This window comes from Gymnogyps californianus, chromosome 1 (assembly GCF_018139145.2).
Source record: "Gymnogyps californianus isolate 813 chromosome 1, ASM1813914v2, whole genome shotgun sequence".
Classification (NCBI taxonomy): Eukaryota; Metazoa; Chordata; class Aves; order Accipitriformes; family Cathartidae; genus Gymnogyps; species Gymnogyps californianus.
Window position 1 is genome coordinate 98,005,027 of NC_059471.1, and position 106,918 is coordinate 98,111,944.

At 44.7% G+C, this 106,918-nt stretch overlaps 4 protein-coding genes across 4 annotated transcripts; 3 read left to right on the forward strand and 1 right to left on the reverse strand.

The window, feature by feature from the left end:
- Nucleotides 1-3,658: 3,658 nt before the first annotated feature.
- Nucleotides 3,659-11,184, forward strand: RSPH1 (radial spoke head component 1). The gene is made up of 9 exons (XM_050914469.1): nt 3,659-3,709; nt 4,312-4,425; nt 4,548-4,653; nt 5,833-5,923; nt 6,161-6,296; nt 6,603-6,674; nt 8,451-8,667; nt 9,090-9,233; nt 11,027-11,184. Exons 1-9 carry the CDS (start codon nt 3,659-3,661, stop codon nt 11,074-11,076), a joined length of 981 nt encoding a protein of 326 aa, XP_050770426.1. The 3' UTR covers nt 11,077-11,184.
- Nucleotides 11,185-20,659: 9,475 nt separating this feature from the next.
- On the reverse strand, nt 20,660-42,972 carry UBASH3A (ubiquitin associated and SH3 domain containing A). The gene is made up of 14 exons (XM_050910389.1): nt 42,860-42,972; nt 39,355-39,408; nt 37,543-37,729; nt 35,042-35,240; nt 34,157-34,326; nt 33,055-33,263; nt 32,065-32,191; nt 29,977-30,076; nt 28,446-28,568; nt 27,555-27,647; nt 26,345-26,489; nt 22,323-22,435; nt 21,709-21,815; nt 20,660-20,797 (listed from the first exon to the last, which is right to left on the reverse strand). The coding sequence occupies exons 1-14, from the start codon at nt 42,970-42,972 to the stop codon at nt 20,660-20,662; spliced, it is 1,878 nt and encodes a 625-aa protein (XP_050766346.1).
- Nucleotides 42,973-45,076: 2,104 nt separating this feature from the next.
- TMPRSS3 (transmembrane serine protease 3) lies at nt 45,077-63,952 on the forward strand. The gene is made up of 13 exons (XM_050911501.1): nt 45,077-45,094; nt 46,506-46,650; nt 48,660-48,770; nt 49,655-49,771; nt 51,623-51,746; nt 52,799-52,924; nt 53,655-53,698; nt 54,462-54,627; nt 56,153-56,322; nt 57,983-58,078; nt 59,217-59,359; nt 60,834-60,986; nt 63,932-63,952. The coding sequence occupies exons 1-13, from the start codon at nt 45,077-45,079 to the stop codon at nt 63,950-63,952; spliced, it is 1,434 nt and encodes a 477-aa protein (XP_050767458.1).
- Nucleotides 63,953-92,601: 28,649 nt separating this feature from the next.
- Nucleotides 92,602-95,392, forward strand: LOC127012965 (trefoil factor 2-like). Its single transcript, XM_050891499.1, has 4 exons — nt 92,602-92,687; nt 93,662-93,804; nt 94,169-94,318; nt 95,331-95,392. Exons 1-4 carry the CDS (start codon nt 92,602-92,604, stop codon nt 95,390-95,392), a joined length of 441 nt encoding a protein of 146 aa, XP_050747456.1.
- The last annotated feature ends 11,526 nt before the right edge of the window (nt 95,393-106,918 follow it).

A 106,918-nucleotide genomic window follows, 5' to 3' on the forward strand; every position in this document is an offset into this window, starting at 1 on the left:
CTTCCTGTTTGTGTGACAGCTGTTCCCTGGGCTACGGCAACTTAGAAGCCAAAAGACATATCCGGTTATTTTTGTCATCGAGTTTCAAAGGGAGCACCTCTATATGCATCCCGAACATATTTTCCCTTACAACTCTGAGCCGCAGCGTCTGCTTAGAATTAATATGCCACTCACAGTCGAAGTAACCGGTTTCATAATTAGAGACATTACCTTATCGTAGATAAAAGAAGTTAGCCATCCTTAGGTGAAAGAAGAAACTTAGGCATCATCAAGAGTGAGAAAGGAGGAAATGAGCAGAGTCTGCTTCAGATAACGAGCACTCATATCCAGTTCTGCAGGAGGTAAGCAATCGGAGCCGTAGTTTGCATACCCTGCAGTTACTTAGTAACAGTACGGCCATTGTGCAAATTAGGCTTCCTCAGTCAAATGCTGGGGGTGTGCCGGAAAGAGAAATAACCATACAGTTTTGAGTTAATAAATGTATAGCTTTGTAAAGCTCTGCCAGCTAACAAAATTTAATTTCAGTGTTCTTAAATGTTTCAAACAAAACGCACTCTCAAATTAGTAACTGGGTGTTAACTTGGAAGCCCAAATGCTTCCTATGAGCTAAGAACATGATGGTATTTAGCAATAGTTCTCTTCCTTTTCATCTTTGCCCAACTGAAAACAAAAAGACACATATGCCACTGTTGTGGGTTAACCCCAGCCAGCAACTAAGCACCACGCAGCCGCTTCCCCTCCCCCCTCTTAGTGGGGTGGGGAGGAGGAGAAAAAAAAAAAGTAAAACTCGTGGGTTGAGATAAGAACAGTTTAACAGCTAAAGTAAAATAAAATACACTACTAAGAATAAGAATAATAATATAATAATATAATAATTGTAATGAAAAGGAATACAACAACAACAACAAAAGAAATAACACCCAAGAAAAGAGAAGTGATGCACAATGCAATTGCTCACCACCCGCTGACTGATGCCCAAGCAGCGATCCACCCCTCCTGGCCAACTCCCCCCTGTTTATATACTGGGCATGACATTCTATGGTATGGAATATCCCTTTGGCTAGTTCAGGTCAGCTGCCCCGGCTGTGCTCCCTCCCAGCTTCTTGCACACCTGCTTGCTGGCAGAGCATGGGAAACTGAAAAATCCTTGACTTAAGATAAGCGCTACTTAGCAACAACTAAAACATCAGAGTGTTATCAACATCATTCTCACACTAAATCCAAAACACAGCACTGTACCAGCTACTAAGAAGAAAATTAACTCTATCCCAGCTGAAACCAGGACAGCCACATAAGTGACACATCTTAATAAATACAATTTATTTATTATCTAAATACTGGCTTTTTAGATTCCTACCTATGAAAACTAAGAAAATTACCTGAATATATGGCATATCCTTGTACAGAGATGACCCTGTTTTTCTTCTGGTTTGGGTGCTAAAGCTTTGACCTAGGCTATAAGGTGACTTCCACCACATTTGCCAACCACTTGCCGCTCCTTTTGCTGCCTACCTCAGAAGCGTCACCTCCTCCGCCCAGTGCTTAGTTAGCTAACTGCTTTTCACCACACACATCCTTGCATGGCTCCTCTTGTGAAACCTTGGCCATTAAATTACTGTGCAAAGTGATAGTGAGGTGATTTGCCTGATTCCTGTATCACTGGCAGGCCCCGAGTCCTGCCAAGCTCCTGCAAGCACTGTGAAGCTGCTGCTTTGCGGAGGAGCAAAGTACCACTTGCATTCAGCAAGACAACCTGTCCTCAACACCTGCAAGAGGCAGGCATGAGCTGTAATGCAGTCATCATCAACCCCCTTAGGCAAGGTAGATTTTTAGGGCATTTTCCTCTGTAAAGAATAAGAAAGCACTGCCTTGCATTGAGGCAAATAAGGTCTTTTTAAAGAGTGATTGTTTTTGAATACTGCAGCTCACATATGAAACGTAAAAAAATGCGACATAAAATACAAAGCAGGTCTTTTCCATTTGGGGTATTATTACTGATTAATATGGACTGAGGGTGGCTATGATGTACCATTCTTTCTCCTTTTCCTTGTGAGCTACTCCCTTCTACTCTTGGCCTTTTGAGAAAGGAGAGCCCTTCTCTTGCCTCCCTGCATTGATTCAGCTGTAATCATATTAGTACAGGAGGCTCTTGATGGGCTAAAGTGACTGAACTTGTCATCAGAGTTATGTAGATCACTGCTGAGGCTGACTGAGTAGAGGGGTTTGGAGAAAAGTCAGAATACAGAGAATTTCCTACATATTAAGATCATCGAGAATTACAGTTACTAAAAGAAGAAAAAAAATTTAGTGGAAATAAAAGTAGTTGTATCTGTGAAAGCAGAAGATGCTTAAGTGATGTAAAAACCCGACTGACTCATGGTTCTGCTATCTCACTAGTAACTGTTAGAACTGCACAGCGCCCCTGCCACCGCAGCAGTTCAGTGCAATTTAGAAAAAATAACGGGAGAGGTTAACTTGCACTCCATTCATTTATGCAGAAACACAGGACTTTCCAGGCCAGATCACACGGTGGTTTGATGACTTCCAGTGCCTAAGCTCCCGAAGTGATTAGTGCCAGAGCATTTCCCTGCCTCTGTCCTGACCCCTGAATTATGCATAGAGACCGTTCTGCTGCGCTTTGCATAGAAAAGAGAGGAATCTCTTCCGAGTGCCCCGAAATGCAGAGCCTGACTGCTAACAGTACGACAGTGCCCCAGGCGTGCCGGTGACAGCCCAAGCACGTTTCTGTGACGCCTCTTGAGGAGTACACGTGGGTGCTCTGTCTCCAACCGCGCCACCGGACGTGCACCGTCAAGCCAGCTGTGGAAATCCTGTGGGATTTCAGAGACTGGAGCTGAATGCCGTTGGCCTTCTGGCTCCAGTTTAAGAAGTGTACTGAATTTCCAGTGGGATTCACCAGGCTGCGCGGGGGGAACAGTTCGGGTCTGCCGAGCAGGTGAACGAGACTCATCATCAGGCTGAAACTGTAAGATATAAAACAAAAAGACAAAAAGATCCAGGAACTGGAATTTCTGAATATCATTAAACCTGACAGGAAAAAAAAAAAAATCTAGATGCAGGAAAGGTTTTAAAATCTAAAATGTTGTTTACAGGCCAAACCAACCAAACTACTGGGAGCTCTCAGAAGACTGAGGGGTCTCAGGTCACATCTCAAATGTCACCAGCCTGTTTCACGACACTGAAGGTACAGGTCGGGAAAAGCTAAGCGCAAGAAGCAGAAGGGAGATCAGTGCCCGGGAAAGGCGGCGTCCCACACCCCCGAGCGTTTATGAACACGACCGACCTCTGACGGTTGCCGCACCCCTCCCAGGACTTCCGCGCCGAGAGCCACCGGGCAGCCCGGGAGGCCTCCTGGGGAGGCGGGGCTCTCCGCTTTCGGTAACAGCGCTTCTCCTCAGAGGCGAGGCGGACCCGCTCCCCGCTCCCCGCTCCCCGCTCCCCGCTCCCCGCTCCCCGCTCCCCGCTCCCGGCCCCGCCGCCGCCGTGCGGGGCGGGGCCGGCCGTTGCTCTCAGCACCCGGGACAGCAGCGCGAGCCCCCGCGCGCCCCGCCGGGCGTTGCCATGGCAGCAACGGCAGCGGCGCGCCCCGCCCCCCCCCGCGCGCCTTGGTTGCCACGGTGACGGCGACGCCGCGGCCATGTCGGACCTGAGCTCGGAGGAGATCGAGGAGGCCGAGGCCGACTTGGGGGTCCGCCGGGGCGGTCGGGGTGCCGCTGGCGGCTCAGCAGCACGGGCGGAGGCGGCCCTGCCCCGTCTCCCGGCCCCTGCTGCGGCGAGGGGCCCGTCCCCGCTGGGAGCATCCGCCGCCGAGGGCGCTGGGGAGGAGCGGGGCGGGAAGCGGCTCACGGCCACGGGCGCCTCGGGCAGGGGGTGGGGGAGCGCCAGCGGGGAAGGAAAGAGTGAACGTTACCGGTCACGGGGTCTTAAATACTGTATGCCGGCCGTGCCGAGCCTGGGAGAGGTCCCGAGGCCCTTCTTCCCGTGGGCACGGGAGTTTCAAGAGTGGGGCTGTACCATTTCAGTTGGGACCTGCCTAACTTTCTCCACGGGATGAAAACAAGTCATCCATACTTTCCAGTAGTGTGTCAGGAAGGGAGGAAAGCCTCTGGGTGCCAGGATCTGATGAAAGTGTCTGCATAAGCAGTACATCTGTTGGCCAGGTGCTCCTCCGGTCTCTGATTCAAGCCAAATTGGAGCAGCTTTGAGCAAACACCTGTTTTCCTCTGTCTAATGAGGTTAGATTCAGTCAGGTCTAGCCCTCTTAAACAATTTTTTTTCACATTTGATCAGGAGTATGACGGTGAACGCAATTCAGAAGGTGAGCGACATGGACGTGGAAAAGCACGTCTACCCAATGGTGATACATACGATGGAGAATATGAACACGGTTTCAGAAGTGGACAGGTAAGACAGTGACAGAAGACAGTGGTTGTGCTTATGTTTCAGCAGTTCTGTTAGTTTGGGCACTATATTCAAACAAGAGTGAGAACTGACAAGTATTTTTATCTATACCAAATATGTTTCAGGGGACCTACAGATTTAGAAATGGTGCTTGCTACACTGGAGAATATCTTCAAAACAAAAAGCACGGCCAGGGTATTTTTTTTTATCCAGATGGATCAAAATATGAAGGTAAAACACTGAACACAGTTGCAGGGCTTCTGGAACTGAAAGGACACATCATATCTCCCCCTTCTGAATGCAAGGAGACAGTGAATTGGAGAATGCTTTATTTTAAGGAGATAAATTTGCTATGAAATATTTTCCTTTTATTCCTTTTTTACAACAAGCTCTGAGAAGTGTGGGGTTTATTTATGGGGATTTATGTCAATTATTGTGAGAAGTGTGGTATTTAGTAGCGGTTTATTCTTGTCATGTCCTCCTTTCAAGTGGGGTGTTCCAAGTCCCGAGAAATATTAAGTATCTTTTACAAATCAGTGCAATCTTGGTAGAAGAGGGTATAGTTACTTATTTCTGAATGATGATTAGAACCACAGATGTGTTCAGTATAAAATATTTTAGGACTTTATTAGGTCCATCCTTAAAAAATAGTCTACTGATTAGAGTACTTACTCAGGGATTGGGCTGTCTCTGAAGTCTGAAGAAGTTGAAACTTGCATTGTTTCCCTTCTTCCAGGAGACTCCCCGAAACACTCTGAATATCAGTTAGGCTTCAAGGGACAATATTCCCCCCTCCTCCTTTCTAAGCTAGGCAAGAAAGAACATTCACATTGTGAGGGCTAGAAGCAGAGAGCAAAAAGAGCAGCCCAGTCTTGCCTTACGGGAGCATATGCACCTGTGATTTTTTTTTTTTTTTAAATTTCTTTTAAGTTTGAATAGAAGAGTGATTAAGACACACAGTCTAGCATCCTTTTGAGTATATATGCCCCCTGACTGACAAGACAATTTTAGCAAATGAGTCAGACTAAAGTAGTCCCTCTTTTTATTTGAGTGGAAATGTCACATTATCTAATACAACTGTAATACATTACCAAATTTAAAGATAGGAGCAGGATGTTACATGGCTTCTTGTGTTCATAATGATAATGGAGAGTGATAATGGAGACAGATGGACAAAATGGAAGCGAGGTCAGGCAGCTGCATAAATATGTGTGCTGAGGGACAGACAGAAGAAAAAAGAGCAAGGGCTTAGAGTAAGGAATGGTATAAGGAATGGTAAAGGATCACAATGGTGTCATAGCTTTCTTTTCCTTCTCTAATAATTCATGTATGATAACTTTACAAACTGACCACTATATCACACAATGAAATAAACCATGTCTCATTGTTTTCATCGTATTCTCATTAAAGGAGACTGGGTGAATGACCAGAGACACGGCTATGGAGAGTATACATATGCAAATGGAGACATCTATACTGGAGAATGGTTTAACCACAATAGGTTTGTTTCATTCTTACAGTGATGTTTCAAGTCACCCAATGGCATTAAAATGCAAAGGTTATTTCCAAAGCATGGCTGACTGCAGCAAATCGAGTGCTACTGGATGACTTTGGCAATTTAGTCCAACTTGAGTCATTTCAGCTACTTAGATAACACAGTTTTAATACCTTAACTATAACAACATCTTAAATTCCTAATATTCAGGAATATAAAGCAAAATTATTATTCTCTCCTTAGGCACGGGCAAGGTACATATGTCTATAAAGACACAGGATCTAAGTATGTTGGTGGTTGGGTAAATGGAAACCAGGAAGGAGAAGCTGAACTTATCCACCTAAACCATAGATTTAAGGGAAAGTTTTTGAATGGAAATGTAAGTGTGCTGGAAAACTCTCTATTCATCTGAACAGTTAGCATGGAATTGCCTTCATATGATCTGTTTCCACTTAAAATAAGAAGCTAGGATCCTGATCTTTTGTAGTATTTCTTGTACCATAAGTGTAACATACGAAACTGAATTAATCTGTAGGACAGAATGCCAAGTTTCTCTGCAACTTTGCTTTCAAACTATATTGTTATTGAGTGTTGTATGAATTTTGTAGTAAAGCATATTTTACCTTTATATGCTTAGAATGTACTAACTTTACAGTTCTGCTGACTTTTTTGTATCTTTGTGCAGCCTGTAGGTCGTGGCAAATATGTCTTTGATATTGGATGTGAACAGCATGGTGAATACATACAATCAGAGCAGGTAAAAGAAATAGTGCAAATTATACTGAATATACTCAGTAAATAAAATCTATTGTTGAGTAATCTATAAACTGCCTTATAGACACTGATGTTAAAGTAGATCTAACTAGTCAAAAAAGGGTAGAAACTCAGGCATTCTTAAGAACTAAATGAGGTTTCATTTTGCTTTTTTCTTTAGCTTCCCAACTGTGTAAGCTTTGACAAGTACAAGGTGTGATTTTTGCACTACTCGCAGACAGGAGTCCTTTTTGCTTAAAGTTTAGAAAAATCAGGACCTTCCCAAAACGTTTGAAGTTTCAAACCACAGAATAATGTAGATGTATTTGTCTGTATGTTTAGCCTGTATTCCGCTTTGTTCTGAACACCAGAAAACAATGAAAAATATTTCTTCTTATATTTCTGAATTGCTTGATGCTATGCGTACAAATGGTAATTTCCAGCAGATTTGTGTTTTGGAAATATGTCCCATTGTTGTCCTGGTCCTGTTAGGAGCTTAATATCCACAGCTCCTAATAATTGTAGGGAGCAGCTGGGATCAGGGCCTGTTTTTCCTTCTCCTTCATGCATGAATGTTTTGAAACGTTTCTGATTAATATGGTGCGAAATAGCTATAGAAATAAGAAATATATCTTAATATTACTGTTTTGATTTCAAGAAAATATGCCACATTTTAGCTTAGAGTTTGCTACCTCTGTTGTCTAACACATTAGTTCCTATTACACACCCTTTGAAAATTCTCCAATGCAGCAATTGTTCCTTAAGACAAGGACAAAATAATAATAACAAAATTCCTATCATTAGTGATAGAGATTTGAAAAACATGGAGACTGTTTTGCTTTTTTGACTAAAGGCAAGAGATCCTCAAATTATAAGATTCATATGAGTATCCAAAGTGATGTGTATCTAGTATCCTCAGTTCAGTTGCGAATTGTTGGATGTGCTGATTTCAGAATATTAGGCCATTGATGTGGGAGTTTAAACTTGAATTTAAGAACCCAAGGTTAAGCACTCAGCTTTTGAAAATCATTAGTCTCAGGAACAATAATTTCTTCTTATGTGAATGCTGTAGTGACTGTGTAAAGCAACGGACAGTGCTGTCACTAAAGAAATATAAATTTTGCCTCTTTGCTTTAGCTGAAGTAATTGCAGAACAAGGCCCATTTAAAAAGAATGAAAAGAAATTAGCTTGCAATATAGATAATGATTCCATTACTAAGACTCCTTCATATTTGCATAAAATAAAGCATGATTTTTTAAATAAAAAAAATTATCTTCAAATTTAAAAAACATAAGCTTTGTGCAGTACCTTACTGCTTCCTAGATCCATTCCAAGGTCTTCCCTAAGCAAAGATTGAGGCAGAAAGAGCTGTTTTGCCACTCTGTTCCTGTGTGAGATAGACAGTGTAGCATCTGCCAGACAGAGCATCACGTCTTATTTGCTGCTGTTATACTGTAGACAGGCACAGAAGAGGAGACATAGTTGATAGGCCCCTCACAGCCATTCTGTTTAAGGGAGAGATAAAATTTTACCTTAAAGAAAGCAAGCTGGCAGGCATTGGTCATTAGTAATAGTCAACTGACTTCATCAAGGTTCAAAGTGTAGTTCTCTTCCAAGATTTGCAGCTGCTAAAGTTCCTCCACCTGTAAATACTTTAAAAGGCCATGTCATTGATGTTTTGAGCCCAGACAAAGAGGTTTTAGTACACAAAACCACCGTCTTAGTTACTTCCTTAATACCTGTAAGATGAGATGCTGGATTTCATGAGTTTTCTTCTAGGACAAAGGAGAGGGAGAAGAAGAGGAGGAACCCTCATTACTTGTTGCACCAAAGTGGAAAGCATCAGAAATTACCGAATTAACACTCTGGACTCCCCATGGGGAAAACCCACCTTCTCCCAGAGAAGCCTCCCTAGTGGCAGCAGCAGCAGCAGAAGCAGTGGAAGAAAAAGCAGCAGCAGCAGTAACTGAAGAGGAGAAAATGCCATCAATTGCAGGTTTGTTCTGCTGGACAGCTGGAAAATCCATGCTTTGACTATGCCCTGAAACCGTGTTTTTCAGGTTTAATATCAAGTTGTGTGAGAGGGTTTTTTTGGCTTTTTTCCCTATAATTTACCACATATTGAATGTTAGGAACTTCCAAGTCTGTTCATAAACTGCACAATATATATGCCTGTTTTATCTCACATAGCATAATCATGTACAACTGTCTTGGGAAGCTTGTGAATCATTTTAGTCTGTATCATGGCTTGTTATACAAACTTGATTATAAACAGTTACAGATGATTTTGTGGGATTTCTCATGTGAGTAAAGACTGCAGACTTCAGTAGGAGTTATTAGCTACTGCATGAAAACAATGGCTGAGTGCAAATTTGTAAAAGTCATTTTCTTTGGTATTTCTAATTGCTCATATTTCAGTCACTGATGAGTCTGCTGAGAGTAGGGATGATGCACCTTCTCTTCATGAAGTATCCAGTGAAGTTTTTAGCCCAGCAAGGGATGCAGGAGAGGAAGATGAGGGAAGCAGAGAGGAAGAAGAAAACAAAGATCAGGAGGATCAAGGTGAGGAATGGGGCATGTACATTCATTCTTCAATTAGCAATCAGGGTTTGAAATGATGTATGTCAATCAGCTGAAGTCATGCTGCTGCTGACAGATCCATTATCAAGCTGAAGAGGCCATGGGAATCTCTACCTTTCATAAGGGGGGCAGTCCTCTGTAGAGGTAAACTGATTTTGAGTAGTCAAGTTCATATACTGTAACAGTACAAATCAGAAGAGACACTTCTGTGCAGCATTATCTATGCATGTACAGTTGATAGCACTTGCAGAGCTGAGTTTGTAAGTGATTGCATTTGCAAACTTTTTTTTGTACAAAAATGAGAGAGAAGATTTCAGACCCTGGGAAATTCAGGGGTTTTTGAGCACTCCACTTTTCTCTCATGAATGGAACTGTGTATTCTTATTCTCTCAACTGAAGTTAAAAAGCAGGCAAAACAAATCTGAAGAAACAAATTTTAGGTATTGTTATGCATTATGATTTGAACAGTCTCTGGTTGATTTGTTTCTCCTACAAGCCAAAGAGATTTGGAATTCAGATGCTCAGGTTTTCTTCCAGGCAGTTCAGAAGCCTGTTTTAAATACAAAATCACTAAGAAGCAACAAAAGGATTGCTGTTTACTCATATTTAGCCTATAGGCCTCCACCCAATTGTGTTGTTTGTATTTATTGTTAACATTTACAAGCTTACATATCTGATGTATGAAAACATAAGATAAATTTATCCGTTTGTAATCAGTCCATTTTAAAATAAATCAAAGCAAAGCACTATCCATAGGGATCAGAAAGACTATTAAACCATGTGAAAATGCCTGGAGGTATACCCTAAACATTTAGGTCAGCTCTTGGAATTTTCATAGTTTATTTGCTCTCATTTTTTACCCATCACCTCTGAAGGTGCTCTACTGCTTCAGGGCTGACTGGCCAGCTAGATGTGGTGTGTACGACTGACATCTTACAGGATCCCTGGGCTTGGGTCAGATCCAGCAGAAACCTCAGCAGGCTTCCTGCACAGCTCTGCTTTGGATTTGGCAAAAGTTCCTTGAGCCTGGTTTGTCTCAAAGTTTCTTGGACTCAAATAACCATTTGGACTGAACTTGATTCTAATAATTTTCTGGCCTACCACAATGTTCTGGTATCCCCATTGTTTTTTGTCGTTTGTTTTATTTTTTTAGAACAAATGGACTCAAGTATCTGTCAGAGACAGCATAGATGCAGATACCAATGCATGAAAACATAGGAATGTGATAGATGTTCTCAAAGTTCCTTCCAGCTCTTTATTTCTAGAATCAAAGAGTTGGATTATTTTCTACATTTTTCAGCATAGGTCTACATCCATAATTAATTTGGCAACATATTGTTCCCCTTGTCTTTATGTTTAGCGAGATTAAGTTATAGTAAGAGGAAATGATTTGAAGAAAATATGCATACTGTGAAGAGCAGATGTAACAAAATCTGTTTTCTTGCAGCCTTGTATTCTCTGTCCCGTTACCGTCATTTTTTTCCACACAGGAATTCCATCCTTCTTGCTCCATGTTTCTTATGATATCATCTAAACAGGAGACACTCTTTGGCTATTCCAGAGTTACATATGGGCTGGCTGGCAGTCAATACGTGTGTACCGAGTCTGTCTGGCAGCTGACAATGTGTAACAGTTAAATTCAAGCATTGGCAGTGAAAAGCAGTGGGGAAGGAGGACTGAGGTAGACAGCATAGTCCTAGAATTATGTTTTAGGTTACTAGGAATACTTTCCAGTATTTTATTCTCTATGTCCTGTCTTTCCTTTGCCTCCACAGGAACTACTAGTTTAGAGGATAAGGAGGATGAATCAAAGGAACCAGAGTAACTGGATACAACTAAAGACAAAGAGCCAAAAAAAGGAAATTTCGGAGTAAATAATTTATTATGGTAAACCTGCAATATTTTTATTCATAAAAGGCTGAGTTAAGATACTCTGAATAAACATTTCTGTCACTGTTCTGTCTGGAATATCTATCTCTGAAACTTTTATAATCTCAGACTGTGCAGTCTCACAACAACTTTCTTTATTCCATGTAGCAGGTAGTCAGTTGTTGAATTCAGTACGGGATTATTCTGGATTCATGAAGTTGTGTCCTCACAAGTTTCCAGAAGCATACTCAATCTTCTCCCACTAGTGGTAGTTCTTCTCTTCCTTGAACCCTGCCTCTAGGCACAGAGACTTGGGGGTCTTGTTTGTGAAGACAAAGACAAAGGCAGCGCCGGGCTTCCCAGCTCTATCTGTATCCCCTGTCACTAGACCACCAATTACAGACCTACATTTTCCTTTTTTTTTTTTTTTATTGTTCATGTAGCTGTAGAAGCTCTTCTTGTTGCCGTAAATCTCCCCTTGCCAGTTTGAACTCAAACTGAATTTTGCTTTCCTAACACACGGGTGCAGTGTTTTTAAATTCTTCCTTCATAGGCTGCTTTGGCTTCCACTTTCTGTATACTATTACTTTTTTTTTTGTGTTGCAGCTCAGTCCCAAGTTTCTTGTTTACCATGTAGCCTTCCTTAAGCTGTTTAAAGGAGACTGTCAACTGATCAGGGTGAGGAAGTGGATCTGTAACAAATTCCCAACATTATGCCCCACTTAATACCCTCGCTGATCCACAAGCTCTCAACCAGCATGTTGTCCATAGCATAGAAGAGCTCCATGCATTCAAGCTGCTGCTTCACATAGAGGAAAACTCTCCCCCTCATTTTCCCTTTCTGTCTTTACTAATGAGCCCTTCATTCATTGGAGAGCTCCAGTTGTGTGAGCTGTCCCACCATGTTTCAGTTTTTCCAAGGATGTCACAGTTCTGCACCTGCACACAGAGCAGTTCCTAGTTCCCCCTTTTTGTTTCCCAGGCTGGATCCATCTGTATACATACACTTAAGGTAGGCTCCCTTTTGACTTGTTTTATCTTTCCCAAGGGGTATCTTGCTCCCATCACCCTGCCCCGTTTACTTACCACCCCTGAACTCCATTCCTTAGAGTAAGCAGTTACCGCCATCCTCCAGGATATCAAGTTTAAGTCTCTCCTCATCAGATTTGCAAACCTGTTGGCAAAGATACTCTTACCCCACTTTGTTAGATTGCCTTGTTCCTCCAAGAGGGACCCATAGTGATGAAAGCCAAAGCACTACCTATGGCAACAGCCATGTGACCAGTTGTTACCTCTTAGGATTGTGTCCCCTCCTACCTGACCTCTTCCCATGAAGGATCAAGGGAACATCCTGTGGGTTTCCATGTCCTTTGCCACCCAGAATCCTGCAGTTACTCTTGTTTTGCTCCAGGTGTCCCTCAGCAGTATCACTGATGGTCACACTGACGAGCAATGAGGGGTAACAGTCAGGGGACCGGATCAGCCTTGTCCATCTCTCTACAACACCCAGTATCTGGGCATCTACCAAACAGCAAACCTCCCATGACAGCATGTCTGGTCAGCAGACAGGTTCCTTTCTTCCCTACAGAAGGGGATCTCCAACTGCTACCACTTGCTGCAGATGCTCAGGCTGGGCACAGCTGGCTCTGAAGCTTTCCTTAGCGGCGTCGGTTCCCCTCCCATGGCTATTAGGGCTCAATAGCAACTCTCTGTATTCAGGTCTGAGCAGGGAGGAGGAACATTTGTCCTGCTGCCAGAAGTCATGAACTTCAGCAACTTCCCTCAGGGGAGTCCCCATCCGCTGCTCCATCCAGCACAGCCCCTAGACATCCCTCCACCTCAGGCTCTCACCTCTGTGGAGACCCTGCTGGTATGCCGGTTACCCTCCTTAATAGTGAACAGTCTGCACACTTCCTTCTGCAAGTCGTTGGACACACAACACTTGGACCACCACACACCTCCCACAGAGGAGGAACCCATCACCACAACCCCATGAGAGACTCAGACACAACATCCCCCTGCCTGAGCCCTGTCTAGGCTGTCACCACTGACGTGCCAAGGGTACTTTCTTCACTGGTGCTGGAGATCAGGCCCAGTAGCTCATCAACATTGGTGTTGCACTGTCCCACACTGTCTGGAGGAGAGTTTCTGCCTTTCCCCAGCACCCACACAAATTACCAAAAGCTCTGCTTGCTGTATTCCCATCTCCCAGCTGAATAAGCATCCCTACACAGCAGATAAAAACCAGTCCAGCACCCCCTATTCAGCAAGTTGTTAACTACTGAACATGCAGCTCCTTTTAAATCAAGAACCTGGCAATCAGGAAGCAGCCAGCAGGAGAGAGCAGCTGCAAAAGCCCCCTAGATGCTACCAGAATCAAATGGCATTATATAAATAGTAAGTTAAATGTGCAGAGCAAGGCAGAGCTGCACAAAGTATTGTACAAGCACTAAAAGCCACAGACAGATCTTTTCTCCTCTTCTGCAGGTGAATAAAGCTGCTCTGAAACATTTTATCCTGATGATATGTAAGCAATACCTTAATTATTAACATAAGCATCTGTCTGACTTCAGTTGATGCTCTCATACCGTAGGAATATTGGTATGAATGTTGATGGGCCTGGAGCCTGAAGCAGAGAATTGCCAGCCAGTAGCAGCTTGCTTTTGAAGTAAAATAACCGATTTTGGCCCAGTTGGGATAAGAGATGTTGTACTGATATTGCTGAAACATTTTCTTATTCTTCACCTCAGAGCAGGAAATCTATACTAAAATTTTAGTTTAGGGGAAAGAGGGAAGACATTTTAACAAGTTCCTTTTCTCTACAACTTACAATTTCAGCAAAGATATGTCCAGAAGTTTGGAAGTTAGTGATAAAAATGGATTAACAGAAAGTGGAGATAAGGAAACGAGTCATATGAAATATACAGAATTTATTACTTCTTCCTTGCAATTTTTCTCATATCAGAAATGTCATAGTGAGAAAATTCCCATGCAGTCTTTCCCCTCCTATCTTACATGTCATTTTGTTTGCAATTTCTTGCCACACTGATGTGACTTCAGTGAGCATTTTTAGAGGTGGTTATCTTTTCCTCTTTTTACTTTTTTTGGCAAAGAGAAGTGCTGCATTTCCATTATTACTGTAGCTAGATCAAAGCAAACTTGGCTTGCTAATGTTGGGGTTTTTTGTCTTTTTATAAAAAACTAAAAATCATTAGTTTACTTGCTACTTTTAATATATTCTACTGTAAATTTGAGAAATATCCGCACAACATATTTCCCAACTCACTTCCATTTTAAGGTAATCTTCAGGTCAGTCTGAGTTCATTCTTGGACAATTTATATTACCTTTTCCTCTGCAGCACTGTACTTTTTATTAGTACATGAGTGACCTCCAGTGGTATACCCGCAAAAAAAAAATGCATCCTGTCTGGAATACAATCAAGGAAAACTAAGAACATCTGGAAGTCTCTAATGTGTTACAAAGTGCTCCCGAGAAGATGGCTTGCTCCTTTTGGAGACCACCAGTGCTTTTGCTGGAGGAGACATTTAATTTCACTGTATTTTGCAGAAATACCTTAAGGATAATTTGGAAACTAGTTAATAGTAGTTTCTTCATTCCTATCTTGGAGAGGGAGGAACCCCTGCCAAAACTTGTTGCACGAAGGTGTGCTAAGCCTCTCTTTTATCCTTCTGCCTCTTAACTTTTCAGTAATGAAGAAAGACCATTTTAGATAGTACTAGAGCAGTCATTTTTCAGACCCTTTTCTAGACAGAGTAAAAAAAAGATGTGCTGAATGCAAGGGTATGATGTTGAACTTAAGGCTTTGAAGCTTTCCCCTCCAGCTTTTCATCCTTAGATTATCACTCTGGTGTCCAAATTACTTACTCCAAAGGTGGTAAAGTATCTTTTAAAAATATTAGACCATTTTAACCTATGCATCTAATATTGGTTTAGGTGCCCAGCTTTTTGCCTTTAAATCATGGAATCATAGAGTTGGAAGGGACCTTTAAAGATCATCTTGTCCAAGCCGCCTGCCATGGGCAGGGACATCTTTCACTAGATCAGGTTGCTCAAAGTCCCGTCCAACCTGACCTTGGTATATCAATGACATGTAAGACTTTATGAGTTTGAGGTTAAGAGTCAGTTATTTTCTCCCACATATAAAGCTCTGTATGAAAAAAAGTGATGCTGAGAGTATCTATGCTCCACATGTCTTAGAAAAACTTCAGGAAACCCTATCATATGTGACTTGCAGAGCTACTTCTTCCCCAGAGATGGGACTTTTTCCACAGTTGACAAGGAAGCTGGTCACAAGAGTTCATTGCAGCTAAATGAGGCACTTGGGGTTCTCAAGTTCTTCTCACACCAAGAAGGTCTTGGAGTGCACCTATTTCCACCTGAAAATGCAAATGTTTTAAACCCCTTCAGAGAGAGGTCCATTTTACATTCACAGATGATAAGGGAACAAAGACCTGTTTGAGCTGTTGCATAAAGCAGGCTTTCCCCTCTTTCGTCCACTTTATGCTAAGGAAATTTAAGCCATTTTCCAGAGCACTATGATCTATATGTGCAAGATGTAGGAAACATCCCTTCTGTCAAATTTTATGAGTCCTCACTTCCTGCAAGTTTGAGGGGCTGTTTTTTGTAAAGAGTGATGCTTGGGCAAGATTCTTTTGAATAAGTTGGTACTAGATAATAGGTTATATTGCACACAGGGTTTTTTCATTCTGTGTATTATTTATTCAGCTTTCTAGCCCACAAGTGGCAAGAGAAACCTGGCAGAACACCTGGGAAATAATATCTTAGTATCAGACAAATTTAGGGAAAACTGAGCTTTAAAAGTCAGAAATAAGGTCATTGTATTTTAAATGTGTTCTGTCAAAATTGGATTAAGGAATTTTCATAAACAGATTTGCAACAGAAATTCCTGCTGTGAATTAGAAAGCATACGTGTATTAGTAGTATCTCTCTCTGTTTGCTCCCCGCTCCCCACCCCCAGCAGTATCTGAACACTAAAATGCTACAGATTTAGGCCCTGGTTTTCAAAACACTTAATTACACCAATAGTTCCATTAAGGATGCACTTTCATGTGGATCAGGTTAAATGCTTTTAAGAATATGGTTTTGGTTTTATTCTTTGCATTTGTAGAGGCAGGAGATGCTGCCTCCTGGATATCCTCACCGAGAACCCAGGAAGCTCAGGGAGATCCCATTTGGAGGTTTTGCACAGTTTTTCTCCAAGTTTTTCTTCTAATTAGGTGTTAGAATCAAGAGCCCCAAGGTGCTCTCCAGACCCTTTGTGATCTCCACAAAAAAACTGGACTGCAAAATTCAATGATTCACTAACTCCTTCCTATTCCCCACAGTACAATCTGTCATTTGTTCAAAGCTTTTGTGCTGTTCTCAAGTTCAGTCATGAACATTTTAATTTTTAATCACCCATTAAAGAAAGTACTAAAAGATCAAGACCAGACCCATACGTTCTTCTGAACTCAGAATAAAGAGCTGCATACAGTCTTTCAAAAGATTTCCTTTTGTTTCAGGGCATTTCAATAACAAAGCTCTCAAGAGACAGTAAAAAATCTACTTAACTGCTTTACTCCCCATCTGATGATTTAAAATCGTGCAAAGTGAATAGAAATAACTACTGTTCTGAGTCAGCAGAATTGCACATTCGCCTTGCACCAGTATCAATGCTGGCACAAGGAAAAGGCTTTGGAAAAATCAGGAACAAAACATTCATAGCATTTTTTTATCTTGCTTTTCAGAAGAACTGGACTCAAGTGTCTCTCCAAGCAGTTCTGCCTAAAAGTAGTCTCAAACATTATTATAAATTTCTATTTTACTATCCTTTCAAAGTGTATGGAAGGAGCATTCTTGTTCGAAAAAACGTTGCTCCTCCTCCCCATCCCTCAATTGCACCAGAAGATCTTACTTAGTCATGTAAATCTGAGGTTATGTTTTCCCACAAGGTGTCACCACAGATTAACTTCACTGTCGGTCTTTATCAAAGAATTCATATTTTCAGTTTTTAAGATATAAACAAAACCTTCAGGTTCTCTAGGTAGTACTAAAAGCACCTATTAAAGTACATAACTTTGTAATGAAATCCATCCAATTAAAGAAAATTGCAATGGAGTAAAGGAACATCTATTTTTTGAAGTTGCTTAAAACCCAAGAAACTGGAGAAGAATTTCCTATTTCTTTTGCTTACCACAAAAACAACTTCGAAGCTTCCAAGGACATTTTCTTCATTTCACCTGTGTTCAGTGATTAGTTTCATATTACGAACACACCACATTAGGAATTCTCTCTCTCTCCTAAGCACTAGATTTTACAACTAAGGACCCTTGTATGTTAAAGATATAATTTCAGCTCTGATCCTAAAAAGTGTTCTTTAGAGGTGAACCTGTGCTCACATGGGGTCCCAGGAAAGCCAAAAGTGGGGTCCTTGTAAGTAGAAGAGCTTGTCCTTGCCCTTTTGTTATTAAGACCAAGATAACAGTTTCAATGGTTTGCTACTTCTGCCGCCCGTTCTTTCTGTTCAATTGATTTGGACGGTAGAAATAGAGAAGTCTTTGTAAGTTAAGGACAGTATTTTGCGACTAAGCATTTGTCCTCACCTGCTTAGCACTGCAGTGTCTGGATTAGAAACCACCACAAGAGAAATATTTAAGTCCCCAGACCCTCTTTCCCGCATGCTCTGAAGTTTAATTCACTGCATTCACTGAAATAAAATTCATTGGAGTGCATCTGTATTGGGGGTGAAAAAAAAAAAAAGCATAGTGGGATTTCAGTTCAAGTGTCTTAGCAATCTGCCTGTTAAGTATGTTTAGTTTGCAAATAGTGTTGTTCATGCTCTGCGCACATTTGATTAGATGCCAAGACTGGGTGAACCGGTTGAATCCTTCCCCTGTGCCCCGACCTGTAAGAAAGGTCCTGCCAGACAGAGAGGCACTTCCCCCAGCCGTGTCCTTCTCCCATCTTGACACCTGCCTTTAGGGCAGCCTGCATGCACTCGTTTCAGATAGGAACTTGATGGACAATAACAGGATTAGAGTGCCGTAAACTGGCTTTTAGTAACGTTATTTCCGCAGACTAAAAGGAGCAAAAAGCAAAGAGAAGTATTTCATTTCTATGTTGTACACAGTGGCAGCAGCATAGGAAAGCTGTTCAAAGAAAGGAGATGATGCTGTTCTTACAGGTTACTTTTCACGACAGACTCACCCTGACAATTCTTCTGATGCCATTGGGTGAAGGGAGAGATGTCATTTGGTATTTTATTTTGGTGTTTCAAAAGAAGACCCAGATTCTTAACCCAAACTGGTATTTGCAGCATGATCTAGGATTAATATGTAAGAGCATGACGGAAAAAAACCCCACACTATTTCTAAAAAGATAGAGGAAAATTTCTCATGAAAGCACTTGAAATTTTATGTCATTAATTCTTTAGAAATGACCTGTCTTTTAAGTGGCTTTGAAGACTCCTGTTCTTGAAGGAAGTTTCCTTTTTCTCTTTCTTGTCAGTTAGGGCGGACTCCATACCCGCAGGTCCTTGCCCCATGCCACCTCCATTGCCCCGCTGTCCCCATTTCCTCCTCCCTTCCCACTTGGACAGGTTCCTTGGTCAGGAAACAGGGCGCCCAAAGGGGCTGCTTGTCACCAACAGAGGGTCGGGCTTGCCCCCGTGGTCGGGGCTGAGCCCAGCCCGAGGGAGCAGGTGGTGTGGTGGCAGCCCCTTGCTGGTTGCTGTTAGCATGGCTGAGTGCAAGGCAGAGGTGTTGCTACCTCCCTCATCACCTTGCTCTTCCCCTATGTGCTGATTTTCTTGTAGCGTACAGCCCTTTCTCAGCTAGACCTCTGACTCACAGCCCTCCCTGAAGACCACAGAGGAGCCTTGCCACTGCCTTCGGGGCTCAGCACGAAATCGTCCCTCACCTCACCTGCCCCTCTCAGCTGACAGCAAGTGCGTGATGGGGTGAGATGCAGAGAAGTAACCAAGCCACAGTCTTCTCAGTGCTGCAGTGGCATCCTGCTCCCCCGGAGCAAGAAGAGGCTGTGATGGCGCTTGGGGTTTTTACCTTTTTCCGGGGCTGCATCCATAGGCACCCATCACATGCACTCGAGCTGCAACCAGCGATGCAGTCTTATGCCCTTCCGTGCATCGCTTGCTAGCTGAAGAGCCCCCATCTGGGCCCTGGGGCATTTGATTTTCACTTTAAAATTACAGCACTGTCAGAAAAGCAAGAACTCAAGCAACTTCACCAGAGCCAGAATGTCAAAATGAATAATTTCAGGTGCAAGACTGAGATAGGAAATCTCCACACCCACAGATAAGGATGCTTGTCAGACACCTCTCAGCCCCAAAGCCTGAACGTTGGATGGGCTCTACCACATGCCCTGATGGCTAACGGTGTGCATGCAGAGATATGTCAAGAAAGAGCAGGGAGATGAAGAGTGAAAATGGAAACGTTTTTAGTCATGCTAAGAGAGGAAGAGAAACCTCCATTTTTTCCTTTCATTGAAAGAAACACTTGTGCTTTCCCAGAGGTAGTTATCTGAGAGAATAACTAGAAAGGAAAATTAGAAAGGAAAACAGACCGTGGAAAGGCATGCTCCTGTTTGTGCATAAAATTTCAGGGCTATGTTCCCTTAATTAAACAAATCACCAAGAGGAGAGCTACAGAGACCTTTCAGGTGACCCATCCGGTGAGTGTGTCACCATTTGTACAATTTGGCACGGAACAGCACAAAGCAAAGCTGTTGTCCTGCGAGTGCCATCTCAGGAAGTGTTCAGCAGTTAGAGTTGCTCACATCACGGTTTTGTCGCCAGTACAGTAATGCAGGGCATCTTTCTTTGTCCCAGCAATAGTAAAGCAATCAGTTCAGTTTTCTTCAAAAAGGAATCATTTAGTCCCTTTTGCAATATGGATCGCTCAGGAATTGCTGAATGGGGAGCTGTTGTGAGAGAGAATGGACCTCCTTTGTAAAAGAGGTAAATAAATAGTCAGTGTGGTATTTGCTCTCGCAGAACTGACGGAGTGAACAGGAAGGAAACCCAGTGGCTTTAGGTAGAGCTGATCTCCTCTTCGGGTAGGAGATGACTTTTTTTCAGCCCCAGTTTCTCTGCTTGTCTGAAAACATTCAAGTGCATGAAAAAAAGCAATTGTTACTGGCTGAATCTCGGTCTTGGAAAATGCAACATTGTCTACTTTAGTGCTTTTAGCAGTGGAATTTATAATCAGGTAGTTCCATATTTATTAAATGTTGGTACTCTCAGAAAAGGTTAAAAGGTACTTGCTTCACCACCAGAAGAGTTATTTCTCACTTGCACACCAGTTCCTAGGTTCCTTCTTCCCAGCCACTGAAATAAAAACAAAATTCAGGCACCGAACTCGGAAGTGTTTTTCTGTGCTTTGACAACTCGTAGAGGGTATTTCCCACCCACTGTAAGTCTTCTGGATGAATCACTGGACTGTGCTGAACCATAACTTGTCTTTGACTCATTTTTGACAACTGCAAAGGCAGAGCCAGCCTTTTAATCTTCCACGATACCATTTCTCCAGTTAAACGCTGCATTTGCTCCATGAGTTAATGTCTTCACTGGTGGGTTGACCATCTGCCATTTGTTCTCCTCTTTTAGCTCTTCGCAGAAACACATGCCCAGTGAAGGGATCTAGGAAAGAAGTTACCAGCAGAGTTACTAGCAGGGTCATTGCTTTGACATGAAAGAGGGAGCTTTGCTACAGGAGAGAGCAGACCCTGAGACTGTCCTGGAGGAGAGACCAGGACATTTTGCCACTTCTGAAATGAACTAAAACCAGACTGGAGGCCTGTGGGGTGAAAGCCGAACTTGTGTCATCACCCCACATTCACACTTGGATTTGATCATCAAAATATATTCAGTCTTTCTTATGCATTGATAGTGGTAGTAAAAATATATCCAAAGACTGAATTCTCTGGTTGGTCATACCAAGACAGATGGTAAGGAAAACTGGGCTGAAGAATTCTGCCACTGGTGATAATACACAAATAAAGTAAACAAAAAACCTCAGTGGCCAAGACTCAAGCACAGGCCCCACTTGTGAAGCTGGCAAGAAAACCCTTCTCCACTTCATTCTGTAGCTGAGCACCAAAGTTGTGAACTTACAGTGATTTGAAAAACACACAGCTTCTTAAAGAGTGACTCACTGAATGTAGCTGCAGGTTACACTCACAGCACCATGGGGAGGAGAGGGAAGGCTCTTAGCCCTGTTTCTAAAGGAAGGAGGCTAGCCCCAGATGGAGGGGTTTCCAGATGTGCCTCTTGTCTGTAGGTGTTACCTGGCATTGGCTTTCCAGGGGAGTTGCATGAAAATCTTCTCCAAAGACTTAGCTGCTAGTCACATACTGTTCTCCAGGAGAAAATCCTTCTCTTGACCTCCAGTGCTTTGCTAAAACTACATGAGATTCCCTTTATAATGAGAAAGCTAATGTCATTGGTATTGGCATGCAGTTATACGCATGTCTCACCGTGTAAGCAGGCTCCTCATTAAAAGCATAATAAAACAAAAAGAAAGCTTCCTGCTGAAAAAAAAATCTTCTTACCTTTCGTACCACCTGGGCAAAGTCACTGCTGTCTCTGGGCGGGAGCCCTATCAGAGGTCGGGTGAAAGATGCCAAGGAAGAGCCATGGCCCACAATGAGGATGACACCTGATACACCAGAAAAAGCAAAGGAAAGTAGTAAGGGAGCTGCAGCACTGTCAGGTTACCCATCAGGAGATGGGTATCAGGCTCTTTTGGGGCTGTTCATCTTTGCAGACCTCTTTGATAACGTGGCAGGGTGTATTGTGCTGGTCAGAAAAAGTCTGGTGTGTTGTAGGCATGCCAGCTAGTGAGAGAAAGCATTTGCTAGGAAAAGAGAAAGAAGCTTTCCAGAAAAGTATATTATCTTATGCTGAGCTACATGCCGATGTAGAAAGACCAAGCAAAGAGTATACGCTTGCAATTTAGTACTCTACTGTCTTCTGTTTAATTTTGCTTTTTCATTTCTATCGCATAAATTGCATGTATTTTAATTTAGTGTAGCCCAGGACAAGGACTAAGAGTCTTATCTTAAGCTCTGTGCAATACCAACAACTCATGCTAAATGTTTCTGTTGGCAAATCTCTGCCAGTTCCTGTTACTGAAAGTGTCTGACAATATACAAAGATCTGAAACCTTTACCTTTGCTGGGGCAGGCAGTGATGATCTGTTTTATAACCGCAGAGCTTCTGCTTACGTATTCTTCATAACTTTCCGATGTAACCAGAGAAGAGAGTGGGAAGTTACCCCTGACAATAAAATCACAAATATATGTTAATCTAGATGAACACTGGGACACTGTTAGCACTATTGAATGACTACACCAGAGGAAAGGCACCTGGTTAAAAGGATATAGGTTTTATCTACTGACTTGGCTGACATACTGCTACCTCAGCTTGCATGGAGCATTAGCTTCCCCCACAGTAATTTCCATTAAATCTTATGGCTAAATCTCATAGCTCATAAAGCACCAGATGCAGGGAAAACCATGCTTTAATAAAACTTGTAGTTTACAGTAGAGATTATTTAAAGTAGGATTCATGCCTAAGAAAAGCTTAAGTTTTGAGCAATTCTGTCGGCAAGGACCACTGCCCAGCTATGGACTGCAGACTTGGAGAGCTGCCCAGCTCTAGCAATCCTGACCGAGTTCAAACCAAGGTGAGATACTGATGATGTGAATGCTTTCAAGGTTTGGTGCCTCAGTGTTAGTCTCTGTAATAAACAAAGCAAATCAAAATCAACAACAAACGAGGCATATCTGCATTAGCTGGACAAATGGATAGTAAAGACTTTCACTCCTAGAGTTAAAAAAAAAGTGTTTCCAGGGACATTAATCACAATGCACCACTCCTAAGCATCCAAGCACTTCTTCTCCTGAGACCAGGCATTCTTCTTTCTTTTATATACCGGGGCTCTTCAGACACTGAATAAATATTTTCCCAAACAAGTAAGTGCCAGACCTTCAAACTGCTACAAATCAGGGCAGCCCCACAGGACCGGTAGGGCTTGGGTTCATGGATGCCATGCACCCTGCATAGACCTGTCCCAAGGCTCTGCAGCGGCTTCCAGGACACTAGCTCTGTCCAGCCCTGGGAGGAGGACTGGAGGCTGCCCCAGCTCGGCGGCAGTGGGGAAGAGCCTGCAGGGCCCTGATGTGCCGTGGCTGGTGGTGCCAAGGGTAGGTGGCTGGGAACACCAAATTCCCGATGATGGGAGACCCCGACAGCCTTCCCAGAGCTGCGGAATGGGCAAAATAGGCAGCAGGACCACAGTCATTTGCTGCCTCTCAACAGGCTCCTGTCTTTGATATCTACCCACTTAGCTGATGCTTGAATCAGGGCTTCTTGGCAACAGAATAAAAGCTCCCCAAACTCACTTTCTATTTTTCATGTCATCCTCTTAATCTGCCTTCTCTGGGAATGGGAAGCGTTTGCTGCTACAGCTGGCAAATAGTTAGCCATGTGTTGTGATACAATATAGGGTGTTAACTTTTTTTTCTGCAAACAACTGTCCCACTCACTCCAATTTGATTGTCTCCTTATTCAGTGAGTAGGCAGGAGTGAGATTAGATTAATATATTGTAGTAAGGTATGGTATCACAGTGTACTTTCACAGGCGAGTCCTTGGTACCTTATGTCAGCACAAATGGCAGCAGTAGAAAATACGTGACAAAACCGTGTGAAAGGCTCATGCTGGATTGTTAATCACAGCTAATATTAATCCTGGCTAGGTTGGACAAGTCTAGATTGGGGTACTCAAAACTGGTCTGCCTTTTGGCAGAGCTGCAATTTTTTTTTTAACATGTTGTCCTGTTGGCACCTCAGTCCCTTCAGTATTAACCTTGTTATTAACCAGCCGTCCTGCAGCAGAACTGAGCATCCCCAGCACTAGCCCAAGTGGTTTCCAGGCTAAATAGCAACAGGAGTGCTCAGCCCAGGCTAAGGTCTCGGTGGGAGTGCTGTGTCCAGCTGTGAGTGCTACAGGGCAGGTGAGGTGAGGGCCAACAAGCAAAAATCCAGAGAGGAGCAGTGAACAGGGGTCCAGAAAGCACAGCCTACAAGGGAGGATGGGAAGAGTTCACCTCAGAGGAAAGGCTGAAGAAGGACATGATAACAGTCTACAAAAGGCTGTTGTGAAGAGGAAAGGAAGGGTCTGTCCTCCATGCAAAGGATGAAGAGGAAAGAAAAAAGCGTCTTACACCGTGACTGGCAGTGTTTAACAGCAGGAACAGCAAAGACAGAATTTATCCTGCTTTGGGACAGGGAACGCCTACCAACCCTCTGCTTCTGTGAGACCGTGAGAGGAGAGAGGCAGAGTTAATCTCACCCGACCTTAGCTGCCTACAACTCAAGTGTCTGGCTAGGTCAATGGAGACAAGTAAGCCCCTTCAGAGGGCAATTCATGCTATTTTAAGTGTCTGACATAGGCTATCTAAGATGGAAAATCACTGTCTTGGGAGTCCCCTTCTTTCCACCAACGAGAAGGCTGTTAGCTAACCATCACAGCCTGGGCACCCAGCTCTTAGATGTCTGCAACTGGGTGCAGTGGACCTCAAGGTGATTTCATCTCAGCACACAATGCATGAGCAGCAAACATTTCAGCACACTCTCGTTGCCTCTTAGTGGCACTGGAAACACTGACAGGGAATGATCAGGGACTTAACATAGTTGAAGGCTGTCATTTGCAGTGGGTGAATATGGTAAAACCAGCCCGTGGGACCTGAGGATTTTGAACTCCGCATGTGACGGGAAGAAACTGGCAAAATATGTACAAGTTTATAGCTCATCCATCCTATTTTTGCCTGGACCCGAGTGAGCTGTGAACCCTGTAGTTAGCATTGCTTCAGAGCTTCCTCTCTGAACTTCCCACTGCTCTGCATTTGCACACTTTCTTTTGAGGCAAGTGTACCGAAAAAACCTAGGGAAAACAGTCTGTTGGTGGTAAAACACACCAGAAAGCACTATAATCCAAGAAAATGAAGGATTTTCTTCCGTCATGCAATTTCAAATGAAGATGCTTGGCTGTAAGAAATGCATTAAGACATGAGAAGTTTCCTTTCCCCCTTTCTTGTGTATGTGGGAAACCCCAGAGACACTCACTTTTATTAGCTGAGTAATTTCCTGGATCTGGCTGTGCACTGTGAACACAGAGCAGCCTGGTTTGTGAGCAAGATGAGGAGCTAGATTGAATTGGAGGCTTATAATTTCCTGCCCTGCTGTGGTTTGCAAGTGCTCAGAAAAGGCATCACCCCCACAAGTTGTGAGGGCCCCCAAAAGTCCTTGCTGAGCACAGCAGTAATCTTTGAGCAACTCAAAACAAAACAACCCCCCTCTCCAACCAAATTTGGCACAAACATCAGTTGTAGTGAAACGCTGTTGTCCTGCCTGCCCCCAAAACCAGCAGGACAGCTGGCTCCTGTCGGGCTTACCTCTTTCTCCCCAGACCCTGCGTGGCTCTGCCCCAGGGTGCACGGGGGTGGCCCCCCCGCTTTCCTTTCCTCTTGTAGCTGTTGCTTCAGTGACACAAACCAGCGACGTTTCAGGCATGCAGCTGTGCTCCCTGCCACCTCCCAGCCTGTGCTCACCCTCTGCCGTGGGGCAGACCTCTTGCTGCTGCCCTGAAGACCCTAAACAAAGGGCTTACTAATCTTTTCTAAAGTCACATTTCTTCGTCGCTGAAAACCAGCACATTATTTACCCGACAGGTTATTCTTCACATTTCTAAAGTGTGCTTCACATGAGTCAAAGGTAAAAACAAAACGCCTGGTACCTGACACTAATGCCTATAATGCAGCTATCCTTGTGCATGACAAATCATGGGCCTGAGCCGGTGGATCTGAAGGCAACACCAAAGCAGGGCTGGTCCCATACACGAGTATCAGATGTTTGTGCCTGTGCAGGTGCACCTGCGTGCTACGTGCGTGCACATTCCCAAGTGTGCGTGTGTGTCTCTGTGTCAGAGCAGCAATCAAAGTTGACTCTTGGCACAAGACAGCTGACAGCATATTGTATTTTAGGAACAGATCATGCAGACTTGAATTTGATCAGAATGACCCATTTTTTGCAGAGTTCATAATGGTTTATGACAAATAAAAAGATGAAGAAATACCTCAGGGAAAAAAAAAGTACAGCTTTAACAGCTAGATATGGAGCAATTACCTGTAACTTGTGTCTATTTTGTAACAGGCCTCTGCCAGTTCTGTCACAGTCATGAAGTTAGGAATTACTCTGCTTGCTTCCCACTTGGTCCATTCAAACAGTCCTGGTTCCACCCTGATTTTGACTTTTTGATCTAATTTAAGCCCTGCAAGAACAAGAAATATTTATTAAGAAGAGAAAGGTACACTCAAAGTGTTACATTTGTGCTGTACATTCTACCTTGTTCGCTGCAATATTTTCATTAATTAAAAAGAATTACTTATTATCAAACAAGAGAGGATTGTGTTGATTAAATGAAGCCAACATTATATTCTTGTCTGACTAATGTTAAGGCACTACAAATTCTTACATTATTATTTCTGGAGCTCTCTTGTGATGATCTGCAAAGTACAGGAGAGAATAGAATAAAAGACCTCAGTAATGTTGCAATCTGAATAAACCTTAGACAGGAAATGTTTTTACCATTTTTATACAGCATTTTGCTCAGTGGTCCTTGGTGGGGCAATAAATTGTCCTACAGTGTTAGAAATGGAATTTCTTTGTCCAAAGACATATTATTTTGTTGATTATTCTCAAGAGAGGTTACTGAGTGGCACTAGTTCCCAGAAGAAATACACTCCCATTGCAATTCTGATGTAAACATGGTAATGAACTGTGAACCTTTGACAGACCTGTCGGAGGGGACAGGAGAGGAAAAAAGAAGAGAGGGAAAGGGAGGGGGAGAAGGAGAAGGAAAGAGGTTCTGCAATATGAAGGAATTAAAACAGCTTGGCTTGCAAAGGTAAATGCTTTCAGGAGAAAGCTGTCTTCCCTCATTCACGTATGTATCCTTCAGAGTACTGGAAAAATTTGCTTTTTGGCTCAAAATATTTTCTGGAAGAGGTGGCAGTGGTGATTTGATGAGCAGCTACTAATGTTGAATTCAACCAGATGTGAAACGCCTCTGTTTCATATAACATTAGATTCCATTTTGACTAGCGAGGACTAGAGTTAATGGGATAGTACTCTCCAGACCATACACATGGCAGCAGGTTTATTACTGCCTATATTACTAGCTAGACAAAACCACCTTGTCTTCCCTGCTTAAATATAACAACAAATAACCACAAAGTCGTACATCTTCTTAATTACTCATCTCAGAGACTTCACAAAAGTTTGACGAAGACATTTTCACCGTGGCAAAAGCACTTGGCTGGTTTTGCTGCCTTACCCTGCAGTATGTGTTGAGCTGTCTGTACGCAACGGAGTGCAGGTGACGAATACACGTAGCTGACTATCACCTCCTGGTCCAGCAGAGCTTCCCCTGGATGGGAACAGCAAAGTGAGTTGCTCTTCTACAAATCATGACAGATGAGAAACTACTACAAAACACTTTCTGCAAAAAACAGCTTGGAGCTTTTCAGTTTCATTGACATGGGATACATTGACGGTCCCTTTCTATTCATTTTTTCACACTATCGGCTGACTGAGCTTACTAAAAAGCTCATTCTGGTTGCAACAGCAAGTTTAAAATGAGTGTTGGAAAGATAGTTACAGAAGATTCACTCAAAATCTGCAAACAACAGTTAGGTTGTCTCCATGCATCTGACTCATCAGAGATAAGCATTTGCACCAGACTTGCATTGTCACAGTCAGGTGTGCTTGCTCAGGGACCAGAAACAGCTTCATCTGGTGAGTGAACTGAGTCAGACTAACCCATACCACCCAGCTGTCAGGTACCTGTGATGAGGTGACCACACTCTGCTGAGCACGAAGCTGCTTCCTCTGGCCAGCCCCTTCACTCCTCACTGCCCATTCAGTGACAACTGCATAAAACATCAGTCCCTTGCAGACACGCAGCAGGGCACAGCCAGTGTTGCAGCTTCTTTCTTTTAACTTTCTTTGCCAGGAACTGGCAGAACAGGTCTCCAAGATAAGCAACCAGCCCCACTCTCTATTTTACTATTTAACAAGATCTTGCAGTGGTTGCCTATAGAGAAGTGTTATCACAATGAGTGCTACTAGGAAGTTTTTCTACTACAAAGCCAGTATGAGCTTTTGCAGATGATGAAAGCCTGCTTCCCAAACACTTACATTTGCAGTAGGATATTATCCAGCTTACCTATAAGCCTTGACTGGAAAACACCACAGCAAGATAAAGGAGGATCGTACTCAAAATGCTTCATGCTGTCTTTCCGCTTTGGCAGGGTGGAAGGGAAGTTCAGATCGGCTCTGTAGTATCTTCCTGAAATGAGGTGGGACATTTTGCCGCGGTATGAGGGAGGCAGCAGCTAACACACAGGCTGCATCTCGTTATAACAGCTTCGTTTCTTCCAAATGGTTGAATGGCTGGTTCTGAAAACTCAGCCCAGAGTGACATCTTGACTGGCAAACGAAAGAGGTCGGGGCCCGTTCTCTGGCCATGAGGGCAAGTGAAGAAGCAGGGTATCTGCCCAAGGAGCTAATCCCTCTTCCCTCCACCTCAAACATCCATGCTGCCTGTCCACTGGGGACCGACCCTGGTCTGCGCCCTCCCCAGACCTCGCCTGGAAACTGTGAGGGGGAGCTGCCATCAGCCAAAACCATGCCAGGGAGACAGCTAATAACTAAGCAGTTTGGGGGATCACGGGGCAGTGCCTGAACTGAGGCCTACAGGGTTATTTGAGTACTACAGACATAGTCAGTGTCTCACTGGTGAAAAAACCTGGTGACTACTATTACCTTAAAGAGATTACATTTTAAGGTCACAACACTGGCTTGGGAAATCACCTAGCCTAACAAAATAGCACCTCTTTTGCAAGTTCTGAAGGAGCGACATGGGGGAGGAGAGAGAGGACAGGAAATTGTGAGAATTCGGCTTTGTGGGGCTCAAATGAAACAAAAATCCACTCCATATCGGTATCCTTTTACCATTGCCAAAATGACAAAAAACAACATTTCCACTGAAGAAAAATGAAACCAATGAATTGATTATGCAGCCAGAAGGTACCACCCTCATTATCTAGTGTGAATTTTGCACATTTAAGATAGGAGATCTCCAGCATAACAAAGGAGACTTTCAGCACAAAGCTCCTCCTTCTGAACTCCCACCTTCTTGTTCCCCTCCTTCCTCCTGACACATATTTCCCTGTTCTGGGTCAGTTTCTTCACCTCAAAACATACTTTTTTTGAGAGCGAGGGCCAAAAACTTCAGCTTTTAATTTAGGTCAGTGCTGACATCTCATTTCCACCATGGTTTGCTCTTGCTCTTCTTCCCCAGGTTTGAGTAGTGACGTACTGTGACTCTGATCGACAGACCATGATTCTGACTCAAGCGCGGAAAGGTGGGGGGGTCTGAGAACCACCACCTTGTGTAACGAGCGGTAGAGATGTTGTGTTTTGTACATCCGTCAGTGAGACACACGTCCATCAGTATCATAAGAGCTTTGCTTGTTCTGCAGAGTTTATCCAACATAAACATGGAGGCCTTTAGGACATACTGGTTAGGTGCAGGTCAAAGCAGTGCTGTCAGGTCAAGCCTGACTTCCAATGTTACTCACTCTTTTGTGTCAGTGTTTACATTTACACGTAGGAGACTAAATCTCTTGTACCCATTAATGGGGTTAATTGGTTTTTGTTCTGATTTGCTAAGATGCTTCCATTATCTTACTCACCATCTGCAGTGAAGCACTGTTGAAGCCAAGATTTGCCAAAGACCTGATCAACTCTTTCCCCGTGGCGCATCACCAGCACACCTCTTCGCAGGGTGGCATTCTGAGACAGCTGTGTAAAAAGAGTTTTTCATTACGATATTATATATAACCTGCATGAAAAGTCTGGATTCCTGGATGCTGCCTGATGGAGGAAGGAACAGCAGACTTGTCCTGGGAGGTTTATAACAAGCACAGAAGGGGAGAGACAGGAGCTGCTATAATAGATGCCTATCATCTTTAGGACAATAGTAAGCCTGACTGGCTCTCTACTGAAGGCAAATGAAAGAGATCCCTGACCTTCAGGGGTTACAGATAAGGTCTTAATTCTGTGTTCACACTAGTGAAAGGTAGTGCTGATAACAGATCTTTTAATTCCAGTGTGGGAAGGAATTATAATTTTAGTATATATCATACGGTTGGTATAAACAAAAGAGGGAAACTAGCTAAGATTTAAGTAGTAATGCTCTTTTCCATAACAGGACTAACACCAAGCTCGTCCTTCTTTTCCTAATGAAAACACTACTTTTACACTTTTCATAACTGTGTGGCCAAGTCAACAGTAAACCCAGATCTCCTCTGAGGCCACTTTTTTACTCAGACTGCATGGAATTACAAATAAGTTCTAAGTAGTTGGGGGTTAATATACAATGCACGTTAAATACAGATGAGAAGATAAGGAGGAACAGGTCAAAGGCTTTAAAACTTTTTCAACAGTAACCCATCGCAGCGTTACTGCTGCAGCACTGAGGTTAGAGATGTGTATCTTCAGCAGAGGAGAAGGGAATTCTTAAGAAGTGGTATGAGATTTATATTCATGTATTCTGCTAAACACTATTGCATTTCTGCCATGAAACACGAATCAACCGCCACAAGATCAGAGTTTAAAACTAAGGTTTTGTGGTCTTGCTCTTCTGCTTAGGAGGAACCCAGAGGCCGGGGAAACTCCTAGACTGGAGACGTGCACATCTGCAACACATGTTCCTCGGGCCAAGCGGTGGCTCTGCCACAGTTATGAGCTAGATAAGAGAGGCCGAGAGCAATCAAGAGCCAGTGGAAGGACGTGTGACTTGTGCAGAAGTTTCTTTCTTACAGTCGTACACACAGCGTCCTGGGACACCCCAGGATGGAAGTTCCCTCAAGGTGCCCTCAAGTTTCTCTGATATTAACACAAACGAAGCCGGGGTTATCCCGCAGCACAGCGAGAAGAGAGGCTGTGGGGTCAGCAAGCCCAAACGGGTTTCTGCAGCGTATCAGTGTGCTGGAAAGGACTGTCTTGGCATCCCTGACAGTCAGAGCCAATAAGGCAGTGCAGGTGCAAATATGCTGTAGATAAAAAAACAGAGTCCTTATTTGTTTTGCTCTTCCTACCAGAAGACCAATGGAAAACCTGGGAAAAAAGTGATACATGTTGATTTTGAAACTGGGACAAAAATGTGATCCCATCAGTGCTGCTAACCTTTCCAGCTAGCTGTTCTCTTGCTGCAGTTCTATGCAGTTATTTGCATTAGCTATGTATCTAAAAACACAAAAGAAGATGAAACATTTAAATGTGCTAAGAACTGGGACCACATAAACGACCAAGGTGACATCCATAGAATCTGGACATAAAAGTAACAATGAACAATAAGCCTAATTCTGCTCTAGTTACTCTGCTATGAACCTGTATGAAAGTCAGGGGAAGTTACGCCTGCATCTCACTTGTCAGACTTGTCACCATACCTCTGCACAGCTTGCCCAGTAAGACTGTGCACAGAGAAAGCTGAGCAGAGAACTCATCTGTTGTGCTATTGTGACAGGAACGAAAAGAGTTTTATGAAAGAAGGCAAGAGTAATATACATCATATACGTTACAAAATATTCATGAGATATTATACACCATACAGTATGAGTGTATGAGTGTGTGTGTGTGTATATATATGTGCATTACAACATAATATGAAAATGTGAGGGAGAAAAAGGAAGATACTATTAAATTTACTAAATACTTTTAATTAATAGTATATCTGCACAAGCACATGGCAAAGATAAGAAATGGAAAAAACCAATTACCTGAAGAGAAAGTACGTTGGTTACGCTCCTTGACATACTAGGATTATGGACTTCTCCATTCAGCTTTACATTAGGTTCATTTTCAGTTTGGGTGAAGGGTCTTGAAGCTGTTACAAAAACATATTCCCTGTAGAAAAAGCAGAAGCAACACACACACACAAACATATGGGCGCAAACACAAATAGAAGAGATTTTTAAGTCATGATTTTGTCTACAGACACGTGTAAGTCAGGATTCATGTTCCGTTCGATATTTTTTGCATATTGGCCATCCACTTCATCACTTTTTGTTCTTGATTTAGAATCTGCCCAGGAAAAATGAGGCTAAAATAATACGAATTGATGGCATATATTGTGTGTAACCCTGCTAAAGTGTGATCTTCAAACAGGAAATACTACCTGGTTGCCTCCTCTCTGCCTCTGAGAACTCAGCAAGAAGTGCACCTACACCTCCCTGTTTAGAAAAATCAGCTCTAATCTACAAGTAGCATCAGCCACACTATCAGCTGCAGAGCAAAGTGCAGGAAGCCAGAGAGATGCCTGCTGATACAGGGTAAATCAACAAGACAAGGGCTCAAGGTGGTGGAGTAACCTTCGCATGGTTTCATTTCAAGTTAACTTTGCAAGCTCTTGAAATGAGAAAAAAGAAGAAAGAAGAAAGCAGTGAGCCAGGCTGAAGGCTCAGCCTGCCTGGCAGAACGTGGTCTTTTAAAATTCATTAGGATGTTCAGGTTGTTCAAGAGCAAACAGAGGTCATCCCTTGAGCAGCTGAACTAACGAACTCTGGGTGTCTGTGGATGCGTGTCTTATGTCTTTTCTTCCAGAAGTCTCAGCATCCCACCCAGACCCCCAGGACCCCCCTCTCCTCTGCCCACGCCGCCTCCAGCTCCCGCCTGGCAGCCCACAGCTCACGGTGAGGAGGAAAACTGCCACGGCTCCCCAGTAGGAAGAGCAGCTCACATAAAGCAACACCAATGAAACTCCAACTTACCTGTGCTTAACCCATGTGTCTGACTCGTTGGCCCTCTCAGTGTAGTTTTCAGGAAGAAAACCCCTGCAGCCAGTCCGATGTGAGGTCCCGATCACCCAGCCTTCGCTCACATCGGACTGCTGCGTCGGGTCAACATAGATGAAGTCCCCGGCGTTGATCATGAGTTCGTCGATGTTCTGGGGCTTGTACTGGAAGAGGGCCCTCAGCGTCTGGGGGGAACACGCAGCAGGGTCAGGCTGCTGCCCGGAGCCCGCTGCTGCATGTGCCGCAGCAGTTCAGGGGATGCTTGTTCAACTCACCACTGAACACAGCAATTGGTACTAGTTTCCACTCTGCCATGTGCTCTTTAATGGCACTTCAGCAGAGAAAAAGGAAGACACTACCACATTTGCACTATGTGTAAAAATAGGCACTTGGTTTTCATAAAAAATACTTTTTTCCTGTAACTAGTACAGACTTATTTGAAAGCAAACATAGCAAAAGTGTTATCAGCTGTTTTTGTGATTACTTGCAGCTCTCCTGCATGTGACCAAAATCAAATATGTGACTTGTGACAAAGCGATGTACTGATCTGACTACAAAATTTGATCATTCCATAAAGTAAATTTGGAAATGAGAACTGGAAAAATGTTGACTGGTTTTAACTAAGAGTCTGTTAAGCAGAAAATCATCAGTGAGAACTGTGCCCTGCTCGCTCGTATTTAATCTATGCAGTTTTCATCATGGCTGGAACACTCAAGAAAACTAACTTTGCTGAATGGAATTTCACTGCAAAACTGTGATTTGACAAATCCTAGCAAATATTCAAGGATCACCATTTCCTGTCTCTTTTATTTTCTCATGTCATGGTAAAATCAGTTTTTTCTGCTGGAGTTTGGAATTAGACCTTGCTGTCATGCAGGTCAAGCAGCCTACCATAAAGGTATCTTCTACTGATTCATGAGTACAGTTTTGCAACCCAAAGAGGTACTTGAAACAACCATGCTTTTTGAAACACTGTACTGTGCATGCACCGATTTTCTTCATTAAAAAAAAGGCAAGACGACTGTAGCAAAGAATCTGACCACGGGTTCAGTAAATTAAATAAATCTGATGACAGTACCTGGTAATGCACAAAACGCATGTCCCGTGAGTAGAGAGCAGCTACCCACTGGCAGGTCTCCCCTGGGTTAATGCATTTGGCCAATTGTTCCAAAGTCTTGTAATGGTGAGGATAAAACTTGTGAGCCAAGGTAAGGTGGAGCTGCTTTAGGCAGGGCTTCACATGGCAATCTAGGAATGAAACAATCACATCACAACATGGAAGCGAAGGTCATTTAAAGCTCTTCTTGTTTTATCCTACATGCTTTGCATGATGCAGGAAATATCATAGTAATTAGTAGTAGAGTAGATCATAGTTTCGCTGAATAATAGTTTTGCAGAATGTCGTGGTTTTAATCATGCCAAAATAATTCACATATCTGGACTGGATTTGCTCCCTGGCTTCAGCTGGGAGAAAAAACTGAACAGGGCTTGAATTCCTCTCCCAGTCTGAGATGTATTGAACTCGTTTCTCCCAGACGAAGCTATGCTGGGGCTGTGTCCCTTCAGTCTCCACTGGTGATGCAGTTTCCCTTGGAAGTCACTGGAGTGGGGATTAGGACGTATTTCTCAGGGATGCAGTTGGGCCATCAGGCTGGGCCACAGCACCATGGGGATGGAAGTCTGGGAATAGGGAGTATTATATCCCTGCCTATCTTGTATATCCCGATCGATGGCCTATCAAGTTACACGGCCAACCATTTCAGCTTCTAGACAAAAGCACTGTGTCTTCAAAGTCTAAAACACGCTCCCCTAGCCACGCTGTTTTCAAATCTGTAGGAGGAAAGGGTGTTTGCTGGCAGTAAAACATCAGCTAAACTCCCCCGGAGACACAGGAGATGTTTTCAGTACCATGCCTAAACATTTGTGCTACGACCCACCCATTTCCCTCTGATGTTGGTCCTACCTGCCAGGGCCGAAGCCTCTGATGAGAATGCCAGAGCAAACTCTTTGAGGATATTTGCATGGCTGTCACCAATGAAGAAGCCAAGGTAGGTGGTGGATGAATGTAGTGATAGGGAGATGGATGGCGGAAAGCACTGTGAAAAGCTATCACAGACTCGCTTTAAGGTGTCATACAATAATTCCACTTTCTGGTCTTCACACTGAAAGAAAACAGGAGGAGCAGGCTTTACCCACCAGCTCAACAGCCACTATTGTAGCCTGTGTTATACAGTAGTACCAGAAAACAGTGCGGGCATTGGACTTCCTAAGACAACACACCTATGAACTTGCCTGAAATTCCTGGTATTAAAATCAGTAATATTGGGCAGTTTCATCAGCACAGTATCCTGGTGCTATAATAGGAGATGGAGCCTTCTACCAGGAGGTGTATCTAGCCTGGGTAGGAAAGAGCCAAAAGATTTTACTGTCTGACAGGTGTGCAGTAACCTGTCTGAAATGCGGCAGGGATCATGATTTCTCTCTTCAATTCTAAGTACAAATTTGTGTTATTGTTATCCTACAATCCTTAGCTGAAATCGCTCCTGCTAAAACCTCGAGATCTCAGATGCTGAGCAACATACCTAGCAAAATTCATAAGGCATCTTTGTCGTTATGATCCTTAATGCTCTAATCACAGTAAATTAAAGGATTGTACAGAGCCATGCTTCCACAAAAAAGTGGCAATTAAGCAATTTAAGAAGTGAAGAGACAAAGATGGAATTTGTGCTGTCCAGCCAAAGACAGAAACATCAACGATGCTCCATTTCTGTGCTGCGTTATTCTCCTCCGCAGAGCTATTTCTCCATTTAGCCTTTACACGGGGTCAAGCTGCTGAAGCAGAAGAGCAGAAGAGAAGAAAGGAGCTCCTCCTGCTTAGACCGTCTTTCTCTCTTGAGCATTTCTCAGGCCACAGGGAGGAGGGCTGCACCAAGGGGTCACCGGGCAGACTGGGCTGTGGGGGGACAGGGGCGGGTGGGATCCTGCACCAGGGCAAGTGCCATGCGGCAGGCTCCTCTGGGGCCGACAAGTCCAGGAGCTGCAAAAGACATGGGGAGTCAGGAAACAGGAGAGGGCCAGGTCAAGAGAAGGAGGTGGGAGCCAGGTCAGTGAATCTTGCTTTCTGCCTGTGAGGCGCCCAGGTCAGCTCTTGCTGACAGCCAAGGAGCAGAGAACTGCACCGGAGGGTGCATTTATCCCTAGAACTATGCTACCTGAAACGGGGCTGAGATGCGCGAGGTGAGGGTTGCAATTCAGTTTTCTCTTCCAGGGGCAGGCCTTTAAACTTGAGACCTTTCAAGAGCATGGCATTCGTTATTAATTGATGATTTTTGTTCTGTATAATTGTGATTAATAGCTACAGGGTACCATTCAATATTTTGCAACAAAATACTCTTATTTTCACTGTCTATACTTAGTGGCATGGTTTAGCGTAAAAGTATGATCAACAGAATAATTTTTGTCCAGCTGCTCTAGCTCATGTCTCTTTCAGCGCATCTCGGCTGCAGCTGGTGTTCATGTGCTGCACCATCAACATGCGAAAACGGGATTCCAGGTGGCTCCAGAGTTTTTCCAGACCAGTGACTCTTTGCTGGTCTTTGCTGATACTGGCACATTCACCTATGCAGGAGAAGCAGCTCTGCTGGGAAGTTCTCTAGAGGGTTACCCAGCATTCAGAAGGCCACCTAGGAGGACAGTAGGATCTCTAGAACCAGAAAACAGTCCACCAGGAGTCCAGCTCAGGAGCCTAACTTCCATGTTAAATTATTGACGAAGTGACTCAATTGCACTGCCGGACTCCAGCCTGCCTCCCCTTGCTCCTTCCATCCCTGTGCATTCTGCTTCTCTCTTTTTCACAACATCCAAGCTTCAATAGAAAGGGTAAAGACTGGGACACGCCACTGTAGCAATGACCTTCTGGCTGGGGCGCTCTGGAGGAGGCAGGGGTTTCCCTGAGATTCCCATAGGCATAATACCAAAGTTGTCTACATCCTACGATAATGCTGTCACCGCTGCACAGCTGGCTGAAGGCAGCCACTGCTGCCCTGGCCAGGAAGGTTTAACATCCTAGGTCGATGCAGCAATGGGCACAGTCTCTGAAGCCTGCCGATAGCTGCATGCAGGGAGCAGTGCTTCCTGCTGGCAGGTCCATGTGCAGCCTGGACTGCACGGGGTTGCTCTAGACAGATGCTAGACATGTCACTCAGCTACCCTGAAGCATCCCACCGGCCCCAGTGTCCAATTTTTAGGTATGCTGAGGCCTAAGGTGGGTAGCTAAAGTGGGTGGTGGGAAGAAAGCCTGCGGTGCCTACGCAGGGGCTGAACACTCAAATATTAAGCAAGCACGCCTGGACGTGGGTCATGTCAGTTTGATCACCACGGAGAAGTTCTGGTGTAAGACAATGGCAGGTGGCCCAGTTTCACCAGTAGTTGATATCTGACCCTTGCACATCTTTTGTGCCTTACCGTGAAGAAATCGCAGAGAGTGATGTGTGGAAAAATCTCATGGGCTCTGTTTTTCCCACACTGGCGCTTGCTCTCCTTCCAAAACTCTTGCAGGTGGTTATGCAACCGGCCGGTGGGACACAAGTAAAGAGCATACTCCTGAGGGATTGGGTCATCCAAAGAGGGATCATTGCAGTGGGAGTGCAACCTGAAATCAAGAGCGTATCACAGAAAGTAAGTGTGTGCACTGCTTACTCTTGTTTCCTGTGATTGAAGGCATCCATAGTAGAGACCAGAAAAAGGAAATACAAGGTTGTTATTTTCTTACAAATGAAAAGCTAAAATAAAAGCTCCTTACAAATTTTCCCTCTGAAATACTAACTAATGGAGAATGGTTTTTTCTTCTGCTTATTTTTTGTGTACTTTACATTTTATTATGTGCCTTCACTTCTTTCAATGTCTGAAAATGAAAGAAAACAAAAAGATTTTTTTAAGTTTTTGGGGGTTATTTTCCCCCCTTTTTCATGACTGGAAACAGAGGGCTGGAGGAGGAAAAAGAAGCAATGGGGAGAAAATGTTGAAGAATGCCAAAATGAAAAATAACTGAAGATTTAAAAAATACTCAAAAAGAGCTAGCATTTTTATTCAGTCCTGGCAAAAGCAAACAAGACAAATCAGAAAATGCACAAGCAAAGATTAGAAACTCGTATCCCACATGATAATATACTCCACTATGTTCTGCACATGCTGTATGTTTGGCTTTGCAGCTATTGGATTGGGAGTGATTGTTGGAAAGCATGGTGGCATCCCTGAAAAAAAATTATTTGGGAAGAATCTGCCATTCTCAAATGTCTCCTCTGGCTTTTCACAAAAAAAAGAAAAAAAGAAAGAAAGAATCAAACCAAGCCAAAAAAAAAGCACAACAAAACCCAGAAGAGAATGCAAGGAAAGACTGGATTTGATTGCAGAGTGGATTAAAGCAAAAAAATCAACTATCAATCAGCATATGAATACTCTGTGGGAGTCTTGGTACAGAGGAAAAAACTTTGTAGGGATCAAGATTAACAAGTCATTTTGACTCTAATGATATGTCCCTCTGACCATCAGCCTTTCAGCTTATTTTATAATGAGCCTTTCTCAAGGGAAGAGGTCGGGCTGTTTGCCTTCAGCCATTGCCATTTAACCCCACGTTGTTACTGCACACGTTTGTAACTGCAACCATGGGTTTACAGATACTTTCCCTGTTTCCTTCCTCCTTTCCTTCAGGACAGAGAGTCCAGGTTCCCCCCTCAGGCCCCGTGCCCATTGCCCATGGGTGCACACCACGAGGTGTGAGCGCTGTGCCGAGGCAGGGAGGACATTTACCCCATGGGTGCCTCTGAGCACCTTCCCGGACGTGCCCCGATGCGTGCCCGCAATCCTGGCTTGGAGCACGGGAACGCCTTGCAGAGGCAGTGAGCAGACCTCGGCGGCCATGGCCATAAATAAGCAGGAGGCTTAAAACTGAGAAGAAGTGTCTGCCCAGAGCAGCTGGTCCCATGAACTGACTAACATCACTGTGGTAAAAGCAGCTGCTTCTGCCCAAGACTGCCCTTTCCTCCCCAGCTTTTTTGATTTACCCCGGACCTTCTGCAAATAACCTCGCTTCCCAGAATAAGTACAAATACAATTATTTCTTTCTCTGTGTGAATTAAAATGAAAAAAAAAAAGGAACTCAGATGCAGGGTTTTTTATGGCAGCTAACTTCAAATTCAGTGACAGAATCAGCACATGAACAAGGATTTTTAGCCAGGTTTAATGCAAAAGCACTCCTTAGAAATTACAGGTACTTACCATTTTGCAGCATCTTCTATTGTCTTTTGTCCAGTAGCAACCAAGGCTTTTTGCCTAGAAAAAAACCAAAACGGATTCATCAGAATAACAGAAAGAAAACTCCTAGAAAGAAAAAATGGACATGCTGTGGTCACCAAGTCTATTTTCCAGCACAGACAGGACCTTCAACAACTAGCTTACTCCTGACAAATATTAACGTTCTTGAAGCCCTCCAGATAGTTTTTCCCACTGCAAGTCTGTAATTCCTTGAAGACTGGTAACCTATCCTCCCCACAGGATGTCCTCCTTTGTGTTCTGGAGGTGTTTCTTTAGCAGCGCTACTGACTATGGATTTCCTTAGGGTTGGGTAAACCATCCATCCATGCACTGTAAGAGCAGGGTTTGCTTGGTTCATAGGATAATGTTCTGGTTCAAGATGCCAGGCTCAAGCCCACACGTATAAACAAAGCAAAACATACCTATATTGTGGTTTGAAAATCTGGATTGAGGATCTCCCATAGGCCAACAGAGAGCCAGACCTAAGCCACCAGTTCACTCCAAGATGAGGGACAGTATCTCACGTTTCTCTCTGTTAATGCAACTGTCATTCTCTGGGGTCAGATTGGATTTGCATTTCCTTTTCTCACTAGAGCTTTCAAAATGCCAACTACGTGCTTCACATGAACAAGTCTTTGTGACTAAATGCTAGGTGATGGGTAAAGGATTCCAGTGTTCAAGTAGCACCTGCACTCATGAACCCCGTTTCCAGCCCTGTAACCCACCTACAAACTTCTCAGAAGAGACATGAAGGGAAAGTAGAGACAGTGGACATGGAGGAAAACCTGCTAAAGTACTTGGCATCTGCTCATCTCTTTCCTTCTCTCTTGAGGCCATCCTTTCTGGCCACTGGGTCCTGAGGGCATTGATTCATTTAGACTCCTCACATTTTTATCCTCCATCCATCCCTGTGACACCTGACCACGCACCAGCAGTGCAATGAGTGTACTAAGCAGCAGAACTCAGGTTCGTCCTTGGTGCTTCCTCCTAGCTTTCTGTCTTCTCTCTAGTGAAAAACTACATATGGGCTTGTTAAAAATGTTTAAATGTACTTATGTGTATGTGCAACCATGCCTGGCTCTTTAGCAGGGCTCAATATGGATGAGGGCTAATGTGAGTCTTTCCACTCAAGCTTTACCTTCTACCTTTCTTCTCCTTAAAGTAAATAAACTACCATGGCCAAATCAATGCAAACCCATGAGCTAGCGGGTCTAAAACGAGCCCGTGTCCTCTGTGACTGAATACTGCACATTTTCTTTCCATGCCTCTGCTGGCTCCCCCTTCTCCATCACATCAAACACAAACAACCTGTATTTTTGATGTTCTCCCCATGCAGCCTTTCCTGCCGTATCCTGTTGAAATGTCAGTGCCTGCCGCTGCTTGGCCAATGATGTCAGACTTTGTCAACCACTTGTTACACCTCAAAGTGAATGTTTTACCATTTCATGCCATGTTGGTCCTCCCACTTGGAGAGAAGCTCTGTACAAACAGCCCTGAAGCCAAATGGAGCTTGACTTCAGCTTTTCTTTACCATAGGGCCTGCAAAATCGTAAATATAGTAAGACAAGCGAGACCTGAGACCACGGACTGTCATGCTGCTCAGTACTATCTCCTTGCTCCCTTGTGCTCCTCTCTGTGCCTGTTCCCACCTTTCATCTCATCATATATGTTGGCTGTAGGATGCTTTCCAGCAGGGTTTGTAGAGCCCTGAGCATCAGGAGAGCATTAGGCTGTGACTAGACATCCTATGCTTCCAAGACGAGCAGTGAAGATTGAAAGATAATGCATAGAATAAATTCTGTATATACCAATTTCTCTCAGATAGAGAGTAGGAATAAACCATTGAAAATCTGTATTAAAAATAGTATCTTTAAGGCGAGAATAAACTGGCTCTTCCCTAAAGCAGAAACTGCTGACACAGTTCAGTTCTGTGTAAGTACCAGGGGAGGCCCATTTTGTTGATCTGATGCTAGGCTTGATCTTCACATATCTGGTTTTTGTTCTTTGGGGAAATGTTGCTTTGGCATGCTGGTTCTACATTATGAAAGATTTTGTAATATTTCCACCCAGCCTCATTTTTCTCAGGCCAGGACATCTCAAAAGAACAACTTTTCAGTACTTTAATTTACAGTTCAATCCAGGAACTACAGAGACAGCTAAAAGGTTTTATAAAAACACAATCAAAATTTTGAAGGTCTTAAAGTCAATAAAAGCAAATAAATTAAAAAATAAAGTGCTTTTGACCATTTTGTCATTTTATGTCAATTTGCCTAGTACTTCTGCCACTGCTTCTTGATTTTGACCTGGAAAGCACAAAGCCATCTCAGTAATGGCAGGAAGTGTTTCGAAGGGGATTTGAAGAACATCACATACAGGACAAAAAATTCGAAAACTAACCATTACTTTAGGGTGACCAAACTTACAGTATTACTAGAGAAATGATGAGCCAGGTTTTCAGCTGCACAGCTAAAATTCCACTGTGCATAACTGGGAACAAGGGACCCACAGTTTCCTTGTAAGCTGCGCTCATCATGTCTAAAGTTGATCCACTAAACACAGCTGTTCCTAAAAAAGCAACACAGCACTTAGGAATGGAGCTTTTTCAACTTGCTTAATTTTCAGTCAAAAGGGAGAGATATTGCTCTCCTTTCTAAAATATTTTTCTGAGGGGTTCTTTGACATTTAAATTAAAAAAAAATTATTTTTTGAACAGTTTGAACTGAAGCATCCATACTTGCCCTTCAGAAGTTGGAAAATCCTCCCCAAAACTTCCCTGTCCAACCAGAGCAATGTTTGGGGAGGAGTGACCACCACATTTCTTTTTTATTAACTTGGTTAGCTGCCACCAGTTAATCTCTCATCCATTGATGTTGCCATGAATTGCGCCTTATTCTTTACTATTACGTTTTCCAGGTAGGACATGCTTTTGGAACAAGATCCTGATTCAAGACAGGAAGAACAATTGACAGACTTATGTGGCATCTTGTTAAGGAAAGCCTGCTCTTTTAAAACAGTTTCCAGTGACAAAATCCAGCAGGAGATCTTTGCCAGGCCTGCAAAAAACTTTGGGTAGAAATTACATTCACATTTAACTCCCTTATAATAACAGTGATAAGCAGAAAAAATGAAGGAGGATATATCCCAAGAGCAAACTATGGACATCAGCTTCTTAAGTCATTGTGAAGCCTCTCAACTTGAAGACGTGGAAGGGCGTGTGTCTTCAGATATACACAGTATTCATAAAAATGGATACAAAGCAGGTTGTTTTTGCAATATGAGCAATACACACTGCTCTACAAGAAATTCAAAGCAAGACAGGTCTGATCCCCATATAGGGACATCACACCCAGGAAGCAGCACGCTCTCCTGATGAAAGAAGCAAGCTGCCTGCTGTCAGGATCTTATGAGAAATACCTCTCACATCTTAAATACCTCTTACTGTGCAAAGGCAGCCGAAAACATTACTCACGCGATATAAGCTGGGAATCCTTTGGCGAGGAGAGACTCGAGGAGTACAGAGGTGCTTTTGGTCCTGTGCTTGTTGGACACCTTTGCATAGAGTTGTGTCTCAGCCACCGCCATCTCCTCCGCTCTTCCTCTGACCGTGTGCTGAGTGCTAACAGAAATTGGGAGGTGGGAGGAGGGTGCAAGGGAGGGAGGGAGTAAGAAAATGAGAGAGAGAGAGAGAGAGGCAGCTAAAATAAAAAAAACCTCAAACCTCTTGTGATGTTTTCTGACAAAAGCTGACATCCTGTTTTCGTAGCATCTGCATCTCCGAATTTTTGTTTTAGGGTGGCTAAAAAAGCAAAAGCCCTCTGCAGACTTTTCCCATCTGCCCCAGCAGAACAAGACTGGTAGTCCAAAGGTAAACACCACAGTCAGGGTGGACTTGCTGAAGGGTCTGAGATGGGATCTTTTAGCCTTTCATTTAAATTGTCTTCTGAAAGCCAAGAAATCCACCTGAGCTGCTACTGCAGCATGGGGGAGGCAAGCAGGCATGTCCTGCAGCATGTAAGAAGTTAGTCTGTAGGCCAAATTCTTTCCTTTTGGGCTCAATTTCAAGTCTTCCCGTCCCTATTGTACATGGCTCTTGCTTTGGTATTCTCAGCCAAAGGCGATGAGCGGGCCAACTGTGCAAGGTCAAACTCAGTGTCCCATCTAGACATCACGCCCTGAGGCTGGGCTTGGAGCAGCTCAGGGTGGCAGCAAGGAAAAGCCCATCCTTTCTGGTGGTGCCAGTCCCACCATGGGAGCCTCTGCAGAGCTGCACTGGCTGGTCCCCAGGATTTCCAGCATGGCCTGAGCAGGTGAAATGGTTGGAGACAATTTTCTCTGGCCTGGGCTGTCCTCATCGAAGGTACCACTGCTCCCTGGGGAGGACAGGACATCTCACCCCGTGGACTGAAAGGGTCGCCTGAGCTGCTGGTGTCCTGAAATGAGCCCTCACTTTCTCCCCCTTGGTTGAAGTTCCCTTTGGGGCACCTGGCCAGTTTGGGCTGCTTCTCCAACTGTTTGTCTCTGAAGCCCGGTGGGGAGAGCATCGGAGCACTGTGAGCAGCTCAAGAAGTGCAGCTTGCTTTATACATCCTTGTCTGCTTGCTTTGGTTTGTTTTTTTTTCTTATGTCCCCCTGTGTTTCCCATTTCCAGGGAAGGCTGCTGAAAGAGTGGCATAAATGATGACAAAGAACTCTTGATGTCATGACCTAGATGTGAACAGTTAAGAGGATCGTTACGTGGTGTCCTCTCCTTTGGAAGTGCCAGTTTCCATTGTGCACAGCAAAGGGACCGAACAGCTTCCCTCATCGCAGCCATGTTCCAGGGACATGGGTTTTGTCATGGAAAACCTTCATTTCTTCCCTGGCCTCTCAGAAGCCTTGTTTCACTTACAATGCTGTGGCTTTTTGCTTCATCTCTCCTCCTCCTTCTTCCCTCCACCCTACCCTCTGTCATTAATCTCTCTTCTTAGTAAAAAAAACCAAGCCAAATTATTACTGCTCTCGAGCATTTTATGAAGCTAAGCATATTTTTTCATTTTCTAAATCCCAGAGTACAAATGAGTTGATACCTCAGAAACATGAGATACTGCTTGCAAAGTACTTCCAAAATATTGTGCAATATTTAATTATAAAAGTTATCCATAACTAAAGCATGGGTCTTTTTCAAAAACCCTCTTTAAGTGTGCTCTCTGCTGCAAGCACACAGCAAAGGCTAAACCAAGTGAAGGAAGAGCGAAGTGAGCCTATGGGCCTTGTGTGCCGAAGAGACGAAGCACCTGGGGCTTCTGCCTTCTGCCACCCACAGCTGTCGGCAGAGTCCTCAGCTGCACAAGTTTTGATAAAAGATGAGCAAACGTGAGTCTGTGCAGTTTGTGGCGCTCCTTTGCTGAGGGGTTACAGAAAGGTTTGTGAATACTACAATATTACCTGACGCTCTTAGGCTAATTAAAAAGCGTGCTGAATTTTTATCTTCCCCTTTCCGTAGCCATGCCATCCGGGGCTACCCGATATCCCTCACCAGGTTGAATTACACAGGCTGCTGCCACAATGCCATATGCAACAGATGACTGAATGAGCAGCCGCAGGTGGCTCAGTGAAAACCTTTCCAGAGCAGACTGGCTTAGCAACCTCAGAATTTCCTTTTGGTTTCTGTTGATAATGAAGAAAGAAAACAGTTTTGCTTTTAACTATGACTTCTCAGGAAGAGGTGAGTGAAGCTTTGGGAGCTTGTGATATCCTCTAAATAAATGACACATCAGTGTTTAGCTTTCGTGTAGTATACTTCACAATGCTGTTTTGTTTCCTGATGGACAACTTACGCTCCAGTTAGAAGGCTGGTTTTTTTAATATTTAAAAATCATGCACAGCGAGCTGTCCTTTTCTCTGCCTTAGAGCTAGCAGATTCTGTATAAAATTTATGTTCATTGAAAAGTACATGACATTTTATCAGATGAAAGAGTAGAAACCTTATTGCAGTTGTTTGCTGAAAGGTGAAAAGATATTCCAGGTGACTTAAAGATATAGTGTCACAGACCAAACACAGATTCTTTGCCCAAAATGTGTCATTGTAAGCATTTTCTGGGACTGATTCTGCAAACATGCTGCTTTTACAGCTTACCAGCTCCACCGTCTTTAACAAACCTGGACCTATTTCACACCACTGTGAGTTCAAAAATCTGATTCCTTTTGCCAGTGACAGTGTACAGAACTGGAGTCAGAAATTAGCATTTCAAATCTGTTTACCCTGAATTCTACTGTAGCCTGTTTTAATTGTTTTTCACTGTGTAGAAAATGATCAAAGGTTTTCTGGAGTAAAATTCAGTGGGCCCCTGTATGAGAATCCTGTCAGGTGCTGTGCAGGTGTCATACGCTTCTTAGTCTTTCTCTTGTTTCCTATTGCAATTAAAGAGCAGGGGATGGATTCACACCCCCAGTGTGAGTTATTAAAAGTAGCTATGGTGCTTAGACAAATTTGAACAAAAATTAACTTCAGTAGTTTGCTGGTAAATTAATTCTAAGAGCTCCTCTCATGAACATTAAGTACATAATGTACTGCGTCCAGCTCTGGAGTCCTCAGCACAGGAAAGACGTGGACCTGTTGGAGTGGGTCCAGAGGAGGGCCACAAAAATGATCAGAGGGATAGAACACCTCTCCTATGAGGACAGGGTGAGAGAGTTGGGGTTGTTCAGCCTGGAGAAGAGAAGGCTCCGGGGAGACCTTATTGCAGCCTTTCAGTACTTAAAGGGGGCTTACAAGAAAGATGGAGACAAACATTTTAGCAGGGTCTGTTGCAATAGGACAAGGGGTTATGGTTTTAAACTGAAAGAGGGTAGATTTAGATGAGATATAAGGAAGAAATTTTTTACAATGAGGGTGGTGAAACACTGGAACAATTGCCCAGAGAGGTGGTAGATGCCCCATCCCTGGAAACATTGAAAGTCTGGTTGGACGGGGCTCTGAGCAACCTGCTCTAGTTGAAGATGTCCCTGCTCACTGCAGGGGGGTTGGACTAGGTGACTTTTAAAGGTCCCTTCCAACCCAAACTATTCTATGATTCTATGATAACATTTTACATGGTGATTATCTTCTTTTTTTCTTTTTTCTCCTGTTGAGTCAGGTACAAGAGACAAATCCCACTACCGGAAGTCTTGAAATCATCTCTATTACAGCAGATGAACCGCCAGTACCAGAAATTCAGTTTTCCTTCAAAAGATTTTTCTTCATTCCACAAGCAAAAGTGGACCCCAGCGCAGATGGATCTGGTAGGGACAATGCACAGCTTTTTGACCTTTGTAATCTAAATGGCTAATGTAGGTCTTTAGCCTTGCAAAACTATGCTTGCCCACTCAGTCAGAGAAAGCAATCACTTAGAGGAAGAAGAAACACAACCTCACTCCCCCAGCCGTGAGGTTTGTCAGCATGTTAACAGGTGATGACATCTTGTGTCGGCTTGCATATGCAAGCGTTTTTCACAGCCAGATTATTCACACATTTCAGCCACATAGCAAATATTTGTGCACGCTTTCCAGACACATTTTTGAATGGCTTATTTGAAATTTTACCAACGTGGAAATTGGTCCATTAAAAAACTGAATATACAATACAGCAGGCTTGGAGGAATAGCATGCATGTTTGGTACTTCCCATAGGTTTCATGGCAAAAATAACCATTAACTCCAACAGAGACAGGCTGAGCATCAAGGGTGAAGATAGAGCAATTTAATTTTCTAGTGCATTAGCTACTACAGCTGTCTAAGATTTTTGGCATACCAGATGCCAACTCCATTGCCAAAACCAGCTACTCAGCTGCTGCTGAGAGAGTCTGTGTAGGCTGGGATTTATTTGTGAGTCTATAAGCACTGGGAGACACTCCTGATCCTTGACTGATTGTAAGCGTCTGCCAATCTCAAATTCAAAGCTTGAAGAATGAAGGGGTGAAGAGCTGCATGAATTAAAATTGAAGACAAGGTTCTGCCAGTTCCTGTGTGTACCCATGACTGAGCTGTGTATGCTATTTTCCCATAGTTTGCCCTTTGTATATGAGAATACATTTGAAACAAGTGAACTGTTCATTATTTTCAGTGCAATATGTTGTTGTCTTCCAGACTGACAGTACCACTAAGTTGAGGTCAGCTATGGAGGTGGTTGGGGAGCAGGACTGGTCCAGCTCATGAAATGTATTCAGCAGTTACTACTGATGTATATTTTAACTTTAGATGCATCTTTTTTTCCTTGAAAATGCAAAACTCAGCTTTGAACCATTGCTCAGTTCTCTCCTTGTCTTGATAGCAAAACTTTGAACGGATCACCTTTCCCCACATTTTTCAAGACTAGTTTGGGGGTCCTGTTTTTTGCAAATTTAGCTTTCTATCATTTTCAGTTAACCTTGCTTCCAAGCCCAAAAGGACCAGTGACTTTCCTCCTTCTTGGCTTGAGCACCTATTTACTAGCTAGTCCTGTCTTTTTCCAATATCCCTGCTCCTGTTTGAATCTTTAGGCTCCTCATACTTGTTTCCGTGCCTCTGTTACCCCAACTCTGGAAGAATGCACTGCGCATAGGACTTAGCTCTCCGGTGCATGAGGCGGATCTATGTGGTCTCCAGCCTCGTCCCAGGATTTCTGTTGTCCCAGGCACAGTGCTCAGAGCAGCGTCCAGCTGGTGCTACGGCCGGAGGGAGCACTGGGACCGCAGGCTTGGTACCGGCAAGAGTCAGGAGGCATCACAGACAGGAACGGTCATAAGGAGGAGACTCAAACAACTAGTTCGTTCTTTGCTACTTCCACTCGAAGAATTTATTAGTCCACTTGAGCTTTCTGAAGTCTTCAGCAAGTATACCTGTACCCTGCACACAGGCTTGATTATGCAAAAAAACCAGGTCTGAATTTCATTTTTATTCTGGGACTTAGGTTTTCAGGAGAGGTGCTTGTACACTTCTAAAGCTCACAGTGTGATGTAGCCCACGAAAATAAAAATTTAGAGTTCATATTCTCAATTGCGTTGAGGACAGGCCAGGTGCTTTGTAAGGACACGATTCAGACTCCTTGCGAGGCAAATGCTGACAGGATGTCTGAGAGCACCAGCCAGCCCCAAAGCACTTGAAGCCTTCTCAGCCCCTGAGCCAAGGGATCTGAACCCCTCCGGGTCAGGTCAGCTCACAAAGTGTATGCAGGGGTTACTACTGCCATCTAGTCTAATGTTAGATAAATCTTTTTCATTGCAAACTCAAGCTGGTTTAACTTCACAGAAGCTGTTCTCTCTGTTTGGTTTCTAGGAGATATCGAACCACCTTCGATGTGCCATGTTTTTATCTCCCTAAAATACTTTCCATATATCTGTGGTTTATTCCTTGCAGTAATCCTAGCAGTTGCCATTGGCCTGGGTGGTGAGTACAATTAGTTATTCATTAAGTTCTCACTTAACCATTCAAATGCTTAATTTTTCATGAGCCTTTTACTTAGAATGGAATTAAACTGGTACTGCGGCTTGTTTGCTGAAGTAAAAAATCTTGTTGATGTGATGGCTTTAAATTTTATTTACATGTAGGGATAAAATAGATCTGGCACTCATGAGAGGATTGGTGTAATATCTACAACACCGGGGAACCTGCAGCTCCAGGAAACCTATCTCTAGTAAAACTTCACCGATTCCTCTTGGGTGGTGAGCTAAGAGTTTAGAAACTGGGGGAGGCTTCAGGTAGCACACACTATATTTTTGTCCTGTAATTCACTTCTCTAAGGTTGTTTTCAAAGAATTAAAGAACTTTCCCCTGTCACAAACAACTTCTACAAAGGAAAAGAAAACACAGAATGAGTTTAGTTGTGACTGGAAAGTGTGACCTGCCCAGGTCTAGGTGCCAAATATGTTGATGCTAGAGCAGTGCCTTCACACCTGCAACAGGGATAAGCTTGCAGGAGGTTGAGGCATCCCCTCAGGAAGAGAGTGCACTGGCTGTATTTTGCAAGGGTCTCTTCGCTTTGCTGCTGAGGGGCTGAGGCACCAGGCAGAAACTCGCCCTGGAGTGAAACATAAACTGGGTAGAGGGAGCTGGGAAGGAGTCGGCACAGACAGCAAGGCTGACTCATCCTACAAGTTATTACTAATGGATGAGTTTCGCAGCACCATTGTGTTGTATTTCAAAAGTTCCTAGAGTACGGGAGTTGTCTATTCCTTAGCAAGACAGAAATCTGGCCAGATAATGGAAGTCAGAAGTGTTAAATTAATATCCAAGTGTGTTTTCATCACCCTGTTTTCTTTCATTCTTGTTAGTCCAATACAACTGCATTGGGAAGTTTCGCTGCCGATCATCCTTTAAGTGTATCCAGAAATCAGCCAGGTGCAATGGTGTCTTCAACTGTAAAGAAGGGGAGGATGAGTACGGATGTGGTAATTTAAATTTGATTATAAATCCCTCCTACCTCCTCCTGTAGCATCTGGCACATTATCAAGAAATGCATGTTGTAAAGAGTTTTGGTGAGACAAGAAAGATAAAGACTGATGGATTGTCTAAATCACTACTTCACAATCTCTCTGAGGTATTGATTTACAGTTTATGAGAAATCAAACTGCTCTTAAGATAAATGTGATGATTGCTGAATATTGCTACTGCCATATGGGGTATGTTTCTCCATTAGAAGTCTAGATGCTTTTTGACTGCTAGCATTTCCTCTGCCTGCAAGGTATACCATCACTGCATTATGGTATGTACATACAGCACTCTGTATTCACTGGCACACAGTTGCATTGTGTCAGTTTTGAAGATTGCAAAAGCCTGTTATTATCTTAAGTGACGCGGGAACGGGAGAGATCAGCACTGCCTTTTGTGCATTGAGTACTGCGGAGTTTGCTGCTTCATGTGTGAAATGTATGCCCCCATCTCTGAGTTTCTCTCTGCAATGGTTTTGGGCGTCACAGGGCCATTTTAAATGGTCCCTCCCTGTCCTGTGCTGTGGAAGATGACTGTGCTGTTTGCAGCCACTGGAGGGAAAGGACTCTAATATTAGTAAACAGAATAACTGATTTTTAGATCAGTGTATTTGTAGTTCTGACTCCTGTACCTACAAGTAAGGAAGCAGCACAGATTTCTCTCTGTGCAATATGAGCAATGACAAGAACCACGAGCTTTTGGCTCCAGCTAACCCCGCACAATGCTTTCAAACTTTGGTGTGTTTTCCCTAGGGAGGCTTCAGGCCTCTGTGGAGCCTCTGGGCAATACGTCTGCTTTTCTTATCTGCCTTTGCAATGCCGTAACACTGGCACATGGGTGCCTGCGGGAAACCTGTGTCCAGCAGCGACCATGTGCGTGCCCTCCCTTCTCCCTGGGAAGACCACGTAGATGTGCCCTTTCCCAGGTCCAGGTGCCTCCTGCTCAGCCAGGGCTCTGTGCCCCAGCAGCGGCTGTGGTGCAGGGTGCAGGGGTGAGGAGGACATGGCGACATGCAGGGCAAAGGGCCCATGGGTGATGGCTCTGTACCTGGGCCTCCGGCAGTATTTCCCCGTTGATCTCTTGGCCAGAGGTGGCACAGCTTGCAGCAATGCTAGCTCCATGGGGCGGCTCAGCCCTGCGGCCGGGCTGGTGTGAAGAGCCGCCCGTGGGGAAGGGCTGTGCTGAGCAGAGCCAGGTTGGCGTGGGGAGGGAGGCCTTGGGAGCCGAGCTCCCAACCTGTGCGTCTCTCTTCTCCCTAGCCTTTACATGCTCATCAGCCCAGACACGCCAGCCCCATTTCAGCAGGAAATGGGAAGCAGGTAGGAAACTCCACGGGAGCCCAGGGGCAGCTGCGTGCAAGTGCACCCACCTCTCTGACTGTGCTGTGTGGCGCAGGAGGTCCCAACCACCTTTCATCACTTATCTTGATTGTAGGTTTCCTCAGTGCTAAGCATCTGCAGCTCCAACTCACTGCAATCAGCAAGACTTGTTTAGACTCACTGGAGGGCAAGGCAGCCTTCTCCATCTGTATTAGAGCTAGCATCCCCTGTCCATTCCCATGAGCACAGACTTTTTTCTCCTGGCGGTTCTAGCTCAGCGTACCTTGGTTCCCTTCCTTAAGGGGGGGGGAAAAAAAGCACAGAAAAATTCTGTCAAAGGATCCAAGTGATGAAAAAGACAAGTAGTAAAAACTCAGCGAGCCAAGAAATGTGGATGCCACAGTGGTGCGTTGACACTGTTGTGTACCTGTTGTGTACTCGGTGGTTCCTCTTCACAACTCACTCAGGCTTTTCTTCTCCTGAATCTCAAAGTCAGGTTGAGTGGCAAGCAAGCAGTGCTGCAAGTGTTCACTTCTGGGTCCTGGCGAACGGTCTGCTCTGATGACTGGAAAGCAGAGTATGGAAATACTACCTGCAAACACCTGGGTTTCTCAAGGTATGAACAGAAAATGGAAGAAACTTCATTTGGCATTTTGAACAAACTCTGAGGTTTTCAGTCTTTCTAATGAAACCTTGTATTAGTCTGTGCTTTAAAAGAGAAAAGGACTTAACAATCCACCTTTGTGAATGATATGGTTGAGGAGATTGGGGATGATGTGGGAAATAGTCCTGAATACTTGTGCACTGCAAATACCATTTATTACTGCTATAAATCCTGGATGATGGCTAAATACAGTGGTTTGGTTAAATCTTCCCTATGGGGTGCAGGTGCCTGAATCCTACTTGTCTCTCTAGTAGCTTACAGCCTGTCAGAGAGGCACTAAAAAACATATGAGCATTTTCCATTTCTTTTACTTCCTCTGTAGGAAACATGTATATACAATTCATGTCATGACATCTGTTAGGAATTAAGGTCCGCCTCACAATTAGAGAAGAACCTGGCAAGGCAGTTCTTACTGGATTGATCCCATTCCTGAAAAAGCACCATTTCTTTCACAGGCTTTCAAACAATTGAGAAAGAGTTTGAAGTTGTGACTTGCAATGATGCTCCGTTATTTCTTACAATGGCGTCATTCTGATTTCTGCACATTATAGTTAGCAGTATAAAGCTTCTTTGAATAAATTCTTGTTGCCTTTAGGATAAAATATACCTCAATTGTTCAACAAAAAAGACAAGAAAAAATTACAAACTATTCATCCTCCCTGCTGCAAAACATAACTCTAGAAAAAGGAAACAATGAGCTTGTTAGTGCTTCAGGAAATGTGCCACCAGTTACAATAAAAGCTTTATTGTGATATTAGAATTGAAATTTACTTTCTCTGCCTGTTAAATGCCTCTCAGCATGTGTAACTTCCACATGTGATTATGGCAAAAATACGTGCACGCTATATGAAGCGTTTATTGGGGAGGATAGGATTACTTTATCAAGTGTCAGAATCCGATTATTGTGGTTGCTACACTGGGTTTTCATTAGCAGAACTGCTGAATTATTTAAACAGATTACTGAAAGGCTGTCTGAGGAAGCTGTGTTTATGGTTTATTTGCAGTTTTGTGAGTTCAGGTTACCTGCCTGTGGCTGCAGTCGAAAAACAGTTTCAAAGACATTTTGTATCCCTCAGCCACTGGTTATCAGCTGATCAAGTGACATCCCTGCACAATGCAACAAACCTCAGGTATGCCTCAGCTTCTTCATCCTGACAGAAAGAGCAATCAATAGAAGGAGAATTACTAATAGCCTGAGATTGTTGCCTATTTTTTCAGGCATGTAGTACTTCATAAGTGGTTGGTGTTGCTATGCATCATAGACCAAGGTTCAGTAGCAGTCTTGCTGGAATACAAATTAAAAGCCTGATCCAAGGCCCATTAAAATCAAACAAGGCTTTAAAATGAGCTATTTGAAAAGCCTATTTGTCCCACGATCCCTTTTTTGCAAATGGATAGACACCAGGCACTTATCTTTTTCCATTGTGAAGCAGTTTGTTTCCGTTTACAGATCCCTAGATTTTTCCCAGTGGGCTTACGAACCCTTTATGGTCCATTTCTTTCTCCTGACTATTGCTTGTTTTTCTTAGTTACCTTTCACTGAGAAGCAAGCTATGGATCCAAGGAGACTACAGATCACATGTTGAAAATTGCTGATGAGCCTCCCTTCACGGAAGAGTGAACCACTCTTCAGCAGGGCAACATATGATCTGCAGGCTCCCGATGGTGTCTAAGCTCCTAACTTAAGTATTTCAGCTAAATGCCCTAACTAGATTGGATGAGTACATGACTTTGTACCTCTTTCAATATATAAGTTACTTATATTTATGTGCACATAACTGTACACAAGATGACACAATATTGAAAAAAAAACCAGTATTTGTGAATTGGAACTAATACTACACTGTCTTTTCATCTTAGAGAGGAATGCACTTCTGGCAATGTGATCATCTTAAAATGTTTGGGTAAGAATCAGGAAAAATTAAAATGAAATCAGAAACTGTCCTTCATCCACTGCATGGCAAGAGTTGGGAAGAATTGTGTACTCAGGGCATACTATACCATCAGTTTATCACACCAAAGAAAAATTATATTTCTTATACAAAATTTAAAAGAATTTCAGAAAGTGAGAACAGGCTGGGAGGGCAGATTGGGAGCATCAGGTAGCAGGAGCGTTTCGGTGAGAATCACAGTAGGAAGTAGATGTTTAAGGATTGTGAGCTGAGTCCATGGACTGATACTGTAATTCCAACTCTTTGCCATCTCGGCAGGGAAAGGGAAATTCTGTCTTAACATTTGAACTTTCATCCCACACCTCTCCACATCAGCTAGTTTTCAGATCAGGATATGAAAAGTCAAAAAACAACAGCAAAAAATCACCAGGGGAGAGGAGATGCTTCAGCCTGCCTATGTGGGCCCCTGGGACCCCATGCATTTAAGCAGGGCAGAACAGTGGGTTTTACAGCTCAGCTGAGCACTACGTCTGCAGGGGAGAAGATGTGAGCCCCTCAGCCCCCGTACCGGCTGCCAGGCACGATGCTGCAGGGATGGGAGAGAGGAGGAGAAATCTCTGGGGGCGGTCACAGCCTGAGATGTGGGCCATGGGGATGGGGACAGTCCTGCTGCAGAGACCTCCCAGCCTCAGCAAGGCTGGGAGTAAAGAGGCTGAAGGTGACCAAAAACATGCCTGTGTTTCCTCCGTGGACTGTAACCTTTGCTTTCTGGCAGCGTGTGGGACGCGGGCCAGCTACGGGCCACGGATCGTGGGGGGCAACGCGTCCTCCCCCCAGCAGTGGCCCTGGCAGGTCAGCCTGCAGTTCCATGGGCACCACCTCTGCGGAGGGTCTGTCATCACCCCGCGCTGGATCATCACAGCTGCCCACTGCGTCTACGAGTAAGTCCCTAAATCGTCTTGCTCATGGTGTCCCACTGACTCCGCTTGCAGCAGGTCTGTCTGTGGAGCCACTGCAGAGGAGGGCTAATGCACTGTGCTTTCTCTTAAAAATAAATGGCAGGAAGATTGGGTTATCCCTATTTCATGGGCTTGCTCCGTAACATTTAAACCATCTCTCTCTCTTCTTGCACAAGTGCAAGCCTTTATTGAAAAAAGTCTCGCCAAGATGTGGTCCAAATCAGGAGCCCCAGTTTTCAGATATTCTGGGCACTCCCAGCTTCCTGGGAAATCAGCTTAAAACAACATTTAAGTGCTAGGTTTTGAGTATCCCGATCTGCAATTTCTGTACATTGCACGTGAGTTAACAGCTCAGGAGGAATTTGTACTTGGCTGCTCTGGTACTCTGGAGCTCCAGAATAAATTACACTCCTTTTCAAGTTGACAGGATCAATCAGTGGTAATTAGTGAGTGGTACTGTGCTTAGCGCCCTTTACCACATACTCGCTGCTCCTTTTTATGCTGTTCGAAGTAGTCTTTGAGTTGTAAATAGATGCTAAACAGTTATTTAGACTCCTCTTCTTTGTGTAATTATAAACATAGCCCTCTCTCATTTATAATTAGTTGTCTGGTTTTGCAGTCTTGTTTGTTGCCAATAGTGCAGGAGAGCTCTTCTCACTCTTACAAACTCCAGGCCACTTTCACCAAAGACATTTAGGCAGCTAAAATGGGATTTGTCTGACCACTTTTAGGGACCCATAACACAGATGCCTGCTTCTGAGCAAGTCCTGTAGGATGCTTTTATACCCAGTAGAGAGAAGAGATGGGACAGACAAATCCCACTCCTAGATCCTATTTAGAGCCCTGTGTTGCCATAAAAATAATTACTTAGGAATTAAGCATTTTAGGACTTTTGTCCTTAGCTCTGTCCCCCACAACCCAGTTGGTTGTGGTGTGTTCAAAGGCTGACGGGGATGGGAGCTGGCAACACAACCCACATCCCTGGAGCCTTTTCCCGGCACTGCTGCTAACCCACTGCCAGCCCGGTGGGGTGAAGCCAAGAAAAGAGGAGCTGCTCATGTGCTGGAGGCTGAAAGATGTGGCTGCTCATGAACTGGGAGCAGAGGCACCTTCCAGAAGGAAAGCCTCTCCCTTGAAAACGCCATGCCACAAGTGCCGCTGAGCTAGCCGGATGGCTGAGCGCGGATGTGCCAGGCAGTAGCAGCGACTGCTGTGGGGTCACATAGGAGGACAGACAGGTAGGCCAACGCAAAATGCTGATATATTTGTAGAAAGCTGCACAGATAACATATCAGTGATCCAGTGTCTTACTAAGATTAGTCACCCTTTCTATATTTTTTGAAATTAGATGCAAAACATAGCCAATATTAATAGATAGGTAAGCAAGTACAGCAGACCGTAGCTGTTTGCCTGTAGAGTTTTATGTGGTTCGTAAGCTCAGGAGACAACTAGAAAACCTGAGGGTTTTCTTGAAGGTTTTTCACTCTCTCCTACCTCTTTGTTTCAGCCTGTACTTGCCAAGCTCATGGAGTGTACAGGTTGGTTTTGTGACTCAGCAAGACACCCAGGTTCACCCATATTCAGTGGAAAAAATTATATACCATCGAAATTATAAACCCAAGACAATGGGAAATGATATAGCACTGATGAAACTGGCAGCACCGCTTGCTCTCAATGGTAATTCCTTCTGTTAGCTTTCACTTGACTTTCTCACCTTTCTAGCTCAAAGCGAGAAGGGTCTTTCCTAGACCCTCACAGACGGGAAAATTTCTGTTGGCATCCTATGCCTGACCCAGGACAGTCGAGTGGATCCCCCCCACCTCTAAAAGCAATGAAAGATGTGCAGCGTAGATGTAGCCAGCCTGCTACTGTGATGGCAAGGCAGTGATCCCTGTTCAGACTACACCGGCAGAACCCCCCCGGCCTCAGTATCAGGAACTCCTCTGTACTCGATATCCAGGCACAGAGAGCAACAACGTGGTCACAGGGCTCTGCAAAATGTTCCCAGTCCATTCTGGTTATTGGCTTACTGAAGGCATTTAATAACAGGCAAACATTAACTTTATTCTTTCTAAATATTTTTCCTATCTTAAATAAATGCCCCACCTCATTTTACTTGGAGGTCACAGAGATTTTTATCACATCCTTTATGTGAGTATAGGGAGATCCAGCAGTGTCCAAAGCTGAAAATCAAGCTTAAATTTCAAAGAGAAGAAAAGGCAATTCAAATATAATGATGTTTTTAAATTAAAACTACTTTTATTTTCTCAGCAGGATGCTACCTACAGCTGACACAGTTAGTGAATTGAAATAATGTATAATAATATTGTATGAATTTAAATGATCACCTGCCAATACCTCCTAATCACTGTGAGCTCTCTGCAAAGGGGAGCTGGCTCTCTCTGACGCATCTAGACTGTCAGTCTCTAAATCAATTCTCTTGAAATACTTTAAACTTCCACTTTGAATGAAAATTAAGCTTGATTTTGTTCTGTTTTATATCTCAGCTAGTGCTGTTTTCTTTCACTCGGGAATAAGTTTGGGAGGCTGTCAAGAACAGTAATGGCTCCACACCTGAGCGAGATACCCGCTATGCCTTGGGGGGCTGGGGGCAGCCCTGGGGGCTTGGAGGTTCCACGCTGGGGGCTTGATGCTTTGAGCTGGGATCATTGCACTGTGGAGAACTGAACCACTAGGAATTGCCCAGTAATACCTTGTGTCTTCCCTCCCTTTGCTCAGTGCCAGCTCATCCTGAGACATCACGGTTTGTCCCTGCAAGCATCAAACACTGATTATATTGCACGGCATTCAGCGCCCCGGAGTGCAGAGGCACTGAAACTGTATGAGCTGACGGGTGGGAAGCAAAGAGCACCCCAGATGTCTTGTTGCCCTTTCAGAAGAGTGCAGAGATGTGCACGCACAGCTCTTTGTACGTGCCGCTGCACAAAACCTGTTAGGAGGCACCACGCAGTTGTGCCGTGGTTAGCCGAGGCCATTTCTCTGTGCGAGCAGCATGCTGTGGGGTCTCGGATCAGCCTGTCAGCTGCATATGCAGTGTATTTCTTGCTTGCTCATTCTTCAGTTTATTGACTTGCCAACACCTCCTTCTGTTGCTTCATACTTGAAACTAATTAGGCCTGGTGTAGGTATTGTTTCAAACCTATGGTATTGGCCATAAGACAAAAGACCTGCAGAACTGCCAGGCTATTTATGTGGGGAGTGGGTGGTGTTCATAACAAGTTCACTGCAAGCCAAATCCTCAAGTTTTACTAAGGCATACAATTTTTTGCTAAATTTTAAAAGCAATTCTCTCTTCTTTCTCTGTTTTTTAAAATAGGTCACATAGAGCCAATTTGTCTGCCCAATTTTGGTGAACAGTTCCCAGAAGGGAAAATGTGTTGGGTATCAGGATGGGGAGCGACTGTGGAAGGAGGTATTTTAAATGGTCTGCTGTTGATTACACCACATGAAAACATCTCACATACAGTAAATACAGGATTTGGTTGGAGCGTTGTTCAACATTAAATTTTCTGGAATATCTGGGGGGGAAAAGAAGACACGTTCCTAAATTTTATGTTCACCCTGAACTGCAACAGTGCTGTACAAATCCTTATCACAAGGAATAGATGGGTACACTCTGTGAAAAGATTGAAAATGACATGTAGACAGCAACACTGCCCACAATGTTGTGCTCAGCCTCAGTCAAACAGGCTGTGTCCTTTATAACTTCAAACATAGAAAGCACAGCATGAATGCAAGAATCAACCATCCACCTTTTCGGAGAAAGTATGTATGCATTTTCAGGCAGGTTGGATGATGTAGAAATTGGATCTGTGAATAATGTCACAAAGAAAAGGGAATTCCTTTTTTTTTTTACCATGACTCACAGGTCATGTTAATCAATAATATATACTGAATCATTTTCATGTGAAAATACTTGAATTCTCAGGTCATTGTTTTTTATCATTCTTCATTCATCTCATTTAACGTGTTCCCATTGTTCAGAGAACAAGAACAGTATGTTACCTGACCTACAGATAATAGCAAAAGGTGGGAAAAAAATAAAAGCAAAGTTTACCACATAAAGAGTCAGCTAAAAATTGACAATAGACAGTGTGCAAATACTCCCATTTGTAGAAATGATCCATTCAGACTCTGAATAAAATAAAATAAAATAAATTTATAAAATAAATCAGATGTTTGCAGATGATTTGTTGACTAGCAGAACAGGCAATCAATTCAAAACAAACTTTGGCACATGTATTGAAGACAGTGTCCAACTAGCTTTTAAGTTCATTACTGTCATTAATTGTCTAGTTTGAAGTAGAAACTATAACGCACAGCTTTGTATTATATACTGTGATAATCCGCAGCTCTATAGAGTCGTTAGTTACTGGATTCTGTAGGCGATGAGACACCTAGTTGCCTTACTTGTATGTTGTCATTTTAAACTTATTTCTTTCACTCTTGCTTGCCAATTCTTCATATACTAAAACATTTTCTGTTTATAATTAGAGATCAGTTTCAAGGATAGAGAGGTTTTTTCTTTGTTTTTTTGGTTTTTTTAACAGGTGATACATCTGACACCATGAATTATGCAGGTGTTCCTCTGATTTCTAATGCAATTTGCAATCACAGGGATGTCTACGGTGGGATCATAACTCCTTCAATGCTTTGTGCTGGTTTCCTAAAGGGAGGGGTAGACACCTGCCAGGTATGGAAGTTTCCAAACTGCAACTCTGCTCATTAACAGCAGCAATGGAAAAACATGAGTGATAAGTTATCAGAAGGCACTCCCAGGCTTTTCTTGGGCAAACATTTGGTTTTGTGCCGTTTACTCTGTTTACCGTGAATATCGATCACTGACTGTGCATGCATTCATATGCTATAATTTCCTTCTTATATTTCTTCTGTGGACCATATCCGCTACTTCTGGAGCCAAATTTACTTAAGATATTTTTTAATTTCTTGCATGTGCTACAGCATGGTGCCATCCTTTCTTTGCCCTGGCTGTGGCCTCTGCGCTGCACTGAATTGCACTGCGCTGCACTGCACTGCGAGCAGCTCCGGAGACCCGCAAGGTGTAGAAATTCCGTGGTGAAAAGCAGCCAAAGCATATATCAATAGAGAAGCAGAAGCATGCGATTTTGGAAAGAGTAGAGTGAGGCAGGGGAAGGAAGAAAGGGAGAGATTTTTGAGTAACTCAGAGGACTGGTAATGACTCTGGGGGAGAGGAGTTCATAGCGGAGGATCCTTCACAACACAGGGTGGTGATGATTCAAAATCACTGGCAGAGTTATGACGGTGCCCACCTTGTGCCAGGTCTCATCCGCATACATACTAATGTGGACTCACCTAGCTAGTCATGGATGAAGAGCAAGGGCTGGGGAGGAACTTCATGTTGCCAGATTTGCTCAGTCCCAATTATGCACGAGACAAGACAAAGCAAAGGCATTAGGTGCATAGATCTTCATTTAAGAGCTTGTTTGCACAACCCCCCCAGCAAGGTATCCGGCACCAGCACGTCGTTATGCCTGGGAGAGCTGCCCAAACGGAGCACACTCAGCATACGGCTCCAAGTGACAAAATGAGCCCTGCTCCCTTTTTTTCTATTGTGCTGGCTCTGATGCTCATAGGGCAGGAAACTGCCCCAGCAAAATAAATTGAGAGTTTTCAGGACTTAGATGTGAGTCCATTGAGTCGAATCTGCTTAGCAAGGTGTCTGGGAAGGGCCAGGAAAGCAGTGTGCAAGACTGCGTGCAGGAGCAGGCAGGGAAGGAGGTGGGGTACAAGCTTGTTGCAACCCTGGGCTTAGCTCAACTCAATAGCTAGGGGCTTTTTGAGAGAAGCAGCTGTGAGAGACCAAGACCATGGCATGGAGACTGCAGATGAGCGATGCCCTGCCTGCAGGACAGGCACGCTCCCCAGCACCTAAATGTTGTTTAACAGCAGGCTTCAACATTACTTCTGTTGTACTGTACTGCTAACTGGGGAAAGAAAAATGTGATCTAATACACATCTCTAAGAAGTCTCCAACTTCTGCTGTAACATATGCTTTTCCCAGGACCCAGAACAGAGCGGAAAAGGAGTCTTTGAATTACTGGACTATTCCTCTCCCCCTACCCCCAAATAGACATTCCCCTCCTTTTCTGGGGCACTGACATTTGTTTTAATTCTTTGTCCTCCAGGGAGATAGTGGGGGCCCTTTAGCATGCGAAGATATGAGTACCTGGAAGTTGGTGGGGACCACCAGCTTCGGAGTGGGCTGTGCAGAAAAGAACAAGCCGGGCGTCTACAGCCGAACCACCTCCTTCCTGGACTGGATACACGAACAGATGGAGGTCTGGTTTTGCCCTGTCCCTCCATCTCCGGTTGTTGCTTTGCTCCTCCTGTGCCACACAGGGTTTAGCTCATATTTGTCACAGCTGTGTCGTACGGACACATGTGACCCGAGGGCGCGTTTGGGGATCGGGGCAGGTCCATGGGCAGAGCAGGCGGAGCAGGGTGCAGGGGTCTTAGTGAGATGTGGGGAGCACCGGGGCAGGGGTAGAGAGGAGCATGGGAGTGACTGGGGAGGGGGCCTGGAGGTGCAGAGCAGGGAGCAGGGAGGTGTGAAAGGGCTGAGTAAGGAGATGGGGGGCAAGGGAAGAGATGCTAGGAGACTTTACCTGAAGCCGTGAGGCTGCTACAAAAAAACCTGGGGAGTGGAAGCTGAGAGGGCCAAAGAAATGGGGGAGGGGGGGAGATGGTGTTGGCTGGAAGAAGAGGAGAGCAGAGGCAAGGAAGTTGGGGGATGCTGCAGCCATCTTCACCTGACCCAAGGGTGGCCCACTCTCCGGAGACCAGGTCCTCTGCTATCAGCACCCCTCCAGCACTGCCAGAGACATGCTGGGTTCAGTCAGCTGAGCAGGGAGAGTCGTTGTGCTTCAGGTGGACTCCCAGGCAGGGACCTGTTGCCTAAGCAGAGGCATCTAGAGTCATTTTAGAGACTCCATGCTGTCCTGCCTGGCTTACAGGTGTCCCTGCGGAAGGGCAAGGATCTGCAGCTAGCCCTGGGCTGTATCTGGCATCCCCATGGGGACGTCTCAGATGCTCTGTGATGGCTCAGGTAGATATGATAGAGGATCTATGGGAGATCTGAGGCATTCTGGACCAACTGCTGGAGGTCAGGCAAAGTGCACTAAGACACCTCAAGTGGCACTAGATAGTGCATGTGCAAGGCAAGTGAACTGGCCTCCAGTGCCCTGGTAGGAGCCTGGACACATAGCTCACAGGTAGACACCTATGCACAGGCTCTTAATTGTCATTTTCTTAGCTTCACGGCAAAGCCACCCTAAGCACCAAAGTGTACGTCCCATCCTGCTGTAGCCTAGCCCTCACAGACAGTGCTGCCAGTGCTGCTATTCCAGCACCCAGTTTGCTGGAATGAATGAAGGGATGAAGGAATGAATAGCAATGATGCTATTCCAGCACCAGCAATACAGCCCCCAGCCCCGACAGCTGCCTGTGCCACCATGATGGCACGTGATGAAACCACTCCTGCCCCCATGCCTCCCATTTGTGAAATATGTGAGACTTCCTCCTCAAACCGAAGTGCCAATATCAAGCATTCACAGACAAGGAAATGCCTGAAATAAGGTTATGTGTGCCATTTCAGTTCAGCCCCCCATCTGTATACTGTATGGCACACTGTTTTCACAACCTATATTACACATGAAGATTTATGCTGTCACATGCCTATCTGTCACTGAACAAAGCTAAAGAAGACAGGATAACATTTCTAAATCTTTAAGACCTCTAATATTACTTTTCTTTCTTCCCCCCAAATATATTCATCATCGTGATTCATTTGCAGATACAGAAGCCCAGACATTTCAGATGAAGAGCTCATATCCAATGAAAACACAGATCTCCTTTATAAAGAAGTTATCAAGTGGAAAAAAGTACAGCTAAACCTTTGTTTAGCTAAATGCTAACAGGTTATAATTTTTCACAGGGACATCCTTCAGATGTAAACATTAATTCATCAATTTATCCTCTTAGAAAGGATTTTCACCTACAGCATAGGAACATGGACACTTTTTGACGGACTCTGAAACAAACCAGAAGAAAGTAAAACTAGTGTACCTTAGAAAATGGGACCAAGGGAATGGCTTGCACGTGGCAGATCTGTATTGTGGCATAACGGTCCTGATCTGCTCTTACCTGCTATTGCTCACCGTGGACTGCGGTTCATTTGGTCTCTCCAGAAGTTTCTGTGCTTTCTTCAAACAAAATTAACTCTCGTAGCTAAGGCTTAGAAAAGGAGTTAGGAAAGAGTTCCATTTTGATCTAAGAGATGCAAAATTGCAAGATAAGGAATTTGGCCATCAGCATGCCCTTAAAAGCTTTGTTTCTGGAAATTAGCTTTATACCAGCACACCCGTCAGGGCCAATCATCTAATGCAAGGCATGATCAAAGAGAGGCATTTGTGTTTTCTGATCTTCCATTTCCAGTTTTGAAACCTGAATAAAGCAGTGCTGTCTCTCAGATTTTCAGAAGGATACAAACATTTTGCTAAAGGCTCTCTCCTGTGAGAGCAAAGAAAAGTTTTTTCTTGCTTTCCACTAAGTGGTAAAAATTAGTTGATGTCATTTAGCAAGATGGTTCTCCAACATTGTGAACAGAATTTCTGCTGCCTCCATTTTGAACAGCTCTCCCGCTAGGGAGGAGGTAAAAAGTTTATAGCACTAAGGGGAGTACCAGTGACCTACATACATTACTCTCTGAGAAATAGTATGCTTCAACTATTAAATCTGAATAGACATGAAAAGTTCCCACCCCAGCAAAAAATAAAAAAAAGAAACCAGCAATGGAACAACCAAGAGGAAACAAAATAAACCCCTTCAAAGCCTACTTAGCTCCCTGTATGCATGTGTCCCATGCATGCAGTATCTACCACTATTACTAATATATTCCTCCATCCCCTGTAACCGTATTTCTTTATGAGCCTTATGTTCCTGTCTCAGCTCATGCGAGGCTAAGAACCAGTGAACTAAAGCGGTGAGAGAAGCTGATGGCATTTGCTCAGGCTCACAGCGCACACAGTGGGAATCGGACCACACATCTTTTGTCGAGATGGTGTGTTTCTCTGAAGGACTTCAGCTGGCAGAACTGGCTCCAGCAGCCCCGCAGTTCCTTTGGTGACCCTAGTACAGCAGGGGAAAAAAAAGTCCTTCCCTTTCAGAGTTCAATAGGCGGCAACATGAGCGTTTGAATAGATGCATAACTGGTTTTGCTTCCCAGAGAGAAGAACTGCAGACCTGAGGAGAGTGGCAGTGTGCTGGGCTTCTGAAAACCCACATCACGCTCCAGCCCCACAGAAGGACCCACCACACTCTTCTGGACACCTGCTCTGAGCTTTGTACCTTCACAGACTACTTTTTACTGTTTCTTTTTGGTACTGGCAACTGTACTTAATGAAAACTGTTACACATTCAGCCTCTTTTGGATGGAAGATGCAGTTGGGTGCTGTATGATGGGCATGCATATTTCCTGTCAGCTACAAATTTCACATGTAGAAAAAGTGCTAAGACTGATAACCCAGGATGCTATCATGATAAAGTTTTGCAGGCATCATGAGTAAAAGACTAGAGCAACTTCAGATCAGGTTGCTAGCTATTATTTTAGTGCTTACCTTCCAAAAATCAGACTACAAAAAGACTTTTTTCCTGAAAGTATTCATATATAAGGTCCATGCTCTGTTGCACAGGCAGCAGCAGCTTTCTTTGAAGCCATAAAGCAAGCAGGAAGCAAGCAGTTGGCAATTTTGGCAAGCATTTGGCAAGTATGTTCAACTCCTGTTAGAAAAAATCTCTGGATTCAAATCTTTTATCATGTGGCTGTGAACAAAGTCCCTAAAAATTGAATTCTTAGGTGTTTTCTTGTGGTAAATAGCTCTGAAATGAGCATCACACAGGTTGTAACTTTACTGAAAAAGTCTGAGATTACTGAACAGTCTTAAGGGGAAAAGGAGCTTCTTTACTGCCTCTCAGTAGGCTAGAGAGCCAAAATCATTGCTCTGTCTATGATACACCATGCCGTGCAATAGCCATTGAATACTCCCAAGCTCGCATCATGTAGTACAGTTCACCAAGGCACTCACGCTCAGTCGCCTTCGCTGTTTTCCCTCCCTTTCTCTGCAGACAGGACAATATAGATCCCGCACTCTTTGTACCTATCAGTGACATCAGTGGTGCGGATGAACTGATGCCAGCCAGGCAAGGGACAAAATATCTGAAGTGCTGCTGTGGTTTCCTGTTTTACAAGCCATTTCAATATAATAGCCTCGTGTTGTTAGGTTGGAAAATGCCTGATCATTTTGCACTTGCCCTTTGTAAAAATCCTGGGATGAAAGTTGTCAATTTTAGAATTGACTGCCAGGGACTAGGTAGGCTGAATAATGGTTAATATTGTCAGAGCTTTTCAATATCAGCCAAAATTGATCTTATCATCTGATCAAGTGCTGCTGATCTGCTTGAAATGTGGTTTTGAATGCAGTCTGTATGCTTCTAAATCAGTATCTGCATCACCACTGTCATCCACCACTGCTGCAAGAAAGTGCCGGTGGAACTGGAACTGCATTCTCACTGCAACATGTCGGGTCAAAATCGAGAGACAACAGCAAACCCGCACGAACTGTTAATCTCCACATTGTTCTGTGGATACAAACTTTGATCTCAGAGGACACTGCATCAATACCTTTCACCCTCCCTAAAGAAACTGCAGTGCAATGGAAACAGCAGTTCTGAAAACAGCATGTTGTTAAAAAGAAGAGGGAAGTGTTATTGCAAAGCTGACAGAAAAACTAGAATGAAATGGGAAATTTCAACTTGACAGAACCAGGACAGAATTAAAACAAAGTATGTCGAACCCCTGTATAACTAAGACATTTTCAGAAGAGTTTTAATGTTCACTGTTTGTTATCATAACATTTTCACAGCCCCAACATGGCTCATGTTTTAGTATTATCAGCAGTCTGGAGATGAGGGCACTGCTCTCTGAGCTCATGGAGTTGTTATTTCATATTTCTGAAAGGAACCCTGAAAATTCCCTTTGAACTCCTTTTATTTCCATAAAAAGACTGTACGATAAGTATCCATTGTGGTCTGCCTTTATATTAATGAGAAATCCAATGTAAAATGTAGGAAGCTAGTGAACTCTTCCCAACAAGAAGCCACATTGACCCCCAGATCAATGACAGTCACTTATGGGTAGACCTAGCCCAGTGAGCCTGCAAATCTTTCTTCTGATTTCTGTTATGCCCCTTGCTGTGGTGTCTTACGTAAAGGCAGAATACAAAAGAGTCACTCTGTAAAGCTGGATTTTCCTCCCCCAACTTATGCCATTAACATGCATGCCAGAGGTTTTAAAATAAACACAGTCACAATATTACCATATTTCTTTGCATTAGCCCAGGTGAAGATACATGGGGGTTTAGGACATTTGCTGTGGGAATGGTTTTGCACAGAGATGGGCATTGCGTTTTATTCAAAGAGAAGTGGGACTGATGAGCTGGTCTCTACTGGTAGTCAGTATTACAGCTGGAATGAACTGGTAGACAGTAAAGTAACTTTTCAAAGAGATTATATGACAGGTTACCAAGCCTTTCTTTTTCCTTGGATTTTCTTCTCTTTATTCAATGAAAATAATTGGCTACACCACATGTGTATGTACAGAGGCCTGCCAAACCAGGTGGGGCTGAAGGCAGCTCTAGTTTAACTAATCCTTATTAGGAGTTTCATGGTAAACACCCTGGAAGTATTTAAGATCTTTATATTAGAGCAGTGTATATCTGCTACATTATTAAGAGGCTGATGAAACAGCTTCTAGCTTGTGAACTCAGATCACTGGTTAAAATGGTTGCTTTAACATAGGGTTATGTTACAGCCATAGTATCCCTTAGAAATACAACCTGCTTGTATGCCCAGCTGTGGTGGGTTGACCCTGGCTGGATGCCAGGTGCCCACCAAAGCCGCTCTATCACTCCCCTCCTCAACTGGACAGGGGGAGAAAATAAAACGAAAGGCTTGTAGGTCGAGATAAGGGCAGTTTAATAAAGCAAAAGCAAAGGTCGCGCATGAAAGCAAAAGAAAACAAAAGATTTTATTCTCTACTTCCCATCAGCACATGATGTTCGTCCACTTCCCGGGAAGCAGGGCTTCAGTACGCGTAGTGGTTGCTCCAGAAGACAAACATAAATAACGAATGCCCCCCCCTTCCTCCTCCTTCTCCTAGCTTTTATGCTGAGCAGACGTCATATGGTATGGAATATCCCTTTGGTCAGTTTGGGTCAGCTGTCCTGGCTGTGTCCCCTCCCAAGATCTTGCCCACCCCCAGCCTACGGGTGAGGGGGCAACGTTGGAGAGAGAGCCTTGATGCTGTGTGAGCACTGCTCAGCAGTAGCCGAAACACTGGTGTCTTACTGACACCTTTCTAGCTACCAATACAGAGCACAGCACTATGAGGGCTGCTACAGGGAAAATTAACTCCATCTCAGCTAGACCCAATACAACAGCCTGTGGAGAAAACTTGCATCAACATGTAATAGACTTTCAGAAAATGAATCCAATGTATAACTTTGCAAGAAACGTCCAGCATGTGAAGAAAAATTCCTTTGCCATCCATCACCTGTTCCTGTCGTCATGATAGTTAAGTCTGGAAATTGAGACAAAGCTGATAAGTTTGGATGAACCAGATGTGACTTTTATTCAATATGCAGTTTTCCCAGACACTCTGAAAAATATCACCTGGATAAACTCTCCTTTGGCCAATCCAAAATTCTTTTTTTTCACGTGAGATATACAAATAAAAAGGCAATTTCTGTAAAGATACAGAGATAAGCATAAAAACAAATGCCTAAGTTTGGTGTCTGAGAAAGCCAAAGTGTTTTCTAAGAGGTGACATGCTTTTAGCATGCTAACACGTCCTGCACCAGGAAGCAATCACTGCACAGAGGCAGGGATGCCGCACACCTCTGTCTGTAAATGCAAATTCAAGAACTGTACATTAAACTTAAAAAAAATAGTTCTGTCTCGTCCAAGTTTTTGACTGTCTTCAACATCCAAACAAAGCAGGTTGAGATCTTCTTACATTCTAAGTGCTGCACTGTTAGTCTTGCTGGTTTTGGTGACAAACCTAGTTTGATCCCTGAAAGGTACATACTCGCCAGTATCTCTGTGAGTGTAGTACCAATTTAAAGTGTGCAGATCAAATTTCTTTTCTTCAACAAATAGCCCTGTGAGAAGCAGTATCATATCTTGTGGGCAGCAGGAGCCCGAGATTACATAAAGCACAGTAAGAAGTGAGCTTCCTTCGGCTGTTTATCTTTAGGGAAGGTACAAGGAAGTGTTTCTTATCTGAACTGAAAGAGCACACTTGATCATTGCCTTTAATCTCTGTTTTTATGTATTTTACATGAGCAGAGGCTTCTGAGTTTGTTTTGTTGCTTTTGTCACACGTTTTGTTGCTGGTGGAGCTCCTGCCCCAGTAGAGAACAGCAGATTGTGTCCCTAGCATTGACACCGGTTAGATGAGTAGGATTTTGAACAGTTTGCTTCAAAATTTGGCAGGGGAGAGATAAAAATGCAGCCTTGTGGATGGCACAAAACAGCCAGACCAATTTTTCCCGATTAGAAGAAAACTGACTCCATAACTGATTCATTTTCCTGAAGAGTGCTGCGGTAGCTGCCAGTCTGAGCAATACGAATGTAAAATGCAACGGACAAGAGGAAAAAAATTCATGATCCCCCATCTCCTTGTGCTGGAGTGCCTTTACGCAAGGTAAATGCGGGCAGCTGGGCGAGGAGCCCGGCCTCGCCTCGGGCACCCACGTTAGACCTCTGCTCTGAGGCTGCCAGCACGCATCTCTGTGTCCCCATAGCCAGGACTGGGTATGGCCGCACAGTGACAACAAGCTTGGCAAAATGCAACCTTAGAAGATAAGGCCAAAGCATCTGCTTTAATCCTTTAGCAGAGGACTAAATAAATGGAAATTAGCTGCAGCAAGTGGGATGCTACCCTGTGCACCCATTTTTCAAGGACTGTTCCCTGCTGAGCCTGGTGCAGGGCAGGCTGGTGGGGCTCCGGTGGCTGGGTGACTGCCTGTGGCTTTCCCGAGAAAGGATTTGCTTAATTCTTGCTGAATTAAAGTGGCTCCCAAGGGCAGTAGTGGGAAGGAGGCCTTCTTCTCTGACATGTGATCTTAAAATAAATGTGGTCCCCCTGAAGCTTTCAGGTGAGAGAGGGTGGGCAGTGAGGGAGTGAAAAATGAAAAGGGAAGAGTAAAGAATAAGACTGTCTTGAAGCACCACAGCATAAAGCACTTGAGGGGGGAATCATTTGCACCTAAAAGTAAAATCGGTAAATTATAATTCCTTTCTACAGATTTCCCACTTTTTGAAATATGTTTTGCACAGAGCATCAAATGGAAGGGAGTTTTAGATCCGTTTTTTTACAATTAGTGTGACGGCCATGTATCATTTATTTGGGCACCCTTACCCTCAGCAGCATTACCTCTATCAGAAACAAATTTGAAACGCTTATGATAATATTAAGCCCACAGCAGATGGCAGCATACTTCAAAATTTTTACTACATCCTCCGTTTAAAGAAAATAAATAACTACCAGAACAGTCCATGCCTCAGCTGCCAGAAGTGGGTAATGCAAACACAGTTATGGTCGCCATTGCACTCTTGGCTATTTGAGGAGAGGTTACTGGGCAGATGCAGCTCCCCCATCAGAGGAGGGGACTCTCAGGCACCCAGGAGCGTGGTCAGAGCATCCTCATGCCTGCCCAGGTGTCTGGTGGGTGCTGGCCCCTGCTCCCCAAACTGTGTGGCTGTGCTGTGTGTTAGTGCTGTTGGCTCCTCATGGTACGGGATGCCCTGGAAATCACAGCCTCAGGCTTTCTCATGCTTTGATATATTTGAAAGGGATATATTTGATATATTTAATACATTAAAGAATTACAGCAGAATAGCAGTAAGATGTCACTGCAGAGCTGTTTTTGATCTGGAGAGATCTGTTGAGCAGTATATTATCCACGTCTCCACCTGGCTAGACTATTCCCATCTGAGACTGAAGCTATAATTGGACAGTAACAGTGAAAAAGTACCTTTTCCCTACAAATTATTTTGTGTAACTCACCAATGGCAGAAAGAAAAAAGTTTATTTAGAGATTTAGCAACCTTCCTTTTTACTAGCACTTTTACTAGGACGAGGATGGTATCACAACTTATAGACCTCAGGGCAAAAATATAACTGTCACATACAAATATTTCTGTACAGGTACTCAGTGCTAGACACTTACAGCCATGTGCAGATAACCATTAGATAACTTAATTTTAAGAAACCCTTAAAGTTGGTAGGGAAATGGAAGCTAAGCTTCTCCAGAAACAAATTACTTCATCGCACTGTGGCTGCAGCGAGAGTGAAGGGAAAGATGGTCACCTATTTAAGGTTTCCCTCACCTCCTCCTCCTGCTTCTCCCTGCAGCAAGAGTAAGGCATGGCTGTTCCAGTGGGAGGCTGCAGTCAGGCTCTGCGTCCCTGCCCCTCCGTGGCTCTGCATCCCCACGTCCACCCACACCACGATAATCCCTGCTTTTTATAGTGCCTCCCCTGCAATACCCCTAGATCCTCTCCACCTCTCAAGGCCTCTTTCTTGCCTCACAAGCCCTTTGCTTTCTCCACCCCTCTGTAGCCCTAAATACCCATCTTCCCTCCCCTGGCTGCCCCTCACGTCCCCTGCCCATGGCATTTGGCTGGGCAGGAGGCAGGACAAGCAGCCAGCCAGCCAGGTAGCCCAGCGGCCGATCTGCTGATGCCAAACCAAACCCTGAGACCTCCCTGCTTTTCCTTCAGTCGGAACAGTCATTCAGATCTCTTTCTTCCTCCCAGCTGCAAATTTGGACAAAACTTGTCAGAAGTTGGTATGACTGTTTCAATAGTTTCTCCTCCAGTTTCTCCTTCATATTCTTTAAAATGTCCAACAGGCTCAGGAGCCATTAGGGGCCTGGGAAGCCAGGCAGGAGGAGGGCAGACGTGCTGCCTGCTTGCAAAAAACAGGCAAAACCCCACAGGTATCCCCAAGGCATGGGATAGCTTCAAGCCTTCATTCCCTTCCAAAGGTAGCAGCCTCTCCTCCTCCTCAACTCCTCACCCCCTGGGGTGAAGCCTCTGGTCATGCTACCCCTGCACCCCCATTGACAGCCCTGGTTGGTTCTCAAGCATCCTCGTGCTTTTCCTGCCGTCCCCGTGCAGGTGCCACTCACAGCAGAGCCCGGTCCCCTGCTCCAGGGAGGGGGGCCACATGCAGCCCCCCCGTGATGGCCGTGATGGCCATGATATTCTGGGCACCAAGCACTCCTCCTTCCTCGGGCAACCGCAGCCCCGCTGGCCGCCTTGTCCTTCAGCCTCGGGGAATTGAGCCTCCAGGGTGTTTGTCTTCTTGGGTGAAGTGGAGAAAAGAATGAAGCCTCAAAAAGGCAGATAGATAGGCTTGAAAATAAACGTAAGCCAGCAAACCAACAAAACAAAGAAAAGCCTTGGAAAAGTTAAAGAGCTTTATGGTTGTGGTTCATTTCCAGCGTCCCTCCAGGACCTTGCCGCTCCCCCCAGTTCACAGCCACCCTCAGCCCAGGAGCACCCCCAGAGGGTGTGTTTGGTGGAGACTGGGCTCCACAGAGAAAATCAAGCCCAGGTCAGCGGCTACAGAGGCAGAGCACATCTCCCTGCCTCGGGCGGCTGCGAGGACACCCGTGGTGGAGACCCTGCCTCTGTCAGAGGGACTCAGAGCTGTTGCCCTCCCTGCCAGCAGCAGGCAGAGCAAACTGGGAGCATCCCAGTTTACGCGTTGCCAAATGCAAGGTCTTTTTCGCTGGCAGCCCTGCCTGCTATGTAATGCCAGATATACTGCACGTGTGCTACACTGGGATCAGCATTTCCCACCTTTCTGAATCTGAGGGCCACAGAGTCATTTTAAACAAAGCTAGTGACCATCTTGCACCATGCAGCCAAAATTATTTTTCACTTACAAGTAGAGATGCTTGTTTATTTATGCTAGTTTCCTTTTTCTGTTCACCCACCTGTACGCATGGGCACACGTTCATATTTATAAAGATTTTTTTTTCCTTTTTTTTTGGCAGCTGCTGTGCAGATCACCCTCTGGTCACTAACAGACTAGGACTGGAGACTCAGAAATGCTGCTCCAGATGATGAATTAATTCCCCTTCATGATGCAGTAGGACAGTAAGCAAATGCTGACCGCTGACTCCTCTGGGACCTGAAGCTGCTCATCCCTGCCTGAGACATGGGTGAGCTGGAGGGGAGAGCGGCGACTGCTGTTCCCGGCAGCGCTCTGAGCACTGCCAGCATCCCTTCGTGAGGCACTGGGGACATCACTGTGAGACCTGTCCTTACGGAGACCTGCGTGTCACGGGGGATTTGTCACTCGCTAGAATCATGTAGATAAGACACACACACTGAAGTGTGAAGACTATGGCAGAGCAGGGGCAGACCCAGGGCCATCCCAGGGGAAGGCCAGCACCCACCTGGAGCTCGGGGAGAGCCCCCAGCCTGCACTGCAGGCTTCCCCCCAGGAAGGGCTTCTGCAGCCCTGCAAGGGCTGCCTGCACCCAAAGGCTGCCTGCACCTGAGGGCTGCCTTCACCTGACTTGCGCCTGCCCGGTGTAACCCCTCCACCTACGCTGTGCGGCAGGCAGCAGTGTCACCCCTTTTACTGCACTGGCATCCCCAGCTCTGTGATGTTGACTGAGCCTTTATCAGTCCTTATGGATAGCATCTGCAACTGCAATGAGCGTAATATTTTAGAGGCCTTTCTTTAAGCCCTGATGAAGTTCCTGGGAAGCAACAGAAACCACAGACATATGCGGGAACCTGACTTCTTCCAGACTGTTTTGCTGATGATGTTTTTGCAGCATGAGGAACAGAAGTGCAGCTCCACCTGACATATAGTCCCAATTTTCCCCAGTCCTACAGACAACCTGTGTATGCTATCCAGCAAGGTGGTAAGAGCCAGGAGTGGAGGGGCTGCACAACTTCTCCCCTGCCATTTACCTGGGAGTACATATCTACCAGACGCTGTTAAAAGAAAGGAGGGGTAATAACAAGCCCCTCTGCAAATCCGTTCGCATTTGGCTCTGTGCTTATGAGCCTCACTAAAGAAGAAACCCCATTTCTTGCTTTTTTCCCCAGCACTTGCAGCCCCCATTCATTTTGTCCCTGGACTGAGCATTATTTGAAGGCTCCCCATCACCTGCATAATTTAAGAAGTAAATAAAAAATATTGCTGTACACACACATAAAAGCATTGACTTGGTGATTCACTGTGTTGAAGATAACTTATTTAGCAACTGGCAGAACACACACCCAGTGATAAACGAGAGCCAGGCTAGCGCTGGTGAGAACGACCAATTTGATGGTCGAACCTCCCTGCCACACAGACCTGACACTTAACCGGGTATCTTTGCTAGCCTTTGCCCAGGATCAGCTGCCTGCCTGTTTATGGGACACCAAATGTGCCAGCAACACATTAATCAAGAGTGATTAAAAAAAATAAAACAGCCAAAAAGCTCCTCCTCAGGCAAATGTAAATTGGAGTATTTGGACAAACACAACCGATATAAAATAAAAGCCTCAAAAGTGACTTTTTTCTGCAGACACACATCCTGCCTAAAGTCTGCAGACAGAGGACAGCCATGCAGAAGATGTTGTTCTGGTTCCTCACCACCTCACTGGCTGTGGGGCTCAGCAGTACCCCAGAAAGTAAGCGCAGGAGTTTGTATATCAGCATCCAGCAGTTGTATCGGGTGTAAAATCAAGCCATCTGAAATTAGCCTGTGCTGCTAAGTAACATTTTTCATAGGCAGCTTGCTTCATTATCAAGAAATACTGAACATTAAGTGAATATTATGCTCATAGGTGTAAAGCTATGTGCAGAGGTAAAACAATTCAGTACAGGATCATGAAAGACATGATGGACACAGCAAATTAAGACACTTTCAGTGTCGGTCGTGTCAGAAGGAGGGAGGGGAGAGATTGGAGCGCCAGTGATTTGTGTTTCTCTTAGCCATGGTAGCACAGTCACATGCAGATCTGCTTTCCCAGCAGCGCTGCTTTTTGAGCAGCTCAAAACTAACATTTTTCTGAATCTGATCAGCAATTACTGTAGCTTTTTTTCCCTTTCTTGAGTTGGTGAAAAGCAGATTTAATTTTGGATTTAAACCATTCAGCAGCTCAAAGGGAGCAGCCCCATTCTCTCTCTAGCAGAGAATCAGGGACTGAAGCTATGTAGCTGCTTTCCAATTGTGTATGTGTGCCCCTCACTCTGTTGTGTATGTGACATCAGGAAAAATAAAGTGGCGTTAAGAACATCGCTAAAGGATTACATTACAAAAGATATAATCAATTTTCATTCTCCAAGTTAAATGAACTCAAAAAATAAGCCAATATTCAGAAGTAAAAGAGATTTTCTAAATGTTTAGTTAATCTAGTGTTGATAATGTAAGAAAGATTTACTTAAGTAAGTTTCTACAGCATCATCCTGTATAATCCTTGCTGTACAAAAGCTCAGAAATGTTGCTTATGCAGGTGCCTTCAGCTCCTCTGGCAAAGCAGGAGTATAAGAGCCACAGGGTCAGTCAGAGTGTCTCTCAGCTGTTTGCAGTACGACATGTATGGGCAGTACTCTACAAAACACAAAAAAAGGGTTCCTGCTGGGGGTGTTAGTGCCCGGGCAGGGTACAACAAGCTGTCATGACTCAGACCTTCTGGCTCCACCTCTGGTCCCTGAGGTATCCCCAGCGAGGTGGCTGTAGCAGAGCATTTCCAGTGGATGGAGGGGAAAAGGCCTGACTTTGCATCGGGGGGGGCTGAAGGCAGGCACCCCACCAAACTGAGCCCTTTGTCGCTGCCACACTGGAGCTCAGACTGTTTGCATGATCCCCCTTTGCTTTTCATGTGGACCTCCCCTGACACATTGCCCACAGTGTTGGTGGCATCACTTTCATATTACAGCTAAGTCATACCCTGCTTCATGTTTACACCTGACCAGCTTTTACTACCTGATGTTTACAACTTGCCACCACTGTCAGGAGTCTGTTTCCACAGGGAAGCAGAGCAGCACAGCATCACCCCCTCAGAGGCTCCTCGGGGTGACCTTTAGAGGCATACCGGTCTGTTCAGCAACATTATGGCTGTACGTACAGATAGGTGCTAGGGACTAATATGTGAAGAGCGAGAAACCATTAGACTGTGAAGATTAGCATATTCTGCTTCTGATAGCAGGCCAAGGCCATAACCTACTTCACTAAGAAGCCCTTTGCTTAGAAGATTGATCCATGTTGGGCCTATTTATAGTAGAAGGCAATACACGCCTGATCTCACAGCTATTTTTGATATTTGACTGGGCAGATCAAATATCAAATGCAACCCTGGAGTGGCTGCATTGATTAGTTAGGGAAAAATATTTATGTATCTCTATGCTTTTATGTATTTTTATATAGATGTATGTATGTATGTGTATGCATATATTTGTGTGGCATATAGAGATATATATACATGTTGTTTACCTTCTTATCCTTTGCTTTAGATAGATAGACTGTAACTAATATGTGTTGTGCACCCAAAGCAAGGGAAAAACGTGGGTTTCTAGGCATCACAGAGGCATCACAATGCTTACAACAGATGTGTTACTTTGACCCAACCATCCCAGATGTGCCCTGGTGCTTCAGACCTGTCTCCAGGCGGTCAGTATCCACCAGAAGCAGTGCCAGTTCTCCTCAGTTTTTAATGACAGGCCTTTCTGTCCGTGGCTTTCTCCTGGACCTGGGCTACGCTGAGGGCTGAGCACTGGTGCATCGGCACTTTAAGAGCCATGCTGGACCTTGCAGAATGGATCCCACGGTCAACTAAATATCACATCACCTGCAGCTCTGTTGCTCTCCGGTTGATAGCACAATGCCATGGGTTGAAGGAAAGCAGTATCCTGTATAGGGACATGGTTTAGTGGTGGACTTGGCAGTATTAGGTTTACTGTTCGACTCGATCATCTTAAGGGTCTTTTCCAACCCACATGATTCTCTGATCCTACGATACAGATATACGGCTGGCTACCTGCCAACGTGCACAGCAGCAAGGGCAGGTATGGCCCTGAGGTGAACAGGGGGCCAAGGAGAGGCTGCTCCTTCCCCTCCCCTCTACTGACGCCGGGGCCCTGTGACATGCAACCTTCAGGTCCTGCCAAGGAGACAGCCTGTGGTCTGGTGCAACCTCGGTGTCTGACCTACCAGGGCTGCGGCATGGGAGGAGGCACTTGGGAATACTGGGGAGGCAAACACCACTGTGTGCTGATAGCAGAGATCTTCTCCTCCAAGCAAGCACAAGTGGGGAGCAAGAACAAGTGCTAGGAGGAGCTCAGGGTTATCCATGTACTGGCCCGAGCCAAAGGGAAACAATTCTATCTATCTTGAGGCCATTAAGTACACGAACTAACTAGAAACAATTGATTTCTTTCTCTTGCAGCAAGCTGGAGCACTGTGGGGTGGCTCAGGCATGGGTGTGCTCAGCTGGTGGTGGAGGGAGGGAGGGGAAGGGGGAAACAGGAGGATGACCCTCCAGGCAACCCTGGTGCCCAGATTACAGGAACCGTTTAAACAAGCAGCATGGGGTCACCTGTGCGCAGAAACCATGACCGGGAAGAGAGGCTGAGGGCTGGATTGGGTCGCTCACACCTGGGTGTTGGGTGCCCTATAGCAAGCCCCCCAGGTCCCTGGGGGGCAGTGTGTGTGCTACCGACCAGCACCCAGGAGCGTTGCAGACGCCATGGGGTAGTGCAGCTGGCACTAGGGGTGCAGACAACCAAATCGAGCCCTTATGCAAAGCTCTCAGGGACTCTGGCATGTCCAAACCCACAAGCAAGCACCATCAGGGTCATTTCCCCAGCGCAACCCACAGAGTGGGGTTTCTGCTTAAGGAGACCCTTCTACCAGGGTCTGCACTTAGGCAGCTGGGGTAGGAGGCTCCTGTCAAAAGAGGGGCAAGTGGTTTCCCTTGCAGAGAGGAGCCGAAGCCCCGCTGGGTCGGTGAGGACAGCTGGGGAGAGCTGGGCTGGTGGCAGTGGGGCAGAGAGGGGCTTGGAGCACGCAGGGGCCCCCATTGCCAGCAGCTGCAAGCAGCTAGCAGCCTTTCTGCAGGGGACCACCACCACTGTCCCTCCTCTTCCTCCCTCTGCACAGCCGGTCCATATGCCAGAAGAGGGAGTGCAAAGCCCACTCACAAAGCAGGGCACAGCGCTTTGGATGATCAGCGCTTCCGAGGTTCCAATGTGCTCAATTTATAAAGAAAAAATAAAGACCTCTATCTCCGGTAATTCGTCCCTTCATATTTCCTGTCCCAATATTGCTGAAGAAGATAAAAGATAAAACGGGGTTTGCGATTGTCAGCCCTTCCCCTGCAGCCCTGCGGGCTGGCAGGGCAGGAGTGGCTCTCCGGAGCTGCCGCAGCTCTCCCGGGTCAGGGACGGCCCCAGGTCCAGGGCTGCGGGCAGGCAGGGACAGGCAGGGAGGCTCCAGCCATGGCTGCTGCAGCTTCTGCCCTCCCTGTGGCTCAGTTAAAGCTGAACTTCTGCCGCTTTACCCATGGGCACTTGTGTTTTCATGGGAAGTGGGGAAAAAGGGCTCAGACAGCACAAGGAGCAAACGGATCTGCTGACAGCCCCAAAGGCTGGGAGCCTGCGGTCCTGGCTGTGCTCTCTGACGGGCAGCAAGGTGTTGGTTGCAGGCAAAGGCTGGGGCAGCAGAGCTGTGGGCTGGGCGCAGGGTTAAACCTGCCGAATGCAAACACTGTGACCCCATCTCTCTCTGTCTCCGGCAAGGATCTTGCATTTCAGAGGGGGCTTGCTCCCATGGCTTCAACTCTGAATAATTACCCTACAGCCTGTGGAAGAGGATTTCAAAAACAGTTGTGGTAACTTTAAGGCCCAGGAGGCTTGTTATGGAGGACTGGAGAGGAAAGACATCTTCTAAGTTTAACTGAATGGGAAGGGGGTGAGGCAAAGGACCTGCTGAAATCCGCTTTCCTTGTGCTCCTTTCTTGCAGATGGGGCTTGCTGCCTATGTCCTCTGAGCAAACTGGGTGAAGTCAGACCCCGAGGGGAAAGGCTAGCACCCCAAGCTCGGGGGCAGAGGGCTGATCCAGCATGTGCAACCTTGTTTCTTCAGGAGTGAGCACTGACCCAGCGTCAACAGAGGGGCTCAGGACACCCCTCCTGCCTCCTGGCTTGTGAAGGCAGGTGGAAAGGTGACTGGCCATGTAAGTCTGCGGCTGCTGTTGCCTTTCCCTGGACACCAGTCCATGGTGCATCAGATTAAAAGCCACCAGCCCAAGCAGGAACAAGCCAGCAACATTAGCATAAGCCTTCTGCTGGGCTGTTTTCCCCAGTGGCAAGGTGCAGTCACATCAGGGCCTCTGAAGCCATCACTGGCCCACCCTGAGCTTCAGGTGACATAGTCAGAGGGGTAACCTGTAGTGCAACCGGGAACCTGAAGCTGTTAAAGCAAGTATTCACTACGGCATGTATATTTTTTATTTTAAAATGTTTATAAAGGTAAAAGGATACTAAATTATTTCCTTCTCCTAAATCTCATCCTCCTTCCAGCTGTGTCATGGGAGAGTAATGAGTTCAAGACAGGAATGGCGCAAATGTTAGTGTAACAAAGCACAGGATTTAAAGCACATCTGCTTTTTAGAGGTCTATATGCCCAGAGTCACTTTGATTTAACCAACTAAGATGAGAAAGAAAGAAAACAAAGGAAAGAGAGAGAGAAATAAACAATATTTAAGGGTTTATTTTCTCCCCATCAGTCCTACAGATAGATGACTCATTTCTATATCATAGAGGAACATAGAGATGACAGATGGAGCATATAAAGCTGTTTGTTCTCATCCTGTCCTCATCCACCCATTTTGCTACGACCACAGCACAGGAATTGGTCTCTTCAAGGACGCACATAAATTTGTGTTCTTTCTTTCTGTTAAAAGGTGAAGTGAATGAGGTCAGGCCAGTAGCAGAAAGTCCTCTTGGCACTAGAGTGACCCACCTAATGTGAATAGGAACCAAACGTTTGTGCCGAGCTGAAGCCCTGACCCTGGGGCCACCTAAAGCCAGTGAAGCTCACCTTCCCAGCTCCCTCCGTGGCCAGACAGGCTCTTTCAGAAGGGGAGCAAGCCTCATTGCCAAGGTTACCCTTTGCAGGACCTCCCAGCTGTCCTGATGGCATCTCCCACTTGAAGTCTATTTGAAAGCTATTTTTTCAGGAGCATTTTAGCTGAGGGTATCTCATCAGGGTCACTACTTCACACCATCTGCAGGTCTGCATTTCCCAAGGGCCAAGAATAGGGACCATTTGTTTTGAACATTGAAAATCTCTGAGACTAAAGTAAGAGCAAAAAATTCACCAAATTAGACCTTAAAGTAGCAATCATTTTGTTACATCACACAGTTAAAATGGCCAAGTTTAGTTACAGCATGGGAAGAAACCTCTGACTGAAAATTTCTGACCAGCATGTTGGCTCCCATAACTGAGTAGGGAATGATCTAATCAAAGTTTGTATAAAGCTACACTTAGGAATGGCAAACAAAGCATTTATTAAATAACAGTTATTCTGAATAGATCCCAACACAAACATCGGGGTTGTATAGGTGGCAACAAATAATTTGAATTAAATTATTGGCAGAACTTTTTCTTACTGCTAATGTAGTTTCACTAAGTAAAGGTATTTTAAAGGGACAAAGGAACTGAGCCAGGGATTTACCTCCAGTCCAGGCTAGAGGAGAGAATGAGGGGAAAAACCCCAACCCTGAAACCTTCAGGTGAAGGCACCTGACCAGAGCTCCCAACTTCCGAGGCTTCGTTCTGACTCACATAGTTCCCCTCTCAGTTTCTCCCCTTGCAGGTGGCCCTTCTTAATGCAAACAATTAAATGGGCATTAGGAGATAGTGGCTGATTCTATTGCCTAATGAGAAGGATATTTGGCAGGAAGGTAGGGGCACCTGGCTTGTTGTTCAGAAATCAGACCCTTTCTTATAGGGGCCTCATGTTCTCCACATTTCTAAAGCTCTCCTTTGTTATTGAGGAGATGAATAAAGAGGTTTTGAACCTCTCCAAACAAAGGCCAGCCAGCCCGAGATGAAAACCCAGAAACAGCATTTGTGGAACAGAGTAACAGTGGGTTCCAGCAACCAGAAACTCATCATCTAGTTTATACGTAATTAAACCTTGCTGGCCCTCCCGTCAGCAATGGGTGCTGCCATTGCAAAGCTCTTGGCTGCAAAGTGCTGTGTGCCTGTGCTCTGCACCGGTAACCGGCTCAGGATGCGACACAGCGGGTCTCTAAGGGTGCAGGGGGGGAACATTTGCCACCAAGGAAGTGTTTTCAGTGGGGCAGGACTGGTGAGAGGGCTGGGCTGCTTTCCATTACCTGCGTGGCATGAACATGCCTGTAACGGCTGGGCAAGAGCCTGTTCCTGCTTTGGGAAAACTGGTTTCACTTTGGGAGAAAAGCAGTCTTTGATCTCTGGCTGGTGAAATGAGAAATGCCATGGACTCAGCCTGAAGACTGTCAGGTTTGCATGAAGTTCATCAATGGCAAAGCCTGCCCTCGGCGCACACGTTGCTTCACATGTTGTTGCTGAAAAAGGCCATCCAGAAGCCTCGGTGGCTGTTAACAACAGTCACTGAATCTCACCAGCACTCCTTGTCTAGCCTGGATGTGGTTAATGTGCCCTCGCCTATGAGCAAGGTGCAGCTGAGAGCTGTAATGCAGGCACCACAGGTCCTGGGGACCAACAGGAGAAAGTCGGGGATGGATGGGGCTCTGTGCACAGCTGATCCCAGCAGCATTGTCCGCACCACCTACAACGATGTCCTCCTTCAGCCCAGGGTGCAGGTCACCCCCAGCATCCATATCTCATGGTGTAGCCCCAGGGAAGCAGCAGCCCCTGAACTCCCCAACAGCCTGCTACGGAGCTAGAGCCGAGCCAGGCTGCAGCATGGGCTGTCAGGAAACAGCTACCTGTTGCGTGACTGCCAGGGCGGCCAAATGTCACCGGAGGTGACGGAGTGTCCAGGATGGTCTGGTGCTGTGTCTCAGTATTTATCGTCACCCTTCGAGAGGGATCTGTGATGTTACCGGACAGTGATGCCTGGTGGGATGGTTTACTGCCCTTTTGGTTAACCAAAACCACAGATGCAGCCCCTTCCTTCAGAAAAGGTAAAAGCCCACAGGACATCTCCGATTCTCCCACCGAAACCTCTCCCGGAGCGGCATGAGTTAGCGCTGACACCAGCATACCCCCAGCCCCCTCCCTTCCTCGGCCTCCCCGCACACCAGCATCCAGCTGTCTGAAACGGCGCCCGGCGTACTGCCTATTTCCTTTTTCTCTCTCTATTCTTATTTGTAGTCCCTTCATCATTAGTTCCCACAGGACTATCAATAGCATATTTGTCTGACACAGACAGTTTCACTGCTATAAATTCTCCACAGCTCATTGAATAGAGACTTTTTAATTAGGTTTTAGAATTTTTCCATTAGCAGAGAGACATTGAGAATTCAGGTCTCACTTCTGAAAAGCAAAATATGATAGAGAGGGAAGCTGCTTGATTTACTGCAAAGTTAACATTTTCCTCTCTGTATTTATGGGCATGAATCAATTGCTGTTTTGCTACTGTGGACAGAAATGTTTTTGACAATTTACTGTGCTACAAATGAGAGATTTAATCCAGTGATCCAATGTGAGAGCCCCCTTGGGCTACTGTATTGTCTGTGTGACATATACAGAAAATGTGAACAATATCTTTTATCATCAAAATTTCATTGCTTTCGTATTTGCACCAAAACGGCCATATGTTCTCACTATTAAAGGGTTTTTCTGGCTTTAGCTCTCACTCTGCCTTGCAGATCTGAGATAGGGCCTTATATGAAAGGGGAAAAGATTGAGCTGGTGTCACCTCCTCGACAGGTGTGAAAGAGCAAAGCGGTGCTGCCTTTGGCCCTAGACACCAGCCTCCATGGTCACAAGAAGAGGGCAAGCATTCGCTTCTAGTATACTCCCAGCTGCTGAGTATTCCAGACTCAGGGAATTCATGAACCAGCTGTGATATTTTTGGTTTTTTAAAAGCCTGGACGGATTTTCCTTTCCAGGCATTGTTGCAAATGGCTTTTTGTTGAGCTGACAAAGAGCTTTCTTGCTTACTGTCTGTCCCATCCCAAAACACCTTCAGATGGGGAAGAACTGTCATGGTCATGTTTTGCCAATGCAATCCTTGCGGGCATCAGGTTTCTGTATCAGTCTACTCCTCCTGACAAAACTTTGTGTTGAAAAAAATCCCAGCCAACTTTAACGAGCAATGTTTTAATCCTGCTGGGTACATTTGATCTAGTTCTTGCACCTCAGCTATAGTCCACTATGTTGCATCATCTTTTGTCGGGTTACACCGGGTAAGCAGGACGCAGCAAGGGCAGCCTCAGGTGCCATTTCATCTGCCATGGCATCCTTCATCCCAGCTGGAGACCACCAACACGCTCATCTAGGCCTGAGCTAAAGACCTTTGTGGCTTCTGCAATGCTCTCACCTGCAGTAACATATTGTAAAAAACATAGTAAAGGAAAATGTTCTTATTAAGATTTTATAGTTTCGAGAGGAGGAAAAATTTTTTTTTCCTTTTCTGATTCTTGCCAAAACTTTACAGTTCACTTCATATGCTCACTCTCTTTAAAATCCTTAAAAGGAAGGTTTTGAAGGAATTTTATAGTTAGCCTTCTTTTTTCTTTTGAAATTTCTACTTTTTTCTTTCTACTTTCTACCTTTTTCTATCATTATTTTAAGTCCTTTGAAGAATTTAACTATATAGAGAGACAGTTTTCCCCTGAAGTAGCTCTCCCATTAACCCTCATATACTCTTGCTAACATTAGAGCTTAATATTTCTCTATTTTTAACCACGTTTAATTGGTACAGGAGAAACACTTTGTGGCCAGTATTTCCTCCACTCACTGTCATTAATGAAAAGAGCAATAACTGAAACTTGCTAAAAGCAGCAATTGACTCCACTCTGCCACCACTGTAGGTAATTTTTGCTAGCAGCTCAGCTGAGCCAGTCCAGGTCACTTTCTGCCCTCTAATTTTTTTACAGACCCTGCCACACTGTGCCTCCCTCTGAGCCTTCTCCGGTCCTCACCATTATTTGGAGACAGCAGTTTAGGCAGTATCTTTTTGCTACCTGCTTTTGAAACGGCTCGGGCAAAACTTCTCTGAAATGACCTTTTCCTCCCACATGATGTCTTAGGCTCACTTCTTATTTCCTAGGTTTCCTGCTTCTCCTATTTCAGGAATTTCTCATTTGTATTTATCTCTTTATCTATTTGTGCCAGAAATAACCTTACAGCCCTTTGCCTGCATTGCCTGGTTTTCAAAGTTTTGATCACCCACTGTTCCCATAGTAGCAAATGAGAACTACGGATTTTTTTTTTTTTTCTCATATGTCCTAAATAATATTCAGTCCTTGACATGTAAGGTGAAAACCAGAGTTCACAATCTGCTCTAAGAAGCTGCAAGAAAACTGAAAGGGGAACATTTACCTTTAGTTTGCAGAATTAATGGCTGCTAACCCCTGCATGCTCCTATTTATTGCTCTGACATTAATGAATGAATTATGCTAAAATGATACAATATGGGCAATATTTATTAGCTGTTCCATGCCATTGCCCTCAGCATGTCAGTGTTTGGAGCTGCCAACCAGTCTCGGTGCCTCCCTGTCCCCTGTCCTGGATGCAGGCGAGCGGTGTTGGCCTGCTCGTACCCCTTGCTGGCTGCACCATGGGTGATGCAATTTCACTGCACCTGGGAGCATCTCTCCCTCCCTCCCTCCTGCCAGTCACCGTGGGAGGGAACCAACCCAGAAACCCTCCCCACTTCACAAGCCGTGCTAGATTTGGGTTATTCTTCTGGTAATTGCAACCAATCCGCAGGAGTGGGTTTGCTTTGTGTTTTGGTGAGTTTCAGAAGCATCTGTGAAACTCCACTGATCACAGCATTTTCCATTCTCCAAACTGGGACATTTTTACCACATTCAGTATTAAAACCAAACTAGATTATCTTGGTTTTGAGCTCGAAACTTTCACCAGATGATTAAACTCATCAATTCAGGAGAGTTTGAAAAGGTGCTCCTAAAAAATGATGAAAATCAAAAGATGCAATGGTAAAATCATAGGCTCGGCTGGACTAAGCTAAATCCGTCCCTAGCCCAGTTCCCCGTGCCATGCATGGCCAGTTACAGGTGCTTACAGGAAAACTTCAAGAAGGCGTAGAGAGAATACAGTCATACACCATGTTCTTCTCATTTACAACCCTGCCTCGTCATTTTGTTGAATGCCGCCTTCTTGTTGTGTTCTGAAAAATTATGAGTAACTTTAGCTAAAGTCCAGCCAGCCACTGGCAGTGATACTTTCACAGAATACTCTTCCAACCTCCAGTGATTTGCAGCTTAGACATTTCCTGAGATACATGTATAGTTTGGGGATTTAATAGTCCCAAACAATTTTTCTTCAATGAATTCATCCAATTGCTTTTCAGACCTGTGTGAAAGTTTTAGCATCCACAACGTCCTGCAGAAGGGAGCTCCACAGCTGAACTGCACTGTACCCACATGCTCGGTGAAGAACCATCTTCCTTCGCATGTTTCTAACCTGCCACTCAGACTTTTATATTAGATGAGACAATGAGCTCTGCCTCCTCTGACCTGTACGGAGCTTGCAACCTGGAGAGACCTAGTGTATGTGGTCATTCCTGGTGTGGATGCTGTCCCACACTGCTGTCCCCATCACGGGACCTTTTACAGGCTGGAGATTGAGAACACGGCATGAAAAAGTGGACGTACTGTGGGTTTATAAGATGGCATAACAGTGTGAATCTGTGTGATTCTCTATCCCTTTCCTAATGATTGTTAACCTGCCACTTGCTTTTCTCACGGTTGCTAAGCACTGAGCTGGTGTTTTCATAAAACTGTCTGTTATCCTCCATATGCTCATGTCATACTTACATCGCATTCGCACGTACCCGAGTGATCATAATCAGCTCAGGGCCCATCATTTTATTTGAAAAGGTAGGATTGCTCCTTTCCCAGGTGTGCATCACTTCATATTTACGGACATTAAGCATCACCTGCCATCTTATTCTGCAGTCATTCAATTTTGCACAATCCATCTGAGCAATTGGCTTGTATCTTTACTACCACAGAAATATTGTGTAATCAACAGATTTTATCCTCTCACCTCCTCTTCCAGATGGTTTATGAGTTTGTTAAGCTGCGAAGGTCCCAGCGTAACTCTCTGCAGGAGCCTCCTCGTGACCTTTTCCCACAGTGAAAACTGTCCACTGGCTCCCGCCCTCCGCTTGTTACCCTGTTATTTATCCAGAAGAAAACTTCCCCGTCTGGCCTGTGACAACTTATTTTCGAAGATCCTTACACTCTTCAAAATCTTTTTTCGTAGCTCATATTGCTCCCATGAGCCAGAGGGCTTTTCTGAGCATCTCTTCTAATTACACTTTCTCCTTTTTAACTTGGGGCAACCAGAACGTCACAAAGTGATGCGGGCATGGGAGCAGCAGGGATTGCGGCAGTATCTAAATTATGTTTGCCGCTTCGTACTCAGTCCCTTTCCTAATAACTACTAAAACTCAGTTTGCCTTTTTGACACTTTGAATATTCAGTTGGCGTATCCACAGTGATGCAAAGCTATGTGAGTGACAATAGGTAATTTGCACCCCATCTTTGTGTTTATATAATTAGGTTACTCTTCCTCCATGCACTTTGCACTTACCCACTCTGCCTTTCATTTGCCATTTGTCACCCAGTCAGTCTTGTAAGATATTTCTGCAACTGTTCAGTTACCTGCACTTTTGAAAAATATGAAAAATTATTCTGAATCATCAGCATATTAATCACCTCATTATTCACCAAGCTTTCCTGATGATTTATGAGTATGTTGAACAACAAAAATCCTCTCCTATCCCTTGTGATTGCTGACCTTTGTCTCCTATCTTAAAAGAAGTTATTTGTTTACCTCTTTATGATTTTACTTTCCTGCAGTCAGGTGGGTTTTTTTTTGTTTTCTTTATTTGGCTCTGAAAAAAAAGTCTTTTTTCTTCTAGTAGCTTCCTTTACTCTGCCATTTAATTGTTCTGGCTCTATATGTGTGCCTGAGGACATCCTTTTCGTACTTTTTGTTTGATGGTAAATATTTACTCTGAGTCTTTCATATTGTGTCTTTACATAGCACCCTGTTGTTTGCGAACATTTCACCCATTTTACTCTTCCTTTAAGTTCCATTTAATAAGTCTCCTTGGTTTATATGTTTCCCTTTCTAGAAGGTAATAGATCAGGATTTGGGCTTTTTTATTGCTTGGGGCATGGTAAACTGGAATGCACCACAACCACTATCATAAAGAGACCTTTCAATGGCCACGTCTTGAACCAGATCTTCCACATTTCTCAGGCCCAATTCAGGAGTTTCTTCCCCTCTCTGGGTCACTGCAAAACTGATGGGGCCTAGAAAAGAAGTGAAATGCCTCTTTCCCTGCCTTGCTGGTTACAGCCAGTGTGTCCTTTTCTCCACAGGCTGTTCCCCACCTCATCTCAGGAACAATAAGCATTTTCTGGTGTTGCTTTGGTGCTCACAAAAAAAAGGCAACTGCTGGCAATGCAGATATCATGGGCTGCTTGGAGAACCCAGAAGCATTAGGAAAAATAATAGGCTCAGAACTGTATTTCTAAATTGGCACTGAGCTTTGCAGTTGCAACCAAAACTTTTTGCAATGTACTGGATGTTGAAATTCAGGCTTTTAGATCTGACTCAGCTCTGAGTTATATATTTGATTAACTGCAAGTAATTATTTTTTTCATTTTACCTTGTGCAAGGATGTTGGCCACAGAAATGTAACAAAAGCCCTCCTCCAGCACTGTCTATGGTTTGTAGAAATGACATATTCTTTTACAAAATTCCCCTGAAGGAGTCTGTACACACCCGGTTAAAGTTGGTTTTGACACCTGCATTAGTATATCTCAGGTAGGTATGTTTGTCAAAGCAGTGGATCTCAATGGTTACTTCGAACTGTCCATTCCCAGAATTAAGATGTAGGGATTTCTCTGTTTATTTTTTGAACCCACAGTGTTATTTGGTAGATGATAGGCAGATAACATCCTGATTTGAGGGCTTTTGTGTGCTAACCCATCTAGTTAAAATACGTGGGAGGCTAAAACAGCCCTCTCCCTCATTTACACCAGAAATGCCGGGGTTGGCTCACTGCTCCCAAGCATGGATCAACACATCTTATACAACAGGCCGTCAGAGACTGTATAGTACCTCCTATCCCTACCACTTTCTTCTTTTTTTTTTTTTTTTCATTTATAGCTCAATGTTTCTTTCTCTTTCTGTGGTTCCTTCTCCAGACCTGTTCAGATTTTGGTCCCACTGAGGGTGAGTTTAGCAGCTTGGGGAGACAAGAAGTGCGGTGGGACACTGCCTGCTGCACTAACCTACATCAGAACTTAGGTGTACATGAGGGTCACAGAGTTCCTCTCTATATCCAATTTCTCCTGACTCAGTGCCTCCCATGTTTTCCGTAGTGACACATATCTGCCCCTGTTCTGATGGTTGACATTTTTATGCAACAAGTTTCTCTGTCGTGGTTTGACCCCAGCCATGAACTAAGCACCATGCAGCCACTTCCCCCTCCCCCCTTCTAGTGGGGTGGGGAGGAGGAGGAAAAAAAAAATTTAAAACTTGTGGGTTGAAATAAGAACAGTTTAATAACTAAAGTAAAATAAAATACACTACTAACTAATAATAATAATAATTGTAATGAAAAGGAATATAACGAAAAAAACCCCAACACCCAAGAAAAGAGAAGTGATGCACAATGCAATTGCTCACCACCCACTGACCGATGCCAGAGCAGCGATCCGCCCCTGCCGGCCAACACCCCCCCAGTTTATATACTGGGCATGATGTTCCATGGTATGGAATATCCCTTTGGCCAGTTCGGGTCAGCTGTCCTGGCTATGCTCCCTCCCAGCTTCTTGCACACCTGCTTGCTGGCAGAGCATGGGAAACTGAAAAGTCCTTAACTTAGGATAAGCGCTACTTAGCAACAACTAAAACATCAGTGTGTTATCAGCATCATTCTCCCACTAAATCCAAAACACAGCACTGTACCAGCTACTAAGAAGAAAATTAACTCTATCCCAGCCGAAACCAGGACACAGGGCTTGCAAAGGTAAGCCAGGCAGCAACTATGCAACTGGAGCACTGCAAAACCTTTGGCTGGACTCCAGGAGCTTACATATATAAATGAGTGTCTAAATTTTTCCAAAAATCTCACCTGTCCCATCTTTCAGCCTGTGTTTAACAACATGCACAGTTTCAAGCTTTAGAGTCTCACGTGCTATAGTTAGGTCCAGCTGTGTTTTCCCAGATGTGATATTTTTAAGCTTCCCTGTGAAGCATTGCTCGGCTGATTGCTTCTGAAATGGGGGCCACTCTGAAAGAAAAAGGGAAAGCCAGCCCCAGTGCGTGCCCAACAAGAGTGACCCAGGCAAGTGGCACAGGTCGTACTGCTCTGCACGGACACCTCCAAGCTGCAGCACGGCTCCTGCCTGCTTTGAGGCAAAGAAAATTTTTGAGCATGTTTTACAATACACCTATATCTAAAAATAACGTGGTTAGACACCTCACACACACACTCAAAATATTGACCTTTAAGCTTCAAAAACATGGGGATTTCCTGCTTGGGCTAGAGAATAACCTCTGCTAGGGAAGCCCAATACAAGTTTGAGACCATAATGCTTGTTACAGGTGCTGAGCTGTGAATCTTCCTTGGGAACCTCTTCGTGGTATTTTTGCTTCTGTTCAAATGCACACTCCTGCACAATCCCAACAACCTTGCTGGCCTCTTGAAATTCCCATTCCCAGCTGTGTTTGGCACAGAAATAAATGAATACAGGCTCAGAACACAAAGGAACATTAGGAATTGACTGCAACATCACTTAAAGATTCTATTACAAGTTTTTCAACCTCCAGGTCACTCTAATTTACACCAGGGATTGGGGCGGACTGGAATGATTTCTGCTATTAGCCCAGGATCCCTGCTGCATGCAGAAACCTGCAGCTCCAAATCCAGCCCCCTGCTTTATTTATCTTTATTTAATTTTCTCTAGGTTTTAACAGGAGGGGCAAGGAAGCTCATCGCTGTACCATGCCTTGCAAGGACAAGTGGCACTTGGGAATGCGCCTATTGAAAACAGAAGGGTCCGCAGGACAGTAGCTGGAAGAGACCCATGTCCCTAATTCCAGCCACAGCATCTCGTCCAGAGATGTATGCTGAGATGAATGTCCCCGTGTCAGGAGCCCAGACCCTGCCCACAGATGCAGCAGCTGCCCGCTGTGCGGGTACCCTGTGTATACACACACAGACGGTTTGTGTTGGTGCCATATACAAACTGCCCATGTAACTTGTCATGGTAGAGCAGCCCCACAACATGGTCCTACGGGCCCCATAGGAAGTACACCCTGAAAAATACACCCTTTAAACATTGTGGTCCTACAGGCCATACCGTGGGGGAGAGCAGGCACCAGCGCTGCCTGTTCTCCACACCACCCCCCATGTACCTCCAAAAGGGATGGAGGAAGGGAGATATAGCAGGGTACCAGTGGCTGTTGTGAAGCAAGGCAAAGAGTAAGCCTAATGGTAAGGGAGGAGAGTACTACACATTGCTATGGTTTCTAGAAACACTCTCATAAAAACCAGTATTGCAGTGAATGAGGGGCATGTAGTGACATTCACCTAAGTGGTCTTGTCAGAGCATCCCTGCTCCTGAATCTCTCCTCCTGCTGAGCGCCCCTCGTGCAGCTGGAAGGGGCAAAATTGCTGAAGACTCCCCCCTCCTTTGTCTCTGTTTTTTTTCTCTTTTATGATGATTTATTTTAGGGAGCACTCAAAACTTGGGATTTATTTTTTGGGCTCACATGCAGTGGTGTTGGCCCAACAACAGATTTCTCAGGTCAGCACTCATACTAACAGTTACCACAAAAGGAAATTCCCTTTAGGACAAAAAACTCCCTTTAGGATGCAAAACTGAAAGTTGTACTGTTGGTTGCTGGTTCTTTGTTTCCAAGTGAAAAGAAAAAGAAAAAAATACCCACATCCTTTAAAAGTTCTGCAATATCAGAATAAAAAGTTGCAGCCTGTTGCTGACCCGCAGCAAGAAGGTCCGTACCACCCACAGTGATTTCTCCATTTCCTTGCTGGGAAGGAAATGAGAGCACCACAGTTCAGCTAAAAGCCCCGTGGGACCGGAGGAGGGTGGTGAGGGAGGACACAGAGGCTGGAGAGGAGGAAGGAGCCCTCCAAGCCCCTTCTGGCCACGGGCACTCGCAGAGCCTGGGCACCCTACGCCGAGTTACCAAAAAGTCTAGGTAGGTGCTGGCCTCAGGGAAGGCAACACATTTACAGGGAAACCCCAGATAATTTTCAAGGCTTTGCTATATAAACATATTAAAGATCTCAAAGTAATCTGCTGGCAGAAAGCAAGAAGCTTATTTCTTTCAGTGTGTTTGTTTTAAGATGCCAATCAAACGCTTTTTCCGCAGCAAAATCTCAGTGGTAGGTTTGCCTTTGTGCACGTAGTTGGGATCGGGCCCAAGAGGTGACAGCTGACAGATAAGGACTTAATTAATGTCCTGTAAGAAGCAGGAGGGATGAATGTTATCGGCAGTTTCACCTGACTCATGCGATGGGCGGATAATCTATTGAGAACTCCATGGCGGTCTGAAAGCAGTGCGGTCCCCCCCTTGAGATGACTGCTTTCCTCTTGTGCACGGGCAACGTTTCAGCCAATCTCACCCCCTGCACTGTGAGAAGAAAGCTGGTTGAAAAATTACTAATGACTTCACCGGACCAGGCATCACGATGGGCCTTTGGGAGCACTGTTGACATTGCAGGTAAGGAGAAAACTGGATTTTTAAGTCTGACGTTTTCTCCCAGTGATGGAAGTAAAAGGTGTGACATGAACTGCTGAGTGCTGGAACACAGTCCTCTTCTGCCTACAGCTTGGTATCTTGTGAAATGAAGGACACACAAAATGTCTGGTTTACGAATCATGACTTTCAGTGAGAAGTGCCATCAATATATTAAATAGGGATGGACCTAAATAAAGTCCATAAAGTATTAAATAAGTAAAACAGTGGGAAAATGAGCTCTATTATTTTTTCCCTTGTAGACCAAAATCCCTCCCACAGGGTTCAAAATACTTTTCAACAAATAAATTACCTTCAAAACACAACTATAGAAGTTAAAAGTTCTCGCTTTTAACTTTGTCAAGGAAAGAGGCACAAAACAAACTCGTATATAATAATCAAAGCCATGAAGACACAATTCTGTCAAAGATCAAAAAAATGCATTGAATCCCTTTTTTGTTGATGAACAGGAAAAATTCCCTGGTGGTTTTCCTGTGGGAAAAGGGATGCTGCAGAGCACCACGGGGGCTGCGGCTGGCCCTGCCCTCTCTGTGGGTGCCTCCTTTGGGGAGGGTGCAGAGATGGTCCCACCATCCCACTGCTTGTCTCCCCCTCCCTGGCACTGCTCTGCTTGTGTTCAAGCGTTGGGAAGTAGCTAGAAGCTAAGAAATGTTACAGTAAATGGTGGAAAAATGTCCAAAAGGGAGATTAAAGCCTGACCGGGCAGTCCAGGTCCCAAGGCCCGTTGTCCTGAAACAGCCTGAAGGCTGCCTTAGAGGCCACCTTTGAAACCAGGAGAAAAGCAATTGGGAAATTAATAGGTCAAACGTGGTGCTTCAGAAGTTTGTTTTTGGCAAATCATGTGCCCGTGCTGTTGGATGGGTTGTGAAGCAATACACTGCTCTGGGGACCGGGCAGAGGGGATGAGGGCAGCCCCTGCCGCGGCTCCCCTGGGACAGGACCTGCAGGTTGGGAGGGGGTCTGCTCCAGGAGCCTGACCTTCCTCCTTGCGCAGGACAGCAACTCCAAAATATGGGCTGGGGCACTTGGGTCTGACCCTTGCACAAGCACAGTGCCTGTGGGTCAGGCTGAGATCATATATGAACTCTCCCGTCCTCTCTTGAGTCTCTTTATGCTGTTGTCCCTCTTGGGTTTTTTGTGTTTTTTTCCCTGATCTTACCTTCTTTTCCTCTTCCAAACTGGTGCAAATTGCCTTGTGTGGAAACGAACAGTGGCCTCAGCCAGGCTCGGTATTTCACAGTCACACCTTCCACTTTCTGTGTTTATGTATTTCTTCAGGTGCACGGTTTGCTCTGTGGTCTCCTGAAGCTTGGAAGCGTCACACCTTCACCCTCCTGCTTTACCCGTTTCAGAGTAAGCATAACCAGAACCTTAAGCCCAGGGAAAAACTGAGGCAGAAAAGATACACTTGGATAGGAAATATATGTACATATTTTTCAGTAGTGGCAACCATTTAAAGCTGCCCAGAGGTCTGAAATACTCTAATGGCAATGAAATCAGCTGGGGCTGCCAGAGGCACCCAGCAGCGTCCATTTAATAGATTATGGGATCACATAATAGATATGTATCTCTAAGTACATAATAGATACATGATCAATAGCTCATGGGAACCTAGAAATTTATCTCAGGGATATCAGAATATGCATGGCAACATTTCCTAATTAAACAAAAGAAAACCCAACCTCTAGGGGAAGCATCGGAAGGAACAATGTTATCAGACCTCGCCGGGCAAACACAAGGAGCGTATAAAACGAGCTGCTCCCAGGGAGAGCAGCACCTCTCCTCCACCCACCTTCCAAGAGCAATGGACCTCAAAGGGATCTCTGTGCTCTCCGTCATCCTCGTCGTAGCCCTCAGCACCTTGGCAGAGGGAATGACATCACCAAGTAAGTACATTCATCTGCCGTTGCCTTCACAGGTATGTATGTGGGCCTGATTCTACTGACTGTAACTGCAGCAAGAGCATGTCTCCAGTTTAGGTATCAGACAGCGAATGTCTTGCTCTGGTACTATTACCAAAGTTGGAGCCTACTTTTTAATTTTTTCAGAGAAATCTATGGCAAAATAAAAAAGACTGCAAGTGAACTCTTGTGTTGGTGGAATAACCAGGAACCTGCTGCAAAGGCAGAGGGACAGTCATGCCCAGGAGCTGACTAGAACAGGACCAGGACTGGAACAGGAGCTAGCTTTGTCTAAATAGTCTTCTGACATTTATTTTATGCTACTTTGCCATGTGAATACAATTTCAAAGGAGTCTATCTGCCTCCTCAATAAAAGACCAATCATTTAGACAACTTAAGAAGTGGAAAGCAAGTAACTCAATGACAGACACCTAGGGACATCTCCAGAATTTCTTGGTTGCAGATGACTGTGCAGTAGACTTAAAATGTTAGAAGTATAGCCGCAACTATTTGCACGTAATCCTATGTTTTTATAGTCACTTGATGAGAATGCAAAGGTTTTGTATCTTTACACCTGTTTGAATATCCACTGGACCCTTAACTCTTTCTTTCGTCACGAGATGGGCAAAGCAACAAACATTTACTAGCATGACATTTGAAGTTACGGGTTTTTACCATTTGATGTGGTCTATTTGAAGTCCGCAGACCCCACTGTGCTGCGCTGGCTTGGCTGCAAGTGAGACCACAGATTCTCAAAGGGTGGAGTACAACCCTTCGTTTAAAAGCAGCTTTTAAGCCGCACAAGTTCTGGTCTTAGCAAGCAACAGAAAAGGTACGCTTGCAAAGACGGACAGAGTCTAGGGAAAGATTATTGTTCCCAGTGGACATCTGATAAATGCACCTCCGCTAACGAGCGTGCAAACTGACACCCAGTAACTTGCTACTTCTGTCCTGAACAGCAAGATGCCAGTGTAAACTGGCCCCCCGTGAGCGGAGGAACTGCGGCTACCCGGGAATCCCAGCAGAGGAGTGCAGGAAGGCTGGATGCTGCTTCAACGCTTCAGTCCCTGGCATTCCCTGGTGCTTTGCTCCTAAAGCAAAGAAAGGTAATATTTCTGCCAGAAACACTGCTTTAGAAACACACGTCTTTTCACCCCATTGCTGGATCTAGGAAAGGTAAAGCTGGGTCACTGCCTACCAGACACTTCTAGGGGTGAATTTTGCCCCCTCTAGCCCCTGGGGCACAGCAGCAATTCCTCACCCCTTGGTATTTAGTTTTGCCTAACGGGCATGGTAAGGATTTGGGTGAACCTGCTGCCTGAAATTGGTATGGAGAAGGTCATCATGGCTGTCATATCTGCTCACTGACCTTACCTTCGTGGCCTGCCTTTTGTTTGTGAATTATGCACCAGGTAAACGGAGCATAAAGTAACACGACCTCCTTCCTTCCTTTGTTTTTGCTTTACGCAGTTATGAAAGTATGTCCCAACGATCCTTACATCAGGGTAGACTGTGGCTTCCCCGGCATCACAGCTAAGGAGTGCGAACGGAGGGGATGCTGCTTCAGGGCACATCCCGCTGGTGTCCCCTGGTGCTTCTACCACCGCATGATGGAGGAAGGTAACGTCCTGCACGAGACATCGTCCCCCGCGTCCCCGTGGACACACCACAGCTCCTGGCAGGGTCCATGCTGTGCCCAGGCTTGGTGTGCTGTGCCAGCCCGGCGCGGTGGGAGGCCATGCTTGAGGGAGTGAGCAGGACGGGGTCTCCCCACCTTCCTGGTGTGGGTGCAGAGCTTCCTCACCCAGGGCGTGAGCGGGGAAGAAGTGGCTAAATCCTAAAAAGACCGGCTTCTTGCACGGAGGGGTGGGTGTTGCCGATGCATCTGAGCCAGGCCCTTGTGGGCAATATGGCTGCACAGGTAGCCTGGGCTCAGGTGTGAGCTCAAGTCCTCAGCTAATGTGATGGTAGAGGTGCAGCTACCAAACTCACATCTACTTTATCACAAGAGATAAAAGGCTTTGCTTTAGAAATGTGGAATGACACTTACAGAAATTTTTGATCCCCTACTTCCATTTTTTTAATTAGGATGGACTTTTCAGCATCTCTAATATAGATAACCGATAGCCTCAGCCAATTCCAACCCATCCCACAGTGTATTTTGTAATGGAAACAATTCACCATAATTTGGTTTTACTGATCTGAATCATAGTTAGGAAACATATGTACGGTTGGGGCGGGGGGGGAAGCAATTGCTAAAAATTTGCCTTTTTCATGTCCTGCATCTAGGCAAAACACTTCCTAGCATTTTGTGTAATTCATGGAGAAAACATGTCCCTTAATCTGCTTTTCCTCTTTACCTCCCCAGTTTGTTAAAGGAGAAACTTCCATCAAGGACCTTGCGATCTTTGGACCTACTCCAACAGGAAACAACAGCTGGAGGTCCCCGTTCAGACTTCATAGTTTGCAACAGCTACGATTTTTATGTCATTTTCACCTTGGATTGACTCCTTTCTGATGAAAAGTTACTTGCAGCTTTTATTCTTTCAGTAGGCTAGTACTGTGCAGGTTTTCAGAATAATAAAAGAACTAAGACACAATTCGTGAGTTCTCTGCTGTCTTTATTTTAAAGCTGTGTATTTCTCTGTTTCCCGGGAAATTCGGCATCTTAGCAACCCGCCGATGAAAGAGTAGTCACTAACACTTCCGAAAGGAACATGGCACTTAGCCTTTTGTGTTAGTTACACTTCACACTTGCAAGTGACTGCTTGCAGTTGTTAGCTGATATGTGGCTTCATGTGGGCCACTCGCCCTTCTGAATACTGAAAATATTCAGTGTTTCCCTTTATATAGCTACAGCTGTGGGTTTGGGCTTTTTTTTCCCCCTCGAGGCGTAGGGAAGGGTACCTTTGTTAGCTGACCACTGAGCTGGTCTGACTCAGACACCTCCTGCTCTCTGCATCACTGTGTCTCTGGTGCTGCCAATCCCTCGGTGCTACTACTATCGGGGCACGGAGTAGCTCAGGAAGGCAGGTACCCACCGGGTACCCTACCTAACCCAACACGGGCCCCGGCTGCTGGTGCAACATGCAGCTGAATCACCGGGCATTCTCGCTGTTAACCAGCGTCCCCACAAGCGGGTCCCACGGGTCATGCTCAGGAAAAGTCTCTGCAACACTAAAAGCAAGACACAGGTCCCCCTTGCCCTGACCTATACCTGAAATAGAGCGTGCTGTGGCTTGCCAGACACAGGAGAAGCTCCTGGTCTCCAGGCGAGCGTGGCTGCTTTCTCCTGGGTGTCTTTAATGCTTGGCACAGCAGCTCGAATGCTTTCCTGCTTCAGCTAAGTGAGAGCACAGTAAAGAGCCTCTAAGAGCACCGTTGGGAACAAAATGGGTAATGAGCGATCGCTGCGGCAGCAAGCCGTGCTCAGGGCTTAGCAGGAAAGAACAGTTCTGCAGGGTTGTGCTGCAAGGAGAAAGAAAATGGTGGAGACGCATGCCTCCTTAGAGATTTCTCCAAGTACACTTTTGTGATGAGTAAGTTTATCCAAGCAGGTAAAAATTAGTCATTCATGTAACTTCATTATCTCGCACTTACAATAGGCTCAATAATATGGTTTGAATATGGCAGGATATTGGTTGTAATATGAGCAATAAACTGACAAGTCTACTGAAGGTCTTTGAAAGTCTGCTGAGGAAAGTTTGGCACTGTAGCCCAGGTGCATTTGGAAGGCCTAAGCACAGTGTAGTCACGATAATACTGCACTGCAAAATCTGGTGCAACAACTAGGTGCATTCACCAGGTAACGGGGCCTTCATAGGAGTCTTGCTGGGAGAAAGAATGAAAATTCAGCCACACTGAAAAAGGCAATCCTAATTAGTGCTGTGGGAAATCATCTGCAGGGACTGAAATTAGGCTGCCAGAGTCAGTGCTCTTCCAGGGCAGAGCCCTCACTGAGCCACATGTACTCACCAAAAGGCTTTTCCTTCTGCAGAGGCACGTGCCGACGTGCGCAGCACAGAGTGTAAGGGGGCATGTGGGTACTTCAGAGGGACAGGCTCAGATGGATAACTGCTTACTACTCTTGTCTCACCCTCCCAGATCTCTCCGTTAGGGCTGTGCCAGCGAGGCAGGCGCAGGTCAGTGGTCCTGCTGAGCTTCCCCTGCCACAGCGTACTGGGGCTGTGTTTGGCTTTGCAAGAAAAATTATGAACAGAAATGTCTTAGTAAGGGGGGGTGGGTACTGTGGTGTCCTCTGCTGCAAAACTTGTTTGGGAAACTCAGCCTGGCAAGGCACAGCAGCTGAAACTCCTGGGAACTGCTTGAGCCCCTCTGTTGAAGCGGTCTGCATGTTGGCGTGGAGAAAAACAGCAGTGACGGTGCAGGAAAGCCATGCTGACAGCAGTCTAGCCCCAAAGGGATGAAGCATGAAGGGCTGAACTTGCTCACTTGCTGTCCCTGGGCACGGTGTCCCCTGCAAAAACCATTAACTGCTGTGTGCTGACCAGCAAACCATTCCCAACAGCATGCTAAGCCAAGGCACTGGGTCATGCAGTTGCTCTGGACATTTGAGGTTATAAACCAGAGTTAGTTGCTCATAGCACAAAGAATTATGACCTAAGGATCTGTCATCATCAGTAAGTCCTAAGGGACGATGGCTATTCTGGGAATTTACATGAAGTAAATGCTTGAGGTCTCTCTATGTAGACTGTTATCCACACCCACCCAAATGCACTTGAAAAAACTGCCTAGAATTCTTAAAATTAACATTTTTGGTGATAAAACAAGCTGTCAAAAACAGAATAAAAGCCACAGCCACTGGGGATTTGAAGAAGGCAGGCAGAGCCAAGGTAGAGCAAAGTGAGATCCCAAAACAGAAATGCACACCAAAGAGAGGCGTGCAGGACCTGCAGAGGTGTGGCTACAGAAGGAAGGACCTTCCTTTCCTCACCGTCAGGGTCACTCTGCGGGCTCCCCTCACCTGAGTCAGTCACCATGGGTCCCGTTCGCAGCCCTCAGAGAGAAAAAGACACCTCTGGGCTGAAAATCATCTGGCTAGTTCAGATGTCCCCAGCAGGGCGAATTGAACTGCCCAGAAAGGCCTCCTTCCTGCCCAGCTCCAAGGGGTGTCTAGACAAGCAGCTGTATGTATCTCCTCTCCTTCCTTGGGTTTTCCCATCAGTGCCTCTTGATGCTGGAGAGAGCCACTCAAGGGACAGGAGAGAGAGAGAGAGGTGGGGAACACCACTGCCCTGGCAGGGATTTCTGACTTGATGCTAGCTTTCCTAGCCAACCTCACGGCAGAGGCCCAAGAAAGACAAATCACTGCACGGGAACAGAGGTGTCCTGGCTGCTGGCAATTGATTGCCTTTTGGAGCTCACAGCCTGGCCAGCAGATAGACACAAGCAGATATGTGCAGTTCATTCATTTATATTGCATCAATAGATCAACAAGCTTCACTAGCTAAAGCAATTGAAATAGCTTCACATTACTGGATTGTGTAAAGTCTGACCTTTTCTGTCCCTTCTTCATCTTTTTTTTTATTCTTTTTGCCTGTATGTAGCTCTACCCAGCACGAGAAAGAGAAATTAAAACAGAAACTTTAAAACTGTTTTTAGTGTTTCAGGCTGGTTACTTTACCCAATTAATCTGCATAATGGAAAGAAATCCGAGTGCACCCACACCACCTTGAGACTGATGGGTGGCCACACTGGGTCATTTCAGATGTTCATCTAGCCCTGTGTCCGTCAGTGACCAAAAGGGTCGTCTAGGAAGAGGTGCAGGATAAGCATATAACGAGGCTTCTCTTCTAACAAAATGCAGGACTGTCACAAATGTGAATCAGTTTTAACAAGCAAATATGAGAAGCCCAAATGAAGACTTACCCTTTGGATCTCTGCAACTCTGCTTGCACACCCACATTGCTGTACAGAGAGTGCTGAATAAGTAAGCAAAGTTCTGAATATTTTTCTGGGGGGAAAAAAAGTAGGTCAGCTACATGATTTTCCTCAGCAAAGGTGCTACCATAACAGGAATCAGTTCTCTGTGACACAAAGCATTTGTGCTGATGAGGCTGTTACGCAGATAGTGAATGATGTTTAAAAATCACGAATGCCTGGTAGTCCTGAACTGTCTGTAATCACGGCAGCTGTGTGCAACCAATGCTTCAGCTTCTAATACAGGCTGAATAGAAAATGTTTGACATTGCAGATCGATTGCCTGTGTGGTTCTTCAGTGAGTAAGGATATTCTACTGTTTTTTAAAGCAATTGTAGCCAAGGAAAAGGTCTCAGAAATCGTTCATTTTGAAGCAATGCAGGAAAGCTGTATTTGGCTGACATGGAGAATTAACACGGGAGAAAACTAGGACAGACAAGGACCTCAGAGCAGATGGGTGCTGGCAACGAAGAACAAACCTGTAGCAATGTGAAAAAGGGATATAACTGAAAACACCTCCAAAAAGGTGTATTTTAATGTGCCCACTTACTTCAGATCCCATTCCCAAGTGTCTCTGGAAAGGGTATGCTTCCTGCTACAGCTACTATCACACACCTCCTTTGGCAAAGCTCCCATTCAAAAGGAAGGTTTCAGACAAGGTGCTAAACAAAAGTGAAAAAGAATACAGAAACTGAAATTTTCCTCTGTTGAGAGCGGCTAAATCGCACGGTTCTGCCACAAGTCTCTAACGAGCTACTGGTTTTACTGAAAGTTGAAAACTCGACCATGATGCCATTAAACAGCTTGGAAAGCAGAAGGTAAAACACAAGAACCAAACCTGATTCCCTGTGTTAAAACCAGGCAGAATGATGATCTCAAGACCCAGATTCAGTTTCCAGGAGGTTGCCCCTGCTGTCAGGCTGAGTCCAAAAAGGGGAACTCGCTGCTCTGAGGTGTGGGTTGCAAAACCTTCCTTATGAGCAAAGTTCAGGTGGGAGTTTCAGAAGCTCTCAGGTGAGAGTTTCCCAAGCAGCTTTCTGCCGGAGACCAAAGTCCTCTTTGGGCAGAACAGTCGATTATTACTCTGTAGACTTCTTTTTCCCCATCTGAACCTTCTTCTAAAGCATTTGAAAGCTGCCAGTGTCAGTATACAAAACAGTGAGCCGCCCGACTACCTAAGACAGCATGCATGGTCCCTGTCCCAGTACACTCCACCAGGTACACCATGGGAGGATGAGACTACAAACGTGTCCTCAGTACTAGAAGACAATGGCCAAACAGATAAGACGTTGCTTTAAAGTATGTGTGCTGCCATGCGTAAAACATTCAAATGCCAGGACTAACTAGTAGCACTCACAGATGCTATAGAAGAGGATGCTGTTTTGTTCAAGTGTTTGCAGTCATTTGGTGCTGCTCCCCCTGCTAGTGAACGGTAAAGTTTCCGTGTGCCTATCAGAGGTGAGCAGGGTAAGAAAACAAAGTACTTTTCTGCTGGAGACTAGTGTATCTATTCATCTAGCTAGAATCGTGTGCTTTGTGAGCACCCTTTGAATACCCATTGTGGTAACCAGAAATTCCCCTCAGAGAAGACACGAGACAAAGACAGGCTCTGGCAGGGTCTTGCTCCCATCCGTCTCTGAGTTAGGTCTCCCAGGCTTCCTTCAACGTGCGCTTCTGCCTCTGAGCGTAACAAAATGTTGTTTTGGAAAACAGAAATTTTGAGGGATTTAATACTGAAATACCACAATCAAAATGAAACTCTGGAAGTCTTGAATCAAAATATTTCACTGCAGCTGAGCCAAACACCTTCATTGCTGAACTTCTTGCAGAAACTCTAGGAAATTCCCAGGGTTCAAAGCCCGTGAAAGTTAGTTGGGTATGACTAAACACAGGAGTGGACTGACGGTTGTTTGAAAGCAGGTATCATCAGCTTGATGATTTTGGTCTGTGGTGTTTCCAGGAAGCTTCATGAAAGGTAAATTTGGTAAGTAAAACCCAGCCAGGACACATGCACCTTCCTGCCACAAAGTAGGATTTCCCCTGCTTGTTACCCTTTTTCAGACTTGGCATTACACCCCATCCAAGGGATGCTTCACCAAGACTTAGGATACGGGTTTCAACAAACAGGAGCAAAATCAAAAGCTTTACTGTAGCTTTTGTTTCTTCTCTAACTACTTTGGGGCCACTTTCTGATTCTTACGCAGGAGAAAGACAAAAAGCACCTGTAAGACTCTTGATAAAGCCATGAAATCTACTTAATATTTGACTCAACAGATGCTGGTGGGGATGAGCAAGGTGGTCCTAGGAACAGGTGGAGCTTTATTCAACCTGCCCAGCAGAGCAGATGAACTGGCAGTGGGACAAGAGAATGACTATGTGCTAGAAAGAAGTGGGTGGAAATGGTGCAACTCTGAGGGGTGTTTTTGCAGTCAGAGGCTGACAATGGATCAGCTTCATGTTTTGGTAATATTTTCCACCTGTGGAAGAGATCAAGTATTGACTTCCTTCTCAGCCTTCCTATGTGTGTGGGCACAGCCACAAAACTGAAATGTCAGGCACCCAGCAATGCCATTGGACAAAGTTAACATTGCATAAAAAATTCACAGATCCTGAAAAAATCTTCAAGGCACAGGAAAAAAATAAAAGAAACCAAGTAAGGCTAGGAAATTTAAAATGAAAAAAAGAAATTGATGCAATTAGTGCCAATTTGACTAATCCAGCCCCTGACAGCTTTTCTGCCCTAAATAGAGCTTGCAATATACACTTCCCCACCAAGCCCTTTATTAAGGCTCTCCCAAGATAAGACGTCAGTGCTAGTGACTGACAGCATGACAGCTGCTCATTGCTCACCTGGGCACTGCACAGATCCTTGTATCCTCCCATGCTGAAAGAGGCGATCAGTCTTACTATAGCAGCTTCCCTGGCTTCCAATGCCTTTCAACCTGCATTAAGCAGCAGGTTTTTAATGGATAGCTATTAGAAAATACAACATAAAGTGTCCTTTATTTTCAAACGCTCTTTATTTTATGAATCCATTTGGAGTACACAGTGGATGGTAATTGCATGTGAGGTATATTAATTTTTGCAGTGTTGCTAATGAGTAGTTTATGGTTGGCTTATTTCATAGCATTAACTGTAATATAAAACACTTAAAATTAATTTATGTTGCCACTCAGGCTACAAAGGACTCCCGTTCCTCCTCTTCCCTTCCTGATCTATGGACAGTTGGCATGGGGAGGCATCTAGTTTTTGGGACCATAATTCCTTCCATCTAGTATTACTTGCAGGTCTATAAAACATAACATAAAGTATGATCTCTGTTATCATTAGAAAATCATCTTGCCATTAAGTTTTGAAAAGGCAATCCTATTGTGTCCTTAGGGTAGTTTATCCTTTAAGCATCACTGCTCACGTTATCTACGACTGGACACTTAACTAACTTGTAAAAGTTACGGCTGTTATCCTTGAACTGTGGTGACCAATGCAGGTAATCTTGTTGCTGTGGTGGTCAGGAGGGGTGGCACAAGGACAGTGATGTTGCCTAGGCTTGACCTTAAGCCCAATACACAAACAGACAGCTTAATAGCATGAAGAGCCACCCAGCCAAACAAAGTATATGGCAAAGTAAGGGACACCTACACCGAAACCCTTCTGACACTGCTGTTCTTGGGGCCTTACACAGGTCGAGTTTTCTGCCCAAGAGTTTCCCTGCCAGTGCAATAGGAAGCAGCAGTCCCAATGCCTCATGGACCGTATTTTGGGAGAGTGTTCAGAATGGCAGAAATAGTAAGCATGGCATTTCTTAGACAATGTGGACCTTCAGGAGAAACGTGAGGAAAAATACTGGCTTTTTAAACTAGCTGAAGAGACCTTTCATGATGACAGAAACGTGCAGAAGGCTGCAGAACATAGCACGGGTGTTGTGGCTGAACGAGGGAGAACGGTGTTTTGTAAAATGGGGAATGGACAGGTGTGACTGGCAGAAGAAAACACGGTTTCTCTTCGGCTGGGAACAAGGGAGGGGGAAATCTACACATTCCAGAGTGCTGAGCAGAAGGTAAAGAGGGAATGATCCTTTACTGCCTCCTGTAATGCAAGAGCATAGGGAACATCTGCTGACACTGGCAGGTAGCATGGTCAAGATGAACAGCAGGTAAGTCTGTGGAAGAAAAATCCATCAAAGGCAAGAAAATACAAAGATAATCCACTGGTTCGGGAAGTCCTCAAATTGCGTAGGGTTTGTCAGGGAAGCACCCCCTGATGCTTGCCCTGTTCTTGCGCTCTTCCCCGTGCGGTGCCGTTGTTCGCTGTCAGGTACTGCGCAATACAGACCTTTGCTCTGAGCCAATGTGACCGCACTTAACGTTTTTAAGAATTTTTACTGCATATTTCTGTAACCTACCTGTATTGGGAGTTACCTCAAACTGCCACAATGCACATCTGAAACTGGCAATTCGATGCCCTTGCTGGCTGCCGGAACCTAGGAGCAGGCAGTGAAAACATGTCACCACCAATGCACCTGCCACTTCCCTTTGAGAGAGAACAGCAACAAAGGCATCTGTCTGAAAATAATAACACTTTATTTGATTTTTTTTTTTTGTTACATTATCGTAAATGTTCTCTAGTCTCAGAAAACAAAGCCCTAGTTTGGAAAATAATGCACATACAAATCTCTTCTTATGGGTATTAACTATACAGAAATATACAAAGATTTCTCTATTATTGTAATATACCAACAGAATGCCCCACATCCCACATTTTTACTCAGGTCCACTGTACCAGTAAGCGTAAACTACAAAGGTAACAAGCAACCTGAAAAAGACATGGTTTATATAATATAATTATATATAAGTGTGTATATATATATCTACAACAGTGCAAATATATCACAGCGTGCAGGCAGCAGTAGTCTCTAGAGAAGCATAATAAAATTGATTCATAGTAATGCAAATGCATTACAGAAACAAGAGACAACAATGACAGATATACAGAATATGCACACTTTAGCACGCTGATTTAAAATGATACCTTGCATTGACTCTTGCTTTAAAAACAAAAGGACAAATGCTAAATAATTCAGTAACAGATTCAAGGGCAGTATCTCACAATAAGGTCAACTGACTCAGATAAGGTATTCCACAAATCTTTACTGACACAGGTAAAGGCTTGGCTACACTGCAGGACTTGTCTTCTTTTTAGATGTATCAATGTAATCTCTTCCTTAAATTTCATTTATTTTTACCATAATTTAAGAACATTTTTTCCCCTATTTTTTTAAATTGCTCAACAACTAATTCACATTTGTAAAGGCTGATACAATTATCATTGAGGGCAGGAAAGCTGGTTTTTGGAAGTAATAGAAAGGAGTTTGTATAATGATTACCCTAAATGGGCTACTAAAATAAGCTACAACGGGGTCAGCAAAAAAGACATCACAGATGCCACTGAAGTAAAAAAACCTGTCAACCTTAAAAGTAAAGACTTCCATGTTGCCTTGCAATCTGCTTAAAAAGACATTTTAGATTTTTTTCTTCTTGAAAGAGTAAAGCACACCCATAGATCCAGCACATTAGGTATTTGGTAGCTGAAAAAAGTCTAAAAGCCATCCCTTCACCTCTAACTACCTTGCACTGTTTCCAAGCAGCTCAATTTTATACCCCACGTGGACAACAACCACAAATATCTAGAAATAAGGACACAAGTAATCAGTAAGCATGGGCTGAGCTGTATGGAGGCCCCCCGAAAGAAAATGGGTCGACAAAATCTTGATGTATCTTGAAGGCATAAACAATGCAGAGAATGCAGGCTGGCAGGCTGAGCCATGGGGATTTCTTGTGCCAAAGGATACGTATTTTGACTGGCCACCCTTTGTTTTACTGTGCTGGCAATGGGTCTCAACAGAAGTCTAAATCTCTTAAAGGAAGGTTCTACAGTTGACAACTGCATAAAGTTATGGTTCATTATAAGACTTCAAAGTAATAAAAACACTGAAGCTACATTTCATGCTCTACAGTACCATTACTCCTTCACAAACTCTATGTGAAATGTGTACAGAAACAGAAGTATGCTAACATACACACAGAATTACAAGGAAACTTGCTTTGCTTGCAGGCTCAACCTGCAACTTTTGGACATGTAATACGCAGAATGATATCCGGGGTTATAAAAACCACTCAGTGGGATACACTACAACAACCTCTTTATATATAATGAGAACAGGTATTTAAGAACAGGACAGTAGGAGTTGATCCCTGAAAATGCTATTGCCCCTGTCCACGAATAGCAGAGCTCATGATTAACTTCAGTGACACTCAGCACTTAATTTATGCACTCACTAGTGCTGTGTGACAGTGTCACGGGCACAGCAATGATCAGCCTGTCACACACCGTTACAGAGGACATGACACGGTGTCATTTTCTGCCTACTTCTAGTTCCCAACAGCTTTTCAAATTATCATAGTTTATAAATGGCTTTCCATATAGAATTCAAGGAAAAAAATTCCTGAGCAATTGCACCCTATTGGGCTGTTCTGTGAGGACAACGGATACACACAAGATCATTTTCTCAAAGAAAAAAGAACAACACATGGGACAGTAGCTCTGCAGCAACCACCGAGATCACCTCTGCAGGAATACAGACCGATTATCTACCACAGCCAACTTGCTCTGGAGGAGCCTAAGGCTAGCTACTGCCAAAACCAACCTCAATGTTTTCTAATATTCCTGCTTTTGGCAGGGATCTTTGCTGCCCTGTGTGAATGTTAAAGGGAACAACAATCCTAACACTCAGTTCAGGGCGAAGACCAGACCTTTTCTAACTTGCAGTAGAGCTACGGAAACAAAGTAACTTCAAACACCACATCTACTTGTTAAGTGTGCTACGGTACCCACAATGCAAGACCAGTTTTAACAAGTTTCCATTTTAGCAAGGAATTGCTTGAACTTCCAGCTCCAAAGGTCTAAGCTCTAACGGTCTAAGGGCCAAAGCTTCAAGCTCTGAAGTTTCAACGTTACAGGGGCTTGTCTCCTCTAACTTGACGTGTCCAGAGCAGGTAGGCAGACTATCTACGGTACCTTCGTAGGCTCCCTCGATCCTCAGTGCAAGACTTATGTGCCTCCCTGCGGGCAAACGATATTTTTTTGTCACATTACCTAATTCCGAATCTTCTGTCAGTGCCCAAAACACATGCCTAGGAAAGACCACAAAGGAGATGCTAAGTTCAGTGTGAAGAATTGCCTCTGTAGCTGCCTGTCTAGTCCCCATCAACTAGAGAAGGAGCTTGGGAAACCAGAAGAAATGCTTAAACTACAGCTCACTAAGTCCAGGAAGATGAATTACACTGCTAGCATTTCAATTTATCCACTTCAGGGCTGTTGCAAGAACTGCAGCCACGCTGGCAAAATGAGGATCCAGTCCTGCTCCAGCTGACATCGCCCTGAACCCCCCTGGGAACAGGTGTGACTTCAAATGTGGCAACTGCTATAATAAAACTCACCATATGGGCCAGAATCCAAGTCACTAGAAAAAATACCTACCTCAGGGAATTATGGAAGTACCTCGGGTCCATTTGTCCTGGAGATGGCCGTTTCTTTCCTTTTATTACAGAGAAAAGTAGATGATTAACTTAGACTGGGCCTCTCATTTTTACACAGGTATGGTTCTGTGAGATCAAGCATCTCCGAAAACACTATCCAGTTGATGAAAATGAAAAAGAATGGAATTTCATTGGCCGAATCACAGTATCCATAGTTAAAAGCAGCACGCATGTAATTTCCTCTTACTCCACACCTGGATCCTAACAAGTAGGCCAGCGCTGTGGCTGGCCACCTGCACCCCAAGCTCTACCCACGCATTCAGAAGGAAGCTCTGCCTCACTGCTACTTCTGCAGCTGATGTCCTTTTCAACCGTGTTCATACTAACTCGCAAAGCTTGGCCCAAAACAAACACAGGTCAAGAGAACTGTTCTGTTTGGGAAAGCATTCGAGCTTGTGCTTACATCCCACTCAACCCAAGACAGCTGACGCACTTCAAAATCCTCCCTGAATGAGGATACACCAGAGCAGAGCCAGTGCCAGACTGGGTCAGAAAATGCTGTGCTCGGTCCCCGTGAAGACGACTCCCAAGCCAGCTTCTGCTGCACTAAGATCCAAGGAGCATCAGAGCAGATCCCACAGGTATCAAAAACTCCCCACAGAACTAACTTGATCCCAGTGAAGGAGCTGATAACCAGCCCTGCAGTGCTGGCAGGGGGCTCTCCGGCATTATGCAGGACAAATAC

Bases quoted from the DNA above. Each gene is read 5' to 3' on its own strand.
- UBASH3A (XM_050910389.1), bottom strand. From the start codon at position 42,972: ATGGCGGTGGCTGAGACACAACTCTATGCAAAGGTGTCCAACAAGCAC. The intron at 37,730-39,354 runs GTAAGTACCTGT...TCTTGATTTCAG, and splicing joins ATAGAAGATGCTGCAAAATG to GTTGCACTCCCACTGCAATG. The intron at 33,264-34,156 runs GTACTGTCATCA...TGTTCCCCCCAG, and splicing joins TGCGTTTTGTGCATTACCAG to ACGCTGAGGGCCCTCTTCCA.
- RSPH1 (XM_050914469.1), top strand. From the start codon at position 3,659: ATGTCGGACCTGAGCTCGGAGGAGATCGAGGAGGCCGAGGCCGACTTG. The intron at 3,710-4,311 runs GTCCGCCGGGGC...ACATTTGATCAG, and splicing joins AGGCCGAGGCCGACTTGGGG to GAGTATGACGGTGAACGCAA. The intron at 9,234-11,026 runs GTGAGGAATGGG...TTGCCTCCACAG, and splicing joins CAAAGATCAGGAGGATCAAG to GAACTACTAGTTTAGAGGAT.
- TMPRSS3 (XM_050911501.1), top strand. The intron at 58,079-59,216 runs GTATTTTAAATG...TTTTTTTAACAG, and splicing joins GGGAGCGACTGTGGAAGGAG to GTGATACATCTGACACCATG. The intron at 60,987-63,931 runs GTCTGGTTTTGC...TTTGCTTCCCAG, and splicing joins GGATACACGAACAGATGGAG to AGAGAAGAACTGCAGACCTG.
- LOC127012965 (XM_050891499.1), top strand. From the start codon at position 92,602: ATGGACCTCAAAGGGATCTCTGTGCTCTCCGTCATCCTCGTCGTAGCC. The intron at 92,688-93,661 runs GTACATTCATCT...CTGAACAGCAAG, and splicing joins GGAATGACATCACCAAGTAA to ATGCCAGTGTAAACTGGCCC. The intron at 93,805-94,168 runs GTAATATTTCTG...TGCTTTACGCAG, and splicing joins TGCTCCTAAAGCAAAGAAAG to TTATGAAAGTATGTCCCAAC.